The sequence below is a fragment of the Salmo salar genome, chromosome ssa16 (assembly GCF_905237065.1).
Source record: "Salmo salar chromosome ssa16, Ssal_v3.1, whole genome shotgun sequence".
In the NCBI taxonomy this organism is placed as follows: domain Eukaryota; kingdom Metazoa; phylum Chordata; class Actinopteri; order Salmoniformes; family Salmonidae; genus Salmo; species Salmo salar.
Window position 1 is genome coordinate 18,935,214 of NC_059457.1, and position 142,946 is coordinate 19,078,159.

The window sequence follows — 142,946 nt, forward strand, 5'->3', positions numbered from 1 at the left end:
GTTAGCATGTAGTCCGGAGCACTGCCCACACTGGCCAGCAGGGTGCCCTTACGGTTAAAGTCCACAGACCAAATGTCTTGATCCTTGATCATATGTTTTATAAATTGTAAATCTTTTAAAAATATTTAATAGTTTGTGTGTGTGTTGTAGTTCCCATACCTCTGAGAATGCGGTAGAGTTGTAGTGAGGGACGATGTTGGGCTGGTCTCCCTTCTCTGCCACAGCAAAGTATCTCTTACTGGGGTGGGCCTGCAGAGAAACACAGTGACAGATGGGTTTAAAATGAGGGTGTATCAAGGTTATCCAGGGCCAGTGTGTTCGTGTGTCACTACCATGGTGGTGTGGTACCTCCCCCATTGCAGGAGCGGAGGTAGCATTGCTCCTTGGTCCAGATGTCCAGGAAGATAAGCAGGTTTTCCACCAACGATGGTCAGCGTTCGCTCATCTAACAACTGCAGGTTTGCCTTGCGCCCACAGTCATACCCAAAAGAGTGCCTTGGAAAGCATTACAACCCACAAAACATATTAGCTTGAAGTAGTGGTCGGATATGTAGACTACTACACGAACCTCTGGCAAATGGGATCCACAATGTTAAAGGATACATGAGGTGCTCCTCCTCTTTCTCCACAGCTTTACTACTCCCACAAGGCTCAGTGGTTCTGGTATGTCAGGTCTAGCTACTGTCTGATAACCGTGGCATGATTTACATTGTCTCTCAGCTGCCTTTTCCATGCCAGGATACCAAACCTTGGTTCTGAGATGCTACTTTGTGCCCACTATTCCTAAGTGTCCTTCATGAGCTAGTGCAAGTGCCTGCACATGTAATGCCTATGGCAGCACGATGCCTGTTCTGCGAAGAACTAGGTATCCAACTACACATAAATCACTCGCTATTGAGGCAGAAGCTTTACAGTTCTAAGAATGTCCACTTGTAATAGCATTACTTACCTCTCTTAGATCTGGGTCTTTGGCTGAGGCTTCCTCTACCTCTCTGGTAGTCAGTGCTTTGGGTGTAGCACTCACTGCTGCAATCCTCACATACTCATCTGATCCATGTGAGTGTTTTTCCTGCTGTGCTCTCACTCCCAAGCAGGCAGCTTCTCACTTCTGAGGTTCTCTCTGGGTCTCTGGAGTGCATCACTGCACTCCCTCTGCTGTCAGTCCGATGCCTTTGGAATCGTTTACTGTTGGGATATTATAGCCTGGTTTGCTTGTCTCATGTCTAAGCACATTCTTATCACATCATTTGCCTTTGGTACAATGAACACTGGGTTTACCCATGGGGTGAGGTCATTAACAGGTTATACAATGTCCATGTCCAAAAGTTTCTCTACATTTTGGCCTACCTTCTTCCTGAGGTCTGTTTTGTTTTCAGTTTTCCAACTCCCTGGAACACTTGTAGGTACTGCTGATTTAGTGAGGGCTTGGTGCCTGTCACTGTTGCGATATCAGCACCTATTCTCAGAACCTCCAGTTTCATGACTGTATCTTTGCCCAGGAGTGGTTCTCCATTTCCTTTGATTACAATGAACTCTGCTTGCTCAGTTATATTGCTGGTTGTGATATGGAGCTCCCCAGTGGTGCGTGCTCAGTCCCCTCCTGTACTCCCTGTTCACCCACAACTGCATGGCCAGGCACGACTCCAACACCGTCAATAAGTTTACAGACAAACAACAGTTGTAGGCCTGATCACCGACAATGACGAGATCAGCCTATAGGGAGGAGGTCAGAGACCTGGCCAGGTGGTGCCAGAATAACAACCTATCCCTCAACGTAACCAAGACTAAAGAGATGATTGTGGACAACAGGAAAAGAAGGGCTGAGCACGCCCCCATTCTCATCGACGGGGCTGTAGTGGAGCAGGTTGAGAGCTTCAAGTTCCTTGGTGTCCACATCAACAACAAACTAGAATGGTCCAAACACACCAAGACAGTCGTGAAGAGGGCACGACAAAGCCTATTCCCCCTCAGGAAACTAAAAAGATTTGGCATGGGTCCTGAGATCCTCAAAAGGTTCTACAGCTGCAACATCGAGAACATCCTGACTGGTTGCATCACTGCCTGGTACGGCAATTGCTCGGCCTCCGACCGCAAGGCACTACAAAGGGTAGTACGTACGGCCCAGTACATCACTGGGGCTAAGCTGCCTGCCATCCAGGACCTCTACACCAGGCGTTGTCAGAGGAAGGCCCTAAACATGGTCAAAGACCCCAGCCACCCCAGTCATAGACTGTTCTCTCTGTTCTCTCTTGTCTAGGACAAAAATGCTTCTCAACAGTTTTCACCCCCAAGCCATAAGACTCCTGAACAGCTAATCAAATGGCTACCCGGACTATTTGCATTGTGTTCCCCCCCAAACCCCTCTTTTACGCTGATGCTACTCTCTGTTTATCATATATGCATAGTCACTTTAACTATACATTCATGTACATACTACCTCAATTGGCCCGACCAACCAGTGCTCCCGCACATTGACTAACCGGGCTATCTGCATTGCGTCCCGCCAACCCCTCTTTTACGCTACTGCTACTCTCTGTTCATCATATATGCATAGTCACTTTAACCATATCTACATGTATATACTACCTCAATCAGCCTGACTAACCGGCGTCTGTATATAGCCTCGCTACTGTTATTTTCAGCTGTCTTTTTACTGTTGTTTTTATTTCTTTACTTACCTATTGTTCACCTAATACCTTTTTTGCACTATTGGTTAGAGCCTGTAACTAAGCATTTCACTGTAAGGTTGTATTCGGGGCACGTGAGAAATACTTTGATTTGCTTTGCTTTCACGTTTGAATGCACAGTTGACTGATAGTGGTTCACTAGAACAATAAGAATAAAACAATTCTGTCAGTGGCGATTTTAGCATGTACATCTTGGTGAGGCAAAAAAAAAAGTGGGATAGATGCCAGCAAAGCCACTACACAACACATTAATTGCACTATAACGGTGACCACAAACTGTTAGGGCCTACATAAAGCTGCCCCAACAGCAGAGTCCCAACACCTTACCACTGGTACACCTGGCTATCAGCGGAGCCTTTTCTGGCAGCGAAACAGTTAATTCAGCCTCATTTACTCCCTTTAAAAAAATATAGCTGATATGGCTGACTTGCAGTGAGTGCAAATGAGGTAAGTTAAGGCAATAAATAGGCCATGGTGGCGAAGTAATTACAATATAGCAATTAAACAGTGGAATGGTAGATGTGCAGAAGATGAATGTGCAAGTAGAGATACCGGGGTGCAAAGGAGCAAGATAAATAAATAAATACAGTGTGGGGATGAGGTAGGTAGATGGGCTGTTTACAGATGGGCTATCTATGTACAGGTGCAGTGATCTGTGAGCTGCTCTGACAGCTGGTGCTTAAAACTAGTGAGGGAGATATGAGTCTCCAGCTTCAGAGATTTTTGCAGTTTGTTCCAGTCATTGGCAGCAGAGAACTGGAAGGACAGACGACCAAAGGAGGAATTGGCTTTGGGGGTGACCAGTGAGATATACCTGCTGGAGCGCGTGCTACAAGTGGGTGCTGCTATGGTGACCAGTGTGCTGAGATAAGGCGGGGCTTTACCTAGCAAAGACTTGTAGATAACCTGCAGCCAGTGGGTTTGGAGACGAGTATGAAGCGAGGGCCAACCAACGAGAGCGTACAGGTCGCAATGGTGGGTAGTATATGGGGCTTTGGTGACAAAACGGATGGCACTGTGATAGACTGCATCCAATTTGCTGAGTAGAGTGTTGGAGGCTGTTTTGTAAACGACATCGCCGAAGTCAAGGATCGGTAGGATAGTCAGTTTTACGAGGGTACGTTTGGCAGCATGAGTGACGGATGCTTTGTTGCAAAATAGGAAGCCGATTCTAGATTTAATTTTGGATTGGAGATGCTTAATGTGAGTCTGGAAGGAGAGTTTACAGTCTAGCCAGACACCAAGGTATTTGTAGTTGTCCACATATTCTAAGTCGGAACCGTCCAGAGTAGTGATGCTGGACGGGCGGGCAGGTGCAGGCATCGATCGGTTGAAGAGCATGCATTTAGTTTTACTTGCATTTAAGAGCCGTTGGAGGCCACGGAAGGAGAGTTGTATGGCATTGAAGCTCGTCTGGAGATTTGTTACCACAGTGTCCAAAGAAGGGCCAGAAGTATACAGAATGGTGTCGTCTGCGTAGAGGTGGATCAGAGAATCACCGCAGCAAGAGCGACATCATTGATGTATACAGGGAAGAGAGTCGGCCCGAGAATTGAGCCCTGTGGCACCCGAATAGAGACTGCCAGAGGTCCGGACAACAGGCACTCCGATTTGACACACTGAACTCTGTCTGAGAAGTAGTTGGTGAACCAGGCGAGGCAGTCATTTGAGAAACCAAGGCTGTTGAGTCTGTCGATAAGAATGTGGTGATTGACAGAGTCAAAGCTTTGGCCAGGTCGATGAATACAGCTGCACAGTATTGTCTCGTATCAATGGCAGTTATGATATCGTTTAGGACCTTGAGCGTGGTTGAGGTGCACCCATGACCAGCTCGGAAACCAGATTGCATAGCGGCCTTGTACCTGGACTTGTACTTCAAAGACCATTATACCCTCAAACCCTTCCAGGACATTACGATCTCACGACGCAGGATATTCGATGGTCCCTAGACTCCTTTCTAACAGTCCTCAAGCTTCAATAGGATGGTCAAAGACTGTGTCATTGTTGAAATTCAGAGTTAATGTTAGAATTTTTGTAAGTCTAATGGTCGGGCACAAAATGTTGTCTCCAGTTTCTTGCTTTCACGGTATTGATGCATTTTCAGTCTAGCTCCAGTCAGGTGTCCTTATGTTATAGCACCACGGCACGCACCTCCCTTTCATAACACCATCTCATCTTCTACCATTTGTCTACACTCCAAGAACCATGAGAGCCCTCAAGCTGTAGACGCCCCAAGATCCATGACGACTGAGATTCCCATATCCATAGCCTTCCTCACAGACACACCCTCATGTCTATTAACCTGACAGGAAAGACGGGTAAAGACTCACATACAAATTGAATATTGGGGCCAGTTTGTCTGAGACCCCTGCAGAGATATGTACTGTACTGTAACACTACCTGCAGGATCGCTTTGTTCTGTATGCAAAAGTGCTGACATGCCGTGTTTCGTTGATGGCTGACTATAAAGATTGCCAAGTTTTCTAACCAGATCAGATACTTCGGTAGAGGGTACATGCTCTGCCAATTTGTCTGTCCATTTAGGAATGTCGTGTGTATTTGTGCAACAAAATCCAGAACTCATCTTGAAGCTTTTCTCTGAAATACCTTTCTTTCTTCTCCATCAACCATAGGACCTTATGTTTGGTTCAACAGGTCTCATATTCTTCGCCAGTGGTATATTTATTTCAAATGTGTGCTAATGTAAGCAGGCCACTTGTACTTCAAAGACCATTAGTTAATTTAATGGAGGACAATCTGCAGATTTCTTACATCCAATTTCTTGAATAAACCTGTAAACTTCCACATCTTTTGTCATAAATAATTATTCTATATTACAAAATGTTTATAAAAAGTTAGAACTACACAACTAACAATTACATAGCAGGCCCATCTTCACCTGTAACTACATTCAACTTTTACAAGGTAATAATAAGAAATACACTAATAAATGCATTTCAAATGCTTACATTTGTATGACTATCTTAGAGGGAATCCTTTCATCTTTGAAGAAAACGAGAATTCCTGAGGTGTTTTATGAGTAATTTAGAATGTCTGTATGACTCTGCTTTTTCCCTTGGGAAAGCTGTCGTGGTTAAGGACAACGTGGTCTTTGATAAGATGACAAAGACGCACATTTGCCCAGGCCAGTGGGCAAATGGTCAGCTGGAGACAGCAAGTCTGTTTGCCGCCAGAGAGATAACATTTGCTATTGCTGAATGATACAGGCACCGTCATGTAAACAATCTGGCAATGTTTATAGTCAACGAACAAAGCAACACAGGTTCTGCTATTATGAATATTCTTTAACAATATGTTTGAACCAGATGCTTATTCCCTGTCGGACTGGAGACTGTGCTTTTCCATGTTGATGTAAACTACCTGTCAAATGGCCCACAGAAACAATAGTCTGAAGCTTCAATGTAGCTTGTAGGTCTAAAAGCATTTTTGTCCTTACTAGGGTTGAAATATCAAAGACTAAGCTTTTTGTGTGACTGGTAAGTTATTTCAAGTCAAAGCCTTGTTTTCCCTGGTACATAAATGTATACTACTAACTAGTTCTGTTAATTTTGACTTTGGCCGTGCAGTTAACTCTCCATCCCTGCTTTGGACAATTAATAATATGACTCTCGTAATTTACCCTTTTCCTTTATGGTTCATATTAACGATGGAGGGAGATATTCTCTTTATCTCTCCTATTGTGTAACGGTGGTAAATACTGTGGCAAAATAAATACTTAAGGAAAGGAAAAATAAGTACTCAGAACTACCAATTATTATAGATAAACATTAAAGAAAAGGGTAACCATAACACTGGACTGAACCCCCTAATTGTCAAACTAATATTCATCTACAACAATATAGAAGATACATAACTAAAGGTTATGCAATATGGGTATATATCCACTGCATACTTCTTAGGTGAACCTTCAGTTTGTTTGAGGTCAGTAGGTCACATGACCGAGGAGCTATTGAAATTCTAAAGATTGAAAAATTCATGTAAAATCACCTGAAATGAAAAGAGGCAAACAAATGGGTGTGTAATATAGAAGGGTAGTCAGTGGACATTCTGAACCTTCTTTTAGTCCAGTAGGTCACATGACCAAAGAGCTATTGAAATTCAAATGTAAAGCAAGTTTGTACTTTGTTTACACTCCCTAACTAATATGGAACGCTGCTCACATTTCCACGTTTATTAGCTTTGAAAAGTGAATTCATGTCCAAATCGTGAAAATAAGACCTGTGCAATGTTGTGCGCAATGTTTCCAACATCATGACACTTATTTGGAGTCTGTGGCTCAAGTGGTTTGAAAGCTATTGAGGTTTGAAAGTGCGAATATCTGGCGAATATCCAACCTGAAACTGTCTTAACCTCAGTACTCAGTGAATATTCTGAAAGGGTTGTAGGTCATATGACGATAAGGAGCTATTGAAATTTGAAACTTCAAAAAATTCTCATAAAATCTCATGAGATGCAAAAGGGTGTGCAATGTGTAGGCCCACTGAGTGTACATTATGAACCTTAGAGGTTTGTGTACAATTTTTTTCATAAATAATTTAAAATAGTGCGAGATGTAAATCGACAAAAAAACGTGTGTGCAATATGTGTCTCTGACATTGGGTTAGCGAGAATCAGTTTTGAACATTTTAGGAGTAATGGTTAAAGAGCTATTGAAATGTGAAAAATGTGATAGTGACATATGTTGACGGTCCCTAACTGCTGTTGGTGGACATAAGGAAAACTACAGGCGAATATCCAACCTGAATCAACCTGAGTCTTAACCTCGGTCGCAGATTTTCCAATTTCAAAACGATTTGGAGCACAACACGAATTAGAAAAATAAATGCAGTACTTTTCAATGTGTGAGATGTAAGAGGTGTGCCGTGGTTGCATGAGATGAGGGTCAAATCCATGTGTCTCACGGTCAATGCGTGAGAGTTGGCACCTCTGATTTGATGGGATTCAGGATCTGAGGGCCGCCTGACTGCTCGGTTGAACGGACACACAGAAACAGAGATGAACACTGGGAAACAGAGGAAAGAGAGTCGTATAAATCTCCTACTAATGTTGATTATGATTAAGGAGAAACTTACATGCTACTTACATGTATCTCAAGTTAGGATTAAGCCCTCAGTTTTGTATCAGTGGACCATGTTCAGATGAATTTTCATACCATGTGCACCTGGAGTAATTTTTTTGTACAGATGTGAAGAGATTAAATGTTTGTCTTTTTAGTCACATATACTGTATATTTTTTTTGTCACGTGATATGTGGATGTCTCACCCAGCTATCTTAAGATGAATGCACTAATTTTAAGTCGCTCTGGACAAGTGTCTGCTAAATATCTATGTTTCACAAGGTTTATGCTACAGTAACATTGAGTCTGAATGATGAAGACATGCTTACACAGTTTGATAATACTACACGGGCTGCCCAGTAATACTGACACAGTATTTTCTGGACCGATGTTATATGATACTTTAACAATGATGAGTTGTCTCTTGATTAACAGAAATCATTTCTGCATTGGGAGTGACTCAATCTGATTATGCCCCATTTGAGAAATGAAAAATAAATAATTGACATTATGAAAAATGGATACAAAATATAAAAAGTATGCAAAACAGTTCAGTTAGATTTAAAGTGACATGTAGACTCATCAAATAAGAAAGGCACACAATTGAGGCAAAAATACATGTAATTTCGATATCCACCTGAAAGGCAATGTGCTGTACATCTTCTTGTGGTGAAAATAGAGCAGAAACTCCCTATAGCCTCCGCCCATCTTCAGGGGTTCATATCAGCAGTCTGTCTGGTACATTTGTCAATGTGTGTCCCTGCCTGGTTCTCAGCTCAAAGGTGCTGTACTGCGAGGAGGGGCAGACCCTGACGGTCTGGCAACCATCCTCTTCTCCAGATCCATCCCTGTCCCTGCTTCCTCCCCTCTCCCACTGGAGTGGAACCTGGAGGTCTTGGCCAGGCTGAGTTTCTGGAGCCTACGTAGACTGTCTAGCTGTGGGGGCGGATGATCTATCTTGGTGAGGGTGGTCGAGGACATCTGGGGTAAAATGCCCATTTCCTGTTTATCCTCCTCTTGCAATGTCTGTTGGGCCAACCTGAGAAGAATAGTACCATTCAGAGATTGCAAAATGAGCACTGAATGCAAGTTAAGCATTCCACTGAGCGCAAGCAAGTTCAGCGTTTCACTGTACTTGTGCATGTGACACTTGAACGTAGTTTTTAGACGTACTAGCTGGTAAGATAAAGAACATTATAAACTGGGTGAATCGAGCCCTGAATGCTGATTGGCTGACAGCCGTGAAATATCAGACCATATACCACTGTATGACAAAACATTTATTTTTACTGCTCTAATTACATTGGTAAACAGTTTATAATAGCAATAAGGTACCTCGAGGGTTTGTGATATATGGCTAATATATCATGGCTAAGGGCTGTATCCAGGCACTCCGCATTGTGTCGTGCTTAAGAAAAGCCCTTTGCCGTGGTATATTGGCCATATATAACTCCACCTCGGGCCTTATTGCTTAAATATGAAACTGGTATAAGCCAAGGGGTGGCATACCTGTGGTTGCTTTTCACACGCCTTGCTGCTGCATCTCCTCCACACACACGCCTGCCTTCTCCCCCCCTCAGCGGCTCTCTCTTTGAGGGGCCCTGCCTCTGTACTCCAGCCCCTGCCTGGTCCCCCCATAGACGGCCATGGCTACAGAGGAAAGAGGGAGGAAAGAGGGGTTATAACTGGAGCAGGGCCTCAGAGGGAGAGAGTTATTCTCACATGTAGAATGAAAGAAACATAAATAAACATCTGTTGTATATGCACTGTATTATACTGTGTATACCAATATACGTGGAGAGGACAGTAACCTTTTCCCTCTGAAGTCTATGTGCCTCAGGTCTGGCAGGAAGGAGTTACCGTCTGTCCCAGGTTTACTCAGTGGCTTCTCAAAGGCTGCTTGAGGTCCACTCTGGTCCTGCTCACCCACAGGCATAGCGCCTGATACACCTGCTGTGCAGTCCCTTTCTGGGCTCCTCCGTAGGGGCTCCAGGGCGTCTGTGTTAGAGGTCGGAGCCTCTGGCATGTAATAGCGTATGGAGACCCGGGCTGCGTGGCCTTGTTTCTCTGGGCGTGGCCACTGGTGGTGGGACTTGGCTGGGTAGACGTTGGAAGAGCGGCAGGGCTCCAGGCCTTGTGGCAGGATGAACTCAGGGACCACCCTGCACTGCATGCCCGGAACTACTGGGGAAGACCTGACACATTTCCAACACAAAACACATTTGTGTGACGGACTGTCCAATCTAACATATTTATGCCGACGATGTACGGTCCCAGTCCTGTATGTAATAAATGCAGTCAACTTTCAATAAAGAGCATATTTTACCGCTATGTCTCGCTGTACTTGCCTGGTGTGTAAAGCAGGCATCCTCTCTGAAAGACAAGAGTGATAACAGCATTCATACTGATCGAACATCTCTGCAATAGCAATATTTGGAATGTTTGATTAGCATCTGTTAAACTGTGGAGTGGAAAAGAATGCCACTGACTTCACTCCTGATTGCAGTTCTTTGTCATACTACTTTAATTCTATTTCATACTACTTTTCTGTTAGTGAACACCTAACTTCATATTGGGTGTGTGTTCTTCATGTCAATATTGTACCATCCATTCTACCCACTCTATTTCTGTGCTCCAACCCACCTTTCATCCCAGCGTGGCTTCTGTGATCGGGGCTGAAGGGTATGGGTTGCTGCTGAATGGGGGTGGTGTGAACCCTGATCTTCGAGGTGGGCACAGGCACAGAGAAGCCACGTTGCTGTATGGCTGTAAAAGATAAGGGGCGACGCTGAGGTCCCGGCCACGGGGCCTGGGAGGAGCCAAACTGCAGCTGGGGACTCCAATACTGCAGCCGCTCCTCCTCCGGCTCCTCTGAGGAAGGGACGTTTATTGTAATGAATATTGCCCTGGAGGCAGAACTGAGCAATTTCCGCTATACGAGCCAGTTGCAAAGTACAAATGAATTAATGAATTTAAGGTTAGGGTAAGGCATTAGGGTTAGCATTGTGGTTAGGGTTAAGACAATATTGTATTACTTTGTGGCTGTACCAGCTAGTGACCACTCTGCAGAGGGTGTAACGTCTGATTCCAACTCACAAACACGTAGATACCCTGAACGTAGCTCACTTTCCAGCTCACACTCTCAAACACATAGATCCCCTGAATGCAGCTCACTCTCCAGATCCCAATCACCTGAATTCTGATCACACACCTGTATGTCATTATCACACACTATTTAGTTCAGTTCTTTGCACCCCATCATTGTGAGGTATTGTTTGTTTTTTGACACAATTCTATTCGAAGCGCTGGGTTTCCTGTAATTAATCCTTCTGTGTATGATAGTTTTTGCCTGCCTCCCTCCCTAACGACGCCTATTCCCTGCCTGTACTTTAGCCTATCGGATTTCCTGTTATCAACCTATTGCTTGATCTCCCGGTCGACGTTACTAGCCTGTTCCCTGCCTGTACTGTTGCCTTTTTGGTCCCCTTGTGTATGACCTGCCTGCCCCTGGACCCAGCTACCTGCCTCCTCCTGTGGTCCTTTAGCGCCCTGCACTTGAAACCAGCTCTCTGTCTCCCATCGTGGTCATTACACAGGGCAAGATTCATGACAATAAATGTCAACCTAAACATTCAGCATGTAAACTGGGAAAGAAAAAAAAATGTTTTTCTGAAGTCACATGGCCAGAAAAATAAATCCATTCCTAAAGAGTCTATCCATGTACCTGTGACAGGTGGCTGAGTACGCAGGTATGCAGCCCTTACAGCGTCCAGGTATTCATTCTGGAACACAGTTAATGCTGAGCATCAGACTAGGACAAAACACTAGGACAAAACATTGCTCGTTCATGCCTTTTGTCAAGTTTGATGGGATGGGGATGCTCAGAGTGCATTGACCTACTGAGAAAAGGTGGGGGGGGTGGGGGTTTAGGCCCAGGTTGTTGTGAAATACCTTGAGAAAATGTTACCTGTAACATTACTTTATTGACAATGTAAAACTATCAACATGCAGTAGGGCTTGAAGGGTGGAATGGCAGCCATTACCTTCTCTGACTCCTCCTCCTGCCAGAGGGTCACATGGCCTATGACCCCGATGCGAGTGGTGGGATGGGGGATCCAGGAGCGTCCTGTCTGACGGCTCACTGTCACCACAAACGGCACCTACCGTTACATCAGAAGTGATGAGATGAAATGAGATACTGGGGAAATGCAAAAGCCACAATCTGTCTAAGCAAATGAGGAAGAGCGTGAGCTTCTCTCTCTAATCCATACCTCTCTCTTCTTCTTCTTCTCTCTGACCACAGCCACCGTCTTTTCCTCGATCCTCACCTTCACCATGTCCTCAGTGGGTAGCACAGGGTCCTGCAGAGAACAGACAAGAGGAAGAATGTCATTTGTTTTGTCCCTAAAGTGAAGTGAAATCTCCACCCTTCCGAGGCAAAAGGCAATGCAAAACGAACTCGCCCAATCACGCTTGATCCATAATCATTGCATCTGGTGGATGAGCTGCACTAATGTGTTGTGTGTGTTCTTCTCACTATGTTCTTGATGTTCCTGTGGATGACCTTTGGGTCGACGTTCCTCATTCTCTCCTGTCTCAGTCTGTTCCTCTCCTTACTACTCCTCAGTTGCTTCTTCTTCGCTTGGCTCTGCTAGAAAAGAAGGTGGCATTAGACTCAGTTAAAGCTATTGTACACAAACATAACTGAGGTCATATGAAGTTTAAGGTTCAAACGGCACCTCATCAATTCGGTTCAGTAGATGGACAGGCAGGCCATCAGACTCTGTGCTGTTTGAGCCGCTGGTACTGTGGAGGAGACACAAAAAGGACATTTAGGTGTGTGTGTGTGTGTGTGTGTGTGATGCTCTAAAACCTTCCTTACCTGGACTCAATGTCAGAAATGGAGACGCTGAGAGATCCATCAGAGTCAACCTCCCGGCCCAGCCTCTCTCTGACCTCCTGCCTTAACATCGCCCGCAACTCGGCTAGGCAGTGACTGGTCTAACACACACACACACATTATGGCTCATCAACATGACAAGCTGAGACGTAACCTTGGTCACTGTGGTAGTGAGAGGTTGACTCCACTCACCTTGGTTGGGTCGGGATCACAGTAGTCCAGCAGTGTGTCACATAAGTAATACCCCAGAGACTTCAGGTCCCTGGTGGTGAAATGGGTCCCCTTCCTGTTCCCTATAATACAGAATGGCTATGTGAAATTAAGCTCTATAGCATGCATATACACACACTACACCCTGTGCATGCTTACCCAGAGTGGAGCCTCCGAAGGTGGACTCCATGGTGTAGCTGTTCCTGATGCCTAGCCTCCACATGACGACGCGTCCTGTTCCCTCTTTACTCTGATGAACCCTGAACTTACAGCTCCTGAACGAGAACTTCAGGAAGAGGGCACAAACATCGTGTTGGACTCCCTAGCTGTGATTTATAACATAAATGTATGATTGTACTGTGGTTTTATACTGGAGATGCCTTCTTGGCCAGGTCTCCAGTAAAAAAAAAATGATTTTCTTTATTTCAATGGGATTGGAACCTTGTCATTGGCGTTCTTGCTCATCATGAGCGGGAAGACTCTCTCATGGAGTCGTTGTGTGGCATCGTCGCTGTTGGTACAGCCGTACATGAAGACGTTGTTCTTACGACTGTGACCGTGGAAATCACAATACAACACCACGTCCCTCTCAGCCATCAGTCTTCGGTGCCATGGCAACAACAAGGACAGAGGGGAAACCATGGCAACAGGGTCAGAGGTCAGAAAAGGCAGAGTGAACTGACAAACCTCTCCGTAGGTTAGAAAGGTATGACTGTGTCACATCTGTTTGAGTATCCTCCGGCTTCCCGCCTCTCACCTCTTGACCATGTTCCTGGTGTGCCAGACACAGGGGAAGGAGTCCCTCAGCAGGGTATTGTAGTTCCTGTTCAGGTCCCTGCCGGCCAGAGAGCAGCGGTAGTTCCCCACAACCACCCCGTCTGGGTTCAGCATGGGCACCACCTGCAAGTCCGCAAGGGAGAAACACAACAATCAACATGGGTGTCTTTATTGGGTGTTTCTAATTCTGAAGGGAAAACGTAATTTATCCCACATGGAACACATGGATATTTACAAAGATAAAAAGGCCCAAAGTGCGTCAGCGACCTTAAACACAAAAGTCTCCCTCAGCAGCCTGGCATCGTCTGACTCTCCCAGCAGGAAGTCCAGGAAGCCCTGCATCATCCAGGAGCTGTTGGTCTCCCCGGGGTGCACCCTGGCTGTCACCACCACCGCCCGCTTGGCACTCCTATCCATCCACCCCCCTCCTGGTGACGTCACTGTCAGCACGTGCACAGCGTTGCCGGCCAGGCTGCGGCACAGCACCCGCAGCTTGCAGTAGGCGCCGGTGGCTGAGTTGGAGGTGAGGCGGCTGAGGTAGCGCTGCAGGTGGGAGTAGGTGTAAGGGTAACAGTGGGCCAAATAGCAGGTGTCTGAGTCGTAGGGGAACTGGCCAGTCCAGGTAAGGGAGTGGAGGGACTCTGTGTTGGTGGTAGTGTTGTTGTCCTGCTCAGCCTGGTGGTGCTGGTTGCGGTAGTATCTAATGTTAGAGCCAGTTCGGCGCCAGCCCTCTCCCTTCTCCCAGGCGGCTCTTTCAGAGTAGAGCAGAGGCCTCATGCCCAGGCAGTACAGACTGCTAGCCTTCATCAAGTTGACTATGGTGAAGCGATAGGTGACCCCCGCCTTCATGTTTCTGACCCGGAAGTAGAACCACTGCGTGTGCTTGGTGGTGTACATGTCGGTGCGGAGGGTGAGCTCATAGTCATGGACACCGCTGTGTAAGGGGGAGAGGGGGATAGAAAGAGAGTGAGAAGGAAAGATTCTTCCCTACACACAGTTACCCTCCCTGTAACTTAGCAACAATTTGTAAATAGGTTAAACAGTTATACAGGCTCTGTAGACTCACACTTGAACTGCCTTCTGCAGGTTGCCGCTCTCGAAGCGTGATTCAAAGGCCAGGGTGGACTTGTCCTGATGCATGGCAAAAGAGGTGGAGCTCTTGATGGGCCCCCGGCTTCCTCCCACACGAGAGTAGGTGAAGTAGGAGGTCTTTGTGCCTAAACAGGGGAAAGAATAAGAACAGGAGCTAGAAGGACAGGTGAGAGAGGTAACACTGTCAGAAAATGAAAGCCTACTAAGGGCACCACTATATACCTTAATGACATACAGTTAGGGTTACCTGGGTCAATGCAGTAAACCACATTCCCCTTTTCCTCCCCGACAGGCATGGGGGCCCTCTCATGGCCCGTGGGCTGGTAGAACGGCTCTGGGTCTGGAGGGTCCCACTCTAGAACACAGCAATATATTTCAATAACATTACAATTTAGATTAACACTATACTGTATAATAGTTAAAATGGGGAGCCCACTGAGAAACAGAACTCTGTAATGGATAGCTCTGGACTGTTCTATACACTGTAGAGGTCAAAACAACAACACTTAGTGTTTGTTACAGCATATACAGTTCAGTGGTATGTACCTATGTGGTGTATGGCTTCCTTGAAGACCTCATACTCAATGGGCCAGCGGACCCCCTGGAAAGGGGTGGAGGGGATGGCAAACAGGTCCAGGGGCTCCCTAAGCCGGGGGATGGGACGCTCCCCGTCAAAATCTATTACCAGCTGCCTGGTCCTGAGGGCCTGTCCCAGGTGCAAGGTGACTGGGGATAGATTGAAAACAACACTGCATCACAAAAAAAGGTGATAGAATTTAATGACAAAACTATACCTATGCATCCTGGAGTCGCCTCTTCACTGTTGACGTTGAGACTGGTATTTTGCAGGTACTATTTAATGAAGCTGCCAGTTGAGGACTTGTGAGCCGTCTGTTTCTCAAACTAGACACTCTAATGTACTTGTCCTTTTGCTCAGTTGTGCACCGGGGCCTCCCACTTCTCTTTCTATTCTGGTTAGAGACAGTTTGCGCTGTTCTGTGAAGGGAGTAGTACACAGCGTTGTACCAGATCTTCAGTTCCTTGGCAATTTCTCACATGGAATAGCCTTCATTTATCAGAACAAGAATAGACTGACGAGTTTCAGAAGAAAGTTCTTTGTTTCTGGCCATTTTGAGCCTGTAATCGAATCCACAAATTCTGATGCTCCAGATACTCAACTAGTCTAAAGAAGGACAGTTTTATTATTACTTCTTTAAATCAGGACAACAGTTTTCAGCTGTGCTAACATAATTCCAAAAGGGTTTTCTAATGATCAATTAGCCTTTTAAAATGATTAACTTGGATTAGCTAACACAACATGGCATTGAAACACAGGAGTGATGGTTGCTGATAATGGGCCTCTGTACACCTATATAGATATTCCATAAAAAATCTGCCGTTTCCAGCTACAACAGTCATTTACAACATTAACAATGTCTACACTGTATAAAGTATTCAGACCCCTTGACTTTTTCCAAATGTTGTTATGTTACAGCCTTATTCTAAAATGGATAAAATATATTTTTTCTCTGTATCAATCTACACACATATGCCATAATGACAAAGCAAAAACTTTTTTTTTTTTAAACATTTTTGCAAATGTATTAAAAATAAACTGAAATATTACATTTACATAATATCACATTTACCCTTTACTCAGTACTTTATTGACGCACCTTTTGCAGCGATTACAGCCTCGAGTCTTCTAGGGTATGACGTTACAAGCTTGGCACACCTGTATTTGGGGAGTTTCTCCCATTCTTCACTGCAGATCCTCTCAAGCACTTTCAGGTTAGATGGGGAGCGTTGCTGCACAGCTATTTTCAGGTCTCTCTAGAGATGTTAGATCGGGTTCAATTCTGGGGTCTGGCTGGGCCACTTTAGGACATTCAGAGACTTGTCCCGAAGCCACACCTGTGTTGTCTTGGCTGTGTGCTTAGGGTTGTTGTCCTGTTGGAATGTGAACCTTATCCCCAGTCTGAGGTCCTGAGCGCTCTGGAGCAGGTTTTCATCAAGGGTCTCTCTGTACTTTGTGCCGTTCATCTTTCCCTCGATTCTGACTAGTCTCCCAGTCCCTGCCGCTGAAAAACATTCCACAGCATGATGCTGCCACCACCATTCTTCACCGTAGGGATGGTGTCAGGATTCCTTCAGACGTGACGCTTGGCATTCAGGCCAAAGAGTTCAATCTTGGTGTCATCAGACCAGAGAATCTTTTAGGTTCTCTTTGGCAACTCCAAGTGGGCTGCCATGTGCCATAAAGGCCTGATTGGTGGAGTGCTGCAGAGATGGTTGTCCTTCTGGAAGGTTCTCCCATCTCCACAGAGGAACTCTGGAGCTCTGTCAGAGTGACCATCGGGTTCTTTGTCACCTCCCTGACCAAGGCTGTTCTCCCCAGGAGGCCAACTCTAGGAAGAGTCTTGGTGGTTCCAAACTTCTTCCATTTAAAAATGACGGAGGCCACTGTGTTCTTGGGGACCCTTAAATGCTGCAGATTTATTTTGGTACCCTTCCCCAGATCTGTGCCTCGACACAATCCTGTCTCGGAGCTCTACGGACAATTCCTTTGACCTCATGGCTTGGTTTTTGCTCTGACATGCACTGTCAACTTGGGGACCTTATATAGACAGGTGTTTGCCTTTCCAAATCATGTCCAATCAATTGAATTTACCACAGGTGGACTCCAATCAAGTTGTAGAAACATGTCAAGGATGATCAATGGAAACAGGACGCACCTGAGCTCAATTTCGATTCTCATAGCAAAGGGTCTGAAATCTTCTGTAAATATGGTATCTGTCTTTAATACAGTTGCAAAAATTTCAAAAAACCTGTTTTCACTTTGTCATTATGGGGTATTGTGTGTAGATTGAAGACAAAAAACAATAATTTAATCAATTTAAGAATAAGGCTCTAACGTAACAAAATGTGGAAAAAGTCAAGGGGTCTGAATTCTTTCCGAATGCACTATATGTATAATATTTGATCTATACTGCTGAGAAAAACAAAGCCGGTTGATGGTAGTAGACGCTAATAATAAGATGCTTAACCGTAACTAGCAGAGGCATTCAACAGAGATCTAATCTGGTCTTTTGGGATGACAGGGCTTTAAAAGATGACTAAACTGACACCACCCTCTGTGTCCTCTAATCAAGGTATTACCCCTACTACTATCCAGATGAAGAGTATATTGTTATAGTTCAAGTGTAAAATAGCTTTATTCGCTATTTAGACCCATTTGTCCTTTTTGCATGTCCATTTTGTGGCTCTTATCTTACATGCCCTCCTGCCAGGCTCCTGCTCCTCATCCTCCATGTTGGAATTATTGCTGTCAGAGGAGTGGGTGCCTGGGTGGATGGATCCGGGGTGGTGGGAATCCCTCCATCTTTGTCTTAAGAGGTTGCTTTGGAAAGAATTCTCTGTGCCTGAGGGGAGAGAATTGACATTTCTGAGGGAAGCACTCTGTAATGTTTTTTTTTTTCTTGGTTTAATAGCAAAGAATGCATAAACATGTTACATAACTGGCTAATATGGCAAGAGTAGCAGTAGCACAATCTCATGTACTATGCTCAACTACTGTATAAAAGGTCACAATGGCATCTTGTTTGTTGGGGTAAGATTGATGCCCTTGAATTGATTGATTTGCAGGATTAAATTGCATGGTAATTTGACAGAGAGTGGAATGATGTAGGTCAGGTCTCACCAAGTAACATTTATGTAAACAAATGATGCAAGGCAAGCCTCTTGAGTTTCCAGTAATTATGTCAGGTTGCCAAGTGCCAACCTACTTGTAAAGAGTCCATAGTGCTGTAGGTGGTGCAGGATGAGTCTCTCATTGACATCCTCTGATGGCCTCTTGGAATAAATCAGATGAAGCTTGCATTTAGTAGGCTAGGTGATAGACTACTGCAATTATTGTAAGCATTTTGTAAAAATACTGTAAATATGTGAATAACCGTAAAACACCTGGGGCCGGTTTCCCAAAAGTATCTTACGGCTAAATTAATCGTTAGAGCCTTTGTTGAAGCATTGTTAAATCTCTGAGCCATTCCCAAATCCATCGTTATTAACGTCGCACTTGAAAACGCTCCTAATCTAACGCCTGCCTCAAACCACTCGTAGAACAGCTAAACATGAAATCACATGATTTATCCATCTATCTGTGACGGCAGATAACTTCCGACCAAAGTTGACTAGAAAAACAAAGTTGCCAGTGTCTTTGCGATTAATCAAAACAAGCAACCGAGATGACTGCATTAACATATAAAACAGTTGGCTATAGGCTTATTTTAATCATATTGAAATACATTTCATGTTCAATCAATTTAGTTATATTTGGAGGCTAAGGTATGTAATTGGTCTCAATATATGACGTGTAGCCTAAAGTGTGCAATGATGTGCCAAATCGGTTATTCAGTGAATATTTTTTTGGGGGGGGGGGGTAAGCGTTAGAATAAGCCACCTCAATATTTACAGCCGTAGGTAGTAATATCTCTCTAGGAGCTGATCCCTCGTCCGTTTTGTGAAATAATGATAATGTTAAGGAAAGATTTGAATGGAGAAAGCTGATCCGAGAGCAGCGCTCCCTTCCTATCCTATCAGGATCGATACAACGACGCACTGCAAACCTCTCTGCTTGGTGTTTTGTGAAACGCATGTTACATCTTCTGCCTTTGTAGGAAATATGCATAATTAAAACACGAAATTCCATCGCTATCGGGAAACCGGGTCCTGACTAGTAACGTTATATGTACAATCTTACCTGATCACAACAACAATCACGTTTGTGTTTTGTTGGCATAGGATACTTTGTAAAAAAAATTGTCGCCTATGGCTTCAAATATTGTACAACACCTCATACGTTGCTCTCATATAAATAATTCCTAGAGATCATTGAAGATCTAGCTAGCTAGCCTAGCAATCAAATAAATCTGATTTGCATGTGAACATGTTTATTATGGGATGCTTTTGCTCTACTCATGTTTAGGTTTTTGTTAGTGGTCCACCCAACATGTTAAAATGTTTCTCATCTAACTAACTAGCTACAGTACTGACCAGTATCTCTGTGTCTGTCTTCAATGCTGGGCACATCCTGGGTAGAACTGCAAAAGAGAATTCCCACAGAAGTTAGTATTCACGTGTTGCTTGCTAAGTTAGCTAACATTACTTAGCTAGGAACAGAACTTTAGACCAACAACAACGAGTGGTTACAGTTTCTCAGATATTATCACATATTATTGAACATTCCTAACAGCAAATAACGTTAGACAAAACCCCAAACGTACCTTTGAATGAAAAACACGTCTTGACTTGCAAGAAAAGTATGGGTGAACTTCATAGCTAGCTAGGTCACTTGACCAGTAGCAGCGAGCAAAAAAGAACTTTCACTACAATGTTGCTTAGGAACTAATGTTCCATGCACCGTTGCCATGGGATCAGGGGTGCGTTCAGTATGACAGAATGGTATTGAAAGTTTAATTCAACGGAAACGATCATGTACTGAACGACCAGTTTAATACCGATGTGATTATGTGGGCCAGAGAGAGATTGTATGCTGTGTGCTGCACGAGTTTTGCGATTTCAAGTGATCACACCCACCAAACGGGAGCAAACGCACCTCAAACCGTCACGCAACGTAGCACACGTTGAATCGAACTGAACTCACCCCAGTTCTCTTGTTTGTAGCTTTGCTTTGATCGTGGTGGCGACAATACCTAGCTAGCTACTGCAAGATCAAGAAAGCTTGCAGTGCTCACCTTTTGTTTACACCACCGGCATGGGAAGAGCACACGAAGGTAGCTTTCTAGCTGCAACTTGCGTTATCTAAAAAAGTATTCAATACAGTTGCTACGGGTTTTTCTCAACAAGCGATTAACAGTTGCTGTTGAGATATTCCGGGCAGTTGAATAAAACGCAAACTGAGTACCAGGAAGAACTTTCCCCTTCAAAGGAGGAAAACGACTGTCTGCAAAGGCTGCTTGAAATCGCTGTTATTAAACCTGAGATCAGGCTACACATAGCAGGTTCGTTAGTTTGTCTAGTTCGACTACTCTACATTGTATGTAACAAAATGTACAGTATTTATTGGACGACTCATATCAGCTTTTGCGTTTTCAATGTCAATGCGTGTATTGTGTATGGTGATTGCAGTCTACCTACCCTAGGCGACTCGTGACAACGTTTACATTGTCATTTCATCTAGACCTCCAGCAGCTCACTCTCCATGCTGATCAGGAGGTTCCCCCTGATCAGCACCACTGTGTGCAGGAGTGGAGCCCACACATATTACAGAGGAACATGGGGAGCTCAGGACCAGTCAGTGGGAAGAGCAGCTTCCAAAGCTGGAAGATGGTACCAAACACTCCATATTCACTCCTGCCTGTGTGAAAAGTGACTGTGATGAGAACCTAATTCTGCACTCATATATTTATCATGGTCAACATGAAGTTAATTATGAAAGGGTCTCTCTCCCCAGCACCTCAACTAAACAGATCAATACAGAACCTTATGAAGAGGACTACATAGTATCAGAACTAACCAGTGAGTCATTATCTCACTGCAGTAATCCAGACTGTTCTGCAGTTCAGTGTGAAAACAGAGTGTCAATGGGGTGGAAAGTTAAAACCTGACTGAGGGACTTAAGCCCAGCAAATCAAATATAACATGGACAGAAAAAAGACAAAACTCCTGTGTCATTAATAAGGGTAGGAATTCTACAGTCATCCAATCTGAAATCACCCAGTCAACGTCATAATGCTTCTTGTCATTGTAAGGTGTTTAAGTGAATCATGTGAAAATTCATACAATGGATAAAGAACATCCTTGTGCTGTGTGAAAAATGCATTGAGTCTTCGGAAAGTATGAAAGATCACCTGCAAATGCAACTTACAGCGAAGTTTCCTTGTAACATTTGTAGTAAATGTTTTGTAAGGAATTGTAAGCTGACAGTGCACACAAGGACTCATTCACCACTGGTTCCCATCTTAGAGTGCACGAGGCCTCATACAAGGGTGAAATCATATGTCTGCCCTGATTGTGGCACAGGCTTGTTTCAGAGTGAACATCAAAGCACACAAGGATCCACAGGTGAAAAATCATACCATTGCTGTTTTTGTGACAAATGTTTGAGGACTGGCACTAATCTGACGGGTCACATGAGGACTCACGGGGGAGTAACCATATACGGTGCATTCTGAAAGTATTCAGACCCCTTGACTTTTTAAATTTTTTGTTACATTACAGCCTTATTCTAAAATGGATTAAATCCCCCCCCCATCAATCTACACACAATACCCCATAATGACAAAGCAAAAACAGGTTTTTAGAAATGTTGGCAAATTTATAAACAATAAACTGATTAAATTTACATAAGTATTCAGACCCTTTACTCAGTATTTTGTTGAAGCACCTTTGGCAGCGATTACAGCATCGAGTCTTCTTGGGTATGACGCTACAAGCTTGGCACACGTGTATTTGGGGAGTTTCTCCCATTCTTCTCTGCAGATCCTCTCAAGCTCTGTCAAGTTAGAAGGGGAGCGTCGCTTGATGCTGCCATTTCTACAGCATGATGCTGCCACTACCATGCTTTGCCGTAGGGATGGTGGCAGGTTTCCTCCAGACGTGACGCTTGGCATTCAGGCCAAAGAGTTCAATCTTATTTTCATCATGGTCTTAGTCTTTTAGCTGCCTTTTGGCAAACTCCAAGCGGGCTGTCATGTGCGTTTTACTGAAGAGTGACTTCCGTCTGGCCACTCTACCATTAAGGCCTGCCTGGTGGAGTGCTGCACAGATTGTTGTCCTGGAAGGTTCTCCCATCTCCACAGAGGAACTCTGGAGCTCTGTCAGAGTGACCATCGGGTTCTTTGTCACCTTCCAGACCAAGGCCGTTCTCCCCCGATTGCTCAGTTTGGCCAGCTCTAGGACGAGTCTTGGTGGTTCCAAACTTCTTCCACTTAAGAATGATGGAGGCCACTGTGTTATTGGTGACCTTCAATGCTGTAGAATTGTTTTGGTACCCTTCCCCAGATCTGTGCCTCGACACAATCCTGTCTCAGAGCTCTACAGACAATTCCTTCGACCTCACGGCTTGGTTTTTGCTCTGACATGCACGGTCAACTGTGGGACCTTACATAGCAGGTGTGTGCCTTTCCAAATCATGTCCAATCAATTGAATTTACCACAGGTGGACTCCAATCAAGTTGTAGAAACATCTTAAGGATGATCAATGGAAACAGGATGCACCTGAGCTCAATTTCGAGTCTCATAGCAAAAGGTCTGAATACTTATGTAAATAAGTTATGTTTTTTATTTAATACATTTGCAAAAATGTATAAAACCTGTTGTCGTTATGGAGCATTGTGTGTAGATTGCTGAGGATTATTTTTTTATTAATCCATGTAAAAAAATAAAATATATATATATATATAACAAAACTATTCCTGATCTTTCTTATATCTCTCAGATATAGGAGAGACACTTCAGAACCAACTTCCTTTTGATATTTTTTGGGGACTGTTTCATGTAGTGAATATTTTATTAAATTTGTTTGTATGGGCTAATAGCAGTAAGGCCAAAAAATAAATATTTTTTAAATATCTTTTTGTTGTTACTGCAAGTGGTCATAAAATTCCAAATCAAAAAGCTAAATTATCCTTTGTATGACCTTAAAACAATTCCATATAGCTTAGTAGAACCCCCCCCCAAGCAGGTTTGTGATAACGTTAGTTTATTTAACCTCTATTGTATGGAAGTTTATAGAAAAATAACACAGCTTTTACACGTACATAGCTGTGTCGTTTGTCTGCTTCACTAGTAATAGGGATCTGACTGTGCACATGAGAAGCCACACTGGGCAGGAAGCGTATCAATGTTATGTAATAAAAGTCACAATGGGGAAAATGTGTAAAAGTGCAATGATTGGAGTAAATATTTCAATGACAGTGGCTGCATGAACTTCCAAAAGGCCCACGCACGCCACTGTCAACTATTTTGCTCACAGTGGTGGTCAGGGCCGTTTACGATGAGGGAGGATGATAAATTTTTTTAGGATCATGGCCTTGTTTATATTACAGCATATTGGATGACTGTCATTCATATTCCATTCACCCAGCACCCAATGTAACATCGCTAGGTTTAGGCTACTACATGATACTCAAATTTTCCCTGTACCCATCATTTCATTGCTAAAACAAAGCTTATGACTTAAAGTTTACAACATAGGTGCACTGGTCGAGAGAATTTTGAGCAATCAAGGTAAGACAGTGACACATTCAATACCGCCTTGCACACTCTTGCCTGCATCTAGCTGATCTAGGGTGTAATCATTAGTCCCAACAGTTGGAAACATAAGTTTCTATTGGATAAATTCAGGTATGTTTATCCCCGTTTTGTTTGCTTCCATTTAAGAAACATTTTTTAACAGAATTGAAGGAATGAATACACCCCTGATCACACGCAAACACAGTTCACTTTCATAGCAGCCACATAAAAACAGCATGATCACATTGCTCGTTGTATACATATATACACTGCTCAAAAAAATAAAGGGAACACTTAAACAACACAATGTAACTCCAAGTCAATCACACTTCTGTGAAATCAAACTGTCCACTTAGGAAGCAACACTGATTGACAATACATTTCACATGCTGTTGTGCAAATGGAATAGACAACAGGTGGAAATTATAGGCAATTAGCAAGACACCCCCAATAAAGGAGTGGTTCTGCAGGTGGGGACCACAGACCACTTCTCAGTTCCTATGCTTCCTGGCTGATGTTTTGGTCACTTTTGAATGCTGGCGGTGCTTTCACTCTAGTGGTAGCATGAGACGGAGTCTACAACCCACACAAGTGGCTCAGGTAGTGCAGCTCATCCAGGATTGCACATCAATGCGAGCTGTGGCAAGAAGGTTTGCTGTGTCTGTCAGCGTAGTGTCCAGAGCATGGAGGCGCTACCAGGAGACAGGCCAGTACATCAGGAGACGTGGAGGAGGCCATAGGAGGGCAACAACCCAGCAGCAGGACCGCTACCTCCGCCTTTGTGCAAGGAGGAGCAGGAGTAGCACTGCCAGAGCCCTGCAAAATGACCTCCAGCAGGCCACAAATGTGCATGTGTCTGCTCAAACGGTCAGAAACAGACTCCATGAGGGTGGTATGAGGGCCCGACGTCCACAGGTGGGGGTTGTGCTTACAGCCCAACACCGTGCAGGACGTTTGGCATTTGCCAGAGAACACCAAGATTGGCAAATTCGCCACTGGCGCCCTGTGCTCTTCACAGATGAAAGCAGGTTCACACTGAGCACGTGACAGACGTGACAGAGTCTGGAGACGCTGTGGAGAACGTTCTGCTGCCTGCAACATCCTCCAGCATGACCGGTTTGGCGGTGGGTCAGTCATGGTGTGGGGTGGCATTTCATTGGGGGGCCGCACAGCCCTCCATGTGCTCGCCAGAGGTAGCCTGACTGCCATTAGGTACCGAGATGAGATCCTCAGACCCCTTGTGAGACCATATGCTGGTGCGGTTGGCCCTGGGTTCCTCCTGATGCAAGACAATGCTAGACCTCATGTGGCTGGAGTGTGTCAGCAGTTCCTGCAAGAGGAAGGCATTGATGCTATGGACTGGCCCGCCCGTTCCCCAGACCTGAATCCAATTGAGCACATCATGTCTCGCTCCATGCTTTAGTCCAGGTCTGGGAGGAGATACCTCAGGAGACCATCCGCCACCTCATCAGGAGCATGCCCAGGCGTTGTAGGGAGGTCATACAGGCACGTGGAGGCCACACACACACACACACACACACACACACACACACACTACTGAGCCTCATTTTGACTTGTTTTAAGGACATTACATCAAAGTTGGATCAGCCTGCAGTATGGTTTTCCACTTTAATTTTGAGTGTGACTCCAAATCCAGACCTCCATGGGTTGATAAATTGGATTTCCATTGATTATTTTTGTGTGATTTTGTTGTCAGCACATTCAACTATGTAAAGAAAAAAGTATTTAATTAGATTTCATTCATTCAGATCTAGGATGTGTTATTTTAGTGTTCCCTTTATTTTTTTGAGCAGTTTATATATAATATATATATAATTCTCACAACTATCTACGTGCTCTCCTCTCACCTTTTCCCTTCGCTTGTGGACTTCAGTGCACTACACATAAGCTGTCTGTGACCAGGCAAAAAAAACTTTCCAAGCCAAACCTTCATATCAAGACCGCTAACCACTACACACAGACTACATGGTTGTCACGTCATAGTCAACATACCAGGACTAACGCATTAGTAAACTATCATGCAGTAAAGTCAGATATCAGTTTAGCAGTTACACCGGCACGCCCCGGTGGCAATAAATTAATAAAACCAAAAGCTTTCCTTGACTTACCTTGAAGTTCCAGTGTTGGATAGCCATAGCAAGCTAGCTAACATTGCATCCCTCTCTGTTTGATTAGGCTAAACTTGCTAGCTGCATTCACTAGCTAAGTAAAAAATATATATACACAACCTAAAATAGCTAGCTCTCTCGCTTCTCAATTTTGGAAGAAATTAATTTGTTCAAAACTGTTCAACTATTGTCTTTCTTTCTCTTTGAGTCAACTACTCACCACATTTTATGCACTACAGCGCTAGCTATCTGTGCCTTATGCTTTCAGTACTAGATTCATTCTTTGATCCATTGATTGGGTGGACAACATGTCAGTTCATGCTGCAAGAGCTCTGATAGGTTGGAGGATGTCCTCCGGAAATTGTCACAATTGCTGTGAAATCTATGGAAGTGGGTGAGAACCATGAGCCTCCTAGGTTTTGTATTGAAGTACCCAGGAGGATAGAAGCTAGCTGTCTTCCAGCTACACCATGGTGCTGCCCTACAGTGCTGCTGAGGCTACTGTCGACCTTCCTTGATAAACACTTTTTTCATCAATTATTTGGTGACCTGTGAATATATTTAGTAGTTTTATCTAAAAAGGCTCACTTTTAATGTTTCACCATTTTTATGAAACTCACTGAGGATGGTCCTCCCCTGGTTTCTCACCTAGATCTGTGTAGTCCTAATGCTGGATGAGAGGATTAACTTGCAACCTGTGAGGCCTAAATTAGTTTGAAGTAATTCTAATATGGTGGGGAGGAAAGGAAGTAAGCTACTTATGCTCACTGACATACCTGTGCGCCTGTCATTGATGTAAAAAGATATGTAGGTATTAAATCATTGACAGTAACCCTCAAAAGCCATTAATACATAAACCTTTTTAATTTCCATATGTACTTGGAAACTAACAGGCTGACTACACCACTCGCGTCGCGTTGCAAAATACATTTAGAAATCTATATTATTCAATTATCACCTGCGTTGCTAAGGGCTAAAATAGAAGTCAGTTCTATTTGTGACGCAGATCACGCTAGAACTCCTGCCTCCCCCATCTCCTCATTGGTTTATAGAAGCAGGTACCCATGTGCCATCTCCTCATTGGTTATACCCACGTGGGTGACAAAGACGAACGAGGTCGGTGGCGGTAACGAACCTAATTTATGAGTTGCCAGTCGCAATATAAAGTCAAGAGAAGTAAAAGCCTGGAAGGAGGAGAGATGACTAGAAATGATTCGGGTTGACCATTTTATGTGTGGATTAATTGACGGAGTAGAGGACCTTGTGCATTTCTGGTAAAATAACAACGCAATGTTTATATCCCAGGACAAATTAGCTAGCAACAGCAAGCTAGCTAAATAGGACAAATTAGCTAGCAAGTGCAAGCTAGCTAGCTAAATTGCCATGAAGGTTTAATGCTTTTCGACCTGTCCCCAAATGAATGGAATTGGTTCAGTTTGTTTTGATATTTTAACCTGCGTGTCGTGATCGCGTTTGGTGTGGGGAGACAAAATAAATGTATGCACAATGGCGCCGGTTTGGGTTCGGAGGACCGTTCCTGTCATGCAGGTTCAGGTATCCTATACAGGACAGTTGTATATTCTAAAAACAGAGAAACTGCATTACGCCAGTGTTTGTGGTCATCTGAAAAAGCAAAAAATACAAAGTTACTGCGATTTCAAGTATGTTTAATTCAGTTGAGATTTGTTGAGTTATTCTTTAATGCCCATGAAATATAATAAGCCCAATTGTTCACTTCCAGGTAAATCAGGCTTAAATGTCTTTCTGTAAATGTGCAGTAAGTTGCTGTTCCAACTGAAGAAACTGTTGGTCAGGCAGCAGATACCTCTGAATGATGGCCATCACATCTTTTTCAGTGCTGTGTTCAAAGTCATGTCTGTTCTTGAATGGTAAATGTCCAGCCAGCTCACACAGAGCCACATTGAAGGCAGATTCATCTTTGGCACCAAAGCAGGACCTCCTAGGCCACACGACAATGCGCACACCACGCCTGGCACGCACATCAGACTTCCCAGGTGGGCAGCCTCGAGTGAAAAACAGGTTGTGTGCCTTGTTCCCCTCCACCAATGAGTCTGTGACCTGACTAATGGCACAGACAACTTTCTCAAGGTCATCCACTTCAGAGTAGAACATAAAGCCGACAGGGAAGTCTCTCAGACGGTAAAATCCCTTTTCCGGCACTAAGGGTTGGGTTGAAGCAGTTTCTAAGTTTAGCTCCTGGTTCATGTAGTATCCATGAAGGTGGAGATGATTGACAGATGCAAACGCACCAAGACTATTGAATCCCACCCGGAAGCCCGGGTCAGAACTCAGGAGCACAGATTCAATTCCGATTTGGATGGCAGCGGGGGTCAGGACCTGTGGCGAACACTGGGTGGGTTCTGGAACTAATAAACAGTGACCAAATTCCAATGGGCTAACATTGACCATCACCATAATTCTACAGAGTTCATCACATGGCCGTCCATTTTCTTTATAGGGCCCCCCACCTTTGGGGTGCGACGTAGGCTCAATTTGCTTACTCATTTCAAAAATGACTTCATCTGGATTTATTTTGTTGAAGTTGAACTGCTTGGTGTCAAAGTTTTGTTTGATGCTTAATATTTCCTGAGGCTGTCTTCTCTCTATCCCTCTTTGAATATTCAGTTGGGCCACATACCCAGCCGGCCCAGGTAAAATTCTTGTCTCCAAGTCACCCAGGTGATAACGGAACAGCCCTCTGTCCATCCTGTCAGTCCAGCCGGCTTGAATTGTCGTGTCAAATTTTGACATCGGGGCAGTTCGGTCACCACATCCAGACCAGCAAACATGGTCAGCAAAATCTCGGTTACAGTAGACGAAGCGTGTTGGCGATTTGCCGTTCTCCATTGGTCTGCAATAAATATTAGCACCGGTAGCTACCCTGACGTTACGTGGCACGATGTGTCTCGTTTCAACAAGGAGATGAATGGCATGGAGTGAGAACGCCGAGTCTTATCTCAAGTTAAATAGCATGTAGCTAACGCACCGATATCTGAACCAGCAGCGTAGAAAATAAATTACATATCTGTCGAGTTTAACCCCGTTATTTACCACAACTATCAGGAAGCAACTAAAAACATGGCATACTTTATCAGCGTCTCCGCATCAACACTAAAAAGTACTTCCGGATTTCGGACATTTTCTAAATAAAAATGTTCCACGTAATAGTAGAAAAGAGTCAATAACCTGTATTTATTAATGATTTATTCAAATAATTGAAGGAAAAATACGTAAACTGGAAGTCAATGTGGTTAGGATCCATCTTTTGTTCCGATTTTCTTCCTGTGTCAGCGATTTGTATTGAGGCACGTGATCGCCATCTGGTGGTGTGTTGGCGTGCTCTATGCAAATCTTGTTACTATGGTATATTTCGTCGATTCTGGAAAGGGGAAGTGGCTAGCTGCTTTGGAAAGTTATCGAAGCAGAAAGTTTTCTTTCTCTGAAGTTGGCTAGCTAATAACAAACAGAAGAAAAAAACAACAACATGGGAACAACAGCAAGTCAATTAAGGAAGGATCTGCTCTCAGAATATCAGGTGAAATAAGACAGCCATCTAGCCAATGTAACGTTACACAACAAGTTGTTGGTCATTGTACTTTCTGATAACGTGGTTAGGTTAACAAATAGCTTCTTAGCAAGCTAGTTAACGCGGTATCTAAAAACTAGCCAAGTTGTTTTTAGCCAGCTAGTTAGTTATATAGTTTATGCCCTCATAAAGAGTCGCTGTTCGGCTTGAATAATTGCCTTATTAATTCTCAAGTGTATTGTCAGCTTTTGATGACGTTGTTGGTAGGACAACTTCTTGAGCGCATTGCAAGTAACACGACACTGATAAAAGCAAGAAGTTGAGGCATAATTATATCAATTTGGAATGTGTGGTGTATTTGAAAATAATGCACCAACTCTTCCCCTCCAGGAGCTGACGTTTCTTACAAAGCAAGAAATTATTCTGTAAGTAACTAGCGTTATTCCCCATTATTTCAATTCACTGATGCTATTGTTGTCAATATCCTTTTTGATCATATAGTAAATATATAGGCTCCATCTTGCCAGAGCCAAACTTCCTTGTCAACTGAACTTTAATCCTTACTTACACTAAGTACTAAAGTCTAATTTACAAGGAAGTTTGACAGGCAAGATGTATTTACTGTAACAGTTTGAACTAGGGTGGAAAGGTTTGTCATTGTACATCTATTGCGAAAGAGACTTGTTGAGCAATCAACATCCATACAGGCAGAGTGCAGGTTGTGATGCATGCTTTCTTTAGGGCACACAAGAGATTCAGTGAACTCCTCTCCAAAGAGGACAGAAACATCCCCACCCCTCGAGTGCCCATGGAGAAAGTCCTTTCACTGCCAGAACTCAAGGTGACAAGATTGCAATTAAAATTATACTAAATTACTAATACAGCGAGCAAATTATTTTTAGTTAAAAAACATTAACATGTTTGATTTACTTTTGACTGCACTGGCCCTTTAAGGAACAATGTGGTTTTATTGTGTGTTATATATATTTCCATACTGAGGTTGGAATAATATTGTGATAATGATAATGCCTTTTTAGTGTAAGCTGTTTGAAAAGACTGCCTGAAATGTCAGTCTGTTTTGGTGGGATGGAGCGTTGGCCTTTCCATGGTGACCTCACCAAGCAGTAAATTAGTTAGTAGTTTTACCCTCCCCACTCAGACCACCCCAACAGTCCTAGCAAAATTCTTGCTTGTGAAATTTCTCTTTGCTAATAAAATGTTAAATTTATTTGAATTTAAAACAGTAAGGTAATTGTTACCCAGAAGTGACATCGACAGAGAAAAATGGCTGCATTGGACTTAATGTTTATGTTCTGTCCCCACCCTGTAGTCCAACCCTTTCAGAAAAAGGATCTGTCACGTATTCTCAACATCTGATATGAAAGATGGAAGTCTCACCTTTGAGGACTTCCTTGATCTCTTGAGTGCCTTCAGTGATTCAGCTACACTGGAAATCAAGTCCCACTACGCATTCCGCATTTTTGGTAATACAATTGAGACTTTCTTAGGCCTGTATATGCATGTAGTGTATTCATTGTTGTTTAGGGGGGGCTGGTGAAAATGTTGAATTGGTATTGTTTTGTCTGTTCAGACTTTGATGATGATGGCACTCTGGATGGTGGGGACCTGGAGAAGCTGGTGAACTGTCTGACTGGTGAGACGGATGACACAAGGCTTACCACTGAAGAGATGAGGCAGCTCATCAGCAATGTGAGTTAACAGATTAAGGCCACTATTGCCTGGTTCTTTCCAATGTGGCCCTGCCTCAGGGGAGACCATAAACTGGGAAGAGCATCAGCCTAGCCTATAGTAGCAGCTGTGGCAGATTTGAAAACCGTCTCAACACAGGAAATTGCATTGCTGAGTATGATCTATGGTCCTATCGAGTCTACCTTTCAGGTCTCCGTTTTCAATCTCCAAGGCTAAAACAAATACTTATTTACAATATTGCAGATTCTTGAAGAGTCTGATATAGACAAAGATGGTACTGTGAATCTGTCAGAGTTCCAACACGTCATCTCAAGGTCACCAGATTTCGTCAGGTCAGTACAAATCTGATTAGAATACTCTTCATAATCTCTACATTGCACCTATGAGCCTCCCTCTAATGCTCTGCGTTGTTCTCTAGTTCTTTTAAGATTGTTCTGTGAAGTCGACAAATAAGATACCAGGATATGGATGCCTTGGATTCTCTGTCCCATTAATACTCAGAAGACCCATTTTTTTCTTCTTCATTGTAATAATATATTTTTAGATTTTGCCTTATTCTTTAGTCTGTAGATTAATATTCTATTATGTTTGATAATGTATTTTTACATAATGTATATGCAATAAGAGCCCTCTAACTGTATTTTTTAAATCTAAATATCTAGAATAAAAGTAATCAAGTCTTAGTCACTGACTGTCATTTTTTTATTTGTCTGAACAAATAACCATGAATATCTAGTCCAGGGCTCTCCAACCCTGTTCCTGGAGAGCTACCCTCTTGTATGTTCACTCCAACCCTAGTTATACTGTAACTAACTTGATTCAGTTTATCAACCAGCTAATTATTAGAATCCGGTGCGATTGATTAGGGTTGGACTGAATATCTACAGGACGGTCGCTCCAGGAACAGGGTTGTAAAAGCCCTGATCTAGTCAATCAAAATATGCACTGTCCTTAGTGCTCAACTCCTACAGCCAGTTTTTCCATTCCATGTAGTCCTTAGTTACAAAGGAAGGATAAAGGATATGTGTCAGGATGGAGAGGGGTCCTCTTTGATAGCAGAAACAAAAGTGTTCCATGGCCCAAACACTACATCCACCACACGCAGCCCCTGGTCCTTGAAGAACTCTACTCATCTTGGCTCGTCTGAGCTGCTCACAGTCCCCTGTCCCAGCTGGCTATATTCACCTGAAACAGTGATACAAGCAGAGCTTGTAGCCGTGGTTATGAGGAAAGGCCAGGTCTTTCCATTCCTGGATATGTATTGCGCTTTGGAGTTCATAATGACTTTATGCAATACATAGGCCTACTCGAAGCCACCTACAACAGGTGACATTTTCTAATCATGAATAAGTTAAGCTTACCCCAGCCGCAAGTGTAGAGATCACCCGTACCAGAAAAATAAATGGGGAAAAAAATGATATTTCTAAATTAGCAGTTTGAGGACGCTTATGTGAAGGGCTCTTACTTGTGACTGCCGCAGTATGGCAGGACCCACAGCTGATCTTGCTGACCTCACATGAATGAGTGACATCCACCAGGGCTGGGAAGGCCCTGGTGGATGAACACCTCGTCGCTGCTCTCCTCTTGATCTTCACATGTGCTGGCACCACCTAAACGGCATACAGCAGTCCAGATAGACAACATCAATAATATATGTTCTACACTGAACAAAAATATAAACACATGTAAAATGTTGGTCCCATGATTCATGAGCTGAAATAAGACCCTAGAAATTTTCCATATGCGCAAAAAGTTAATTTCTCTCAAATTGTGGGCACAAATTTGTTTATATCCCTGTAAGTGAGCATTTTTCCTTTGTCAAGATAATTATTCCACCTGGCAGGTGTGGCATATCAAGAAGCTGATTTAAACAGAATGATTATTACACAGGTGCACCTTGTACTGGGGACAATAAAAGGCCACTCGTGCAGTTGTCACAAGTTGAGGGATCATACATTTGGCATACTGACTGCAGGAATGTCCACTAGAGCTGTTGCTAGATATTTTAATGTTCATTTCTCTTCCGTAATCCGCCTCCAACGTCATTTTAGATCATTTGGCAGTAAGTCCAACCGGCCTCACAACTGCAGACCACGTGTGACCACGGTAGCGCAGGACCTCCACATCCGGCTACTTCACCTGTGGGATTGTCTGAGACCAGCCACCTGGAAAACTGATAACTGTGGGTTTGCACAACCGAAGAATTTCTGTGCAAACTGTCAGAAACCGTCTCAGGGAAGCTCATCTGTGTGCTCATCTTCCTCACCAGGGTCTTGACCTGACTGCAGTTCGGTGTCTAACGACTTCAGTGGGCAAATGCTCACCTTTGATGGCCACTGGCACTTTGGAGAAGTGTGCTCTTCACGGATGAATCCCGGTTTCAACTGTACCGGGCAGATGTGTGAGCAAGCGGTTTGCTGATCGCAACGTTGTGGACAGAGTGCCCCATGTTGGGGTTATGGTATGGGCAGGCATAAGCTACATACAACGAACAGAATTGCATTTTATCGATGGCAATTTAAATACACAGAGATACCGTGATGCAATCCTGAGGCCCATTGTCATGCCATTCATCTGCCGCCATCATGTTTCAGCATGATAATGCACAGCCCCATGTCGCAAGGATCTATACACAATTCCTGGTGTAACCGATGTGAAATGGCTAGTTAGTTAGCGGTGGTGCGCGCTAATAGCATTTCAATCAGTGACGTCACTCGCTCTGAGACTTGAAGTAGGGTTTCCCCTTGCGTTGCAAGGGCCGCGGCTTTTGTGGCGCGATGGGTAACGATGCTTCGTGGGGTGTCAGTTGTTGATGTGTGCAAGGGTCCCTGGTTCGAGCCCGGGTTGGGGCGAAGAGAGGGGCGGAACCTACAGTTACACTGGAAGCTGAAAATGTCCCAGTTCTTTCATGGCCTGCATGCTCACCAGACATGTCAAACTGAGCATGTTTGGGATGCTCTGGATGGGTGTGTTACAGTTCCCACCAATATCCAGCAACTTTGCACAGCCATAGAGGAGTAGGACAACATTCCACAGGCCAAAATCAACAGCCTGACCAACTCTATGCAAAGGAGATGTTGTGTAATGCTGAATTAGGGAAATGGTGGTCACACCAGATACTGACTGGTTTTCTGAGCCACACCCCTACCTTGAAAACAAGCTATCTGTGGTCTCATAGCACAACTGGTTATTGTGTGTTCGTGCTATTTGTAACTTATTTTGTACATAATGTTTCTGCCACCGTCTCTTATGACCAAAAAGAGTTTCTAGATATCAGGACAGCGATTACTCACCTCGTACTGGAATAAGATTTTTTTCTTTAATGAGTCGGACGCAAAGGATTTACTTAACACACCTGACAAGGCCCTCATCCCCGTCATTCGCAGGAGAAAGACCGAGATATCAGGGACATAGGTCGGGGTGCCTTGTAAGGATCCGACAGCGAGTGGGTAATCTGCCTTTACCATCAGTCCTTTTAGCCAATGCCAGTGTTTTCCCCGCACATTAACTCTGTACCGGTAACCTCTGTATATAGCATCACTACTGTTATTTTACTGCTGCTCTTTATTTTTTACTTAAGACTTTTTCTTAACTGCATTGTTGGTTAAGGGCTTGTAAGTAAGCATTTCACTGTAAGGTCTACATCTTTTGTATTCGGCGCATGTGACAAATCAAATTTGATATCTGTATTCCCAGTCATGTGAAATCCATAGATTAGGGCCTAATGAATATATTTCAACTGACTGATGCCCTTTTATATAAACTGTAACTCAGTAAAATAATTGAAATTGTTGCATCTTGCCTTTTTCATCAGATAAAGCATCCGAGCGAGCGAAACAGCGGCCCTCTATATGTAGCCCGTGTATCTGATGCTATATGGCCAGAAATAGTATGACATTCCACAAGATATAGTCCCGACACATATCTAGGGTTGCCAGAGGCTCGACCCAGTCATTCAGTATCTATGGATGCGACCCAGTTGTTTAGTTCTAAATGTTCCATTGCCATACTGGCTGGCAACGTGCTTATCCCTTGCTTGTTAGCTAGCCAACTACGGCTAATTTGCAGTCACGTCAAACAGTGCAGACAGAATAACAGTGGCCGCTTTTGTTTAAAGTGTTTTCTAGTGACATTTATTTGGATACATCCATAACAATGAGCTAATGAGGTATGATTTCGCAATGTGCTCTCTCGGTAGGACACTGTTGTTCAGAGGAGCTAGTCAACACAACTTCAAACTGAAGATGGAAAGACTGCAAACAATTTTTAATTAAAAAGGCAAGTCAGTTATGAACAAATTCATATGTACATTGACGGCCTAGGAACAGTGTTCAGGGGCAGAACGACAGATTTTTACCTTGTCAGCTCCGGGATTCGACCTTGCAACCTTTCAGTTACTGGTCCAACCAATGAGGAGATGGGAGAGGCAAGAATTGCAGCGCGATCTGCATCACAAATAGAACTGACAGGCTGAGTACACTGCTCACGTCGTAAAATAAATTTAGAAATCTATATTATTCAATTATTGCACCCACACTGCTCGCGAGTGTCTGCGTTGCCATGCGCTAAAATAGAAGTCTGTGACGCAGATCACGCTTCAAGTCCTGCCTCTCCCATCTCCTCATTGGTTTATAGAAGCAGGTACCCACGTGCCATCTCCTCATTGGTTATACCCACGTGGGCGACTGAAAGATGAACGAGGTCAGTGGCGGTAATGCACCTAATTTATGAAAGTTGCCAATCGCAATATAAAGTCAAGAGAAGTAAAAGCCTGGAAGGAGGAGAGATGACTAGAAACGATTCGGTTGACCGTTTTATGTGTGGATTAATTGTTGGAGTACAGGGCCTTGTGCATTTCTGGTAAAATAACAACTCAATGTTTATATCCCAGGACAAATTAGCTAGCAACAGCATGCTAGCTAGCAAGCTAAATTGCCATAAAGGTTTAATGCTTTTCGACCTGTCCCCAAATTAATATAATTGGTTCAGTTTGTTTTGCTATTTTAACCTGCGTGTCGTGTGATCGCGTTTGGTGTGGGGGACAAAATACATGTATATGCACAATGGCGCACGCGCAGCCGTTTTGGCGTGTTTCACTTTGGAATAAATTGGGCATGGTTATTTTGTTTTATTTTTGTGTGGTGTCTGTGGGTTGAGCAGTTGTCTCGGGGGAATATCCGTGGCTTGGGGGGGAAATCTGCCAGCGTGCTGGGGTTTTTCATTGCCAGCGGCCTACAGTGCGTAATTACCCACCGCGAAGACTAGGGTTGAGTTATTGTAGGATTTGGGGAAGCTGCATATATTTCATCGCTCCCCTGTGGTGCCCAGTGTGATTGGCGTTTCTCTTGTGGTTTGGTGTGCTCAGCAGAGGGGAAGAGCGAGTTAATTTAAAAAAATGTATTTACTTGTGACTATGGCGTCTAATGTAGACGAGTTCATTCGCTTTCCATCAGAGGAACTGTTATAATTATGTACTAAAGAACAGCTGTTGCAGATCGCTGAACACTACAAGGTTGAAGTTAGTTATAAAGGTCTAAAATATTCTGTTGGGTTGACTATTGAAAGCCAATCTGATGAAGTGGTATTCTTTAAGTTACCACTGGGGCAGCCTCTGCCGAGAACTCGCCACCCCCATCGTCTCCCTTTTTCGTTTCAATGGCCGCTCCATCTGTTAGCCCTAGTAGTCTTTCTTTTGAACACCAGAAATAACTGCTTTGTTACAGCTAGAGCATTATTATGAAAAGGAATTGGCATTTAAACAAGATTTGTAGCGTACTACAATCAAGTTGCAATAACTGCGGCTAGAGTTGGTTAGGGAAGGAAAGCTCTCAGGGGAGAGTTTGCGCTGGGAAGGTGACTCAGATTTACCTGGTGGTCGCTCCTCTCTCGGTCGTTCCCCGGACTCAGTTGATATTGTTGCAAAATTACTGTTAACAAAATTGAACGAGAAGGACCCTGAGACGTTCTTCTCGTTGGAGCTTGTGGCTGACGCACTCTCTCGTGCGCCCTGTTCCTGAATGTCTACGTGACTGACCATTGTTTATTTTGTTTGGTATCGTTCTGTCGCTTCTGTCTGGGGCCTGTTGCACAAAACTAGGATAAGGGATTAAGCCAGGATATCTTGGTGATCCTGGCTCAATTGATCCGTAATCCGGTTGCACTAAAGATGGATAGGGGGCAGGAGGATATGTTATGGTATAAATTACCATGGAGATTTATTCTGTGGAGCTAGCCTGCTCCAGACCAGGCTAAATTCCAGGATCTATTTAATCTCATCCCTAATGTCAGTCAGCAGTCACCACAAATGGAAACCAATAGTTATTTCACTGCTCACTATACATTGTTATCACATAACTAGACCCACTGTCATTATTTAAACGTTTGTGATCATTAATTTCAATGATTTTGGATAAAAAATAATTTTTAGATTATGTTGCTATCATTAGATAATTTACAGTTTCCCATAGACTATAAGGCTATATATAAAATGATAGAATATTAGGGCCACAGAGGGGAAAAAAACACAAGTAATAATATTGTAACCGGTTGTTTTAAAGGAGGACAGTTGTTAAAATGACAGATGTGGGGCATTTCGTGAAATTGTACTTCAGTATGGTTTCATAAACAAAGACATGCTGATGTGCCAGAATATTAAGTATCACATTGTCATAAGTATCAAAACTGTAAAAACAATATGTAGCTTTTCTGCAGAAAGAACCAGCCTCATAAATTTATGACTTTATCCTTTTTCTTCAGTGTGGCCCTAGTACTCTGTCATATAAACAAATACACATTCCATATGAATATAAAAACAATGTGTAACATTATGTTCCTTTATTGAATAAGGACAAAACAAAGCAGGTAAACCATCAGCTCCTTTCGAAACTGAAGTCACAGTGACTACAAGATGGAAAGCACAGAATCCAAGCATATTATACAAAATGATACATACACATTCAAAGGTCTGTATATAACACACCCTGCATGTCTGCACACTAAAATAAATGCAGGACAAATCCATACACATCAACTGAACAGACAAATGAATGGATGCAGTAGCCTCCCTGCAGCCTTGTATTACACACAGTATACCGCACAAACATCATAAGAGGCCAAATTCGTAAAAAACGAACCCAAAAAAACCCAATTCCTCTGCCACCGCAGGACATATTTAACCAAAATTGAAAGCACACATACTAACTAAAATAATTCAACACATATTGGTCCCTCAGCAGCCGACCACTGTCGTCATCAGGGAAGATTGCCGGATTGTCCCAGTCCATGGCTGGTGGCACTCTGGGGGCCCTCTCCTTCCTCAGGCAGGCCACATTGTGGAGGACAGCACAAGCCACAGTAATATCACATGCCCTAACAGGGCTGACCCTTAATTTGTGAAGGCAGTGAAAGCGTGCCTTCAGGAGGCCAAAGGTCATTTCAACTCTGGCCCTGGTCCTGGCATGGGCATGGTTGTAGGCCTGCTGTGCTTCCTGGGGGTCTGTGAAAGGTGTCAGGAGAAAAGGCTGGCAGCCATACCCCTGTCTCCCAGCAGCACACCAGAGAATTCACCTGTCAACACAAAATCTCATCATTACTACCTCATAAACACAGTGATATTCTTGACACAGCCATGATGGTTATAAATAGGGGTTGTGTGGCTTACCTTGTGATAGGCACTGATAGATTTCAGAGGCCCGAAAGATTCTGGAGTCATGGACTGAGCCAGGCCATTTTGCCACAACATTGCTGATCACACAGTCAGCATTGCAGACCATCTGAAATCATAAGATGAGGAATATTACACCAATCAATGCACATCACTGGCAATGCAGAGTGTTCGTCAATGGACAATATCAAAAAGTTATGTTCACCTGAACATTAATGCTGTGAAAGGATTTCCTATTCACAAAATCGGCCTCATGGGCACCTGAGGGGGCTTTTATCCTTATGTGTGTGCAGTCCACTGCACCAATGACATTGGGGAAACCTGTCACACAAAGTAATGAGTATCCTACTATGTGTTAACAGTTGTCCTGTAATTTGTAGATCCTCTTACCTGCAATCCTATAGAACTCCTCTTTGATGTCACAGAGTCTTCTGTGGCCAGGGAAGGAGATGAAGACATCTGCTAATGCTTTGATAGCCAGACACACACTCCTTATTGTGCGGCAAATTGTGGCCTTGTTCAGCTGTTCTGCATCCCCCACTGAGTACAGGAAGGCTCCACTAGAAAAAAAAGCGCAAGGCCACACAAACCATTTGCTCCACACTCAGTGCATGGCTCCGTGCAGTGCGGTGCTTAATCCTGGGACCCAGTAGTCTGCATAGATACCTGATGCCATCTGCAGAAAACCTGTATCTTTCATATAGATGGTCATCAGGGAAGGCCAGTGGGTCCAACCGGTCCCTGAAGACCCTTTCTCGCCTGAAGGCTCTCCTCAGCACAAGTGCTTCTTCATCCACCACATCTCGCACGAATGGGCATGCCATTGTCAGAGCAGAAAGGAACACACAATTTTGGGCCTTCATATAGGCTAGTGGCCACACCTGGTGCTGGGGGTGGGCAAAAGAGGGCGATGCCTTATAACGATGACTTGGTTGTACTGATTGCTGGGAAAATAAAAAAAACCTTAGAAAGATGCCACCGTCCTGTGTGCTCACAATAAGAGCTCATATGTCATGGCTCACTTGACTTTACGAGAATATACCTAATTTTTATTTTGAGCTGTGTCATCTTCTTGGAGCTGGGGAGGAAAGAAAAATAATGATTAATACATTTGTGTTACAGTTAGCATACAGTGTACATTGAAGGCATATCTCACCTCCCTCTCAAGTTTTTTTATTTCAAGGTCCAGTTTCCTAATTGTCCTCTTTTTATTTCGGACTCCAGTGCAAGATTTTCCATCTTTTTCTGCTTGTACTGAATGTCTATGTCTGCCAGTTCTATTTGGCGCCGGAGGTGGTTGCCATACAACTTTCTGATAGCTTGTGAGCTCTGTGAACACAATACAATTAGCGCAGCTGGAATTTGGCAGGATGTGGTGTCCTTTTATTAATACGCACTATGTTGCCAGGCTGGTTTTCCCACTGTATAGCATCTGGGTCCTGTAAAAGAAATTACATTTTTTGATTTTGATGAGGACTCCTCACCATTGTAGAGTAAATAGTACTTTCACAGTCTTAACATGATACCTCATGCCTTCTGGAATCCAGAGAGATGGTCTCCTCCTCATCATCGTCTCCATCATGTGCTGTTGCTGCTGCACTGGGGCCTTCACCCTATCACATTTAATCGGATTCATATTGAAGCTAGTAGACAAGACATGCCAGGCCTACAGTATGCCTTTGATGGAGTACTCACTGGATCAGCATCGTCTGGTGCTTGTGCTGGTGGCTCTAACAGGAACACAGTGCTGCCAGACACTGCAAGGCAATAGGTAAACCAAAGTCAGACAGTCCAAATTGATTCAATATGAATGTGGTTGTATCCCATGTAGAGATGGAAGGACATACCTTGAATGAAGCGGGTGGCATCTTGGGAGGAACCTATGCTCGTCTCTTTCCCCCCAGGGATCCCCTCTAAGACGGGCCTGCCTTTATTTAGCTCCAAGGCCATGTCCTCTGCTGGGGTAAGGTCAGCCTTTGGTGACCCACCACCCGTGCCTTGTCTGTGGGTATTCTTTTTCACTGCTAAAACAGTACAGACAATGTGTGAGCAGGCACCTTCTGGGTACAATATATGCTTGTGCTTTGTTAAATATTAGTCAGGGACCATACCATTCTGCAGAATGTTCTTGTATTTGATTTTGACCTGCTGCCATGTCCGTTTTGGCCCGTTCATGTTTAATCTACACACACACACACACACATTTAATGGAGTCACACTGCAAAAAATTACTTGGTATTTTTGTCTTGTTTTCAGTAAAAATATCAAAAAATCTATCATAGCTTTATACAGTGTGATGGAGTTACTTTACACAATTTCACTCATATCTGCAGTGCATTTCAATAAAAAATTTAACCGTTTCATAATTACAGTACAACTGCATTTTTGGAGATGTGAATTAAATATTTGAATTGTAATTGTGATGTTTCAGCGGAGCGGTGACTGTGTAATTGTGCACTACTTACGCATTCAGGCGGTCTGCAATACTTTGCCACGCTTTTTCTCTTTGCTTTATCACTGTGGCGGTGTTGCCTTTCTTCTTAATTATATATTTTACCTCCTCGTATGCCTCCATGAGGATTTGTGCTTCCGACGGGGAAAAGTACGCGGCTCTAGTTGCCATGGTAAATCAGTTAATCTGTGATCTGTGGCGGGGTCTATTTGAGTGAGCCGTGAGCGCGCACCTATCCAGGATTGGTTTCACCTGGCTTAATGAATCCGTGTCTGCTCATCCTGGCTTGGTCTTTGTGCAACCAATTAAGCCTGGACGCACATGTTTTGGCTTCATTGAGCTCAGCTGAGTCATTTATCCCGGATGTCTTAATTCTACTTTTGTGCAACAGGCCCCTGGTCTCGTTTTTTTCTTTCCTCTTAAAAGTTTCTTCCTGTGCGCAAAGGTTGCTGAGGTCTGGGGAGGGCAAGTGGAAGTGTGAACACGTACCCCCGATATTATATATGGAATAATCGGGACATGCTGTATAAAAAATACTTTTTAGAATACTTGTTCCGAAATAATATCCTATTGTTGAACCAACTTGTAAATGCAGATGGTCTTTTACTTAATTATAAGGAATTCTGATCACTTTACAAGATCCCTGTAAAACCTAAATATTTGGCAATTGTTTTAGATGCCATTCCCTCAGGTGTTGCTTTATTATTCAGGAACCTGACCTTACCTTCAGAACATACATACAATTAACCCCGTTGACCCAACAATAGGAAAGTTTTGTTTTTCTTTTCGTCCATTCAACAACAGAGCTATAGGAGCCATGTTTCAACAGGATGTTGTACCTATGCCTTATGTCATGCCTTATTGGAATGGTTTTATTGATGTCTGTTGGAATTTTTGGGGGGATGTTGCCACACACACCTACTTATTAACAAAATGAAGGCAGTTTCTTTCAAAATTATTCATAAATATTATCATGCCTACCACTATACGAAGAAGTTTTAAAAAATCAAATATTTTTATAATGACCACCCAGAAAGTGTTGCATCTTTTTTGTCATTGTATTCATGTAAGGGCTCAAATGTCCTTTGTATATTCTTTCTATATACTTGTTTCCCAATTAGTTTTTGTGTTGATTTGTTAAAAAGTAACACATTTTTTAAACATACTATACTATTTGCCTCGTACCATGAATATGCATAGCCATCTCGAGAACTCTAAACGTTTTCTCAAAGTTTCCGGGATGTCACATGGCCTACTTATATCAGTACACTCATAACTTAAGCATTACGAAATTTATATTCGATCAACTAAACCTCACGTACCAAATAATAATTTTTGGTTGACGAAATTCGATACTCATTGTCCTCCATCCGAAACAATGGAAAAACGCCACCTGGTGGAGGGAGACATTTTCCGCTGTTGGGCCTCTTTCTCTGGTCTAGATTAAGGGGCCAGGGTTCGGGTCTAGAAGCACGATTTCGACTGCTCCTACACTTTCGCTTCAGTACATCAGTTTAACTGACGCCCGGCCCAGAAATAGAATTTCCATAGAGATGTCAGATTTGAAAACTAAGACACTTTAGTCATCACCTTTGTGCACAAAGCATCCATTGAATTATTCCCCCCGGACATTTTATTCCATCACTTGCAGCCAAATATATTATTTTATATTCATCCAATATCTGCCATGTTTTTGGATAACATCATGCGCATGTGATGTTGGTCCAATTCATGCCAATGACTGGAACAAATTGCAAAAATCAATGAAGCTGGAGACTTACATCTCCCTCACTACATTTAAGCATCAGCTGTCAGAGCAGTTTACCGATCACTGCACCTGTACAGAGCCCACCCACCTACCTCATTCCCCAAATTGTTTATTTTTGCACCCCAGAATCTCTACTTGAACATCATCATCTGGACATCTATCACTCCAGGTTTAATGCTAAATTGTAATTATTTTGCCACTATGGCCTATTTATTGCCTTACCTCCCTAATCTTACTACAGTTGCACACACTGTACATAATTGTCTATTGTTATTAACTGTACATTTGTTTATCCCATGTGTAACTCTTTTGTCGCACTGCTTTGCTTTATCTTGGCCAGGTCGCAGTTGTAAACGAGAACTTGTTTTCAACTGGCCTACCTGGTTAAATAAAATAAAAAAATAAACAGGATGAAATCTGGATATAGAAGGTCCGTGAATCGGCATATGTGAACATGAGTAGATTACCTTAAACAACGGGCAAACATGTCTCATACCTCAGTGGTCTAGATGCAGTCTTTAGTGATGAAAACATTTGATACAATGGATTAGTTAATGAATAATCATTGACTTTACATAGCAACAGTTTTTGTCAGCCAGCCTTCTAACTGGGTCGTGCTGGTTGTTTAAAAAACAACCAAGACATTGGAAATGTAGTGGAAAAAGAAGAGGCAAATAAAAACAATGATCCATATAAGGTGCAAGTAAATCATAACATAAATATTGTGTTGCAAACATTAAAAAGGAAATACATATTGGAATACAAAAGTCAATAGAAAACTACAGCAAGATAAAGGAATGACTTGTGATGAATGCATGAAGTACTATATTTGGTTGTTTAAGTTGTGTTACTCTTGTTGGCTATGCATTGTGCCTCTATCATCAAACAGAATAATCCATGAGTGTGTAGTGGCACAACAGTTGAAGCATGTATAATGTGTCCTCTTTCTCCCAGACCTAGGAGATCTGTTATGATTGAAAGAAAAATTGGTGTGCTCAAATGTTTGTAGAGACAAAAGGTCATTGGGTGGCAGTTTCAAAAGGCATATACTTGAAGGAAAAGGCTGCTAACTCTTTTGATTAAAACAAATCATATTTAAGTGAGTGCGTGTTTTTCCTTTCTTCAAGATCTATTATGAACATTCACCAACTCCAGCTCTCAGGTTGTTGCAAAGCATATCAGCCCTCAAACCGAAACCAGCACAGCCTACTGACCTCAAACACCAAAATTGCTTGCCTCCTATTCTACAAAACACACCTCACACAGAACAGCAGTGGAACAATCATCTTATAAGTCTCTTCTCCTGTAGCATCACACAGACACTTCCATACTGTCCTCAGGGCTCATTTCCTTCTCCCCCTTCCTCTGGCTTCTTGATGATGCCGTACTCAATGGCTTTATCCAGGCAGTGCTGTGCTGCTCTGGAGATGGGGCTCTGCTCTGTGGATTTAGCCAGGACGGAGAGGATCTCCAGCGCCTCGCTCTCCATCAGCGTCTCGGCCAGGCTCTTCTCCGCCTGCATCAGATTCAGTATGACCACCACTCCACGGTGACGCAGCTCCAAGCTGTCACTAAGCAACAGGGCCTGAAGGATCTCTAGCCAGTGACTGGTCTGGAATCAGAGCAAGGGAAGTAAAGTCAAACTCTGGACAGAAATAGTAAAGGAAAGTTGTCTGGTACAGTATATTCAATTTAACCTATGTTAGTGTGTATATATATCTCGAGGGAGGATGCTTCACCGTTCCAGGGATGCGGGCACAAAGCTCAGGCTGCTCTGCGGTCAGCATGGCCAGGGTTCCAGCTGCAGCTTTCCTCAGCCTCTCATCTTCCTCTCCACTGTAGAGCACCAGCAGCTTCAGACGGTCATTCCCTGTGGCCACGTAGAGCTGCTGCACCTCAGTGCTCAGGACCAGGTTACACATGCACTCTGTGGCTGCAGCACGGACCAGCTCATGCTCCTCAAACATGTAACCCTCTACCTTGGGTACAGCTTTCTCCTTGATGATCTTCTGTCTGAGCCGCTCGCTGATACCAGCCAGGTTGGTGAGGGCCATGAGAGACTCAAAGTTCTGCAGCAGGGAGCAGTCCAGGGTGAGCAGACTGACCAGGGGACGCACCACCTCATAGATCTACACACACACACACACACACACACACACACACACACACACACACGAGAGAAAGGAATCAGGGAGTTTACATGAGACCACCACCATGGATTGAAATGGTCAAATCTGAACAGGCTCAGCAATATCTTATTACTAGATCTCCAGACAAACATATTTATTTCTCATCAGTGGAGCAGGATAGGGCAGTTATCTCACTCTCTCCCCAGGGAAGGCTATCTCTGGGTTGGATGTGATGGTGATCTTGGCCAGGGCCTGTGCTGCCTTGGTCTTTCCAACATCAGTACTCTCAGACACCAGTGGGAGCAGAGCCTGGCAAGACAGCATCATTAAATGCATTTTACTGGTCAATTAAATCAAGTAAGAAAGGTGGTGTGTTTAGACATAACTGACGTGAGGATGGTCTCACCTTTCCTCCACCCTGTGCCACCACTGTACCCCTGTCCTCCTGCCTCTCCACCAGAGCCAAGAACACCCTGCAGAGAGAGATACACACAGGGGGAAAAGACTGTGTTGTAAACGGGGAGGACAGAGTATTGTTAGGCTAGAGCCAGGGAAGATAAGACAGACAAACCTGGCGATGCACTCCCTGCAGGTCTCAGTAAGGGCGGGACTCTCCTGTTTCCCCATGCACACCAGAGCAGACACCACACCTGCCTCCAGCAGCTTCATCAACCTCTTCTCCACAAACGAGTGAGCGTCCTGAAACAAAAACACAGTCAGTGGGGCAATCTCATCGCCATCTTGGTCAGAGTTACTCTATTGGCCAGGTCTCTCTTAATAATGGATGTCTTTGACCTCAAATGGGACTTACTGGTTTAAACAGTTTAAGTAATAAAATAAGTCTGGGACAAGAGCTGATAAAAATAACCTAATTAGAGGAATATTCCCTGTGTCGAGACTTGGGGTGTAACGGTTCACCAAACCCACGGTTCGGTACGTATCACTGGTCGATTCGGTTTCAGTACAGGAGGAAAATAAAATGCCATTCATAATGTTCCTGGCATGGTCTGTTGTGACATGATTGTTATGTTGGGCCTCTAAAGTTTACACTGATGCTGCGTTTGTAACCATGTGGGAGGTGGGAATTTACCAGTTGTGAAGTCGTAAATACCAGTTGGATTCATTCATGTGATTTGAACTCTAATGCTGTGTCAACCATGAACTAAAAAGTACAGCTATCATGCTTATAAACAAAATTTGAATTCAAAAACCACATTAATAGATTGCTTTTTGTAAATAATATTTTGTTGTAACATTTAACTGCCGAAAATGCTGTTATAGAGGCCATTTCCTTAGTTAGTGACATCAGAGGTCACCATATGGAAGTGGGTGCTCAGGATGATAAACGAGTTTCCCACGAGTAAGTACCAGTTGGAGGACCTTTCACATTTTATCCACAACTCTCTGTCCATCGTCATTGTAATCTACTAGGAAGCCAAAATCTTAAACTGGAGATTTAAACGATGATGGAGGATCCTCCAAATCTGGTTTATCGACCCCACCGGAGAAAAAGCTCCCGGCTGCACCTCACAAAAGGATAGTTTGAAATGCGGCGATTAAGATTTTATTTTTTCAAATGTTTTTCAGCTCAGATTTACTCAAGAGGCATATCCTATAGGCCTAGTGTTTTTATTTGTTGTGATGTATTCATTCGGGTTCACAGTGCGAACTGAATCGAGGTCCCCGTACCGACCAGTTCGGTACTAATACGTGTACCATTATACCTCTAGTCGAGACCCAGTGATTAGTGAGGTTTGGATGTCTATAAGTACCTTGGGTAACACGGCCCTGACACACACAGTGCACTACCTTGGGGTGTTCCTCTGGTACGTGCTGTTTTGCATACTTGGCCAGCTCCACCATCTGAGGGTCAGGCTTGTCCACATCATAGCTGTTAGTACAGTTCACCAGGGTAGAGCCCACTGCAAACAGTACTGTCTTATCCTCTGACTGTAGGGACACAATACACCACCAACAGATCATTAAATTAAATTACTAGTTATCATTACATCTCTACACCAGTACAATGGGAGGCTGAGCGGTACATATAGCCTCATGATATAAAAATATATAATCCTATTGTCCAATTTTACTTTGATATTGGGGGGGGGGGGGGGTTAAGCTTACCTTAGCTAGCTGAAACATTGCCTGCAGGGCATTCCTGTCCTCAACTAGGTCCTCCTTTACGTCAGCGTCGAAGGTGAGGTAGGCCAGGCCCTCAATGGCCCACCGCCGAGACGTTGGGGGGAGAGACTCGTTACACAGCCACCTGGGACAGGAAGAGGTACATCATCTGACTGTTTCTATAATAACAAGCTACATTTTAAGTTACACACTTTGAAAAAAAAAAAAATAACAGGTCACATACTTCCTGCACTGTTTGGCCAGTTTCAGTGTGGATCCCTCAGCAAACTGCTTCATGCTGAAATCTGTCCCCCCAGCTGAGCCCAGCTTACACAAACCCTGTAAAACACACACACTTTTTCAGTCAAAAACAGATTCAGTTGTCACTACTTATTTCAATGTTTTTTTTGTTATTCCAATGGGACAATTGGCCCAGTGTGTTGGAGTTTAGCTGAACCATAGACAATATAACAATTGTATAGTATTGTTCTATAGCTATTGGCTGAACCCTCACCACTAGCGCTCGAACACGTATCTGGTCGTTCTCACTCTTCTTGTATAGGTCCTTGAGCAGTGCCACGCCATTGGCTGTGATGAACGAGGCCCTCTTGGCCTTGCCTGCAGCGTGGATCAGAGCCTCCACCGCCACCTGCTGGTGACACACGACCTCCGAGGCACACAGAGAGATGACCGCATCCATCATACCCGACATCTCCAGGGTCCTGTTGCCCACGTCGCTGGGTCCTTGCAGAAGCACAGACACCGTCTGAATGGCGCGCAGCTTACTCTCCAGGCCGGGGCGGCCAAAGTGACGCCTGCACAGAACAATATTAGTAAAGGTATCAGAGTAGTTCACACATGCACACACAAGCAGATAGTTTGGATTTGTACCGACAATGAAAATAAAAAGATGTTCACAATTCAATAACCTACAAGACATGACTATGCAACTTGGTGGGAGGCACAACCACAATCAACACAGACTAGAAAATCAAGACAGGACAAAACACTCACTGGACATATTCCTCGCAGAGTTTATTGAAGTTCTCCCTCTCAGCATCACTCTTCAGGTCATCGTAGAGTTTGCTGAGGAGCACAGAGCAGCTCATGTGGGAGTTGTCTGTGAGGGGAGGTCCCTCAGACATCTCAGGGACCGTTCCTGCTACCTCTAGGATCTTCTTTAGCCCTGCACAGGAGAGAACAGAGATATGGTTGATCTAACACCTTGATAGTTCATATTTACATGTACATCAGATTCAAAATACTATACAATACTGTGTGAGCCTCATCTGCATGTCAGAATGGCTGCATCCACCAAAGAGGAAAATTCAACATGCTCCGTCTCTACCATACCCTGGTCTCTACCATACCATGGTCTCTACCATACAGTGTGAGGGAGTTAGTCCAGCTCTTACCCTGGTCTATGACCCACAGTGTGAGGGAGTTGTCTGGGTTCCTCTGGGACTTGCGGGGCACCTGTTTGACCAGGAGGTTGATGGCGCTGTCTCGGCCCGGCCCAGACACACTGCTCGCTGGCATCATCTCCACCAGGTGGCGCAGCATGGACCGCAGCTCACGAGACGGCTCTGTATGGCACACACACACAAATATATTTAAGTCAGTCACCTTTCTTTTCTTTCTCCGTCTTATCGAGAAGCCGCAACCTGTAACCGGAAGACATGTCATCTCACCAGGCAGTATGGCCTCGTCCTTCCCTCTGATCTCCCTCTTCATGCCCTCTGTCAGGGCCTCGAACATCACCTGCAGCAGGTGACAGGCAGCCAGGGACACAGCAGACGCCCCAGAGCCCATCACCCCACACAGCTGCTCCATGCCCAGCTCGTTCACTATGGCCATGGTCTGGAGAAGAAGATGGTGAAGGTGGTCATGGTTGAATGCAATGTCGCTAGAATCTTAATTTAAATAATGTCTAGTGTTTCATATGGAGAAACACAGATATGACCAATACTTACTCTGGACTGATGGCCAGTACACAGGCCAACCAGGGTCCTGAGAGCAGACAGGACCACCTCCTCCTGCTTGGAGCCCAGCAGACTTTGGATCAGCTTCACCCCGTCGTTACGGAAGATCTGCTCGGCTCCCGCCTCCTCACGAGACAGCACCACCAGGTTCTGAGCAGCCTGCCATTGAAAAATAGATCACAAGGTGTAAGGTTCATCAAAGCTGAAAACATGCCAGTGTGTGCTTTTGTGTAGTCAGTGTTTATGTGTGTATGGTGTGGCTGTTTTACCTTCTGTCTGTCCGAGGGCTGTGCTGAGGGGTCCAGGAGGAGAGAGAACATCTGCTGAACGCGAGCGTCTGTGGAGGACATCTGAACTGACTACAAGGGAGAGAAAAATAAATCCTTATTATGGCCTTGGACCTCCTGGGTACATTGTAGAGACTTCATCAGAACTACATAGTCTCTGGTACGTCACCTTTTTCTGGCTCTGTGCTCCCAGCAGTCTGAGCATCTCCTTGAAGGTGTTGTTTGTGGGCTCCATCTGTGCACACCTCTGAGCGTCCAGAAACGCTTCGTTCAGACGACCCAGCTTCTGCAGGGCCTGTGCCCGCCGGAACCTGGCTTTCACGTCACCAGGGTCAACATCAAGAGCTGGAGAGAGAGAGCCTCTACTTAGTCAAATGTAGTATGTAGTATATATATATATATATATATTTTTTTTCCCCCATTGGTGAATGACAACATCGACAGGGTTGTTCTGCACTCTCCCACCTTTGGAGGCATCAGCCTCAGCCTTGGTGTAGTCCTCTAGCTTGAGGTAGCAGGCGGAGCGGTTGCGGTGCAGGACAGCCCTCTCCGCCTGGCTGTCGCTCAATTTGAGAGCCTTGGTGTAAAAGCACAGAGCCCCCTGCATGTCCCCTGCATTGAACAGGGTATTCCCCTCTTCCTTCAGGGCACTTGGGTCCTGGATCAAAGATGTACAGATAGTGGGCACAATACTGTCACGATCTGACAACGAATCATCCAACTTCTCTCCACAATATCATGGTCATATGGGATATGCGGTACCAGTCGTAGCTCTGACAAGCTATCCACCTTCTTCCCATCTAAAGGCACTTTGCCTCAATAAAGAGAGCCTCCCTTCAAGTGGTCCTTTACTTCTTTCATGTTAACAATTTCTGAAACTCCTGTAGTAACTCCCTTCACCCAATGCCGTCCAGCATGCTACTCTCAACTACACGTTTACATACAGTAACAGTCAAAAAGGTTGGACACACCTACTAATTCCAGGGTTTTTCTTTATTTGTACCATTTTCTACATTGTAGAATAATAGTGAAGAAATTAAAAATATGAAATAACACACATGGAATCATGTAGTAACCAACAACAACAAAAAAAGTGTTAAATCAAAATATATTTTATATTTGAGATTCTTCAAAGTACCCACAGCTTGGCATTCTCTCAACCAGCTTCATGAGGTAGTCACCTGGAATGCATTTCAATTAACGGGTGAGCCTTGTTAAAAGTTAATGTGTTATTTATTTCCTTCTTAATGCGTTTGAGCCAATCAGTTGTGTTGTGGCAAAATAGGGGGGTATACAGACGATATCCCTATTTGGTAAAAAGCCAAGTCCATATTATGTCTCGAATAAGCAAAGTGAAATGACAGTCCATCATTACTTTAAGACATGAAGGTCAGTCAATTCAGAAATCCATCATTAAGAACTTTGACAGTTTCTTCAAGTGCAGTTACAAAAACCATCAAGAAATATGATGAAACTGGCTCTCATGAGGACCACCACAGGAAAGGAAGACCCAGAGTTACCTCTTCTGCAGATAAGTTCATAAGAGAGTTACCAGCCTCAGAAATTGCAGCCCAAATAAATGCTTCACACAGTCCAAGTAACATACACATCTCAACATCAACTGTTCAGAGGAGACTGCATGAATCAGGCCTTCATGGTTGAATTGCTGCCAGGAAACCACTACTAAAGGACACCAATAAGAAGAAACTTGTTTTGGCCAAGAAACACGAGCAATGGACATTAGACCTGTGGAAATCTGTCTGATGAGTCCAAATGTGAGATTTTTGGTTCCACCCACGTGTCATTGTGAGACGCAGAGTATGTGAACGGATTATCTCTGCATGTGTGGTTCCCACCGTGAAGCAAGGAGGAGGTGGTGTGATGGTGCTTTGCTGGTGATACTGTCAGTGACTTATTTAGAATTCAAGGTACACTTAACCACCATGGCTACCACAGCATTCTGCAACAATACACCATCCCATCTGGTTTGCGCTTAGTGGGACTATAATTTGTTTGGGAGTGATGGGAGTGCTGCGTCAGATGACCTGGCTTCCACAATCCCCCGACCTCAATCCAACTGAGATGCTAAGTGCTCAGCATTTGTCAGAACTCCAAGACTGTTGGAAAAGCATTTCAGGTGAAGCTGTTTGAGAGAATGTCAAGAGTGTACAAAGCTGTCATCAAGGCAAAGGGTGGCTACTTTGAAGAATCTCAAATATATTTTGATTTGTTTAATCAAAATATTTTTTGACTACTACATGATTCCATGTGTTATTTCATAGTTTTGATGCCTTCACTATTATTTTACAATGTAAAAAATAAAGAAAAAACCTTGAATGAGTAGGTGGTTCCAAACTTTTGACTGGTACTGTACATGGTTAGATGCAAATGTAGAGAAGCCGTACTAGCTAGTGGTGCATGCCCCAGCTCTTGTTCATAATGGTAAGTAAAAATACTGATCAAACATAAAATTGCCAGAATAAGACCAAATGCATACATGTATCATCGTAGTAGCATGTGGTTAAATGTTCAATCTGTGGATGAACCCAAATAGCTAACAGTCAGATTCATCAGGCTGTAATACAATGAATTGGTACATACAGGCTGAAACGAATGACTACAACATCATGTACATTTTCCTTACAAACAAGAATGTTTAATAAAATTACATTTCAACTTACTCTACAGGTTGTCCATGGTGTTTGTCCTTCAGATGGTCGAGACAAAATATCCATAGGAAAGTATTATTTACCCTACTTTTTATTGCGCCGGTAGTGAAGTTGACATTTCAGGGTTAACCATACTTTCCTGTGGATATTTCCTCTCAAATGTCGAGCAGCTGAAGGACAAGCCGCACAGCCAACAGGTAGAGTAAGTTGAAATCTCATTTTATTCAACATTCTGACTTGTTAGGAATATTTACACGATATTGTGTAGTTTCAATCTGTATTACAAATCAATTGTGTATTACAGTCTTATGAATCAGACTAAACAGTAAGCTAACGTTGCCCCATTTTATGTGCTTTAGGTATCGACAATGAGCATTTTTTCGGTTGCTTGTAAATGTTTATTTAGACCTTTTTTTTTAGAAGTACATACCGGCCGTAATGGGAGTAAATTAAGATAGTTGCTCAGCGAAACTCCATATTTTCTGAGTAACGAACGTATTTTGACAACGCTTTCATCTCTCTAGATATGCTGCATTCAAATCAATCGGAACTAGGAAACTCAGATTATTTCCGACTAACAAATGTGTCTGTGTATAACTGCAACCATCAGTAAGTCGGAAATTTCCGAGTTTCCTAGTTCACACCAGTACGTGAACGCGGCATCGGACAACAGCTACTGGGGAAGCTAACGTTAGCTAGCTAAGAAACCCACCGAGCAATAGACTCAAAACTCTCCGCTACTGGCGATCTCTTACCTTTTCCTTCCCGTTTACACTCATGACTTCTTTCTCTGGCCGATAAGCTCTGACTGTAAATGAGACTCTTCTCACTGCAGATTTGTTTCTTTATTTCATTGATTTCTCTGCTTTTACAGGCGCTAGTTTGTGACAGTACTTTCTGAAGTTCTTCCTGTGGGTGCACGATGATGACGATTATGGAGCGGCTCCTCCCTCTACACATGCTCCATGACCAAATAAGGCAGAGAATCTCTATACGCTTTCACACTTGACCGTTTATCTCTTAAGCGCTTTATTTGGTTACATTTTCATTGCAGGTATGTTATGTATTGGACCAGTAGGCCTACTGTCAATGCTTTTTACATAGGGACTGATAAAGTGAGTGCAAAGCATCTGAACAAGGCCTAACGTCAAGATGTGACATTTCATAAAATATTACATTACTATTTATTCCATTTTTAAAAAATGCTATAATATAGGGATATGTAGTTGTCTTTTTCAAATGAAATACAGATCAAAGCCCGGTGCCTTACTAAATCCATTAAGTGATAAAAATAACGGAATCCTGCAGGAAAACTACTTAACAAAAATATAAACGCAACAATTTCAACGATTTTACTGAGTTCTAGTTCATGTAAGGAAACCAGTCAATTGAAATAAATTCATTAGGCCATAATCTATGGATTTCACATGACTGGGCAGGGACGCAGCCATGGGTGGGCCTGGGAGGGCATATGTCCACCCAGTTCAGAGCAAGGCCCACCCACTGGGGAGCCAGGCCCAGCCACTCAGAATTCGTGTTTCCCCACAAAAGGGTTTTTATTACAGACTTCTGTCTGTAGTAAAAATCCTTTTGTGTGGAAAAACAAATTCTGAGTGGCTGGGCCTGGCCGCAAAACCTGACTTTATAGGGGAGGGTCCAGGTGGGCATCTAGCCTCGGTGGCAGCTCCATTTCGGGACGTAGACCCCGCTCCGCTCGCTGATCCCTCCGCTTCCATGGAACCGGACCGCGGACCGTCTCAGGAGGCTCCGGACTGCGGACCGTCTCAGGAGGCTCCGGACTGCGGACCGTCTCAGGAGGCTCCGGACTGCGGACCGTCTCAGGAGGCTCCGGACTGCGGACCGTCGCAGGAGGTTCCGGACTGGGAACTGTTGCCGGAGGCTCCGCGCCATGGATCATCCCTGGAGGCTTCGGGCCATGGATCATCACTGGAGGCTTCGGGCCATGGATCATCACTGGAGGCTTCGGGCCATGGATCATCACTGGAGGCTTCGGGCCATGGATCATCACTGGAGGCTTCGTGCCTTGGATCATCACTGGAGGCTTCGTGCCTTGGATCACCACTGGAGGCTTCGGGCCATGGATCATCACTGGAGGCTCCGGGCCATGGATCATCACTGGAGGCTCCGGGCCATGGATCATCACTGGAGGCTCCGGGCCATGGATCATCACTGGAGGCTCCGGGCCATGGATCATCACTGGAGGCTTCGGGCCATGGATCATCACTAGAGGCTTCGTGCGTGGAGCCAGCACAGGGCGTACCAGGCTGGGGAGACGCACTGGAGACCGGGTGCGTGGAGCAGGCACAGGATATACTGGGCCGTGGAGGCGCACTGGAGTTCTGGAGCGTAGAGCTGGCTCAACCCGTCCTGGTTGGATGCTCACTTTAGCCCGGCAAGTGCGGGGCGCTGGCACAGGACGCACTGGGCTGTGAAGGCGCACTGGCGACACAGTGCGTAGAGCCGGCGCAGGATATACTGGACCGTGGAGGCGCACTGGAGGTCTGGAGCTTAGAGCTGGCACAACACGTCCTGGACAGATGACCACCTTCGCACAGCAAGTGCGGGGGGCTGGCACAGGACGCACTGGGCTGTGGAGGCCTACTGGAGACACGGTGCATAGAACCGGCTCACATTGTACCGGAACGGTGACACACACCTCAGGGCGAGTGCGTGGAGGAGACACAGGACGTACCGGACTGGGGAGGCGCACTGGAGGCCAGATGCGTGAAACTGGTGCATATGACGCTCCTCAGCACGCCCGCTCTGCAGCGCTCTCAACGCCAACACCTCTCTCTGGAATCTTTCGTCGAGTTCCTCACTTGACTCCCCGACTAGCTCTGGTTCACCCCTCGGCTCCGCCGACCACTCCGTGTGCCCCCCAAATTTTTTTCGGGCTGTCTTTTGGGCTTGCGTCCTGGACGCGAACCCTGGCGTCGTCGTTCCTCCTTCGCTGCTTCCACCTGTTTCCATGGCAGGCTTTTGTCTCCTGCCATTATTTCCTCCCAGGTCCAGGATGTCCTCCACTCCTGGCTTTCCTCCCAGGCCCAGGATCCCTGCTCCTCCTTGGCACGCTGCTTGGTCCGTTGGTGGTGGGATCTTCTGTTACGTTCATCGATGGAAGGATCGGACCAAGGTGCAGCATGGTAGGCGTACATCATAAATGTATTAAATGAACACCAAAAAACAAGAAAGATAAACGACACGTAAAGTTTTGTAGCGCTAACACAACAACTAAACAAAATCAAGATCCCACAAACTAAAGGTGGAAAAAAGGCTGCCTAAGTATGATCCCCAATCGATAGACAGCTGCCTCTGATTGGGAACCATACCCGGCCAACAAAGAAATAGAAAAACTAGATTGCCCACCCAAATCACACCCTGACCTAACCAAATAGAGAAATAAAAAGGCTCTAAGGTCAGGGCGTGACACCTATAGCCTAATTTTGTCTGTCAAACAGGTAAACCTACCTTTTACTTCTTAAATGTGAATAAATAGGCTCCAACACAAAGGCTTCTTTTTTTTTTAGTAAAGTCTAATTAAAATGAACACTGTTTTGAATTATGCCTATTTCCAGCACCATGAGCTGTCCATTCCCGATCGATTGTGCTGCGACTGCTGCTTCAAGGGTCAGAACCCCAATGTAAATGACTTGAATCTGGATTATTGTGAGGTCAATAACTCTAATAGGCTACATCATGGGAAACAAACATATTGTTTTTAATACAATAAATTATAGTTTAGAAAGCTATCAAAGTTTACCGGTAGTCCACATTTTCGCACAATCCTTCTCAAACTGTATGCGTAGGATGTGCATTTTTTGGACTAAGCCTAATAGATCATTTTTGGAAGAAGCCTTTGACTGTCCTGCTCTGCTCTTGCTAAAAAACATTTTTGTGTGCTGCCTAACCATTGGCTGTGCTGTGTAGGCCTACTGTGGCAGTTCAGGAGGTCAGGGGGGCTCAGGATTGGAATATACATTGCAGTGTGTACTGCAGCCTAGTTGTATTTACACTATCCCAGCAGCTATATTAGAAATATAACTTTGGTCTGTGCTTCTCCAAGCATGCACTTCGTAGCCTATAGATCATTTTATTGACACCACACTAAATAGCCTATAGGCACACTTGATAATGCATGCCCATCAGAGAATCAGAGATGAGGGGCGGCATCTGGCACACATCAATATATAGCCTAATAAGCAAATTATTCTAAAACACAGAAAAATATTGACATTTCATCAATTACAAATTATATGACCCTCCCGTTCACTGAAATTTAAAAAGCATGACCCTCCCCCGTTTTACTCCAGTAATCATTCTGAAAATGTAGATTCATCCCTAAATAAAAAGATTCACCAAGTATTGATTTTATTAGGGCTGCAATGTTACCTTTTATTTAGTATGAAGCATTGTATTTCATTATGATAATGATGACAAAATACAGACCATAGATATCATACAGTATCATCCAATGTTCCATACATTTACCTGAAGTAGACACCCAATGCAGGGCATTAGGTATGAGCCCTCTTGCTCAGTATAGAGACAAAATAGTTTACTGATTCACTGTATATCCTAATACATCTGGTGCTGGTGGGAATAAATGTACCTATTAAAACTATACACATTGGAAATATACAAGCAAAACCATAAGATACCTTATGATCACTCATTATCCCTATATACTCTGGTGTGATCCATATGCATGAAAACACCCTGTTATGCCATAGTGTGGCAGTATGTTATCCAGTTTTTTGTTGTTTTAAATTGATGGCCATCAAGGGATTCAAATGCTCAAATGTAGAACTTGGCATGGACATTTCTCCCCTAGGACACTCTCAGTCTTTAATGGGTCAGCCAAATTGCCTGACTGTTGTCGGTGTCCTCTGTTACCTTAGAGACAAGAGGAGTCTTGAGGGATCTTGTGCTCACCTAGGACTTGTGAGTCCCTCCCATTGCCATGGTAGCGGTAGAGCTGCTGCTGTGTCTTGTTGCTGTACGGGAAGAGGAGGCTAGAGATCCAGCGGGGACACGTGACATGCCTCGTAAGAGCTGACATTACTGAGAGACCCCGCGCACGACAGAACCATAGGAAGTCCACAAGCATCAGGACCAGTACCAAGGACCCATAGAGCAGAACCACAGTCTGGAACAGGGACCTGTAGCTGTATTGGAATCAAAACAGAAAGCTCTCATGAAGAACTAGAGCCAAGCTTTCCAGTGGTCAATGACTATGATGCTTCCATGAAAGTCATTTTTGCAGACAGTGCCCAAAGTTTAAGGATAATAATTTGATTTGATCAGTTTCCCACAAAAAATTATAAATAAACATCCATAACAATGCAAAAATAACAACACAGGAAATATCAATATGATCAAAGCTCCAAAGTGTTCCAAGGCTGAAATGAGTCACAAACACCATCTGTCTCCAATATATTCCTAACAGCTTGTTTAATGAATTATTGAAGTGTCAGCTTTGCTTATATTTCCACAAAAGCAACAAGTATAGGGCGTGAAGTATGTTGTATCAACTAAAAAGCCTAACATACGCTCACTCAATCTAAGGAAAAACACAACATAAATGCTGGATAGAAAGTTCTGCTCTCCTAGGGTAGCCATACTAGCCTACAGGTTTAGGTGAGTATGGTTACTAACCTGTAAATAGGTTCTTTGGAGTTCGCTCTGGTCTCTGTCTGACTGCTGTTCATGCTATTGTGGTACAGGGAATGTGGGCAGCACTGTTTGAGCCCCAGCCCCTCTCCCAGCCAGCAACAGAAGGACAGGTCAGGGGGGTCAGAGAGGCGGGGACAGTGGAACCCTGTGTGGTGACCACCCCAGTGGTCAGAGTAGGCCTCACACAGCATAGCTCCACACCCTACTTTATTAGGATTTCTGCCAATGAAAAGCAGCTCGTTAGTTGCATATAAGATATGTTAGTTACATGTAAGACAATTGTTAGTTACAATTGTTTGTAATAGGTGACTTAATCAATATTACAAATTAAATCAATCACATTTTATTTGTCACATGCTTCGTATACAACAGGTGTAAACTATCAGTGAAATTCTTACTTACAGGTCCTTTTCCAACAAGGCAGAGTTAAAGATAAAGAGGATACAATTAAGATAGAAACAAGGATAAAGTGGAGAGTCTTACCTGGTTTAAGTCCACAGTATCCCCTGCCTTTGGTTTGTGCTTTGTGTGGATCATGTATGATGTAGAGCAGGAAACTTACCTGGCATTCCATAGGGAATGCTCACCTAGGGATCTGCTTGTCACATGGCAAAACCTTGCATGTCCTGTTTACTCCCTATCTGGTCCCATATCATCCCTACATTTTTTATCCAAACCTTCCTCCCAATCCAGTCATCATCCATCACTGGTAGATAATTAGCTGAATAATCAGGCACTCTGCTATATTTTTATATCATAATACTCTGCAATATAATAAAAATTAAGGACATTTTTTATTGAACAAAAGAACATTCTCAGATGGACCAAATGTTATCAAAACATATTTCACAAAGTTCATCACAATGTAACAACTTTCCTGAGTGCGCATAAAAATCGATTTAAGATATAGATGGTTATTTAATCATTGGCTTTTGAGTACATCCCACAAAGCTTTGCAGGTCTCAATCAATCGAGCTAGGCTAAAACAAAGATGACGAATACATTAAAATAAATGGTCAGTTCCTGTCTGCTTACAGGATCCGACCCTTTTTTACAATTTTCGCCTAAAATGTCATACCCAAATCTAACTGCCTGTAGCTCAGAACCTGAAGCAGGGATATGCATATTCTTGATACCATTTGAAAGGAAACACTTAAGGTTGTGGAAAAGTGAAATTAACGTAGGAGAATAACACATTCGATCTGGTAAAAGATAATACAAAAAAAAAAAAAAATCATCTTTGAAATGCAAGAGAAAGGCCATAATGTATTATTCCAGTCCAGGCACAATTTAGATTTTGGCCACTAGATGGCAGCAGTGTATATGCAAAGTTTTAGACTGATCCAATGAACCAATACATATCTGTTCAAAATGTTGTATTGACTGCCAAAATGTGCCTAATTGGTTTATTAACACATTTTCAATTCATAATTGTGCACTCTCCTCAAACAATAGCATGGCATTCTTCCACTGTAAGCGGTTAAGGGTGATCTCAGACGGGAAGCACTATTTTCATGCCACTTCGATACCATATTGACTTTTTAGTAGCAGGTTAGGATAATTAACATAGCAGGTTAGGAGTCTGAGGTTAAGGTTAGAGAAAGGGTGAATTTGCAAAAATCACTTTGTATTAAAGTGGCGTGAAAAGTGTGTCCCCTGTTACGAACCGGCTCAGAGTTCGCAACAAAAGGGAGACAACGTGGAGACAAGGAGTATCAACATATATATTTATTATATAAAGTAACTAAGTAATTAACAACGGTGTGTGTAATCAGTAGTGTAAGTGAGTGTTTTGCATACCTGAATGTAATAATGCAGTGTTGAAGGGTGCCAAAGCAACCAACCAACCAACCAACCAACCAACCAACCAACCAACCAACCAAAAAGCCACAACTAGCACAACCAAAAAGGCACAACTACCAACCAAAAGGCACAACTAGCACAACCAAAAAGCCACAACTAGCACAACCAAAACAACAAGGTGTCTGCATGGAGAGAGTCTCCCCCAATGACTGTGGAAGAGGTCTATTTATCCTGGGACACACCCGGTCCCAGGTGTCTCCCATGTAGCTGACGACCCTCCCAGCTCCGCCCACCTAATAAGGAAACAAGAACAAAAAGAGAGAATACGGCAGACAGAGTGGGAGGGTCGTCACACCCCTCAGAGTAGCTAGGAGAGATTGTTGACCCTTCCTGTCCGGAAGTAATTTAGCCATTGCGATCTGTAGAATTGCTATTTTCTCATGTCAATTAACTTGTGACATTCTGGGATTACGCATTATATTAATAAAGTCCGATTTAAATCAACAAATAAGATTAAGGGTAAAAAAAAAGGTTAAGGTTACGAGACTGTACATATCAGTGGTGGCTGCTGAGGGGAGGACGGCTCATAATAACGTCCGGAACGGAGCAATGCAATGCCATCAAACCATGTGTTTGATGTATTTCATACGGTTGCATTGATTCCGCTCCAGCCATAACCACGAGCCCGTCGTCCCCAATTAACATGCCACCAACCTCCTGTGGTACATATCTGTCTGTGTTGGCAGAATCACTTCATAGCCCATAGAGCCAAGCGGGGATAGGCTGCCCGTCGTCACAGTTCCAAGACCAGTCAGAAACGTCCTGCTAACCCTACGTCAATGCCGGTGGATCTCAAAACTGAACTTGGATCCGCGTTAAGTAGTAATGATATCCTTCGCCACCGTTTTCTTACAATAAATAATTTCAAGATTCTTTCCAGCGAATTTCTTGGATATATTATTTTAGAACTAGCAAATTAGTTTTGAAGTTGAGGGTACAATATTTATGAAGTTTGGCAACGAGGACGAAAACTAGCATAGTTCCGCTAGCCAGCTAGTTTAGCCAGGGAAAACTCGGGAAAGGATATAGCTGTGCGAACTAGACTAATTTTTGTGCCCTGAAATCAGGAGCCGGCGGCGAAAAGTTTGATTAAAAGTTTGAGACTGAAACGAATACATCAGATAACAAATATTTAAGGAGAGAATCGATATACAATCCCGAAATCGGTAGTAACTGTCACTAGCTAAACAAAGCTTAAAACGTTTGAATGACCCTGAATCCAGAAAATGAATGGTGACTGAAGTCGCTTATGGACACGTCGGTAGACTCCTCCTCCTCACCTCATTGAAAGAAAAAAAATGAGGGAGTGGGATGTTTCGGTTCCTCTTTCGTCTCTGACACGCATATCCAATCTGTGGCTGACGGCGAAACAGAGAACCATTCGGTAGCTGTGGATAACCGTCCACCAGCATCATAACGTAAATGTTTTATGTGTCCCGAAAACAGATATTCAGGATGATTCGACTCTGACTGGTAGGTTGATTCCTTTGACACTGAGCTAGCTAGCTAGTTACTGGTAGCTAGGCTAATGCTAGCTAACTGGTTGAGTAGTCAGATAACTAACGTTACGTTAGCTAGCAAACGTTAGTGTTTGAGCCGTGGGATTGTGCTCAGCAGCTGTCAGTCAGTCAGAGATGAGTGCAAACTCCAGTGGCAAAAGGATTGATGAAGCAAGCTTGCTAATGCAGTAATGTAACAGCACCTGCTAGCTAGCTAGCTAGCTAGCTAGCTAGCTGTCTGTCTAAGACGTTCTTAACCTAACGTAACAGGCGTAAATGAAACAGACAGGCTAACTAGCTAGCTAAGTTGTTATGGTAACAGAGAAATGCCAACCCATAGAAATAGAATGAATAGAACGGACTTGAATGGACGCTCTAACCCTGACAAGTTGGTAAACTCATGGGTACACTCGCAGTGACTGCCTGGTATTGCGATGCAATAATTTCCATGGTAATTTGAAATGTTCTATCAATTGATGCTGGATTGCCATGGTGATGTAGATTGTTCATTCAAATAATGCTTGCTGATGTGGCTCTTGCAATGGAATGTATTTTTTTGTAATGTCAGTTGAGTTGACTCACAGCACAGATTGAAGCGTATGTACACTTCGGATACACTCAAATTGTTGCAAACCCACCCATTATGCCATCAATGACTTGAATGGGGATGCCCGGTCTATTCATTCTATTTGTGTGTCAACCTGTCATTATAGATTCTAGCTAATTTAGCTAGCTGTCTGTCAGGCATGACTGCATGAATCATATTTTATGCCTGTGTATGAATGGTATCCTATTTGGAACTACCTAGCTCATTTAAAAATACAATGACACAGACTATTCAATGAAAGCTTTAGCTAGCTAGCTAGGGCCATTAATTCAAATAAAATCACATTTTATTTGTCACATGTGCCAAATACAACAGCTGTAGACCTTACTGTGAAATGCTTACTTACACGCCCTTAACCAACAATGCAGTTTTAAGCAAATATAGTTTTAAAGTTAAAACTACGCAATACAATAACGGGGACACCTGCTTCACACCTCATCCCACACATGGGGAAATCACCATGAACTATTCCGGAGCTTTATTTGACTTCACTGATTGCTGCTGTTTTCATTTACAGGTTCGACAAACAAGGATACATTTCCACAATCAGGGATATTTCTTTACCACGTCGGTTTCCATCATCTCTGTATTGATGAAGGGGAATCAGCAGTCAGTGGCCCCATCTTTTTCTTACAAGCTCATGCATGGGAAATAATCAAATGTAGTCTTTGGAGTCTGATATCCATATGTAGTGATTTATGCATTGAAAAAGATGTGGAGCTTTCAACAGTGACTTTTCCTAGCAAAGATTGCAAGCTCATTTATATTAAAGGCATAATACTTTACTTAGCTAATATCACTGGAGCCTGTCATTTCCATGTTAGGAGAGGTTTAGTCATCATGCACAGATGGCCCAACAAATCATTTTTGAATTGGGAACCATTTAGTTGTTTTTCAGCCAGTGTAAGTGTTGGGTTTTATCATCACAAATCCCCATGCCAAGGCTGTCACTGACAGCCTGTTAGTTGATAGGATTATGATCATACAGGATTTGCAGTTGGAAGGAGGAACACCTGTCTGTCTTTAGCTAGCAAGCGTCCTGAAATCCAGGCCACTGGGCTCAGCATGGTTGTTTTTGCTTCTTGGTATACATTCTTTATCAAGATCTGTCTGTGACTCTCCTCTCCTACACACTTGCATACAGCCTTTTACTGAGTACAAAAAGCGGGATTACATAGTTGTTTTGGCCATGCTTCCTTAAACTGAGATTATTACCCTCCGGCTTCAGAAAAGGACCCTAGGACATAATTTAAACATGATGCAAACGTGACCAAGGAAACGTATCTTATTTTTTTGCCATTGTTGATATGCTTAGGCTTTGTCAAAGAGAGCATCGTAGTGACATTTGTCTCATCCTGGAGTGCTTTGAGCCAAGCGAGAAAGGCTATCTAAAGAGCTGGTGGTACCTGTAGCCAAGTCCTTCATTCACCCCTGTTTCTCCGCACCACTGAAGCCATGTGCTTACTGTTATGGCTATGCCCTGGCAGCCAACCAGAGCAAAAGGGGACTCTGCCAGTGCTAAAGAATTAGACACAGCCCTGAGAGTTGGACTGGACCAAAGGATTGCACACACACACACACACACACACACACACACACACACACACACACACACACACACACACACACACACACAGACACCATGCTGCGGAGACAGTAGGCTCCCTGTTTGAGCCCTCGCTGTTTAGTGCTTGTTTTTGTGTGTGTTTTTTTTCCTCCTCCGCAAATCTCAAAGGTTTGGATGGTTGGGAGCACAAGGGCCACTTTGAAGGAGCCCGGCTGTGGTTTGGCCGGAGCTGACAGACTGCTTGCCAGCTACTGCTGATTTAAGTACCCTGTGTCCCTCACCACACCTACATCCACCTTCTCTGCCAACTGTTCCACCTCTGACTGTTCTGGTTAATGGAGGTCTAAGGGAGTGTAGGCAAGGGTGCGGAATTGTTGCTGACACTGGTCCTGCCGGTCACTTTCAGGCACTTTTTGCACTCCAAGGACTGCACTCCACTCTGTCCTAACTAAGGACCATTCCCGCTTATCTTGGAAGTAAAGAACTACAAGTCAAGGTCGTTTTTTTCCCCCCCCCCTCAAAAGGCTTTTCTACAGGCTAAAGTATGAAGCTGAAGAAGCAGGTGACTGTGTGTGGAGGAGCCATATTCTGTGTGGCCGTATTCTCCTTATACCTGATGTTGGACAGAGTCCAACACGACCCTGCAAGGCGACAGAACGGCGGCGGGAACTTCCCAAGGGTAAGACATCTATAGACATGGCACCACTAGTTAGCTTGTTAGTCTCAACCCTTGTCTGCAATCAAACACCATGTTGTTGTGATACATCTGTGTGCTGCTACAAGCCAGAGGCAGTACCTTTTTCAAGTTTAATGAACACTTTTCCTTTGATATTGAGTTGCATCAAAGCTTAATTATCAAACATAGAATACTCTAGGGCCTAAATGGTGAGATGCACACATGTTTAAATAATTCATATCTCTCATTTATGCATTTATTTAGTACTGTATTCTGAGAGGCATTGAGTTATTTTCATAAACACACCATGTGTAGAGATGCCCAGCCACCACAGCTGTACTGCTTGGCAGCAGCACATATTTGTGACCTGCAGACCCGCTCCAGCAACAGTGTAAATAACGAAGCCTGGATTTGATTGTTTCTGACAGGATTTTAGGCATGTTGGCCTAAACTTGTTTTGTAGCATTTGGCTTAAATAGGACCCATAAATTGTTTGCTTTTATTTATTCATTTACGTATTTGCTACAGCTTGAGTGAATAAGGACCTGGATTTTCACAACAGTGTTTCCTTTGGGGAGGGGACAGTGAAGTAGTGTATCCATCTAAATAGACTTGCTTGCCATGTTTAGCTCGTCCTGTGACGTTCATCCCCATTTTCCCCCCGGGGCCTTTTTCCTCCTGCATTCTAGAGCCAGATCTCTGTTCTGCAGAACCGCATAGAACAGCTGGAGCAACTGCTGGAGGAGAACCACCAGATCATCAGCCACATCAAGGACTCTGTCCTGGAGCTGACCGACACCGGCGCTGTGTCCCCCAGCGGACAGCTGCCTTTCCGCAGTGCCAACGGCTCCTGGGTCCTGCCCTTCGACGGACGCCCCACTTTCCTCTCTGTCAAGCCCCAGGACTGCCAGTTTGCCCAGGGCCGCCGTGGACAGACCGACCTGCAGGTGAGCTGCTCTCCAGGGACTTTTTGGGTGTTGTTCTGTTGGCCATCAGTAGGCCATATGTGTATGTAATTCTTAACACACAGTCTCTTGTCTACGTGACACGTTTAAGGTGAGAGATTACCGATTTCATGTGATTTGCCTCTTCTCTCCACCCCCACCACCCAAACATTGGCTTGTATTCCAAACCCAAAGCAGAGATAAGTTTGCCAACTTCGGTCTGTTGTCTTCCAGATGCTGGACGTGTACTCCCTGCTGAAGTTTGACAATGTAGACGGGGGTGTGTGGAAGCAGGGCTTTGAGATCACCTATGAGCCTGGGGAGTGGGACAATGACCCTCTGCAGGTGTTTGTGGTCCCTCACTCCCACAATGACCCAGGTGAGGCACGCCTCAAAAGCTAGTTTCTTCCGCGCACACCTTAGCAAAACGTTATGAAACGGATAATGAAAATGAGGATTTCTTATTGGACGAGGTCAGGTAGTAGATCTACCTTGCTGTTTCAAAACTGCAAAGTGTGAGGAAGGGAGGCCTAGCGACAGGGAATACCTTTATTTTTTGGGCTTTACCACAATTCAATCAATTTTTCATGTTTTGCTATTACCTGCTGATGACAGGATTGACAAATGGAGTGACACAATTACATTAGAATGCCAACGTCTAGGCTATTTTTAGGTTAGAATGGCTGTTACTTGGCACAAGATTTGATTTTAGCCAGAGATTGACAGTTCCATTAGATTTATTTACAGCCAGTGTGAGGCCCGCTAGCTAACTTGACAGTTATTGACTTGTTGACCGTGGTAGAGCTTGCAGGTTGTCACTCAAGAACAGGAATAGCCATTCATTATGCTTCCATTTGAATTAGTATAGACTTTACTCATTACTAAGGTGTCACTGAGTAAATGTTCACAGCTATGAGAGACCCCTGGGACTGTTGTCAGTGAATCACGCTAAAGCAGTTTTCTTTTGTTCTGGGATGTCCTCCAAAAGCCAGGCCAGAGCTTTTAAGGTTTAACAAGACTGCAGGTAAAGTGAAGTAGGTCAAATGGCAGGACTGGCGATTTGAAATTGTTATTACATTATTTAAAAAATAAATAAATGTTAAAACCACTTTATATTGTAATAATCAATGCATAATGTAATAATTATTTCATACGCAAAAACTTTAAGTTATGCGTTCAGCATTTACTACATTATTGGCAATTTATTACATTATCAGCATTTATTACATTTTAAATGCCAAAGTTGTTAAATTATTAGCAGTTTTACATTATCAGTTGCTACATGCATCTCATCCTTTGACAATGCATTCAAGGTGGCTCATTGTAAGGCACAGTTTCTGTTCTGTTTAAATAATAAAACGGGTGTTATTTTTAATACCGCACAGCTGTTTTGTATGGTACTGTACCGCTGACCTGCTCCTACCCCTCGTCTTGTCATGGCGCAATGCAGAATACACTATAGGTAATGGTACAGTGCAATACAGGGTCATATTTTGTAGACTCATAAATGCTTTGAAACAGGGAGGTAGCCAAAACCACAGGAACTTTTCCAATAAGGAACTCCCATTTTCGTTTTCAGTTTAAGCGTTTTGCTTCAGGACTGCCAGTCCTCCCCTCCTGATCTGTATTGTTGTGCTCATCACCTTTGTGCTGCCGTCTCCCATCCCCATCCCATCCCGGCAGGCTGGATAAAGACATTTGATAAGTACTACACAGACCAGACGCAGCACATCTTCAACAACATGCTGGTGAAGTTGACTGAGGACCCACGCAGGAAGTTCATCTGGTCCGAGATCTCCTTCTTCGCCAAGTGGTGGGAGAGTGCTGACATGCACAAGCAGGAAGCCATGCGCAAGTAAGTGTCTCACAGTCACAGTACTAGCTCTCAGGCATCTTACTACTGCCCAAATGGATTCTTCCTTAAAGTATTTGAGCCGTCTTTTGAGGATAGCCCACATGGGGGAAGAGTCAATAGTGCCGGTCTTGGTAGATTTGATTTCAGTTGTTTTCTGTAATTAGGAACTCGTCCAGCTGTGAATGTCTACCGAACTAGCAAAACAGTATATTTTCAGTATCACTTATCACAGGCTGTAAACAACCTGCCAGGCCATATTAGCAGGGTGATCTACAGTAATTAGCTAATGTGCCACACATCTCCCTTGTCAGAGAGACTTGATACTCCTGACATAGTCTGCTTTCTGGTTAATGCAGTGGCTCGGAGTAAGAGTTTGCTTTTTCTCACCTCCCTATTGTGTGGATGTCTCAGGCTAATCCTAGGAGGTCAGCTGGAGATGGTGACTGGAGGCTGGGTGATGAGTGATGAGGCCAACGTTCACTACTTCGCCATGATCGACCAGCTCATAGAAGGCCATCAGTGGCTGGAGAAGAACGTGGGTAAGTGACACGTCTGCCCTTTCCAAGACACTTTTTCTTATTCATGCAAGGGGCTTTGCACCCTAAGGTTTGGAGCAGAAGCATTTGAAAGTTAAACTGATTCAAACTCTGAGCGGATAACTTTGCAACGACAACTTTTGTGCATATTGTGTGAAATCCTGTATGACTTCGGACATAGTTCTGTCTTCTGTTCCTGTATGAGTTCCATTAAGATGACATGGAAACTGTGCACCATGCTCTGTTATATTCTCCATGATGTTAACCCTCCTGTGCTGTGCCCTACCGCAGGTGTGACCCCCCGGTCAGGCTGGGCTGTGGACCCCTTTGGCCACAGTGCCACCATGCCCTACCTGCTGAAGAGGGCCAACCTGACCAGCATGCTCATCCAGAGGGTCCACTACTCCATAAAGAAGCACTTCGCCTCCAGCCGCAGCCTGGAGTTCATGTGGAGGCAGGCCTGGGGTCAGTGGCTGGCTGGTCTGCTGCCAGGAAAACCATCTCATCTATTTACACCACAATGTGCTTTTCTCTCTGGAATGCGCTGCCACTCTGGACTGTCTTTCAAAGTCAAATTGAGTTTGTGGGAAATGTGGCAATGGCCAATTTATAGTTTTAACTAAGAACAGTAACTGTGTTCCTTGCTTGTATTTGCATTGAACTTTTTATAGTCACACAAACTCCAAATAAGTCAACTATTTTCTTCCTTTTGTTTGTATTGCCAGACCAAAAGTCGAGCACAGACATCTTCTGCCATATGATGCCCTTCTACAGTTATGACGTGCCACACACCTGCGGGCCGGACCCCAAGATCTGCTGCCAGTTTGACTTTAAGAGGCTGCCAGGCGGCCGGGTCAACTGTCCTTGGAAGGTTCCTCCGCGGGCTGTGGTGGAGGCCAACGTGGCAGAGAGGTGAGCCAAGCAGAGAGAGCCTCCCCGGGGCCTTGTACACCGCACTGCCGGGGGTGAATGTGGGTCAAGGAGCATTTCCAGGGGCTGTGTGGGGGATTGGGGGTGAGGAGATGTCAGAGCTCTGCAGTAGAACAGGGAGTGTGGTTGCAGAAAAACAGGAAAGATGCAACTGGCTTTGGAGACCGTCACTGCAACTTGCTTGTCAATCACTAGTTTTGTGTAGAAAAAACAAACGCTTCATAGAACTCTACAAAGCACACATTCCAGAGAGAGGCTAATAGAAAATAGCTCTCTAACTGAAAGCTATTGATTGCCTTTTTCCATTAAAGTTTTTTTTTTTTTTTTATCTTCCATTTTCTAAGGTCATGTACAGTCATCTATTGTCCTGTAACACTGGCATTACACTGGGATGCACTCACACATCTAAGAGATGTGATTGAATATGTAATGCATTTCAAAAGAAGACATTTCTGCACACTGCTTGCAAGCTTTCTTCTTTTCATTAAAATGTATGCTTTGACGAAGGTCACTAGACAGAAATGTTGCTAATGCCAATAATGTCAATATTCTAATGCTGATATTCCCAAACCAGGGTACGTGCAATGCCGTCGGGGGTACGCCAAATAAAAATGTGATTCACATTTAAAAAAATAAATACAAATAACTTATTTTTTTCTCACATTTTCAAACAGTCCATTTATATTTTCTAACGGGGCTATACATTTGGGTGAGGTTTTTTTCTCGCCTGAGTAGCCTCGTTTCACTGCCAAAAATAACATTAAACCATCTAGTGTTCAGCGAAATAACAACACAATGTCAAATACATGTAGCCTAGTCAAGTAGTTAACATCCAATCACATTAACTGTTACTCTCTCGCGGGAATTCCACAAACGTAGCTGCTGCTCATTCCATTTGCTCGCAAATTGAAAAATGGTTAAAAAAAACGAAGGCCTGCGTCCATAGAGACACATACCAGCTCTACTGGTAGTACTACTACTACCAGCAGTACTACACCTGCACCTGTCGACAACACAAGTTGTTCTGCTTCCACGAGCACATCCAATGCTAGCATCAGTAATTCTACATTTATTGTTAGCCCAGCTAGCATGGACACTGACCGTTCTGAATCTGATTCAGCTAAAGAGCCCCTTCACCCGGGAAAGCACCGAACAACAGACAGGGACGTTGGACCATCGAAGAGGTGCAAATATGATGAGAACTACATTGATTTGGGGTTCACTTATATTGGGAGTAGTGCCTTTCCTCAGCCACTGTGAGTACTTTTGCACATATAACAATCTCACAACTCGATGAAACCTTCACTCTTGTGCAGACATTTAGAAACAAAACATGCCAATTTGAAAAATAAGCCACGAGTTTTTTTGAGCGAGAATTAAGACAACTTTCGCGTAGTAAGACATGTATAAAAGCAACAGATACCATTAATAAGAAGGGGCTAGAAGCGTCTTATATGGTGAGCTACCAAGTGGCTAGGACAGGCAAGCCCCATACTATTGTGGAGGACTTCATTCTTCCTGCTGCCGCGGATATGGCTGGGACAACGCTGGGGGAAAAGGCCATTTGAAAACAGTACAGACAATGTCTTCATCAAACAACACTTTCACGACACATCAGTGACATGGTAGGGGATGTTTGAAACAATTACTGCTTCGCACACAAGCCAGTGAATTCTATGTGTTACAGTTGGATGAGCCAACAGACGTGGCAGCCTGGCACAGCTTCTGGTATATGTCCGCTACGTTTATGGGGGGTCAATTAAGGAAGACATCCTTTTCTGCAAACCACTGGAAACCAGGACAACAGGAGAGGATATTTTTTAAGTACTGGACAGCTTTGTGACATCAAATGGACTTTGGTGGTCAAGATGTGTTGGTATCTGTACTGATGGCGCAAAAGCCATGACAGGGAGACATAAGGGAGTGGTAATGCGCGTGCAAGCAGTTGCTCTCAACGCCACTTGGGTTCACTGCAGCATCCAATGAGAGACTCTTCCTGCCAAAGGAATGCCTGACAGCTTGAAAGACGTTTTACAATGAAAAGGGTTAACTTTGTTAAACCAAGGTCCCTGAACTCTTGTGTATTTTCTGCGTTATGCAGCGACCATGTAACGCTTTTACAACATACAGAAGAGCGCTGGTTATCAAGGGGCAAAGTATTGACACGTTTTTCTGAATTGAGAGACGAGCTTAGTGTGTTATTTACTGACTGTAATTTTCACTTGTCTGACCGCTTGCATGATGACGAGTTTCTCACACGACTGGCCTATCTGGGTGATGTTTTTTCTCAAATTAATCATTTGAATCTAAGATTACAGGGACTCAACGCAACTATATTCAATGTGCGAGAAAAAATTTGAGTCTATGATTTAAGAAGTTAGAGCTCTTCTCTGTCTGCATTAACAAGGACAACACACAGGTCTTTCCATCATTGTATGATTTTTTTGTGTGCAAATGAACTCAATCTTACGGACAATGTCAAATGTGATATAGCGAAGCACCTGAGTGAGCTGGGTGCGCAATTACGTAGGTACTTTCCTGAAATGGATGACATAAACAACTGGATTCGTTATCCCTTTCATGTCATGCCTCCAGTCCACTTACCGATATCTGAACAAGAGAGCCTCTTCGAAATTGCAACAAGCGGTTCTGTGAAAATGTAATTTAATCAGAAACCACTGCCAGATTTCTGGATTGGGCTGCGCTCAGAGTCACCTGCCTTGGCAAATTGCGCTGTTAAGACACTGACGCCCTTTGTAAGCATGTACCTATGTGAGAGTGGATTCCCAGCCCTCACTAGCATGAAAACTAAGTACAGGCACAGACTGTGTGTGGAAAATGATTTAAGACTGAGACTCTCTCCAATACAACCCAACAGTGCAGAGTTATGTGCATCCTTTCAAGCACACCCTTCTCATTAACCTGTGGTGAGTTATTCACAATTTTTGATGAACAAATAAGGTTTTATATGTAAGATGGCTAAATAAAGAGCAAAATGATTGATTAGTATTATATAATTATTTGTGCCCTGGTCCTATAAGAGCTCTTTGTCACTTCCCACGAGCCGGGTTGAGACAAAACGCACTCATTCTTATGTTTAATAAATTTATTATATAGTGTGTGTGGCAGGCTTACAATGATGGCAAAAAAAACTGACCCTGGTGCTAGAGGGGGTACACAGCTAGAGGTTGAATGTTTTAAGGGGTATGGGACTATAAAAAGTTTGGGAACCACTGTTCTAAAGCAAGCACTGTTGAGGAATTTATTATTTTGAATCCTGTAATACTGGCACCCACAAGCCAGAATTGTGATTTTTAATCAGTGTGTAACCTCTCTCTCTCCACCCTAGGGCCCACCTGCTCTTGGACCAGTACCGAAAGAAGTCCAAGCTTTTCCGCAGTAAGGTGGTTCTGGTTCCACTGGGAGATGACTTTCGTTACGACAAGGCCCTGGAGTGGGACCAGCAGTATCTCAACTACCAGAGACTCTTTGACTACATGAACTCTCACCCCGAGATGCACGTGCAGGTCAGAGACTTAGCCCACAATTCTCTGGCTCTTCTGGGCAGAGGTCTGTTAGTTATTGAACATTTGTTTTTGATTGATGTTTAGAGTGAATCTAAAATGTCCTATCTCACCTGTGTTCCTGTATGTCTCCAGGCCCAGTTTGGGACCCTGACCGACTACTTCACTGCGGTTTACAAGGCCAACAATGTGCCCCAGGGTGCCAGACCCCCAGACTACCCGGTGCTGAGTGGGGACTTCTTTGCGTACGCAGACCGTGAGGACCACTACTGGAGTGGCTACTACACCTCCCGGCCCTTCTACAAGAGCATGGACCGCGTGCTGGAGTCCCATCTCCGGTAAGGCCAGATGGAATCAGACAGACATGGCTTCAATACACCTGTGAAACAGCAGGTTGGCATCTGAGCCTTACTCTCAGTTGTTAATTCAACAATGTTAACCACGTGTGTAGGTTTCAAGAGCTAAATAATTGGAAGATGGAAACCTGTCATGCACACTGTCAAGGTTTGGGAAAAATCCCAAAGGTTCACTTGTCTTTGTTAAAGTATTCCTGTGTGGTGTTCCCAAGGGGGGCAGAGATCCTGTTCAGTCTCGCCGTGGCCCACGCTCGCCACACAGGCATGGAGGGCCGCTACCCCACTTCAGACTACACCCTGCTGACAGATGCAAGGCGTACCGTTGCCCTCTTCCAGCATCACGATGCCATCACAGGCACCGCCAAGGAGAATGTGGTCATTGACTACGGCAACAGGTCAGTGGCTAAGAGAGACACAGAATAGAGATGTGCATGGTTTGGTGACACTGGTTTGATAAAAGACACTCATGTCACCAGCTTCAGGAATATTAGGATAATTTGTCCTTGGTCCTTTGTCTCTCCTGTAGGTTACTGCACTCCCTGCAGGGCCTGAAGAGAGTGATCATTAACGCAGCTCACTTCCTAGTGATGAAGAACAAGGATGTGTATCGCTTCTACCAGACAGAACCCTTCCTAGAGACGGTGAGGAAGAAGGACTGGGAACGTCAACCTGTTCATAACATGGAGCTCTCTAACAATGCATTAGTGTTACAGTAGCTTATATAAGTCTATCTTCTCTTTTCTGTCACTTTCCAATGGGATTCTGTGGTTGACAGGAGTTGTGATCTACTACTCAGTGCTTCTCTAGTGTAAGCAATCAGTGCAACTGACGATCACATACTCATATCCTTATCCTATAGGATGACAGACGTGCCACCCAAGACTCCCTGCCCCAGCGCACTCTTATCGAACTGGACCAGTCAGGACCCAGGTAACCCCCCCCCCCCTCCACTCTGCCCCAGTACAGTCTCTCATCGGTGGGGTGTTTGTGACTGATATCCCCCTGTCTTTCCGTCAGGTACCTGGTGCTTTTCAACCCGGTGGAGCAGGATAGGCTGTGTGTGGTTACAGTGTTGGTGAACTCTGCCAGGGTCAGGGTACTCACAGAGGACGGACAGACCCTCCCTGTGCAGCTCAGTGCCCAGTGGAGCTCTGCTAGCCAGATGAGCGCAGAGGTCTTCCAGGTGTGTGTGTGGTTGCTGGTTTAATTTGTGGTGCTCTCAGTGACTACTTAATGGGCATTGCTTGGTACTTCATTTGACAGATGCATTGATTATATTAGGTGTAGCATGAGTGCCTCGGTCTGTCTGCCGTGTGTGTGTTTAACTGTGTTCTCTCCTGTCTACAGGCCTCCTTCATGGTGCGTCTGCCTGCCCTGGGCCTGGCTGTGTTCCACCTGTATGACTCTGCCGACACCCCCATGACGCTGCGCTCTGAGACCCTGCTGAGGCTGTCTGGTCGGGGGCAGACTGCCCACGCCGTGGATCCCCTCCCCCTCCGCTCCCAGACGGCAGACCCACAACCCTTCTACATCGCCACCCAGTCCCTCACATTGGGCTTCTCAGGAACCACCGGCCTGCTGGAGGTACGTGGAGAGGTAGAGGGCTGGCTGCAGCCCAGATGGTAGCCTATGTAATGCAGTACTTTTGGCCAAAGGCCTGGACTGTCATTTGGGGATGCAGCCACTGACTGTGCTTTGTCTCTAACAGATTTGGAATTCAGCCTAAAAGTTTACTAAAATGATCAAATTCGTCCAAGGCCCTTTCTTATTTGATGAATTCCAAATGGGCAGCACAGACTAATTTGGTTGAAGTGTAATGTATAATATGGTCTCTCGAGCAGAGTATCCGTCGTAAAGACGACCCTCAGGAATTGAAGGTTCAGATCCAGTTTGTGACATATGGTACTCGGTCCTCCAAGGATAAGAGCGGGGCTTACCTCTTCCTGCCTGACGGAAAGGCTAAGGTGAGCTAGCTTTAAAACCCTCCTACCTCTACTAGAGATACAGTAAGTTACATGGAGACCATTTTAGGATCAGTAACCTGCCTCATTCCTAACCTTAACCATTCCTAACCTAACCTTAACCATTAACCTTTCAGCCCTACAGTCAGAAGGAGCCTCCTGTGGTGCGTGTGGTGGAGGGACCTCTTTTCTCTGAGGTAGTGTCTCTCTACCAACACTTCCAACAGACCATCCGCATACACAATGTGCCAGGTGTGGACGGTCTGTCTCTGGATGTCACCACCATGGTGGACATCAGAGAACAGTCTAACAAGGAGCTGGCCATGCGGCTGGTCACTGACATCCAGAGTGACGACACCTTCTACACAGACCTCAACGGATTCCAGGTCAGACCACAACACACACTTTACACTATAGAATGTCTGATCTTCGGCTTCAACATGTACCTCAATACTGTAATGTTTCCACAGATGCAGCCCCGGCGCCGCCTCCTGAAGCTCCCCCTGCAGGCCAACTTCTACCCAATGCCCAGCCAGGCCTACATCCAGGACAGCCAGCACCGCCTCACCCTGCACTCTGCCCAGGCCCTGGGTGCCACCAGCCTAGAGAGTGGTAGGGAAGGACCGCTCATATGTTGTTTTTTCCTAAAGGGGAAATCTGCAGTTGCTCCATCAATTTTTGGATTTATGAAGTAATGATATGTACCCACTGATTTTTTTTTTTTACATTTATTTTTATTTCACCTTTATTTAACCAGGTAAGCTAGTTGAGAACAAGTTCTCATTTACAACTGCGACCTGGCCAAGATAAAGCAAAGCAGTGCGATACAAACAACAACACATGGAATAAACAAGCGTACAGTCAATAACACAATAGAAAAAAAATAAAGTCTATATACAGTGTGTGCAAATGGCGTGAGGTAAGGCAATAAATAGGCCATAGTAGCGAAGTAATTACAACTTAGCAAATTAACACTGGAGTGATAGATGAGCAGATGGTGATGTGCAAGTAGAAATACTGGTGTGCAAAAGAGCAGAAAGTAAATAAAAGCAATATGGGGATGAGGTAGGTAGATTGGGTGGGCTATATACAGATGAGCTATGTACAGCTGCAGCGATCGGTTAACTGCTCAGATAGCTGATGTTTAAAGTTAGTGAGGGAAATATAAGTCTCCAGCTTCAGTGATTTTTGCAATTCGTTTCAGTCATTGGCAGCAGAGAACTGGAAGGAAAGGCGGCCAAAGGAGGTGTTGGCTTTGGGGATGACCAGTGAGATTGACCTGCTGGAGCGCGTGCTACGGGTGGGTGTTGTTATCTATAGACTTATAGATGACCTGGAGCCACTGGGTCTGGCGACGAATATGTAGCGAGGGCCAGCTGACGAGAGCATACAGGTCGCAGTGGTGGGTAGTATATGGGGCTTTGGTGACAAAACGGATGGCACTGTGATAGACTGCATCCAGTTTGCTGAGTAGAGTATTGGAAACTATTTTGTAAATGACTTGGACAAAGTCGAGGATCGGTAGGATAGTCAGTTTTACGAGGGTATGTTTGGCGGCGTGAGTGAAGGAGGCTTTGTTGCAAAAGCCGATTCTAGATTTCATTTTGGATTGGAGATGTTTAATATGAGTCTGGAAGGAGAGTTTACAGTCTAGCCAGACACCTCGGTATTTGTAGATTCCACATATTCTAAGTCAGAACCGTCCAGAGTAGTGATGCTAGTCGGGCGGGCGGGTGCGGGCAGCCATCGGTTGAAAAGAATGCATTTGGTTTTACTAGCGTTTAAGAGCAGTTGGAGGACACGGAAGGAGTGTTGTATGGCATTGAAGCTCGTTTCGAGGTTAGTTAACACGGTGTCCAAAGAAGGGCCATATGTATACAGAATGGTTTCGTCTGCGTAGAGGTGGATCAGGGAATCACCTGCAGCAAGAGCGACATCGTTGATATATACAGAGAATAGAGTCGGCCCGAGAATTGAACCCTGTGGTGCCCCCATAGAGACTGCCGGAGGTCCGGACAACAGGCCCTCCGATTCGACACATTGAACTCTATCTGAGAAGTAGTTGGTGAACCAGGCGAGGCAGTCATTTGAGAAACCAAGGCTGTTGAGTCTGCCGATAAGAATACGGTGATTGACAGAGTCGAAAGCCTTGGCCAGGTCGATGAATACAGCTGCACAGGACTGTCTTTTATCGATGGCGGTTATATCGTTTAGTACCTTGAGTGTGGCTGACGTGCACCCGTGACCAGCTCGAAAACCGGATTGCACAGCGGAGAAGGTACGGTGGGATTCGAAATGGTCAGTGATCTGTTTATTAACTTGGCTTTTTAAGACTTTAGAAAGGCAGGGCAGGATGGATATAGGTCTATAACAGTTTGGGTCTAGAGTGTCACCCCCTTTGAAGAGGGGGATGACCGCGGCAGCTTTCCAATCTTTAGGGATCTCGGACGATATGAGAGGTTGATAATAGGGGTTGATAATAGGGGTTGCAACAATGGCGGCGGATAATTTTAGAAAGAGAGGGTCCAGATTGTCTAGCCCAGCTGATTTGTACGGGTCCAGGTTTTCAGCTCTTTCAGAACATCTACTATCTGGATTTGGGTGAAGGAGAAGCTGGGGAGGCTTGGGCAAGTAGCTGTGGGGGGTGCGGAGCTGTTGGCCAGGGTTGGGGTAGCCAGGAGGAAAGCATGGCCAGCCGTAGAGAAATGTTTATTGAAATTCTCGATTGTCGTGGATTTATCGGTGGTGACAGTGTTACCTAGCCTCAGTGCAGTGGGCAGCTGGGAGGGGGTGCTCTTATTCTCCATGGACTTTACAGTGTCTCAAAACCTTTTGGAGTTAGAGCTACAGGATGCAAATTTCTGTTTGAAAAAGCTAGCCTTTGCTTTCCTGACTGACTGTGTGTATTGGTTCCTGACTTCCCTGAAAAGTTGCATATCGCGGGGACTATTCGATGCTAGTGCAGTGCCATAGGATGTTTTTGTGTTGGTCGAGGGCAGTCAGGTCTGGAGTGAACCAAGTGCTATATCTGTTCTTAGTTCTACATTTTTTTTAAAGGGGCATGCTTATTTAAGACGGTGAGGAAATTACTTTTAAAGAATGACCAGGCATCCTCGACTGACAAGACAACGTCAGTATCCTTCCAGGAAACCCAGGCCAGGTCGGTTAGAAAGGCCTGCTCGCAGAAGTGTTTTAGGGAGCGTTTGACAGTGATGAGGGGTGGTCGTTTGACCGCGGACCCATAGCGGATGCAGGCAATGAGGCAGTGATCGCTGAGATCCTGATTGAAAACAGCAGAGGTGTCTTTGGAGGGCAATTTGGTCAGGATAATATCTATGAGGGTGCCCATGTTTACGGATTTAGGGTTGTACCTGGTGGGTTCCTTGATAATTTGTGTGAGATTGAGGGCATCTATCTTAGATTGTAGGACTGCCAGGGTGTTAAGCATATCCCAGTTTAGGTCACCTTACAGAACGAACTCTGAAGATAGATGGGGGGCAATCAATTCACATATGGTGTCAAGGGCACAGCTGGGAGCTGAGGGGGGTCTATAACTGGCGGCAACAGTGAGAGACTTATTTCTGGAGAGATTCATTTTTAAGATTAGAAGTTTGAACTGTTTGGGCACAGACCTGGATAGTATGACAGAACTTTGCAGGCTATCTCTGGAGTAGATTGCAACTCCTCCCCCTTTGGCAGTTCTATCTTGATGGAAAATGTTGTAGTTGGGTATGGAAATCGTATAATTTTTGGTGACCTTCCTAAGCCAGGATTCAGACACGGCAAGGACATCAGGGTTGGCAGAGTGTGCTAAATCAGTGAGTAAAACAAACTTAGGGAGGAGGCTTCTGATGTTAATATGCATGAAACCAAGGCTTTTTCGGTTACAGAAGTCAACAAATGAGAGTGCCTGGGGACACGCAGGGCCTGGGTTAACCTCCACATCACCTGAGGAACAGAGGAGGAGTAGGATGAGGGTACGGCTAAAGGCTATCAAAACTGGCCGTCTAGTGCGTTGGGGACAGAGAATAAAAGGAGCAGATTTCTGGGCGTGGTAGAATAGATTCAGGGCATAATGTACAGACAAGGGTATGGTGGGATGCGGGTACAGTTGAGGTAAGCTCAGGCACCGAGTGATGATAAGAGAGGTTGCATCTCTGGACGGGATAGTTATGCTGGGTGAGGTCACCGCATGTGTGGGAGGTGGGACAAAGGAAGTTTCTGAGGCATGTTGAATGGGACTAGGGGCTCCACAGTAAACTAAAACAATGATAACTCTCCTAAACAACAGTGTACAAGGCATATGGACATTTGAGAGAGACATAAAGCGAGGCATAAAGCAATCACAAAATGTAACTTAGAAATGCCTCATGAGCTTAGTTCAACTGTCGAACCCAAAATATAAGCTTCTCTTAAGCCAAAGTTTGTAAACAAACAGAATATAGCCTCAAAACATGATTAAAACTATAATTTTGATATCATGGTTTGGCCAGTCCTTGCATCTTTAGCTCTGTCTATAAATTTGTTTGTTTTTTACTCCAGCCCCATACTTCAGCATTTTCCAAAACAGAGGCAGGGAAAATGCCATTGACCATCCATAGGCAACCCAATTTGAAGAAGACAATGCTCTGGTCATTGTCTGAATGCTCCCAACCCGTAGGAATCCCCACCCAGTTAGAATGGTGGAAGTCCTCAATGGGAATGTCAATCATAAATCACAGTCTATCCAGATTCTATGATAGAGCTCTATGTGCATGTCTCTGCTTTTCCCTACCTCAGGCCAGTTGGAGGTGATTCTGGACCGGCGGCTGATGCAAGATGATAACCGCGGCCTGGGCCAGGGACTGAAGGACAACAAGAAGACGGCCAACCGCTTCCGCCTCCTACTGGAGAGTAGGTCTACTGGCAACAAGGTCAGTCAATCTAGAGTCCTCAGATGGAAGTTACTGGAACTTCCTGGATCTTGTTTATAGGTGTCATATCAAATCAAATGAAGCCACTCTAGTTTTAGTGGGAACAGTAGCTAAGCAAGGAATTCTGTTTATCAGCAGTTGTTGAAAATGTCTCATCTCTCATGCTGCGATTGTTAACCCCTGTCCCTCTATTCTTTGGTCAACCCCTTCCATTTATTTTTGTTATCTTTGTCTGTCTGCTCTTTCATTGCACTCCAGCATGCTGGCTTCTTTGCCAAACTCTCCTCCATGTTTCACTCGCTCATCACAATCGCTCTGAGAGGCGGTGCTCAAGAGGTAAAGTTGCCATGGCAACAGTGAGGTTGCTAGCTACCCAGCCGTAGCTGGCTGGCTGTCTGTCTGTGTAATCTGTGCTATAGATGTAGTTCTTAACTTAAGTTTAACCTGTGTTTTCGCTGCCCTCTACCCTGTAGCTCAAAGGTCTGCTATAGCAGCATCCTGGAATTGGATATGCGCTTAAAATTAAAATAATTGTTTTTAGCTCTGCAGCTTCCCTGCTGTGCTGAAGATAAGCAGGGTGGGACGGGGTTAGTTGTCAGATATGACCCGTGTTGTCTGTTGTGACATGTTTCTCTGCCTCCCAGGTGGTGGACAGTGGACCAACCAGCTTCCCCTCCCTGCTCAGTCACTTGACCTCAGCCACCCTCAACCACGAGGTGCTGGCGCTGCCCGTGCTGCCCAAGAAGCGTGGCATCCCTCCCCTGCACACCTTCGCCCCCCTCACAGGGGCCCTGCCCTGCGACTTCCACGTGATCAACCTGCGCAGCATCCAGCACCAGGTAACTAGAAATGAAGTCCTTCTCTTGTTTGTGGAACATCAATATACTAGAAGATATAATACATGTAGGGTTCTGTGTGTTTACCATGGATGCTGATATGTTTCTGCTTTGCTGTTTGTGTTATGTGTAGCAGGACACCCACTCCCCGTCTCCCTACACGGCCCTCATCCTGCATAGGAAGGGTCTGGACTGTGGTCTGGAGACCCCAAATCCCGGCTTCAACTGTACCACTACTGAGGGACAGGTCAGTGGTCCTCAACCACACACACACACACACACACACACACACACACACACGGCTCACCACAAACACACATGGTTAGTACTGTAGGTTACACACGCATGCAATTGGAGTCATTATGGTAGTCTGGAAAGATTATTCTAGCAAACACACTCTACCCCTCTTTCACAAACTGTATTTGTCTCTCTCTCTCTCTCTCTACATCTCTCTCCTTGTGGCTATCCCTCCAGCTGGGTTTGTCGTCTCTGTTCCGTAACCTGGACCTCCAGCTGCTACAGCCCGTGTCGCTGTCCCTGATGTACTCCAGCCCCCCTATGGCCAACGACTCCTCCGTCAGCCTGGAGCCCATGGAGATCTCAGCCTTCAGGCTCAAACTGCGCTAGCCGGGCCCAGATACACACCTCCACACCAGTCCAGGCCCAGACCAGACCCACCCAGACCAGTTTTGGTCCCACCTGGTCCTGCTCTGTTCAGTTTTATTCTATAGGAAAACTGCCTCCAAGTGCACAGAAGGGTGGCCACGCTGGTGCTTCCTGGTCCAACCTGTGTATACACTACGCACTACACACACACACTACACACCACATGCACTACACACACACACACTACACACCACACGCACTACACACTCTGAACTGTAAATTCAGCCCGTAAGAGCAGGTAGCCTTCATGACTAAACTCTATCTGCAGGGGGCAGAAGATGGCTGTCGCAGACACAGGCAGACAATCTCAGAACCAGAAACCTTTTGGGGGTTTTGTGCTTGTGATAATACAGGTGCTGTCTTTATCACAGAACAGATATTGGCGGTCTTCTGCCTTTGCATTGCAGTAGTGATGTCAAGTAACAGAAACATACTTTGTTTTCAGTTAAGAGAACTTTATTTGATTATTTTTTGTATCCCATCCTGGACTAACTACTGAATGTAAATATCACAGGGATAAGGACCTGGGAATAACGTGGCAACGAGTGCAATTTCTAAAGCTTTATTTGGTGTGGACAGTTAAAAAAAAATATATATATATTATATATAATTCTGATGGAGCCTACCTGCGGCGGACTAGAGAACTGTTCATTCCATTAGGTGCTCATCACTGCTCATTGTTTTCTATTGACTGCATTAACCGACTGAATGCAGCTGTGTACTAGCAGTGTGAATGTGTTCTCTCGCTCTCACTCTCTATGGCTCTCTCTCTATGGCTCTCTCTCTATGGCTCTCTCTCTATGGCTCTGTAAGATACTGTATGTCAGGTAGTTAGTCACTACCAGACTGGTGACTAGATCACACACACTACGGAAATCCCAATCCTCACGCTACTTTTTTTCAGTCATCATTACCGAATGAACTGGACGGCTTGCTATCCTTTCAACCCCCCCCCTTGTAGATGGTCTGAAGACAAAGCTATCATATCCTGATGAGTTGGCTGGCTGTGGAGGACCTGGAATGGAATTTAAATTCTCCTAAAGCCGTTGTTGTTGTGTACTATACTGTATGCAGTGGAAGATACAACTATGATGACGATACCTCGTATTTAACATATGACACATGGTTATGTATAGTATATTGCTGTGGAAAACTTCTGTGAAGATGCAGTATGCCGGAGGAGCAGTGAGTGTGTAGTGAGACCCAGAGTGCAGTATCGGGGACAAGGTTTCGGTTCATACTACTGGACTGCTAATCATCATATTAGTGAGTCTGTGTAGTGGTGTTGGAGCATCGGCGTACTTCCTTATCTCCTTGTTTCAAAGCCAGGCATTGAAGGCCCCTGTCTTTGCAGGGAGGATTGTGGTTCAACCTTCACTACCTAATTATGTGGAGACATTAACAGGGGTCCTCCAGGGCTGACTTAGACAACCAGTGTACTTTTGCATATGTGGTCTTTTAAAAAAAAAAAAAAAAAATATCTGCTTTCATCATCTCTATAGCCTTGACCCTGGTGAGGTGAAGGTACTCTATGATCCATATCTGTCTTTGGTAGTGGTAGTGAAGGTAAATCATCAGTAATGGCAGATGCACTATGTTGATATCGGGCCACTCTTTCTGCCATTTCTCACTATATGTTTCTCCTCTACCTTCTTCCCTGCCTCTTCTACCATCCTAGTATCAGTGGAGGCTGGTGGGAGGATCTCTTTGGTATGGCTGAAATGGAATGAATGGAACGGAGTCAAACGTCATTTCCATATGTTTGATACGTCCCTTTTTTAAATTCCATTCCAGCCATTACAATGAGCCCGTCCTCCTATAGCTCCTCCCACTAGCCTCCACTGCCTAGTGTCCAATGCTACATTTCCTCTGGGCTTTTTATATTTCTCCACCTTGCTGCCCTCTGTTTCACCTCCCTCACTACATCCCTGATGTTTTACACTCCTTCCTCACAACACACTTCCCTATGGTCCAACATTTCACTCAACAATGCTCAGGCACTAGCCTGGTCCTATACAGTGTAAGTGCTGTAGCCAATTCCTCTATTGGTATGACAACAAAAGAACACAGTGGTGGTTGAAGTACCAACACACTGGACCACCAATGTACCTGCATCACTTTTCAGGTTGCATTTTCCCTCTGATTATATGTTCTACCATGACATGACACTACCACTGTACCTAGTACAGCACTCTCCCCTGTTGTCCCTTTCTCCTCTATTTCCTACTGTCTATGTGTCCGAGTCACTCTGTAGATTTGTCTTTTGTATGTGATTTGTTGTAGCACTTTTTTTTGTTTAAGATGGAATTTATGAAGGAATAATTTGATGTTTTCCTCAGTTTTTGTTTCTTCCTGGATGTGTGTTTCAAAGAAGATGCATAGAAATCAATTGCAGACAAGGTGGAGACACAATAAAGATCAAATATGACACTTGGTATGCGTTTTGCCACTGCTTATTTTCCTCTTGTAACCAACTCTTTGTTAACACCTTTTATTAACCTCTATGGGCTAGGTGGGACGTGACCGTCCCACTCTATTCAACAGCCAGTGGAACAGCGTGGCGCAAAATACAAAAACCTCAAATGCAATAATTTCAATTTTTCAAACATACGACTATTTTACACCATTTTAAAGACAAGACTCTCGTTAATCTAACCACATTGTCCGATTTCAAAAAGGCTTTACATTGAAAGCAAAACATTAGATTGTTAGGAGAGTACATAGACCAAAATAATCACACAGCCATTTTCCAAGCAAGCATATGTCACAAAAACCCAAATCACAGCTAAATGAAGCACTAACCTTTGATCTTCATCAGATGACACTCCTAGGACATTATGTTATACAATACATGCATGTTTTGTTCAATCAAGTTCATAGTTATATCCAAAAACAGCTTTTTACATTGGCATGTGATGTTCAGAACATGCATTCCCACCAAAAACTTCTGGGGAATTTACTAAATTACTCATCATAAACGTTGACAAAATACATAGTTATTTTAAGAATTATAGATACAGAACTCCTTTATGCAATCGCTATGTCAGACTTTAAAATAGCTTTTTGGCGAAAGCACATTTTTCAATATTCTGAGAACATAGCTCAGCCATCACGGCTAGCTGTTTTGACACCTGCCAAGTTCAGGGCAACCTAAACTCTGAATTAGTATTAGAAATATTGTATTACGTTTGCTGATCTTCGTCAGAATGCACTCCCGGGACTGCTACTTCCACAAATGTTTTTGTTCCAAATAATCCATAGTTATGTCCAAATTTGTTCGTGCGTTCAGGTCACTATCCAAAGGGTAACGCGCGAGCGCATTTCGATACAAAAAAAATCAAAATGTTCCATTACCGTACTTAGAAGCATGTCAAACACTGTTTAAAATCAATTTTTATGGTATTTTTCTCGTAAAATAGCGGTAATATTCCAACCGGACAATAGTGTATTCATTCAAAGAGGAAAAGAAAAAACAGGGTGCTCGCGTGAATGTGCATATCCAATCTCTTTGTCACCAGGCAGACGACTGAGAGACTGAGCTACTATACACTGCCCAGAGACAGAAGACGCCTCAATCCGCTTTCTGAAGGCTTTAGAGAGCCAATGGAAGCCTTAGAAAGTGCAACGTAACCCCACAGATACTGTAGTTTCGATAGAATCAAAAGAAGAACTACATATTCTCAGACAGGCCACTTCCTGCTTGGAATTTTCTCAGGTTTTTGCCTGCCATATGAGTTCTGTTATACTCCCAGACACCATTCAAACAGTTTTAGAAACTTCTGAGTGTTTTCTATCCAAATCTACTAATAATATGCATATTCTCGTTTCTGGGCAAGAGTAGTAACCAGTTTATTATCCGGCTGTGAAAATTCTGCCCCCTAGCCGAGACAGGTTAAAGGCCCAATTGCAGCCGTTTTTATATCAATATCGAATCATTTCTGGGTAACAATTTAAGTACCTTACTGTAATAGATTTCCATTTATAATAGGTAAAAACCTATCATTTTACTAGGACTGTCTCGGAGTGGTCTGAGCAGGGAGAGGAAAATTGCTTTTATAGAGCGGTGAGGAGGAGTCGTCTACGGAAGCGACTTCACCATTCATTTGCTGTGTTCAGGGTTCACTCAAACATCGTTTTAAGCTTTGTTTTACTGTTGAAGTTACAGCTGATTTCGGGTTTGTATATCAATACCCTCCTTAAATATGTCATCTGATTTATTCGTTTCAGTCTCAATTGTTTAATCAAACTTTTCGCCGCCAGCTCCTGATATCAGGGCTAGGCCTGAGCTTGTTTTCCCTGGCCAAACTAGCTGGCCATCTAAACTATGCTAGTTTTCGTCCTCATTGCCAAACTTCATAAATACTGCACCCTCAACTTAAACTTATATTGTAGTTATACATTCATGTAACTAAGACATTTGCCAGAAAGAAACTTAATTAAATGATTTATTGTTTGTTTGAATAGTCATGGCTGGTTCGAGATATCTGTCGTAAGATGACGGTGGCTAAGGATATCATTGCTACGTAACACGGATCCAAGTTCAGTTTGGAGATCCACCGGCATCATTAGCGAAGGGTTAGCTGGACGTTTGACTGTTCTTGGAACTGTGACAACTGGTAGCCTCTCGCCGCTTGGCTCGATGGGATATGTAGTGATTCTGCTAGCACAGCCAGATATGTACACAGTCTTGTACCCAACTTCTTAGGGCTAGGCCCCTTTTTTCTCCACTTCCTGCCTGAATGACGTGCCCAAAGTAAACTGCCTGTAGCTCAGGCCCTGAAGCCAGGATATGCATATAATTGGTACCATTGGAAAGAAAACACTTTGAAGTTTGTAGAAATGTTAAAATAATGTAAAAGAAAAACCAACCTGAATAGTTTTTTTTGGAGAGAGACCATCCTCTTAGAAATGCAAGAGAAAGGTCATATTGAAAATTAGATCCCTGGATGCAATTCCTATGGTTTCCACAGGGTGTCAGCAGTCTATGTTCAAGGTTTCAGGCTTGTAACTTCAAAATGAATAAGAAATATCCGTTTTTGTAGGACACAGTCTTGGAAATTCGTGTTTGCGCGTGCCATGAAGACATTATGCACCTGCTAAAATCGGTTTCCTATTGAACATACTTCTTTCCGAAATAAATATTATAGTTTGATTACAATTTAGGGTATCTGAGGAGTAAATAGAAACATATTTTGACTTGTTGAAACAAAGTTTAGGGCTAGATTTTTGGATTTCTTTCTCTGCAAGTTGAACGAGTGGATTACTCAAATCGATAGCGCCAACTGAACAGACTTTTTGGGATCTAAAGAAGGATTTTATCTAACAAAACACCACATGTTATAGCTGGGACCCTTTGGATGACAAATCAGAGGAAGATTTTCAAAAAGTGAATATTTAATCGTTATATGTGAATGTATGAAACCTGTGCCGGTGGAAAAATATTTTGATGTGGGGCGCCGTCCTCAAACAATCGCATGGCATGTTTTAGCTGTAATGGCTACTGTAAATCGGACAGTGCAGTTAGATTAACAAGAATTTAAGTTTTCAGCCGGTATAAGACACTTATATGTACCTAAATGTTTCAAATCCATAATATTTATGATTATTTATTTGAATTGCGCGCACTCCAGTTTCACCGGAAGTTGTCCCGCTAGTGGGACACCGATCCTTAACCTTTTTTTAAATGAAAAACTCCTTATCGTATTTGTTGATTAAATCCGACTTTATTAATATAATGAGTAATCCAGGAATGTCACGAGTTAATTGACTTGAGAAAATAGCAACTCTACAGAGAGCAATGAGTAAGGTTACCATGGCACGGACCGTGGCAATATGTTGGCATATGAGAATTATTAGAATATGGCAAATATTAGTCAACCCTTGCTACCTGCGACATGAAACAGCAAGGTGGGAGGGCATACAGGATGTCGCCAATGTATTAATACGCAATTTGCCTAAATGGGTAAACACTTCAACCACTACATTTTTATTCGTCACTGTAGGTTTCTGCAACAAAATAAGTTTTACTTCCAGCGGTTAATATCAACACAAGATAGTTAAATGTCAACTCACCCTAGCAGGCAATTGTCGCATCTGCTTTTATGCAAACTTTCTAAATGTCACAAAAAAATTTAAAAAATCACAGGGCAAGTTAATGGAAACATAGCTTGTGAGTATATTTACATACACACAAATAATTAGATATTAAACCGATTATGGCAGTAGGACGAGTGCATTAGTCATTTAAAAATGGGTTGAAGTGTACAGCGATTAAAACACTTGGTTTTCTGAGCAATCTTTCGGATTAGTAGGAAATGTATTAATCGGAATTAAAGTGGTTTATTTGATCTGTCCATGTGTTAGCAAGAACAGCGTGAGCTTCCTTCTTTTTGAGGAGTGAAGTGAGTTCGTAAAAACAAAGTATGCATCTTAGAAATAGTTCACATATGAAGTTTGTGAGTCCGAATTCAGAATCAAATAGGCTTCACAAAAACATGGTCGCTGTGGTAGAACGTTTATTTTGATTAGCGATTTTCTGCATTTATCAAGGTCCCATCAGGTAGCCTGATTTCAGATGTGTCCATGTAAACAGGATTATTATGGAAATCATTCTTCTTGCAAAGCATGTAAAGTTTAAATCAAACTATTATAGAAATCTGACACACAAGATTCACAATATTGTGGTCATGTAACATGTGAAACTTGCACTGTAAAATCTTGGATGGTGAAACTTGCATCCATCCAACCAGAAAAGCAATTCAGCCATTCTTTAAAGTCAGGAAAACGATCCTGCAAAGAAACATCCTTTTTTATAGTTTAAAAATAGATTTAGCAGTCAGTTGGCATTTAGAATTAAATGTGTAGTGGAGCTTCATAGTTGTATTGACATCACGTGCTCCGCGTACCTTCAAAATTATTCTGCAACAATCATTTGAAAAACTGTTTCCATCATTTGTAGCAATAAAGATAAATCCACCCCTCTCGAACAGATAAAACTGTTGTCTTTCTACACTAAAGAAAAATACACTGAGTATACCAAACATTTAGGAATACCTTAATATTGAGTTGCATAACAAAACAGCCTCAATTCGTTGGGGAATGGACTCTAAAAGGTGCCGAAAGCATTTCACAGGGATGCCGGCCCATGTTGACTCCAATACTTCACACAGTTGTCAAGTTGGCTGGATGTCTTTTGGGTAGTGGACCATTATTGATACACACAGGAAACTGTTGAGCGTGAAATACCCAGTAGCATTGCAGTTCTTGACACAAATCGGTGTGCCTGGCACCTATTACCATACCCTGTTCAAAAGCACATCAATCTTTTGTCTTGCTCATTCACCATCTGAATGGCACACATACACAATCCATGTCTCAGCTGTCTCAAGACAAAATCCTTTAACCCTTCTCCCTTTCATCTACACTGATTTGAAGTGGATTTAACCAGTGGCCTCAGTAAGGGATCATAGCTTTCACCTGGATTCAACTTGTGGAAAGAGCAGGTGTTCTTATTGTTTTGTATACTCAGTGTATAAACGCAACATGTAAAGTGTTGGCAGTTAGCCTAGTGGTTAGAGCATTGGGCCAGTAACCGAAGGGTTGGTGGATCGAATCCCCAGGCTGACACGGTAAAAATCTGTCATTCTGCCCCTGAACAAGGCAGTTAACACACTAGGCCGTCATTGTAAATAAGAATTTGTTCTTAACTGACTTGCCTAGTTAAATAAATAAAAAATGAGCTGAAATAAAAGATCCCAGAAATGTTCCATATGTACAAATCATATTTCATTTTGTGCACATGTTTACGTCCCTGTTAGTGAGCATTTATCCTTTGTCAAGATAATCCATACACCTGGCAGGTGTGGCATATCAAGAAGCTGATAAAACAGAATGATCATTACACAGGTGCACCTTGTGCTGGGGACAATAAACGGCCACTTGTGCAGTTGTTACACAACACAATGCCACAGATGCCTCAAGTTTTTAGGGAGTGTGCAATTGGCATGCTGACTGCAGGAATGTCCACCAGAGCTGTTGCCAGATCATTTAATGTTCATTTCTCTACCATAAGCCGCCTGCAACGTTGTTGTAGAGATTTTGGCAGTACGTCCAATCAGCCTCACAACCGCAGACCATGTGTATGGAGTCGTGTGGGCGAGCGGTTTGCAGCGTTGTGAAGAGAGGGCCCCATGGGGGGGTTATGCTATGGTCAGGCATACGCTACAGACAATGAACACAATTGCTTTTTATCGATGGCAATTTGAATACACAGAGATACCGTGACGAGATCCTGAGGCCCATTGTCGTGCCATTCATCCACCATGTTTCAGCATAATTCATGGCCCCATGTTGCCCCATGGGGGCCCCGTCGACGTGTATGACAGCATGTTCCAGTTCCCACCAACATCCATCAACTTCACACAACCATTGAAGAGGAGTGGGACAGAATTCCCACTAGTGGTTCTGGGGGGGGGGCAGAGGGGGCCAGTGGCCCTGTGACAACAATTTTGGACCCCCTTGTGGCCCCCCTAAATGTGGAGTATGAAATAATTTTTACATAATACATTTTTGCTATCGTTCATTTTTTACATCCGTTATTAGACAGTGGCAACACGGAACACTAATTTAACCCACACATTTTCTAAGGGACGGCTTTAGGCGGAACACAACAGTATCGTACCACATGCATCTGCATTATGAACATGGTCTTTTGCCTGCTAATGCCTGCAATGCAGTAAAGAAAACGATATGACAACAATAACGTCTAATGTAACTGGCCCCTCTAACAGTACAACTGGCCCCAGCTTGGCCCCCCCAGTTGAAATGGTCTAGAACCGCCACTGAGTATTCCACAGGCCACAATCAACAGCCTTATCAACTCCATGTGAAAGAGATATCGTGCTGCATGAGGCAAATGGTGGTCACACAAGATACTGACTGGTTTTCTGATCCACGCCCCTACCTTTTTTTTAAGGTATCTGTGACCAACTGTATTACCAGTCATATGAAATCCATAGATTAGGGCCTAATGAATTTATTTCAATTGACTGATTTCTTTATATGAACTGTAACTCAGTAAAATCTTTGAAATTGTTGCATGTTGCAATTATTTTTGTTCAGTATATTAACTATAGTGCCAGTGAGGATTTCCTACCACTGGACAACTTGTTACAGCTGTTGATAAGCCAATTTTTTTTCATGTCATTACATTAAGATATAAGGGGGATCATAGCTATAGTCAATCAAATTCACGAGTTGATTTAAAAACTGTGTAACATGGTTGGTGTCTTGACTGATTTGTCCAACATCGTGTGACAAAACGTGACTTTTCTGACCTTGCATTTATGGCAGTGTGACACCATGCACAAACCCTGTCTGTCAAAATACCCCTGTCTGTTAGATTTGTATATATCTTTTTAGATCTTTTTCTTCGCATATCTTTTTAAAATATTTTCCTAAACCTCAACTTCTAAATACTCTCCTGCAACCAGCCACACCCAATATAAAAAATAAATAAAGCGTGGATCTGTTTTTTCTAAAGTATTTTTATTTACATCGGATCTGGAATCCCTCAACTGAAGCTAGCCAGCTAATTACCTACCAGCTATCAGTCAGCAGAGCAAACCAGAGCATAACGGACATATTTTTTCTATCCATATCCCCAGATTCTCCATACCGCAACTCTGAACATTTTCATCTAGATCTTCGCAACTAGCTAACCGCAATCCCAGGTGACTACTCCTAGCTAGCATTTCCATCCCGGAGCAAGCACCAATTAGCCTGAAGCTAGCCCGACTAGGGCTCCTGGGCCACGACCGAAGCCCACTCCTGGGCTACAATATCCGGATCCCTTCTACTGCCGGTACGGGGCACGGAACCCCGCCGATCCTCTACGACTGGAATACCGACATAATCTGCCTGACGATTCTAACAGGCCCCTCAGGCGCGACGTCCGCTGAAGGCCCCTTCTGCTAACCATGGCCTGCTAGCTACCTAGAGCTACTTGGAACCCTACTAATTCCACGACTGGTCTATCGACGTCACCGCACGAAGAGGCAAAAATGGACTTACCTCCATCGCGACGTCCCCCAAAGGCCCTTCTGCTAACTTGCTAGCCCCGGTCTGCTAACTACTAGCTTGCTAGCCCCGGTCTGCTAACTACTTCTGCGTTATGAACTAGACACGGACACGAATGATCCATTGGTAGCTTGTTGTTACCAAGTATTGGTGCTAACCATGTGTTATAGGATGCTAGCATGCTAGTTAGCTACGGCGTCATAGGACACAGTGCACTAGGTGGGTTTTCACGGAAGAATACTGTACCAAGTTATTTAGCGGAATAAACTAAGTTTGAGCCTATTCCTGGAAACATTGAACCACTGTAGTTTACATCAATTTTAATATCTAGTGGTAGCTAGAAAAGTTATATTTTAGCGTTTTAGTGTTTCAGTGAATTGTTAGTGAGGGAGGCCCTGCTCTCTCGCTTCCCCAGTTGTTTAGTTAATTTTCATGCCAATCTCCTTTGCATTAGCGTAGCCTCTCCTGTAGCCTATCAACTATGTGTCGGTCTATCCCTGTTCTCTCCTCTCTGCACAGGCCATACAAATGCTTCACATCGCGTGGCTGCTGCCACTCTAACCTGGTGGTCCCAGCGCGCACGACCCACGTGGAGTTCCAGGTCTCCGGCAGCCTCTGGAACTGCCGATCAGCGGCCAACAAGGCAGAGTTCATCTCCGCCTATGCTACCCTCCAGTCCCTCGACTTCTTGGCGCTGACAGAAACATGCATTACCACAGAAAACACTGCTAATCCTACTGCTCTCTCCTCGTCTGACCACGTGTTCTCGCACACCCCGGGAGCATCTGGTCAGCGGGATGGTGGCACTGGAATCCTCATCTCTCCCAAGTAGACATTTTCTCTTTCTCCCCTGACCCATCTGTCTATCTCCTCCTTTGAATTCCATGCTGTCACAATCACTAGCCCATTCAAGCTTAACATCCTTACCATTTATCGCCCTCCAGGTTCCCTTGGAGAGCTCATCAATGAGCTTGACGCCTTGATAAGTTCCTTTCCTGAGGATGGTTCACCCCTCAGAGTTCTGGGTGACTTTAACCTCCCTACGTCTACCTTTGACTCATTTCTCTCTGTCTCCTTCTTTCCACTCCTCTCCTCTTTTGATCTCACCCTCTCACCGTCCCCCCCTACTCACAAGGCAGGCAATACGCTTGACCTCATCTTCACTAGATGCTGTTCTTCTACTAATCTCACTGCAACTCCCCTCCAAGTCTCCGATCACTACCTTGTATCCTTTTCCCTCTCGCTCTCCTCTAACACTACTCACTCTGCCCCTACTCAGATGGTATTGCGCCGTCGCAACCTTCGCTCTCTCTCCTGCTACTCTCTCCTCTTGGATCCTATCATCTCTTCCCTCTGCTCAATCCTTCTCCAACCAATCTCCTGATTCTGCCTCCTCAACCCTCCTCTCCTCCCTTTCTGCATCCTTTGACTCTCTATGTCCCCTATCCTCCCGACCGACTCGGTCCTCCCCTCCTGCTCCGTGGCTTGACGACTCATTGCGAGCTCACAGAACAGAGCTCCGGGCAGCCGAGCGGAAATGGAGGAAAACTAGCCTCTCTGCGGACCTGGCATCTTTTCACTCCCTCCTCTCTACATTTTCCTCCTCTGTTTCTGCTGCTAAAGCCACTTTCTACCACTCTAACTTCCAAGCATCTGCCTCTAACCCTAGGAAGCTCTTTGCCACCTTCTCCTCCCTCCTGAATCCTCCTCCCCCTCCTCCCCTCCTCCCCTCCTCCCTCTCTGCGGATGACTTCGTCAACCATTTTGAAAAGAAGGTCGACGACATCCGATCCTCGTTTGTTAAGTCAAACGACACCGCTGGTCCTGCTCACATTGCCCTACCCTATGCTTTGACCTCTCTCTCCAGATTAAATCTTGCGTCTTGTGACGGCCAGCCGCCCAACAACCTGCCCGCTTGACCCTATCCCCTCCTCTCTTCTCCAGACCATTTCCGGAGACCTTCTCCCTTACCTCACCTCGCTCATCAACTCATCCTTGACCGCTGGCTACGTCCCTTCCGTCTTCAAGAGAGCGAGAGTTGCACCCCTTCTCAAAAAACCTACACTCGATCCCTCTGATGTCAACAACTACAGACCAGTATCCCTTCTTTCTTTTCTCTCCAAAACTCTTGAACGTGCCATCCTTGGCCAGCTCTCCTGCGATCTCTCTCAGAATGACCTTCTTGATCCAAATCAGTCAGGTTTCAAGGCTGGTCATTCAACTGAGACTGCTCTTCTCTGTGTCACGGAGACTCTCCGCACTGCTAAAGCTAACTCTCTCTCCTCTGCTCTCATCCTTCTAGACCTATCTGCTGCCCTTTGATACTGTGAACCATCAGAACCTCTTCTCCACCCTCTCCGAGTTGGGTATCTCCGGCGCGGCTCACTCTTGGATTGCGTCCTACCTGACACGTCGCTCCTACCAGGTGGCGTGGCGAGAATCCATCTCCGCACCACGTGCTCTCACCACTGGTGTCCCCAAGGCTCAGTTCTAGGCCCTCTCCTATTCTCACTATACACCAAGTCACTTGGCTCTGTCATATCCTCACATGGTCTCTCCTATCATTGCTACGCAGACGACACACAATTAATCTTCTCCTTTCCCCCTTCTGATAACCAGGTGGCGAATCGCATCTCTGCATGTCTGGCAGACATATCAGTGTGGATGACGGATCACCACCTCAAGCTGAACCTCGGCAAGACGGACCTGCTCTTCCTCCCGGGGAAGGACTGCCCTTTCCATGATCTCGCCATCACGGTGGACAACTCCATTGTGTCTTCTTCCCAGAGTGCTAAGAGCCTCGGCGTGACCCTGGACAACACCCTGTCGTTCTCCGCTAACATCAAGGCGGTGACCCGATCCTGTAGGTTCATGCTATACAACATTCGCAGAGTACGACCCTGCCTTACACAGGAAGCGGCGCAGGTCCTAATCCAGGCACTTGTCATCTCCCGTCTGGATTACTGCAACTCCCTATTGGCGGGGCTCCCTGCCTGTGCCATTAAACCCCTACAACTCATCCAGAACGCCGCAGCCCGTCTGGTGTTCAACCTTCCCAAGTTCTCTCACGTCACCCCGCTCCTCCGCACACTCCACTGGCTTCCAGTTGAAGCTCGCATCTGCTACAAGACCATGGTGCTTGCCTACGGAGCTGTGAGGGGAACGGCACCTCCGTACCTTCAGGCTCTGATCATGCCCTACACCCAAACAAGGGCACTGCGTTCATCCACCTCTGGCCTGCTGGCCCCCCTACCTCTGCGGAAGCACAGTTCCGCTCAGCCCAGTCAAAACTGTTCGCTGCTCTGGCACCCCAATGGTGGAACAAGCTCCCTCACGACGCCAGGACAGCGGAGTCAATCACCACCTTCCGTAGACACCTGAAACTGTCACAGGATCCAACGAAAGTGGCGCCCCTCCTCAGTCGGCCTATTAGCTGCCACCAATCGTTGTTTCTATGTCTTTTAGTTTTGTCTGTCTGTTCAGCACCTGTTTTGTGTATGTCATTAGTGGGGGCTTATTTAATGTGTGTTTTCAGTTGGGATTTTGTGCGGGATTGTTTATTGTCCACGTTGTGTTTACCGACAGTTTTGTTGAAGGATTTACCGGGCTGCGCTCCTTGCCTTTTGTGCCTTGGAATATATATTTTGTGTTTTATGGGAAAGTGTTTCTCCCAGGCGAACTTTGTATAGCACCCTGTGCTTTTCGGCGTTTGTGTGTGTCAGTTTTATTAAAAGACACTCACCTCCAGCACCTCTGTCTCCTGCATCTGATTCCGCCTCTACGCCAGTCCAAATCAGACGTGACAGAATCCCGCACCGAACACTTATGGAGTCAGCAGGAGCAGAAGCGCCATCCATGGCTGAGCAGGTCTCCCAACATGCCGGCCTCCTCCACCGCCTAGGCTCGGCCATGGATCAGGTGTTGGCCCGGTTGGAGAGATGGGAGAGAGGTGCCTCCCCAGCCGGACCAGCTCCGGTCCCTCACCCTGCGCCCCTACCCACATCCACTGAAGCGGGTGCCAGCGGGATCCGGATTTCACCTCCCAGGGAGTTCGATGGGACGGCCGCTGGGTGCAAGGGGTTCCTCCTCCAACTGGAACTGTACCTGGCGACCGTCCGCCCCCCTCCCTCGGACGAAGAGAGGGTGAGCGTCCTCGTCTCGTGTCTCATGGGTCGAGCCCTGGAATGGGCCAATGCGGTCTGGGATGGTCCAGACTCGGCCCGGGGTGACTACCCTGAGTTCACCCGCCGCTTCCGGGTGGTTTTTGCTCATCCCCCGGAGGGCAGGGCGGCGGGTGAGCTACTATTCCATTTGAGACAGGAGACGAGGACCGCTCAGGATTTCGCGTTGGAATTCCGGACTCTCGCCGCTGGATCGGGGTGGAACGAGCAGGCCCTGATAGACCACTATAGGTGCAGCCTTCGCGAGGACGTCCGCCGGGAGCTGGCATGTAGGGACAACACCTCCACTCTGGACCAACTGGTGGATTTGTCCATTAGATTGGACAACCTGCTGGCTGCCCGGGGACGTTCCAGTCGGGGCCTGTTCGTTCCGCCTCCCAGTCCTCCCGTTCCACAGCCCATGGAGATAGGGGGGGCTGCATCGAGGAGGACCGGAGGGGGGGGTCTCTCCTGCACCCGATGTGGGCGCAGAGGACACACTGTGGACCGGTGCTGGAGAGGTCCCTCCGGGAGTTCGGAGGGCAGGCAGAACACTGCTTCGACCCCCCAGGTGAGTCCGCACCAGCCACACCCAGAGCCCCCTGTCGACCACTTGTACACCTCCGTTTGTTTTCCTAATTTTTCCCCTCACTTCCAGTATAAGGCGCTAGTCGATTCAGGTGCAGCTGGGAGTTTTATGGACCATGGGTTAGCTAAGAGGTTAGGGATTCCCCGGGTTCAGCTGGACCACCCCTTCCCCGTGCACGCCCTAGATAGTCGACCGCTAGGGTCAGGCCAAGTAGGGGAGGTCACCGTGCCACTGGTTATGCAGACGTGGGGGGGTCATGTGGAGCGTATCAGCCTGTTCATCATTGACTCCCCAGCGTTTCCAGTGGTACTGGGAATCCCCTGGCTAGCCACACACAACCCCCAGATTTCGTGGGGGCAGAGGGCTCTAACGGGGTGGTCGAGGGAGTGCTCAGGTAGGTGCATAGGAGTTTCCATCGGTGCGACTACGGTGGAGAGTCCAGACCAAGTCTCCACCGTGCACATTCCCTCAGAGTATGCTGATTTGGCTATCGCTTTCAGTAAGACGAAGGCGACTCTATTACCACCCCATCGACGAGGGGATTGTGCGATAAACCTCCAGGCTGACGCGGTTCTTCCTAGGAGTCACGTGTATCCTCTGTCTCAGGAGGAGACAGTGGCTATGGATACAAACGTCGCTGAGTCCTTGAGACAGGGATACATTCGGCCCTCTAAATCCCCCGTCTCCTCGAGCTTCTTTTTTGTGAAGAAGAAGGAGGGAGGTCTGCGCCCGTGCATTGACTATAGAGGTCTAAATGCTATCACAGTGGGTTTCAGTTACCCGCTACCTCTCATTGCTACGGCAGTGGAGTCATTTCACGGGGCGCGCTTCTTCACGAAATTGGATCTCAGGAGTGCGTATAACTTGGTGCGTATCCGAGATGGAAACGAGTGGAAAACCGCATTTAGTACCACATCGGGCTATTATGAGTACCTCGTCATGCCGTATGGGTTAAAGAATGCTCCCGCTGTCTTCCAATCCTTTGTGGACGAGGTCCTTAGGGACATGCTCGGGCAGGGTGTGGTGGTGTACATCGATGACATCCTGATCTGCTCCGCCACACGCGCCGAGCATGTGTCCCTGGTGCGTAAAGTACTTGGGCGGCTGCTGGAGCATAACCTATACGTCAAGGCTGAGAAATGTGAGTTCTTCAAAAGAGCCGTCTCATTTCTAGGATATCGCATTTCCACCTCGGGGGTGGAGGTGGAGTGTGACCGCGTGACGGCTGTGCGTAATTGGCCAACCCCAGCCACTGTGAAGGAGGTGCAGCGGTTCTTGGGGTTCGCTAATTATTATCGGAGGTTTATCCGGGGTTTTGGCCAGGTGGCAGCTCCCATTACCTCACTGAGGAAGGGGGGGGCGGTGCGGCTACGATGGTCAGCAGAGGCGGACAGAGCCTTCCATCGTCTGAAGGTTCTGTTTACCGATGCACCTGTCTTGGCGCATCCGGACCCCTCTTTGCCATTCATAGTGGAGGTGGACGCGTCCGAGGCTGGGGTAGGAGCTGTGCTATCGCAGCGCTCGGGCGTTCCTCCGAAGCTCCGCCCATGTGCGTTCTTTTCTAAGAAGCTGAGCCCGGCGGAGCGCAACTATGATGTGGGGGACCGGAAGCTGTTAGCCGTGGTCAGGGCTTTGACGGTGTGGAGACATTGGCTTGAGGGGGCACGTCACCCTTTTCTCATCTGGACCGACCACCGTAACCTGGAGTATATTCGGGCAGCGAGGAGGCTTAATCCCCGTCAGGCAAGGTGGGCCATGTTTTTTACGAGGTTTAACTTTACTCTCTCGTACATTCCAGGTTCCCGGAACCGGAAGGCTGACGCACTGTCGCGTCTCTACGACACCGAGGAGCGGACCATCGATCCTACTCCCATACTTCCTGTCTGGTGGCACCGGTGGTATGGGAGGTGGATGCGGACATCGAGCGGGCGGGTTGGTCAGAACCCACTCCACCGCAGTGTCCCGGGGGCCTGAAATACGTTCCGCTTGGTGTTCGCGATCGCCTGATCCGATGGTCCCATACTCTACCCTCCTCGGGTCATCCTGGGGTGGAACGGACAGTGCGGGGCCTGAAGGGAAGGTACTGGTGGCCCACCTTGGCTGAGGATGTTCGGCGTTATGTCTCTTCCTGTTCAGTGTGCGCTCAGTGTAAGGCTCCTAGGCACCTACCTCGAGGGAAATTACAGCCCCTCCCCGATTCCACAGCGGCCCTGGACTCACCTCTCGGTGGATTTCCTTACGGATCTCCCGCCGTCTCAGGGGAACACGGCGATCCTGGTCGTTGTGGACAGGTTCTCTAAGTCCTGCCGTCTCCCTCCCTTTGCCCGGTCTTCCTACGGCCCTGCAAACCGCGGAGGCCCTGTTCACCCACGTCTTCCGGCACTATGGGGTGCCCGAGGACATCGTATCTGATCGGGGTCCCCAGTTTACGTCCAGGGTATGGAAATCGTTTATGGAGAGGCTGGGGGTCTCGGTCAGCCTGACCTCGGGGTTCCACCCCGAGAGTAATGGGCAGGTAGAGCGCATTAACCAGGATGTGGGCAGGTTCCTGCGGTCGTATTGCCAGGACCGGCCAGGGGAGTGGGCGCAGTTCGTGCCATGGGCCGAAATGGCCCAAAACTCTCAGCGCCACTCCTCCACTAACCTGTCACCCTTCCAGGTGGTGCTGGGGTATCAGCCGGTCCTGGTGCCATGGCAACAGAGCCAGACAGAGGCTCCTGTGGTGGAGGCATGGGTCAAGCGCTCTCAGCAGACCTGGAACGCGGTCCAGGAATGTTTAAGGAGGGCGAGCGAACGACACAAGGAGAGCGCTGACCGCCACCGCAGTGACGCCCCCGTGTTTAACCCGGGGGATAGAGTCTGGCTCTCGACCCGGAACCTGCCTCTCCGCCTGCCCTGCCGGAAGCTGGGTCCGCGGTTTGTGGGGCCGTTTAAAGTCCTGAGGAGGATAAACGAGGTGTGTTACAGGTTACAACTTCCTTCGTATTACCGCATTAACCCCTCGTTTCATGTGTCTCTCCTCAGACCGGTGGTAGCTGGTCCACTGCAGGACAGTGAGGTGCTGGAGGCCCCCCCGCCCCCCCTGGACATCGGGGGGATCCCGGCGTACACAGTCCGAGCCATCCTGGACTCCCGACGTCGGGTAGGGGGCCTGCAGTACCTCGTGGACTGGGAGGGGTACGGTCCGGAGGAGAGGTGCTGGGTTCCGGCGGCGGACGTTCTGGACCCCTCTATGCTGCTGGATTTCCACCGTCGCCGACCGGATCGGCCGGCGCCTCGCCCTTCCCGAGGCCGGCGTCGGCGCACGGCTGGAGCCGCGCGTCAGGGGAGGGGTACTGTCACAGGATCCAACGAAAGTGGCGCCCCTCCTCGGTCGGGCAGCGCTCGGCGGTCGTCGTCGCCGGCCTATTAGCTGCCACCGATCGTTGTTTCTATGTCTTTTAGTTTTGTCTGTCTGTTCCGCACCTGTTTTGTGTATGTCATTAGTGGGGGCTTATTTAATGTGTGTTTTCAGTTGGGATTTTGTGCGGGATTGTTTATTGTCCACGTTGTGTTTACTGACAGTTTTGTTGAAGGATTTACCGGGCTGCGCTCCTTGCCTTTTGTGCCTTGGAATATATATTTTGTGTTTTATGGGAAAGTGTTTCTCCCAGGCGAACTTTGTATAGCGCCCTGTGCTTTTCGGCGTTTGTGTGTGTCAGTTTTATTAAAAGACACTCACCTCCAGCACCTCTGTCTCCTGCATCTGATTCCGCCTCTACGCCAGTCCAAATCAGACGTGACAGAAACCCCACCTCTTTAAGGAATACCTGGGATAGGATAAAGTAATCCTTCTAACCCCCCCCCCCCCCCCCCAAAAAAAAGATATAGATGTACTATTGTAAAGTGGTTGATCCACTGGATATCATAAGGTGAATGCACCAATTTTTAAGTCGCTCTGGATAAGAGCGTCTGCTAAATGACGTAAATGTACGAGCTTGCTAGCCCCTGTCTGCTAACTGCTAGCTTGTTGGCCCCGGCCTACTAACTGCTAGCTTGTTGGCCCCATGCTTGTTAGCACCGGCCTGCTTAACTGTCTGAATCTCTGTGTCCCCAGCCAGCCCAACCACTCACTGGACCCATATGTTCACTTGGCTACGCATGCCTCTTTCTAATATCAACATGCCTCATCCATTACTGTCCTGGTTAGTGATTACTGTCTTATTTCACTGTAGAGCCTCTAACCCTGCTTAATATGCCTTAACCAACCATGTTGTTCCACCTCCTACATATGCGATGACATCACCTGGTTTAAACGTCTTTAGAGACTATATCTCTCTCATCATTACTCAATGCATTGGTTTACCTCCAATGTACTCACATCCTACCTTACCTTTGTTTGTTCACTATGCCTTGAATCTATGCTATCGTGCCCAGAAACCTGCTCCTTTTACTCTCTGTTCCGAACGTGCTAGACAGCCAGTTCGTATAGCCTTTAGCTGTACCCTTATCCTACTTCTCCTCTGATCCTCTGGTGATGTAGAGGTTAATCCAGGTCCTGCAGTGCCTAGCTCCACTCCCACTCCCCAGGTGCTCTCATTTGTTGACTTCTGTAACTGTAAAAGCCTTGGTTTCATGCATGTTAACATTAGAAGCCTACTCCATAAGTTTGTTTTACTCACTGCTTTAGCACACTCTGCCAACCCGGATGTCTTAGCCGTGTCTGAATCCTGGCTTAGGAAGACCACCAAAAACCCTGACATCTCCATCCCTAACTTTAACATTTTCCGCCAAGATAGAACTGCCAAAGGGCGCGGTGTTGCAATCTACTGCAAAGATAGCCTGCAGAGTTCTGTATTACTATCCATTTCTGTACCCAAACAATTCGAGCTTCTACTTCAAAAAATTCACCTTTCCAGAAACAAGTCTCTCACTGTTGCTGCTTGCTATAGACCACCCTCTGCACCCAGCTGTGCCCTCGACACCATGTCAACTGATTGCCCCCCATCTATCTTCTGAGCTCGTGCTGCTAGGTAACCTAAACTGGGACATGCTTAACACCCCGGCCATCCGACAATCTAAGCTTGATGCCCTCAATCTCACACAAATTATCAAGGAACCTACCAGGTACAACCCCAAATCCGTAAACAGGGGCACCCTCATAGATATCATCCTAACCAACTTGCCCTCTAAATACACCTCTGATGTTTTCAACCAAGATCTCAGCGATCACTGCCTCATTGCCTGCGTCCGTAATGGGTCTGCGACCAAACGACCACCCCTCATCACTGTCAAACGCTCCCTAAAACAGTTCTGCGAGCAGGCCTTTCTAATCGACCTGGCCGGGTTATCCTGGAATGACGTTGACCTCATCCCGTCAGTAGAGGATGCCTGGTTATTCTTTAAAAGTGCCTTCCTCACCATCTTAAATAAGCATGCCCCATTCAAAAAATGTAGAACTAGGAATAGATATAGTCCTTGGTTCACTCCAGACCTGTCTGCCCTTGACCAGCACAAAAACATCCTGTGGCTTTCTGCATTAGCATCGAATAGCCCCCGTGATATACAACTTTTCAGGGAAGTTAGGAACAAATATACACAGGCAGTTAGGAAAGCTAAGGCTAGCTTTTTCAAACAGAAATTTGCATCCTGTAGTACAAACTCAAAAAGGTTCTGGGACACTGTAAAGTCCATGTAGAATAAGAGCACCTCCTCCCAGCTGTCCACTGCTCTGAGGCTAGGAAACACTGTTACCACCGATAAATCCACTATAAATGAGAATTTCAATAAGCATTTCTCTACAGCTGGCCATGCTTTCCACCTGGCTACCCCTACCCCGGTCAACTGCTCGGCACCCTCCACAGCAACCCTCCAAAGCCCCCCCCATTTCTCCTTCACCCAAATCCAGATAGCAGATGTTCTGAAAGAGCTGCAAAATCTGGACCCATACAAATCAGCCGGGCTAGACAATCTGGACCCTCTCTTTCTAAAATTATCTGCCGAAATTGTTGCAACTCCTATTACTAGCCTGTTCAACCTCTCTTTCGTATCGTCTGAGATTCCCAAAGATTGGAAAGCTGCCGCGGTTATCCCCCTCTTCAAAGGGGGTGACACTCTAGACCCAAACTGCTACAGACCTATATCTATCCTACCCTGTAGTTCTAGGGTCTTCGAAAGCCAAGTTAACAAACAGATTACCGTCCATTTCGAATCCCACCGTACCTTCTCCGCTATGCAATCTGGTTTCAGAGCTGGTCATGGGTGCACCTCAGCCACGCTCAAGGTACTAAACGGCATCATAACCGCCATCGATAAGAGACATTACTGTGCAGCCGTATTCATCGACCTGGCCAAGGCTTTCAACTCTGTCAATCACCACATTCTTATTGGCAGACTCGACAGCCTTGGTTTCTCAAATGATTGCCTCGCCTGGTTTACCAACTACTTCTCTGATAGAGTTCAGTGTGTCAAATCGGAGGGCCTGTTGTCCGGACCTCTGGCAGTCTCTATGGGTGTGCCACAGGGTTCAATTCTCGGGCCGACTCTCTTCTCTGTATACATCAATGATGTCGCTCTTGCTGCTGGTGATTCTCTGATCCACCTCTACGCAGGCGACACCATTCTGTATACTTCTGGCCCCTCTTTGGACACTGTGTTAACTAACCTCCAGACGAGCTACAATGCCGTACAACTCTCCTTCCGTGGCCTCCAACTGCACTTAAATGCAAGTAAAACTAAATGCATGCTATTCAATCGATCACTGCCCTCACCTGCCCGTCTATCCAGCATCACTACTCTGGACGGCTCTGACTTAGAATAAGTGGACAACTATAAATACCTAGGTGTCTGGTTAGACTGTAAACTCTCCTTCCAGACTCACATTAAGCATCTCCAATCCAAAATTAAATCTAGAATCGGCTTCCTATATCGCAACAAAGCATCCTTCACTCATGCTGCCAAACACACCCTTGTAAAACTGACCATCCTACCGATCCTCGACTTCGGCGATGTCATCTATAAAATAGCCTTCAACACTCTACTCAACAAATTGGATGCAGTCTATCACAGTGCCATCTGTTTTGTCACCAAAGCCCCATACACTACCCACCACTACGACCTGTACGCTCTCGTTGGTTGGCCCTCGCTTCATACTCGTCGCCACTGGCTACAGGTTATCTACAAGTCTCTGCTAGGTAAAGCCCCGCCTTATCTCAGCTCACTGGTCACCATAGCAGCACCCACTCGTTGCTCGAGCTCCAGCAGGTATATCTCACTGGTCACCCCCAAAGCAAATTCCTCCTTTGGTCGCCTTTCCTTCCAGTTCTCTGCTGCCAATGACTGGAACGAACTTCAAAAATCACTGAAGCTTGACTCAAAGCTCCTTCACTAGCTTCAAGCACCAGCTGTCAGAGCAGCTCACAGATCACTGCACCTGTACATAGCCCATCTGTAAACAGCCCATCTATCTTCCTCATTCCCATACCGTATTTATTTATTTATCTTGCTTCTTTACACCCCAGTATGTATACTTGCACATTCATCTTCTGCACATCCACCATTCCAGTGTTTAATTGCTATATTGTAATTACTTCGCCACCATGGCCTATTTATTACCGTAACTCCTTTATCTAACCTCATTTGCACTCACTGTATATAGATTTTTTTTTTTAATATTGTATTATTGACTGTGTTTCGTTTATTCCATGTGTAACTCTGTGTTGTTGTATGTGTCAAATTGCTATGCTTTATCTTGGCCAGAACGCAGTTGCAAATGAGAACTTGTTCTCAACTAGCCTACCTGGTTATTAAATAAAGGTGAAATAAATGATGTACTCTTGTTTGCATATTTCTGTTTATTTGTATTTGTTGTGTTCATAATAAAACATTTTTTTTTAAAACATGCACAAACTGGACACGCGCGTGCGTCCGCGATCGTGAGCAAATTCATTTTGACCCCCCTCACACCAAACGCGATCACGACACTGAAATATCGCAACAAGCTCTGAACCAATAATATTACTTTGGGGGCGGGACGATGTTCGCGACTTTTCTTGCTTACATTTTTCATTGACCGTGTTGAAATGTATTCTGATTCTTCTGATATCACCGAATTGTGACATGGGTAAGTACATGATTGCATATTGTACAATAGTGATGCCAGGACAGGAGTTAATACATTTAATGCATGCAAATTGTAGTTTTACACATCTAGGCACTTTCCTCTCACAGACTCCCATATGCCAATAATACACATGATGGCAGGCTGATTACTATGATTAGCTAGTTGCTTTCACCTTACTACCAAACAACTCTGGTATTAGATATAAACAATGCATTTACTGAATAAAATCCCTTTACATAAACTGTAATATTATACAAATAAAAAATAAATACTTTATGCATGCTTTTCTAAACAACATGGATTAAACAGACACCACCTGCTAAAACAGAAGTTGGTCACCCTTGTATTATTGAGGCGCAGACAGGGAAGGAGGTGGTGGTTATGGGTGCATCCCATAAATGTGCTGTGAAGGGAGCATGGGCAATACTACCACCTTGTCCAGGAGCTGCTCTTGGACTGTGCCCCAACATCACCGATACTTCCGATGAGTGCAGAAGAGATGGAGAATGTTTTTTTGTCAGCCCAGACCTCACCAAGCAGACAATCAACTACAGGACCCCAATAGAGCCAAAGAAAAGACTAGCTGTCACTCTAAGGTTAGTTATTGGAAAAGGTTGTGCTGTGTAAGCAGGTGCATGAAGAAGAGCAGTATACTATAGTGTAAAGAAACTCCAGCACACTGGTGATCATGATGCTCCACAGATGTAGGCCTATGTTCCATTACATCTAGGAAGCAGATAGATCACCAGGTATAGTGTCTTCATTATACTCAAGGTAAGCAAGACACACTGTTCTTTGTTTAGTCTTTTGTTTATAATTATTCAAGGTGACATTAACTTCTTAAAGTATAGGGGGCAGTATTTTCACGGCCGGATGAAAAACGTACCCAAATTAAACTGGTTACTACTCTGGCCCAGAAACTAGAATATCCATATTATTAGTAGATTTGGATAGAAAACACTCTGAAGTTTCTAAAACTGTTTGAATGGTGTCTGTGAGTATAACAGAACTCATATGGCAGGCAAAAACCTGAGAAAAATTCAACCAGGAAGTGGGAGATCTGAGAATTGTAGTTCTTCTTTCTAATCCCTATCGAAACTACAGTGTCTGTGGGGTCACGTTGCACTTCCTAAGGCTTCCATTGGCTGTCAAAAGCCTTCAGAAAGTTTTTTCATCCGTCTCCTGTAACCGGGCAGAGAAAAGGAGCTCAGTCAATCATTGGACTGCCTGGGGACAAAGGGATTGAGGATGCGCGATCCTGCGAGCGCGCCGTTCCTTCTTTTTCTTCTTGAATGAATATGCTATTGTCCGGTTGGAATATTATCGCATTTTTACGTTAAAAATACCATAAAGATTGATTTTAAACAACGTTTGACATGCTTCTAAGAACGGTAATGGAACATTTTGACTTTTCGTCTCTGGTACCACGCTCGCGCGTTATGCCTTTGGATAGTGCTCTGTACGCACGAACAAAACGGAGGTATTTGGACATAAATATGGATTATTTCGAACAAAAACAACATTTCTTGTGGAAGTAGCAGTCCTGGGAGTGCATTCTGACAAAGATCAGCAAAGGTAAGAGAATATTTATAATACTAATTCTGAGTTTAGGTGATCCCAGAACTTGGCGGGTGTCTGTATAGCTTGCTTTGATGGCGAGCTATGTACTCAGAATATTGAAAAATTTGCTTTCGCCGAAAAGCTATTTTAAAATCTGACACAGCGGTTGCATAAAGGAGTACTGTATCTATAATTCTTTAAATAATTGTTATGTATTTTGTCAACGTTTATGATGAGTATTTTTGTAAATTGATGTGGTCATTCACCGGTAGTTTTGGTGGGAATACATTTTCTGAACATCACGTGCCAATGTAAAATGCTGTTTTTGGATATAAATATGAACTTTATCGAGCAAAACATACATGTATTGTGTAACATGATGTCCTAGGAGTGTCATCTGATGGAGATCGTCAGAGGTTAGTGCTTCATTTAGCTGTGTTTTGGGTTTTTGTGACATATATCCTTGCTTGGAAAATGGCTGTGTGGTTATTTTTGTCTATGTACTCTCCTAACATAATCTACTGTTTTGCTTTCGCTGTAAAGCCTTTTTGAAATCGGACAATGTGGTTACATTAAGGAGAAGAGTATCTTTAAAATGTTGTAAAATAGTCGTATGTTTGAGAAATTGAAATTATGATATTTTTGCTCTTTTGTATTTCGCGCCATGCTATTTCACTGAATACCCACTTTTTTCCCCCACTGTATAAAACACATCGGTGCTCATCGGCCATTGGACAAACATTACACAACAAGTTGGAAATCGCAAATTCAACAATGAGTGGTTTGGAAGAAGTCAGTGGCTAACTGCCAGCATTGCAAAACAATCACGAGCCTGCTATTGAGTGGAGTGGGTGTGTAGTCCAAGTCTGGGTTTAAGGGTCTCTTTTCCAAGCTTAAAAGGATAAAAATTCAACATTGGCCATGCTGTCAATCCATCATGACTGCTGCCAGCGTTCAAAACAACTGGAAACTCGGTATTGGGAAATCTCAGACATCCGTGAGTTCAAAACAACTGGGAACTCGTAAAAAAATGAGCTCCGACTGGGAAAATACGTTTTAAACGGTGATCCAACTCGGAATTCCAAGTCGGGAACGCTAGCCTCATTCTAGAGCTCCGACCTGAAGATCACTGACGTCATGATTCGACCTTGTTTTTTTCCCCAAGTTCCCAGTTGTCTTGAAAGCACCATAAATCCAGAAAATGCCAGACTTCAATTACAAAGTATGATGACAAAATGTCTTGTATGCTGCTGCATAAATTAGGTAATATGCCAGGGAGATACTAAGTGTATGTTGTGTAGTAAGCTGTTAGTAGCCCATGTGCCTAACCCTAATAATTTGGCCCCTTTTCCCCTCATAACTTAGCCTACTGTTCTGACTTGGTGGTGCACATGTAGGCTGTAGCCTGTTTTAGAGATATGTCATAATGAAATATTGTAAGAGCTTTCATTATCTGTTTATATGCCCCCTTTATTTTCTTAAGGTTCTGACTTGGTGTACACAGAGAATACTGTTCTGAATTCTGTCACTGTACATTTAAAAAGTGCTGAACAAATACTTATATTTACTACGTCCATCCTAGCTCACTCATTAATGTCTTAATCAAAATTACGGATTGCCTCTTATCCGCTCGTTGTCCCCTTATGCCATAGTTTGTACATCTCAATTGTCAGTAGAAACTACATTTGTTTAAACAAGTCAGCCATGTAAGTAATGTTTTTTTTAAAGGCAGTAAATGAGGCTGAATGAACTGTTTCGCTGACAGGTGTAGCAGTGGTAAGGTGTTGGGACTGCTGTTGGGATAACTTTATGTAGGCGCTAACAGTTTGTGGACACTGTTTGTCCTCGTTATAGTGCAATTAATGGATTCTTTAGTGTTGTGTAGTGGCTTTGCTGGCATGTATCTAAAAAAAAATATTTGGGGAGTTTGGCCCATCAAGATTTACATACTAAAATCGGCACCGAGAACAACCCTTAGTCGGGAGTTATCACACTACAATCCACGGGTTCCCCTGACTTATTGCTAAATTAACCAATTTAGTTGAAACTCCCGCGCATGCAAACCTGCTTATTAGAAGGTCCTGTGTAGATTGTATTTTCAACCAGTCAACTACCAGGAAATAACACTGACCAAATCAAAGTGTTAGTGTCATCACCTGTACAATGATACAAAATATAAGAAAAACATAATTTTGATCACACTGGGCCGTTAACTGTTTTTTACCTACTGATCTCTAGTTTGTCAAACTAGTTGAAGGGGGCAGGATTGTAGCATCCCCAGCTGAATGAATGGTCAACTCTCAAACTGATGGTTGATGAAAGTTTAATACCGTACCATTCCCATAAACACGCATTAAGAGCTGATGGAGAAACAAAAATGCTCTTACAATGTGAACAATACATTCCACAAACAATACACTTTTACACAACTTTAATTTGGTGTGTATGATACATCAAGTGCATCAACATGCATGATAATTTCTACCTGAATATTTGATTACATGCTAATGTGGTGCAAGATAAACTAATATTAGCCATCACACAGTGGAGCTAGGCTACAGCTAATTACGTCATATTGCTAGCAGACTTCAGAACATCAATTACAGTACAAATATCCGTTCAGTACACTTTCAAAAGAATTAGAAAGATATCTGAAACAAGACCAATATTGAAAGACAGTAAATATCTTGTTCCCTTTCCAGCTAGGTGCTAAATTTGACATTGTTTCTTGGGTGCTTGAACAACCTTAACAATTTTTTTTCTCCCTTTTCCTCTCTCGCGCCCGTTTTCCATATACCCTTGGCGCATAAAACTTATTGAATTCAACCATTATTTGGTTCAAAAACACATTTAGATTTGTGAACAGCCATCCACAACAACCACAAACCGTAAGGTGCAAATACCTAAATGAGAGAGCAGCAGTGTGATTCACATCAATGCGCTATGTAGATATCAATAATAAGTGATATCCGTATCGCCGTAGACTACACCACTACTGTCATCCTTACCTCCAAGCATTTATTCAAGTTGGATCTTTGGATGCCGACAGCAGTCGCACCATTGGAAGACAAAGCTTGGACTGTAGCGTACAAAAGCCTATTCCTGCTCTTTTCCCGCGATACATCAAACACATTTGATGTGTCATCAAAGTGGTCTCTGATTTATGGTCAGACTCGCTCAGGTGGAACAAACGTAAACTTGCGCTTTTGTTCAATGCTGATTTGAATGTCATTGAGAAAACAGAGAAGTGTCAAAGATTTTTTTCGCAAACATCCTTTCTGAATTTAAAAGTAATCCTTGAAGTAATCAATATTTTTCAAAAGTATCTGTAATCTGATTACAATATTTTTGCTGGTAACGTAACGGATTACAGTTACATGTAATCCGCTACTCCCCAACCATATAGTATGTAGTATATACTCATTAAGTATGTTGTATACAGTATGTTAGTACGGGTATTCAAACACAGCAAGGATGTATTGTATGAGGTTTTGCTGTGCTTGTACAGGGTGAAACAGATGGGGGTATTTGCAATGTTCCTCTGGTACCAGTGCATGTGGGAGAAGAGGGTAATGAGCAGGTTCTTAAACATCCAAATGTTGATATGGAATTGTCAAATCAGTAAAGCAGAAGCCAAGGGGTTAATAAGAACAGTGGTTAAAAACAAATGGCAAGAGTTGTGGAACAGGGAGAGAAAGGGAAGACACCTGTATACGATCCAGGAAAAGGTGGGGGCAAGGATGTCCACAGGATGAGAGAGAAGAGAGGAAAGTATAGTCACAAGGCTGAGACTGGGACACACAAGGATCAATAGTACATTGTAATTGGTGGGGAAACATCCAACTGGGAGGTGTGATCATTGTCAGGAGGAGATGGAGACAGTGGAACATGTTCTATTTCAATGCCAGAAATATGTGAGGGAAAGGTAGGGATTGTTATTAGATTTGATGAGTAAAGGGGTTGAAGAGCCAGGATTAAGTGAACTGCTGGGCAAATCTTCAGGGGATGTGGTATATACAGTTGAAGTCGGAAGTTTACATACACCTTAGCTAAATACATTTAAACTCAGTTTTTCACAATTCCTGACATTTAATCCAAGGAAAAATTCCCTGTTTTAGGGCAGTTAGGATCACCACTTTATTTTAAGAATGTGAAATCTTAGAATAATAGTAGAGAGAATGACTTATTTCAGCTTTTATTTCTTTCATCACATTCCCAGTGGGTCAGAAGTTTACATACACTCAGTTAGTATTTGGTAGCATTGCCTTTAAATGATTTAACTTGGGTCAAACGTTTCAGGTAGTCTTCCACAAGCTTCCCACAATAAGTTGGGTGAATTTTGGCCCATTCCTCCTGACAGAGCTGGTGTAACGGAGTCAGGTTTGTAGGCCTCCTTGCTCGCACACGCTTTTTCTGTTCTGCCCACAACATTTCTATAGGATTGAGGTCAGGGCTTTGTGTTGGCCACTCCAATACCTTGACTTTGTTGTCCTTAAGCCATTTTGCCATAACTTTGGAAGTATGCTTGGGGTCATTGTCCATTTGGAAGACCCATTTACGACCAAGCTTTAACTTCCTGACTGATGTCTTGAGATGTTGCTTCAATATATCCACATAATTTTCCGTCCTCATGATGCCATCTATTTTGTGAAGTGCACCAGTCCCTCCTGCAGCAAAGCACCCCCAGAACATGATGCTGCCACCCCCGTGTTTCACGGTTGGGATGGTGTTCTTCGGTTTGCAAGCCTCCCCCTTTTTCCTCCAAACATAACGATGGTCATTATGGCCAAACAGTTCTATTTTTGTTTCATCAGACCAGAGGACATTTCTCCAAAAAGTATGATCTTTGCCTCCATGTGCAGTTGTAAACCGTGGTCTGGCTTTTTTACGGCGGTTTTGGAGCAGTGTCTTCTTCCTTGCTGAGCGGCCTTTCAGGTTATGTCGATATAGGACTCGTTTTACTGTGGATATAGATACTTTTGTACCCGTTTCCTCCAGCATCTTCACATGGTCCTTTGCTGTTGTTCTGGGATTGATTTGCACTTTTCACACCAAAGTACGTTCATCTCTAGGAGACAGAACGTGTCTCCTTCCTGAGCGGTATGACGGCTGCATGGTCCCATGGTGTTTATACTTGCGTCCTATTGTTTGTACCGATGAATGTGGTACCTTCAGGCATTTGAAAATTGCTCCCAAGGATGAACCAGACTTGTGGAGGTTTACACATTTTTTCTGAGGTCTTGGCTGATTTCTTTTGATTTTTCCATGATGTCAAGCGAAGAGGCACTGAGTTTGAAGGTAGGCCTTGAAATACATCCACAGGTACACCTCCAATTGACTCAAATGATGTCAATTAGCCTATCAGAAGCTTCTAAAGCCACAACATCATTTTCTGGAATTTTCCAAGCTGTTTAAAGGCACAGTCAACTTAGTGTATGTAAACTTCCGACCCACTGGAATTGTGATACAGTGCATTATAAGTGAAATAATCTGACTAAACAATTGTTGGAAATATTACCTGTGTCATGCACAATGTAGATGTCCTAACTGACTTGCCAAAACTATAATTTGTTAACAAGAAATTTGTGGAGTGGTTAAAAAACGAGTTTTAATGACTCCAACCTATGTGTATGTAAACTGCCGACTTCAACTGTAGGTAGTTAGATGGGCTGTGTACAGCTGCAGCGATCGGTGAGCTGCTCAAATAGCTGATGCTTAAAGTTAGTGAGGGAGATATGTCTCCAACATCAGCAATTTTTCCAATTCATCCCAGTCATTGGCAGCAGAGAACTGGAAGGAAAGGCGGCCAAAGGGGGTGTTGGTTTTGGGGATGACCAGTGAGATATACCTGCTGGAGCGCGTGCTACAGGTGGGTGTTGTTATGGTGACCAGTGAGGTGAGATAAAGTGGAGCTTTACCTAGCAAAGACTTAGATGACCAGGAGCCAGTGGGTCTGGCGACGAATATGTAGCAAGGGCCAGCCGACGAAAGCATACAGGTCGCAGTGGTGGGTGGTATATGGGGCTTTGGTGACAAAACGGATGGCACTGTGATAGACTACATCCAATTTGCTGAATAGAGTGTTGAAGCTATTTTGTAAATGACATCGCCGAAGTCGAGGATCGGTAGGATAGTCAGTTTTACGAGGGTATGTTTGGCAGCATGAGTGAAGGAGGCTTTGCTGCGAAATAGGAAGCCGATTCTAGATGTAATTTTGGATTGGAGATGTTTAATATGAGTCTAGAAGGAGAGTTTACCGTCTAGCCAGACACCTAGGTATTTGTATTTGTCCACATATTCTAAGTCAGAACCGTCCAGAGTAGTGATGCTAGTCGGGCGGGCAGGCACGGGCAGCGATCGGTTGAAAAGCATCCATTTAGTTTTACTAAATGGTGTTGTATGGCATTGAAGCTCGTTTGGAGGTTTGTTAACACTGTGTCCAAAGAAGGGCCAGATGTATACGGAATGGTGTCGTCTGCATATAGGTGGATCAAGGAATCACCCGCTGCTCCAAGTCAGAGAAAAGAGTTGGCCCGAGAATTGAACCCTGTGGTACCCCCATAGAGACAGCCAAAGGTCCGGACAACAGGCCCTCCGATTTGACACATTGAACTCTATCTGAGAAGTAGTTGGTGAACCAGGCGAGGCAGTCATTTGAGAAACCAAGGCTCTTGAGTCTGCCAATAAGAATACGATGATTGACATATACCTTTTGCAAATTCGTAACATATTGTCCGTTTTGCAAAATCGTAACATATTGTACATTTTGCAAATTCGTAATATGTCATACGAAATGGAGTGCCTCAGATAATACAGAATAATACAAAATGCTCTGAGACCAGGTTGAGGGCCTGAGGGTGATCTCCACAGCACAGAGAGGAGATCCTGCTGTGCCTTTGTGGGAGGGAGATAATGGAGTCAGGGAGGTAGAGGGCTGAGAGGAGAGATGATGCTGGAGGAACCCTGGGGCAACAAAACACTCTGCATTGGAATCCGTTTTATCAGATGGGATTTATTTCTGGATTAACAGAATTTGACCTTTTGACTGACCTTTTCAACAACAGTAATACTATTCCTTATCTTATCCTGTAGATAAGATACTATTTAATCTTTATTTTGTAGCTTGTCTTTGTACTAGACTGGTAGCATTTTATCATGGTTTTCTATGTTTTTGCCCAGTATTTCTCATTCTGTTCCCTTGCAGAAATTGTCATGTTACAGAACTACTCAAATTGAACTAAGAGCTTAAAAAGACAACTTAACTGGAACACTAGTGAACAGTATTCCATAGACCATGACTGTTCTACGGGGATTTGCTTAAAAGCCTGGAGCAGAATCCATCCTGCCAGCCTGGCCTTCCAGGAGATCCAAACCAGCCAGATACCCTCCACTACAGTAGATCCTTCCTCCATCCAACTGCAGAACGACAAAGAGGACAGACTAAATGACCACTGAACAACCTCTACAGCACACCCACACACAAGTACATGGGTGAGTGAATGACAAGTGACTCTCCATCTCCTCAGATTCAACACATGGACAGACACACTCATTCGCTCACTCACTCAACACACATACTTGCCATGCAAGGTATGCACAGGTTCCGGGATCTGAAATTAACTACAATTTCTCCCTGTAGATCTAATTATGAGGTGCATTCAGAATGTACTATTATCTTAGACCTGCTCCCCTCTACGCTTCTGGGGAATGGAGGAAATTTCCTGTTAATGAACTCCGCAAATACAACCTACAGACACGCAAAACTTTCCATATGAATCTAGTTTAAATATGAATGTCCTTGTATTTCAGCAGTATTTAGGACTAGAGGAAGTTATTGAATCTTAGGGGGTTGTGGTGATGCTCTTCCAGAAGCTGGAGAAAGTGGAAGAGAAAACGGTAGAGGACAGAAGCCCTAGATATCAGGAAGTGGGCTTGTGTATCGCTGGCGGGCACTGACAAAGCATTTGCGGCGTGTGTGTTGTGAGTGTCTGTAAGCTTTGGCTGACTGCTGTGAAACCACGCCTACACAGAGCTCCACAAGGGTGCGCTGGCGGGCACTGACAAAGCATTAGCGGCGTGTGTGTTGTGAGTGTCTGTAAGCTTTGGCTGACTGCTGTGAAACCACGCCTACACAGAGCTCCACAAGGGTGATACAGAGCACAGAATGGGTCAACACACCAGCTTTCATCTCACATGACCTACAAAGTCATTTTATTTTAGCATGACATTTATCCCCACAATATTGACATCAATCATCAGTTAAATAAAAAAGGATAAAATATAAAAAAGGATAGAAAATACAATCTATTTAAAATATGCTGTAACTGATCTATAAACATTTCACTATAGCAGTTATCACATACAATACTCAAGAGCTTTGATTGTAAAGACCAGTCCAAAATATGTTCTTAAAGTTGACCAATAACTTAATAACGCATGTCTGTAAATACCAGCAGGCCAATACATTTGCTTGTCAAAATATGTGAAATGTGTAATAACAAGAGAAAGCTATTATCTTTTTTCCACTGATAAATACTTGGCAGAGAAACAAACCCTGAAAATCAATAGAGCCTCCATGGGGAAAATGAAGACAAAATGATCTTATTTCTTGCCGATAGCAAGAGAATAGAGAGATGTTGAGAAGGTCAAATAGCTTTGGGTTAAGTGTTTTTTTCTTCTTCTTCTTTAGAAAGTTGGGAACAGTACTGCAGGGTTGGTAATCCCTCTAAGTAACCCAGTGTGCAAATGAAAAAAGTGGCTGACTAATATTACCTGCCATCCCTTCTCCCACTTGTCCTGTAGTGTGTGCGTTTGCTGATTGATGCATGGGCTTTCTACTTACATCGAAAAACCACAATACTAGAAGTTTGGCCTTTCAGCAAATGTCTATATTGGTATTAAGTGCTTGTAAGCTGTTGGTGACCATATTGCTAAGCTAAAGCTCAATAGTTATCAAAACCTTGAAGTCTACTCCAAAAAAGTCTGTGCTGGATTTGATGTGTTGTCTATATTGGGGTTATATTAGCTGATTAAGAAATGCTGGAGCCCACTGATTATGGAAAAGAGTAGGAAACGCAAAAAACAAACAGTAGGAAAAAGTGTTATAAAAAAGTGTTTAAAGGCCCAGTGCAGTCAAAAATGTGATTCTCCTGTGTTTTATATACACTGCTCAAAAAAATAAAGGGAACACTTAAACAACACAATGTAACTCCAAGTCAATCACACTTCTGTGAAATCAAACTGTCCACTTAGGAAGCAACACTGATTGACAATACATTTCACATGCTGTTGTGCAAATGGAATAGACAACAGGTGGAAATTATAGGCAATTAGCAAGACACCCCCAATAAAGGAGTGGTTCTGCAGGTGGGGACCACAGACCACTTCTCAGTTCCTATGCTTCCTGGCTGATGTTTTGGTCACTTTTGAATGCTGGCGGTGCTTTCACTCTAGTGGTAGCATGAGACGGAGTCTACAACCCACACAAGTGGCTCAGGTAGTGCAGCTCATCCAGGATGGCACATCAATGCGAGCTGTGGCAAGAAGGTTTGCTGTGTCTGTCAGCGTAGTGTCCAGAGCATGGAGGCGCTACCAGGAGACAGGCCAGTACATCAGGAGACGTGGAGGAGGCCGTAGGAGGGCAACAACCCAGCAGCAGGACCGCTACCTCCGCCTTTGTGCAAGGAGGAGCAGGAGTAGCACTGCCAGAGCCCTGCAAAATGACCTCCAGCAGGCCACAAATGTGCATGTGTCTGCTCAAACGGTCAGAAACAGACTCCATGAGGGTGGTATGAGGGCCCGACGTCCACAGGTGGGGGTTGTGCTTACAGCCCAACACCGTGCAGGACGTTTGGCATTTGCCAGAGAACACCAAGATTGGCAAATTCACCACTGGCACCCTGTGCTCTTCACAGATGAAAGCAGGTTCACACTGAGCACACGTGACAGACGTGACAGAGTCTGGAGACACTGTGGAGAACGTTCTGCTGCCTGCAACATCCTCCAGCATGACCGGTTTGGCGGTGGGTCAGTCATGGTGTGGGGTGGCATTTCTTTGGGGGGGCCGCACAGCCCTCCATGTGCTCGCCAGAGGTAGCCTGACTGCCATTAGGTACCGAGATGAGATCCTCAGACCCCTTGTGAGACCATATGCTGATGCGGTTGGCCCTGGGTTCCTCCTAATGCAAGACAATGCTAGACCTCATGTGGCTGGAGTGTGTCAGCAGTTACTGCAAGAGGAAGGCATTGATGCTATGGACTGGCCCGCCCATTCCCCAGACCTGAATCCAATTGAGCACATCTGGGACATCATGTCTCGCTCCATCCACCAACGCCACGTTGCACCACAGACTGTCCAGGAGTTGGCGGATGCTTTAGTCCAGGTCTGGGAAGAGATCCCTCAGGAGACCATCCGCCATATCATCAGGAGCATGCCCAGGCATTGTAGGGAAGTCATACAGGCACGTGGAGGCCACACACACTACTGAGCCTCATTTTGACTTGTTTTAAGGACATTACATCAAAGTTGGATCAGCCTGTAATGTGGTTTTCCACTTTAATTTTGAGTGTGACAACAAATCCAGACCTCCATGGGTTGATAAATTGGATTTCCATTGATTATTTTTGTGTGATTTTGTTGTCAGCACATTCAACTATGTAAAGAAAAAAGTATTTAATAAGATTATTTCTTTCATTCATATCTAGGATGTGTTGTTTAAGTGTTCCCTTTATTTTTTTGAGCAGTATATATTGCCACACTACGAGATTGGAATAATACTGTGAAATTGTAAAAAAAGGTTGATAATGCCCTTTTAGTGTAAGAGCTGTTTGAAAAGACACTGTTTTGGTGGGATGGAGTTTTGGCCTGCCTGGTGACATCACCAGGCAATAAGATGAGCGTTCCAAACCTTTGCCAATAACAGCTAGTTTTCCCTTCCCCACTTAGACCCCTCCCAAACAGTCCTAGCAAAATTATTGTTTGAGAAATTGCTCTTGCTAAGAAACAATTTTGTTTTCAATCAAATGGTAAAAAAAAAAACTGTAATGTACTCAATTGTTACCCAAAAATGATTTCATATGGAGAAAAAAACATCTGCATTGGGCCTTTAAACCCTTACACTCGTGGGACTATTGATGGGGCTTAATTGAAAAGTTTCTTACAGAATAAATATTAAAAGCATATGCATAAACATGGAAGTAATTGAAAGGAACAGTTTGGAGATTATGGTTAAATTATAAGACCGAAAGGTGAGGACACAACAGTTCATTTGACTGAATCCAAACATTACACTGTCTATTAGTGCTGAGCGATTAACCAAAATGTCAGTTATTTTTCAGTTTTCAAACAACTAATTGACCGAAGTCGTTCGTAAAAAAAATTATCTGTGAACTCAATGCTGACATCACTCAGTTTCTCTAGAGATCCAGCCTGAACTGTGTGATGTAGTAGGGAGTTGTGGTTTCCAATTGGCCAATTTCCTACATAGTTCAGCGCATAAAACATGGCAATTAACTACAATCACCATAATCCATTGCGCATCTACTTGTCCAGTCTGTCTTTATTTTATGACAGCTACGGAAGAGAGACGAATGCGCGATCCTGAGGGGATATAGAGAGCAGCTGTTGCTTAGCGTGGTATCTCTACCTGAAAATACATGATCTAAGTGATTGATAGTTGGTATTCAGCAGTCATAAAATTATGCCTTATTTACTTTGAAGAACTACAAAATAGTGATTTTGTCAGACAGCATAGGAAGCAGCTCTATAGAGATGAGATGATGACTTGGAATGAAATAATAAAGTCATAAAATAAAACAAATGTAATATACACAACAACTGAAATATTTTATTAAAGTAATGTGAATAAATGATGGTTCATAAGTGATAAACAGTAATGGGCAGTCACTACCATCATTGTCTTTTATTAATTGTTTTATTCTGTGTTGTTACAGCATTCAACCTACATAATGCATAGAGCATTTCATCTAAAAACAATCGAAACCGACACCGAAAATCGCTTAGCACTACTGATGATAAAGGTTTGTGTGAGAGGACTAATTGGTGTCTCCAAGTGGCCACACACCAAGTAAATTCAATGCACTTGTATGACTCAAAGAACAGCCTTCAACTATAAGGTGCTGTTTTGAGCTCTCCTATATGTGCCGTTGAGGAACTAGAGCAAGCACACTTGAAGTTGTTTTGTTTGGAACACAACCCATTGTCCCCGCCATTACACAGTTACTGGTGTTGTTTACGCAATCCAAAAACCATTATAAATCCCAATCTGGGTCAGGTGGGCATACTTTGAAAGCTTGTTCTATTGCCAACATGACTAGCTAAGTTATAAAACACGATATTACAGTGTTAGGCTTTCAAAATGCAATTCAGGGAAACAGATTGTAACATTGGTGCGCATAGAAAGCAGTCATGAGTGCATTCAGGTGCGTGTGCTGCGTCATATTTTCTTTACAGTAGACAAACGTATGCACATTCTGTTCAGAATAACCCAGGGTATGACGCCATATGATCTTGTAACTGTACCTGTACTTAAATATAGATCATATACGGAAATGTGAAGTACACATTTGGACTCATGGGTGTTTGGCTTGCTTGTATGACATCAAAACAGTATTTAGTTATAATCCTCAACGTCTCATCTTTCAAAATACATAGTCTCATTCATTTACAACTTTCCCTCACTCAGTCAACAAAAAAAGTTGCCCAATTAGTGAGCGAGATTGGGGCAACTTCATATCGCGTGCGGTGTTCAAGTGCAGAACGGCTGTCAGTCAAAACCCATACAGCGCTATGAAGCGCAGAGCTTGAGGTCTGACGTCATATATAGCATGTTACTGTACTGCCACTGCATTCAAATGTAGTCATTTATCAATGCCCAAATCTGCAAACTTTCTCTCTTACATTAAATAAAACCCTGTTGAGGTCTTCATCCAATCAGAAACTGTGTTGGGAGGCTATTCAGTTCTTGTCTACAAAGTCACTGTCACACAGGCACACTCATACACACGTATACTAATACATACGGACATCTCTTCCGATGTCTGCTTAAAGGAAAACTCCACCCAAAAACGATATTTTGTTTCATTACATGCTGACCAGACCGGACAAGTCGCGTGCGCGAGCGTCGCAATATAAATTTAGAAATCCATGTTATTCAATTATTGCACCCACACTGCTCTGCGGGCCAACGAGCGTCTGCGTTGTCAAGGGATAAAATAGAAGTCATTTCTATTTCTGACGCAGATCGCGCTGCAAGTCCTGCCTCTCCCATCTCCTCATTGGTTTATAGAAGCAGGTACCCATGTGCCATCTCCTCATTGGTTATACCCACGTGGGTGATTGAAAGACGAAATGTTTTGCCGGTTGTCGTGGTAATACTATGAAAGTGTAGATGCCGATCACCATATAAGTTCAACGATGAAAAAGCCTGGAAGGAGGAGAGATGACTAGAAACGATTCGGTTGACCGTTTTATGTGTGGATTAATTGTCGGAGTAGAGGACCTTGTGCATTTCAGGTAAAATAACAACTCAATGTTTATATCCCAGGACAAATTAGCTAGCAACAGCAAGCTAGCTAAATAGGACAAATTAGCTAGCAAGTGCAAGCTAACTAGCTAAATTGCCATAAAGGTTTAATGCTTTTCGACCTGTCCCCAAATTAATGTCATTGGTTCAGAGTTTGTTTTGATATTTTAACCTGTGTGTCATGATTGCGTTTGGTGTAGGGAGACAAAATACATTTATTCACAATGGCGCACGCGCGCAGCCGGTTTGGGTTCCGTGTCAGTCCATTGTTGATATAGTCCCAAAATGTTTTGCATGTCACAGCAATCAAGTTTTCAAGATATGCAACTTTCAAAATACAGAAATCGGCCTTTCTACAATAAACTAAAGGTCAATGGGAAACATTAGCGAAAACTGTACTTTACCAAGACCCTTGGGCAAAGGGCAAATAATCTTATTCAAGTGTTTAAAAGCAAAAAATGAAATTAAAATAAAACCAAAATAATATATATATATAGTCATTATAAAACAAAAACATTTTCAATTGATTAATGCTTGAGGGTGAATCATTGGACCAGGAGCTGCTTGCTGGGCTGAGCCATTACATCCCTGGATCAGAATCTCTGTGTATCAGCTAGGGACAATGCCTAAACCAGACTCACACTACAGACCCATGAGCTCTAGCAGAGGGAGGGGCTGGAGAGACCAAACCCTCTGAAGAGTTTCCTCCAGACGTAGGGGTCAGAGAGGGGGCTAGAGAGAGCTCTGTGTCCTGATAAAGGCTGTCCTCTCACTGTGGCAGTTCAGTTCTTCACTGTCGGAATCAGAGCCCCCCAGTGTTACCTGGTCCTCGTCACCCCACACGGTGGGGATCCCTTTATATGATACTCTGCCCTGCCTCTCCCAGCCCAGCCCCAGGCCGAAGCCCCCCGAGGCCCATCCCCCCGTCTCCACAGAGTGCAGTTTGGTCCTACGGGCCCAGGAGGCGCCACGAGAGCGCAGCTGCAGCATAAGGAAGACCCCGGCAAAGGCTGCCAGGATAAAGGCACAGCTGAGCACCGCCAGGAGGGTGGCCAGAGGGGAGGACAGGGCCAGGCTAGGTCCTGGAGGCTCCCCCACTCCCCCACCTCCCCCCTGTTCTAACCCCACTGAGCTTTCCCCTGGTCCACCCACATCTCCCTGGAGGTCGGGGCCAGTGGGGGACTTGCGCTGGACCTGGTTCTGGTGCAGGCAGGCGGTGAGGACCAGGTGGCTGTGAGGGGGGCAAGAGAGGCAATCGCTGGGCCCGGGGCCGGAACAGGTGAGGCAAGCAGGGTGGCATGGCAGGCAGGACTGAACGGAGGACAAGTCCACCCAGTTGTCCAGGGACATGTTGAGGAGCTGGGGGCCCGTGGTGAAACCGGGGGGGCAGAGCTTCACACAACCCTGCAGGAACAGGGAGAAGCCTAGGCTGCACTCTGGAAAGGGGGAGAGAGGGGAAGAGGGAAAGAGAGAGAAAGAGAAACTGAGAAAGCAAGATGATACACACACAGGGGGATGAGGTGCTGATTTTCTGAGCATTCAGTGGGGACAAAGGCTTGTACATTTACATTTTAGTCATTTAGCAGACGCTCTTATCCAGAGCGACTTACAGTAGTGAATGCATACATTTCATACATTTTTCTTCTCCGTACTGGTACATACATACTGTACATACACCCACACACAAAAAAGCAAAAACATGCCACGAATTAAGCCTTTTAACACTCCTGTTATATGTGCAGGTTGACGTTTATTGTCATGAGTCTTGCCCTGGAGGCAGAACTGAGGGGTTTCGCTAGATGGGCCAGCTGCAAAGTCAAAATTGGGTATATCGTAAAAATGTATGAAAGCAAAAATGTGCATTTAGGTCTTAATTTAAGGTTAGGCTTAGGCATTATGGTAAAACCGGGTGTACACTACTTTCAGAATCCTAACATCGCTGAGCCTCTCACATTAAACAACCGTCTTTCCTGTAGTTTTTTGTCTTGCCAAAGTAGTGATGCGCACACTACACGATGAGGCACAGATGGGGTGTCACACACTACACGATGTGGCACAGATGGGGTGTCACACACTACACGATGTGGCACAGATGGGGTGTCACACACTACACGATGTGGCACAGATGGGGTGTCACACACACTACACGATGTGGCACAGATGGGGTGTCACACACACTACACGATGTGGCACAGATGGGGTGTCACACACACTACACGATGTGGCACAGATGGGGTGTCACACACACTACACGATGTGGCACAGATGGGGTGTCACACACACTACACAATGTGGCACAGATGGGGTGTCACACACTACACAATGTGGCACAGTTGGGGTGTCACACACTACACGATGAGGCACTGATGGGGTGTCACAAACTACACGATGTGGCACAGATGGGGTGTCACACACTACAAGATTCTTCACTTGGCTGTGAGGATTTTCGATACCACCACAATGTCTCACGAAAATGTTTTCAGTCACACATTCACACCTGCCATACAGAGTTAAAATATACTGCTCAAAAAAATAAAGGGAACACTTAAACAACAAAATGTAACTCCAAGTCAATCACACTTCTGTGAAATCAAACTGTCCACTTAGGAAGCAACACTGATTGACAATAAATTTCACATGCTGTTGTGCAAATGGAATAGACAACAGGTGGAAATGATAGGCAATAAGCAAGACACCCCCAATAAAGGAGTGGTTCTGCAGGTGGAGACCACAGACCACTTCTCAGTTCCTATGCTTCCTGGCTGATGTTTTGGTCACTTTTGAATGCTGGCGGTGCTTTCACTCTAGTGGTAGCATGAGACGGAGTCTACAACCCACACAAGTGGCTCAGGTAGTGCAGCTCATCCAGGATGGCAAATCAATGCGAGCTGTGGCAAGAAGGTTTGCTGTGTCTGTCAGCGTAGTGTCCAGAGCATGGAGGCGCTACCAGGAGACAGGCCAGTACATCAGGAGACGTGGAGGAGGCCGTAGGAGGGCAACAACCCAGCAGCAGGACCGCTACCTCCGCCTTTGTGCAAGGAGGAGCAGGAGGAGCACTGCCAGAGCCCTGCAAAATGACCTCCAGCAGGCCACAAATGTGCATGTGTCTGCTCAAACGGTCAGAAACAGACTCCATGAGGGTGGTATGAGGGTCCGACGTCCACAGGTGGGGGTTGTGCTTACAGCCCAACACCGTGCAGGACGTTTGGCATTTGCCAGAGAACACCAAGATTGGCAAATTCGCCACTGGCGCCCTGTGCTCTTCACAGATGAAAGCAGGTTCACACTGAGCACGTGACAGACGTGACAGAGTCTGGAGACGCCGTGGAGAACGTTCTGCTGCCTGCAACATCCTCCAGCATGACCGCTTTGGCGGTGGGTCAGTCATGGTGTGGGGTGGCATTTCTTTGGGGGGCCGCACAGCCCTCCATGTGCTCGCCAGTGGTAGCCTGACTGCCATTAGGTACCGAGATGAGATCCTCAGACCCCTTGTGAGACCATAAACTGGTGCGGTTGGCCCTGGGTTCCTCCTAATGCAAGACAATGCTAGACCTCATGTGGCTGGAGTGTGTCAGCAGTTCCTGCAAGAGGAAGGCATTGATGCTATGGACTGGCCCGCCCGTTCCCCAGACCTGAATCCAATTGAGCACATCTGGGACATCATGTCTCGCTCCATTCACCAACGCCACGTTGCACCACAGACTGTCCAGGAGTTGGCGGATGCTTTAGTCCAGGTCTGGGAGGAGATCCCTCAGGAGACCATCCGCCACCTCATCAGGAGCATGCCCAGGCGTTGTAGGGAAGTCATACAGGCACGTGGAGGCCACACACACTACTGAGCCTCATTTTGACTTGTTTTAAGGACATTACATCAAAGTTGGATCAGCCTGTAGTGTGGTTTTCCACTTTAATTTTGAGTGACTCCAAATCCAGACCTCCATGGGTTGATAAATTGGATTTCCATTGATTATTTTTGTGTGATTTTGTTGTCAGCACATTCAACTATGTAAAGAAAAAAGTATTTAATAAGACTATGTGTTGTTTAAGTTCCCTTTATTTTTTTGAGCAGTGTATTTGGTCAACATTTTGATTTGAATAACATTGCCTTTGAACTTCAGAGCTATAACGATTTGTCACTTTGGTTAAAGGCAAGTTCAAATGCATACTAGAAGCAGTCATCGCTCCTGCTCGAGAGTCTACACATTTTGTGTGATGCGAAACAACGTCATCTCACTGGATAATTGTTTTTGCGAGCTCTCATAGGCTATTGCTGATCACCTTTCTTAAAACTTGTCATTGCACATCTCACACTGCAAGAGCATTGAAGATTTAATGCTGATAAAATCTAACATGTTTGAAAATATCGGGATGTCTGGAACTGCTCAAAGATAGGATCAGATTGTGTCGCTTACTCGCTCACATTAAACGAGCGTTGGGGACAGCCGCGCACCCCGAGTAGGCAACGACATGGGAATTTTGTCTCTCCGATCTCAAAAACTACACCGGGGCCAAAACCGTGTCATGTACACCTGGCTTCAGGAGGTTAGGGATAGGTTTAAAATCCGATTTGATAACTTTGTGGCTGTGCCAGCTAGTGACCACTCTGCAGAGCTGCCTCTAGTACATGAGTCATCTCAAAAAACGCCAACCTGCATCATATGCATGAGAACCCCACATCCACATGCTGAGTGTCACCAAGAGGCTTCTAAACTCATCTGGAATCTTTTAGTGCTATAGATATCTCAGTGTGTCTCGGACAGTCAGTCTCACCGATGCAGATCTGCTGGGTGTCGAAGGTCTTGCAGCTGTTGTTGGACGGCCGGGGGAAGTCAGGAGACGAGGGGTTAATGGAGCTGGAGCCTGTACCGTACAGGATCAGAGTAAACTGACTCAACACACCTGGGAGGGGTGGAGGAGAGAGAGGGTGAACACATTTCAAATTCAAGAGAGAGGAGAACAGAAGGAATGAACAATTCAATACCTCTAAGAGGAGAGAATGGGTGAGTGTCAGAGAGATACTAATATGATGACGGTGAAGAGGTAGGTGAACTGACTGAAACACAGGGAGAGGAGAACAATTGCTGATTAAGAACGAGAGAGAGAACTGATATGGTGTGGACAGGAATATGGATGAAGAGGAGGCAGAGGGAGTAAAGAGAATCACTCATCTTATTTCCCCTGCTGTGCTGAGACTGTAACAAACGACAGCAGAGGAGACCTTCTGGAGAAGGAGAAGGGAAAGGAGAGAGAAAAGAGGAGGGAGGAGCCTCTCCTGTGTATGTGAGGAGGGGTATGAAGGTACACAGATGTCCTCTTACCATAGTCATGTCCTTGTTCTGAGACGTTCTCTATCTCCAGGGTCCACTCCCCTCGAGGGTCCTCGTCCCACATGTGGGTGGTCATGAAGGCCCAGTCAATAAATCCCTCTGGCGAATAGTCTTTAGGCCTGAAAAGAGGGGGAGAGAGAAAGAGAGAGACACAGAGAGAGTAGTTAGGGCTCACAGCCAAAAACATAGATCTCATAGCAACCATCCTAAACCATGAAGGGCTCTTCAAAAACAATACCTCCCAGAACGGCTGCTAAAAATACACAGCACTTCAAGCAAACATAAATTAAAGACGTCAAACACTGCACTGTGTTTTTCTGTGAACATGTTTATGTTTACCTGGAGGATGATGTATCTATCGGACTGATATGAGGTTGATGAGGATTCCTTTGTATTTCTACAGTAGGTGTGTGTGTGGGTGTACCTGGGAGCCAGCAGGGTAGAGCGTGTCCCTAGGGGGCTGATGAGGTGTATAGCCAGGTTTCCTCTGTGGTTGTAGGAGAGAGTGAGGCGGGCCTGGACATGCTCCAGAGAGTTGACATACTCTGGTCTGCCCCAGCAGGAGTCCAATGTCTTACTGAACAGCAGCCGGCTACCTATGTCCCTCGGCTCTGAGAGCATGGTGAGGACACACTGGTGCTGTGGGCCCACGCTGGTCCAGTTCTGAGCCAGGGCCACCATGGCCCCCGCATCCAGCAGACCATACCCATACGAATGACTCACTGAGAGAGACAGAAAAACCATGAGTGAAGTTCCAAAGAGTCAAGTGAGTCCACTTATCATGTAGTTGTCAGCCAAGGCATGTCCAATGAGTGCTCTCCTGTTACCTTTGCGGCCCACTCCATTGGTCCTCCAGTCGTCAGTGCTGAGGTGGGCGGGGTGAGAGGTTCTCACCACCAAGTGCTGCATGTCCCGCCACGTCAGGTTCATACTATACAGCGAGAGAAAGATATGTATTCTTATATTAGAGATGTTCTAATAAAAGAGAGTTTAAGAGGCATTTCTAGAGAGAGAGAGAGATGTCCCTCCACATCAGGTTCATAGTTCAAGCAGATAGGAAAGAAAGACATGCAACACAAAAAAAGATACATACAAACACCACTAGAGACATGTCAATGTCAGTCACACACAGCAGTGAAACGGACGTGGACGTGGTCCATAAGGTTTTAACAGCAGTGTCCAGTAACAGCACCATTATAAAGGCAGCCATTAAGCACTGGTGTTTAATGGTGAGAGAACACAGTAACACCTTAAAGTAGTATAGCAGAGTACTGTACTGAACAGTAGCCCACATAGAGCAGTCAGTAATGACATCAAGCCTAGATGCTAATGCTTTTGTTCTTGAAACCGCCAGGACGGGTCACCTTCCACTAAATAGAAGGGCCATATTAAATCTCTCCAGCTGATTTAGCAGGGAGCGGCAGTAGGTAGGTAGGAAGAGCAGAGAGGACAAGAAGTTTAGGGAGCACATGCCTTTGGAGTGAGTGGAGAAATGGAGGCCCGCGGGCAAAGATAATCAAACCATAAATCACATGGGTTTACAGCTCAACTCGCTGCCTGCGCCGGGCCGAGACAGAAATAGAAGCGCTAGAACTGCTCCGCAGCTTGACAGCGGTAGCGAAAGCAGCAGACTCTCACCTCAACAACCTTTCACATCCATACACTCCCTCCGTCACCATTCACGTCTCACACTCATGTGTTATTAATGGACATCCCTCCATCCACTCAATGTCACCTCGCTGGAAAAACAGCGCTCTCCCTATTAAATGATTCAATCTCCATGAATTCCATCTGCTGGAGAAATACAGGCAGACCTGTTATTATTGCTCTCTCTCAGGAAATGCTGAGGTGATCTGCACTTTGTGGAGAATTATTGGGTTTGAACTTTCATTGTCTGTGAATGATAGGGTATATTGAAGAAAACTTCCTCCCTGCATTCACAACACCCTTCTCTGTGGCTGCAGTGGCTGGAGGGTTGCAACGACTACCAGTATGCAGTACATACAGTGCATTCGGAAAGTATTCAGACCCCTTGACTTTTTCCTTTATGAAAACCTGATCCACTTTCCATCAGGACAATGACCCTAAGCACACAGCCAAGACAATGCCAGAGAGGCTTAGGGACAAATCTCTGAATGTCCTTGAGTGGCCCAGGCAGAGCCCGGACTTGAACCCGATCGAACACCTCTGGAGAGACCTGAAAATAACTGTGCAGCAATGCTCCCCATCCAATCTGACAGAGCTTCAGAGGATCTGCAGAGAAGAATGGCAGAAACTCTCCAAATACATGTGTGCCAAGCTTGTAGCGTCATACCCAAGAAGACTTGAGGCTGTAATTGCTGCCAAATGTGCTTCAACAAAGTACAGAGTAAATACTTATGAATACTTACATAAATGTCAAATTTCAGTTTTGAATTGTTTCTATATTTGCAAACATTTCTAAAAACCTGTTTTTGCTTTGTCATTATGGGGAATTGTGTGTAGATTGATGAGAAAAAACAATTTCATCAGTTTTAGAATAAGGTCGTAACGTAACAAGATGTGGAAAAAGTCAAGGGGTCTGAATACTTTCCGAATGCGCTGTACACTACTATACACACCTTTTGTCTTTGCCCAGTGACAATGTTTGTGGGGGGACAGTTAGGACACATGCCAGGAATACGCTAATGAAGATGTAGAGTGTATGAGCCTGAGGACTGACAGCTGACTGGATCTGACATCTGTCAGCCTATCAAAAATGAGGGAGGAGATACAAAGAGATGTACGCTACTATAGGAGTAGTCTACAGACCTGATCACTGGCTGGCCATGCCAGTCTCACTAGCCACCACACACTATTCTTTTCAGGGCAGTTGTCTTATTCTATTGAGAGTTCTACTGAGAGACAAGTTAAACAGAAGTTCTACTGTTCTTGGGGGGCTATCCTCCTGTAGGTTTTCGCTTCAACCCCAGTTGTAACTAACCTGATTCAGCTTATCAACCAGCCAATTATAAGAATCAGGTGTGCTAGATTAGGGTTGAAGCGAAAGCCTACAGGATGGTAGCTCTCCAGGAACAGGGTTGGAAAGCCTACAGGATGGTAGCTCTCCAGGAACAGGGTTGGAAAGCCTACAGGATGGTAGCTCTCCAGGAACAGGGTTGGAAAGCCTACAGGATGGTAGCTCTCCAGGAACAGGGTTGGAAAGCTATGTTCTAGTAAGAGCTGACAGTTTAACTTTTTAAGGTATAGGGGGCAGTATTTTCATTTTCGGATGAAAAAAGTGCCCAGAGTAAACTGCCTAATACTCGGGCCCAGAGTCAAATATTTGCATATTATTAGTAGATATGGATAGAAAACACTCTGAAGTTTCTACAACTGTTTGAATGATGTCTGTAAGTATAACAGAACTCATATGGCAGGCAAAAACCTGAGAAAAATCCAACCAGGAAGTGGGTAATCTGAGAATTGTAGTTCTTTTGAATCCCTATGGAAACTACAGTGTCTGTGGGGTCACGTTGCACTTCCTAAGGCTTCCATTGGCTGTCAACAGCCTTTAGAAACGTGTTTCATCCTTCTCCTGTTACTGGGCAGAAAATAGGAGCTCAGTCAATGAGTGGACTGCCTGGGACCAGTGAGTTGTTTACTGCGCAGGCACATTTGGCGCGCCGCTCCTTCTTTTTCCTCTGTAATGAATACACTATTGTCCGGTTGGAATATTATCAACGTTTTATGTTAAAAAGACTAAGGGTTGATTGTAAACAACGTTTGACACGTTTATACGAACGGTAATGGAACTATTTGACTTTTCGTGTGGATTTACGCTCGTGCGTTATGCCTTTGGATAGTGATCTGAACGCACAAACAAAACTGAGGTATTTGGACATAAATATGGAGTATTTCGAACAAAAATAACATTTCTTGTGGAAGTAGGAGTCCTGGGAATGCATTCTGACGAAGATCAGCAAAGGTAAGAGAATATTTATAATACTAATTCTGAGTTTAGTTGACCCCAGAACTTGGCGGGTATCTGTATAGCTTGCTTTGATGGTTGAGCTATGTACTCAGAATATTGAAAAATTTGCTTTCTCCGTAAAGCTATTTTAAAATCTGACACAGCGGTTGCATTAAGGAGAAGTATATCTATAATTCTTTCAATAACTGTTGTACATTTTATCAATGTTTATGATGAGTATTTTTGTAAATTGATGTGCTCATTCACCGAACGTTTTGGTGGGAATACATTTTCTGAACATCACATGACAATGTAAAATGTTTTTTTTTTTATATAAATATGAACTTTATCGAGCAAAACATACATGTATTGTGTAACATGAAGTCCTATGAGTGCCATCTGATGAAGATCATCAAAGGTTAGTGAATATTTTAGCTGTATTTTTGTTTTTTTTGTGATGCATGTCCTTGCTTGGAAAATGGCTGTGTGGTTTTTCTTGTGAAGTTTATGTCCTAACATAATCTAATTTTATGCTTTCGCCGTAAAGCCTTTTTGAAATCGGACAATGTTGTTAGATTAACGAGAAGTTTATCTTTAAAATGGTGTAAAATAGTTGATTGTTTGAGAAAATGAAATGATGAGATTTTTTTCTGTTTTGTATTTCGCGCCATGCTATTTCACTGGCTGTTGATAGTGTGTACCGCGGGTGGGACGCTAGCACATATAAGTTAACAGAGATATTAGCGTGTAACTGAGATACGGATGGGGATTTGACATTATTTCACTATTCAAATAATATCATTACATTTTTTTCGGATAAAAAAACAAAACAAAAACTAAATTAAACATGCTTTTCACCAATCAGAATGACGTGAATGCACATGGCAGAGGTAAACAGTGGACAGGATGCTTTTCTCCATTGTTTTTCGCCATTATAGAACTGATTCTGTTAAAAATATATTTTCTGGTGAGTATTTTGCATAGATCTGTCAGGTCTTGTCGAAAATCTGTATGCGCCCTGTAGTTGCACCATTTTGTAAGTCGCTCTGGATAAGAGTGTCTGCTAAATGACTTAAATGTAATGTAATGTAGTTGCTATTTGAAGTGGGTGGAAATAGCATTCCGATGTCAGGGCAGACAAGGGCTAAATGCGCAGCAGTAGGTCAACGAACGGTTATAAAAACTACATTCAAAAGTTTGTTGTTTTATTAAATAAAGTATTTCAAATGTCACATTGTCAAAATAAGCCTAAAAAGAAATTCTCCATAAATGAACACTCACTCAAGTTATCGAATACTAACGACAGTTCGGATTTCCGGATAACCGCGCCCATCCCTAAACAGAGATAACTCACTTGGCCTCCAGAGCCAGGGCGATGATCCCAGCAGCCAGGGGGGCCGATGCTGACGTCCCCGTGTGGGTGTCTGTACACTTCTGTCTCAGGTCTGTGGTCACCTAGGAGAAGAGAGACAAGAAAAAAGAACAGTCATATAGATTCCTACAGAAACTGGCTGATCTAACATGCAAGTGGAACAACTCATTTAAACGCATTACTTATCTATGCAAAATAAAGAGTATGTAGATCTCAAGTCACAATTTTGACATTGGGTGACTTCTGCCTAGGAGGGACAAAAAGGTGATGGAGAAGAAAAGGGGCGGGGGGGCACAGCAAAGTCCAGAGTGTTGTACCTGTTGTCAGAAGCAGAGTTAATGAAGCATGTCTGGAGCAATGTGAAGATACATCAGTTATGACAGGCAGAACGTTAGCTAATCAACCCACTCAGTGTGTGTAACTTACAAGCTACTGTATGCCCCAGAACACTGAAAAAACTATGGTCTAGTGAACACATCTCTTTAGAACCACGCTGAAAAAAGATGGCATTCATTTTAAGGTATCAGGACTGGTTCTTACAGCTTACATCACTGGAATAATGACACAAAAAGCAGAGGGTCTTCCATGAACTGAAACACCACCTGCAAGTTGGTCCTGTCACACACATTGTGACTGGTTATTGTCTTGTAACCGTACCTATAACAGAGTATAAACATTGATGAGTTTGTTGAGGCAACAAGCAGCATGCGGTTACTAAAACAGAAGTGCATTAGTTGGGAGCGCTGTGCCTTCAGTTAATCACCTCAGAGTGAGACAATGACACAGCCAGACAGAGATGTGTTTGTTCACCTGCAGCAGCCCTCTGGTGTGTTTGGGAGGAAAGCGGAGAAAGCGTTGAGTTGCAGGAGTATTCATATTAGTTGTGGTCAGGGAAGAGTGGTGTATATTAGTCACTAATAGTTTGGTATGAATCACTATCTGTTTCAAGTGGAGGTTTACGCTGCTATAGGTATGAGTGTGTTTGTGTTTCAGTGTCAATCTGTTTCTATGAGGTTTCCTCTGATGTGTGTTGTTGCGATCCTAGAGGTGTGTGTGTGTGCGTATCAGAGGTACTTGCTAAATGTTTCTGGTTGAGGTTGAAGTGGGTGTATCGATATGCTTCATTATTAGGAGACGGTTTCATATTGTGCTTTCTGCTTTGTTGTATGTGATAAAGAGATCATCCTGGACCTCGAGGGATTGCTAATGATGACTCATATCATCTGTTTCTCATTGGGGTTTCTAGAGCTGAAAATATGTGTGGAAGATAGGAGTGTGTTATACTGTATGTGTAAGAGAGTGTGTGTGTGTCAGTACTACTCACTATCTGTTTCTCGTTAGGGTTCCCAGAGCTGAAGGTGGTGGCGAGGGTGGAGGAGCAGGCCTCGCTGTACCAGGGCACCATGCCGTACTGGGTGGTGCTGCTGATGGACAGGGTGTAGATGCTGTTGGTGTAACCATCACAGTTACAGCTGTCCTTCTCACGACCACCGTTCCCCGACGCCCACACAAAGATGGAGCCCAGCCCGCCACGGCCCTGGAAATGAACACATATAGGCAAGGATTACACACGGGCATCTACACTTAGAAAAAAAGGTGCTATTTAAAACATAAAAGGGTTCTTCAGCGGTCCCCATAGGAGAACCCTTTGAAGAACCCTTTTTGGTCAATGTAGAACCCTTTCCACACCTTTTTTCTAAGAGTGTAGAACACACACAAACACAGATAACACAGAGACAGAGACATACAGTATAGTACAGAGACAGACATACAGAGACAAACAGTATAGTACAGACAGACAGACACACAGAGACATACAGTATAGCACACAGACAGACAGACACACAGAGACATACAGTATAGCACACAGACAGACAGACACACAGAGACATACAGTATAGCACACAGACAGACATTCAGAGACAAACAGTATAGCACAGAGACACACAGACAGACATACAGAGACATACAGTATAGCACAGACAGACATAGAGATAAACAGTATAGCAGACAGACACACAGACAGACATACAGAGACAAACAGTATAGCACACAGACAGACATACAGAGACAAACAGTATAGCACACAGACAGACATACAGAGACATACAGTATAGCACAGAGACTCACAGACAGACATACAGAGACAAACAGTATAGCACACAGACAGACATACAGAGACATACAGTATAGCACACAGACAGACATAGAGACATACAGTATAGCACAGACAGACTCACAGACAGACATACAGAGACAAACAGTATAGCACACAGACAGACATACAGAGACATACAGTATAGCACAGACAGACACACAGACAGACAAACAGTATAGCACAGACAGACAAACAGTATAGCACAGACAGACACACAGACAGACATACAGAGACAAACAGTATAGCACACAGACAGACATACAGAGACATACAGTATAGCACAGACAGACACACAGACAGACAAACAGTATAGCACAGACAGACACACAGACAGACATACAGCGACAAACAGTATAGCACACAGACAGACATAAAGAGACATACAGTATAGCAGACAGACACACAGACAGACAAACAGTATAGCACAGACAGACACACAGACAGACATACAGCGACAAACAGTATAGCACACAGACAGACATAAAGAGACATACAGTATAGCACAAACAGACACACAGACAGACACACAGACAGACATTCAGAGACAAACAGTATAGCACACAGACAGACATACATAGACATACAGTATAGCACAGACAGACACAGACAGACATACAGAAACATACAGTATAGCACAGACAGACACACAGACAGACACACAGAGACAAACAGTATAGCACAGACAGACAGACACAGACAGATATACAGAGAGACATACAGTATAGCACAGACAGACATACAGAGACAAACAGTATAGCACAGACAGACACACAGACAGACATACAGAGAGACATACAGTATAGCACAGACAGACATACAGTATAGCACAGACAGACATACAGCAGACATAGATATAACACACACACGCACGTTCAAGTGTGTGTATGTGGAGAGATGGATGCAGATGGAGTTTGTGTGTGTGTGCGTGCATGCAGCTGTATGTGTGTGAGTTTTCAGTTGCGAGACTGATAGTGTGAAATATTGCACCAGACAAGGATGTTTACCCCCCCATCCTGTAAAAGCCTTGACATCCTTTCACTGGATGTGATATGCTGTTGTATTCTTTCTGACACACACTGCACTGCTGCCGGCATAACTCTTATTAATGTATCATGAACTATATGGTAGACTATTTACTGCTGCGGAAAAGCCAGTAAAAAAATGATCACTTCATTACTGAAGTTAGTTCGATCGCATCCCACAACTGTCCCAGACTATGTTTGGAATATTTATTTCCCGCACAGAATAGGTCTATTTTTGTACTATGGGGGATAGTAGATTGACATATGCTAATGCTTTTGCTGTTCGGTAGGCCTACTCATCTTGTTGGCTGACAAAAAGTAAATGTGGACAGTTCTTCCAATATCTATTTATTTATTTAACCTTTATTTAACTAAGAACAAATTCTTATTTACAGTGACAGCCTACCCCGGCCAAACCATAAAGCGGACGACGCTGGACCAATTCTGCGCCGCCCTATGGGACTCCCAATCACGGCCGGTTGTGATACAGCCTGGAATCGAACCAGGGTCTGTAGTGACATCTCTAGCACTGAGACGCAGTGCCTCAGACCGTTGAGCAAGTCGGGAGGGCATGGTTGTACTGGACTGGGAGGAGGAGCAGCAATAAAGATACACTTTGAAGCTTTTTCTTTTCATAACCAAATATATAAGAGGAGCTACATACTGATGAGAAAATATCCTTCAGATGGAGAGTGCAGAGAGAAAGGAGAGAAATAGAGAGTGCAGAGAGAAAGGAGAGAGGAAGAGGGAAAACAATAGAGATGGAGAAAGACAACATTCTACAATGAAAAGGATATGGATATAGCAGAGCGGCACAGTTGAACAAATATGCAGAATACGGATGGGCACATGACATTATTTCACTGTTCGAATAATATCACATTTCTTCGGATATCCAGATAGTCGAAATTCACAATAAAAAAATTAAAAATGCGACTCTTGTCCAATCAGAATGATGCAAATGCACATAGCAGAGGTAAACACCGGACAGGCTGCTTTTCTCCGTAGTTTTCCGCAAAAAGTAACAGGTCATGGTATATCCTTTAAGTAACAATGTCACAAGGAAAATCTAATTGAATTTATAACAACACTTTTTCCATGATCAAATTAGGCCTATCATTCCCCCGCTAACCTTTATTTAACTAGGCAAGTCAATTAAGAACAAATTCTTATTTACAATGACGTCCTACCCCAGCCAAATCCGGACAACGCTGGGCCAATTGTGCGCCGCCCCATGGGACTCCCAATCACGGCAGGGTGAGATACAGCCTGGATTTGAACCAGGGACTGTAGTGACACCTCTTGCACTGAGATGCAGTGCCTTAGACCGCTGCGCCACTCGGGAGCCCACTAAGTAATCGAACACTAATGTCCGTTCGGATATCCGTGCTCATCCCTAATGGAGAAATAGAGGGATTGATTGAAAATGTGAAAGAGGTTGCATAAAAGAGCAGGGGCGAGAAAGAGATATGAAGGGAAGTAGGGGCTAGATAGGCACACACTGTGTTGTGCCTCAACTCCAGCTGAGACTGAGATGAGAAACAGTGGAGGTGGGCGTGGGAGTGCCAGCGACATGAACAAAACATATCTCATATCTCACACATGCACACGCATTACAGTACTGCTTAGGGAATGCGCCCACAGTCTTTATGGATCTAAAGAAGTGCTGTGAGAATGTTATTTCCTAATCCCTGTCCCCTGTGGAGGGTTTGTCCCAGTGTGTGACTCAGTGGGACTCTCCTGCTCTCTTCCAGCTCACTAGTCCTGACACCTTAAAAAGAAGACCATCTCTTTTCAGCATGGTTCTATTGATGCATTGCTTTGTTTTCTTATGGATTAACTCTAAATCAACAGGTATTCCCCATTTCAAATCATTATGGGAATCTTTTCAGTAAAACAGAAAATGCCCTGTTTTGCTGCAGGCTATTATTTTCTTTCCATCGGTCCATTATCCTGGGAGTGTTAGATGTGAGATTTATGTTATATGAATCATATTTCTTACATTGAAACTCCCTCTCCCCACATTCTTACAGCGATGGCTATTCCCTTCCTATCTAAATCTAACTCTGTGTCAGCGATTTTGCTCCCATTTCTCCTCTGCCATTTGTCATTGCACATTTGTTTCAAATTTCAAAGTTTATTTGCCACGTGCACAACAGGTGTAAAACAGTGCAGTGAAATTCTTACCTTGAGAGCTCTTTCCCAAAATAGTGATGATAAAAATAATATAATTAATAGAAAATAGTATAAAAAAAAACACACGATGAGAGTTAAAGAAACACGATAATGCAAGTATATACAGGTCAGTGCCAGTACCTTATTTTTTTTCAATGTGCAGGGGTACTGGAGTGGTTGAGGAGGGTTTATACATAAAAAGTGACTAGTAGTAGGATATACATGTAAACAGGGCTGAAAAGTGACTAGAAGTAGGATATACATGTAAACAGGGCTGAAAAGTGACTGGTAGCAGGAATATACACTGACACCTTCCTACTATTGAGCTGCACCCCCTTTTGCCCTCAGAACAGCCTCAATTCATCGAGGCATGGACTCTACAAGGTGTTGAAAGCATGCTGGTGTTGAAAGCATCAACATGCTGGATCATGTTGACACCAATGCTTCCCACAGTTGTGTCATGTTGGCTGGGTGTCCTTTGGGTGGTGGACCATTCTTGATACACATGGGAAACTGTTGAGTGTGAAAAACCAGTAGCGTTGCAGATCTTGACACACTCAAACCGGGGCACCTGGCACCTACTACCATACCCCATTCAAAAGGCACTTAAATATTTTGTCTTGCCCATTCACCCTCTGGCACACATGACCTAGATTCACCTGATCAATCTATGTCATGGAAAGAGCAGGTGTTTCTCTCATGTTTTGTTCACTCAGTGGTAATAAACTAGTGGTAATATATACATGTAAAATAGGAGTAATTGTGACCAGTAGCAGGATAAATAGTTAAATACTAATGGCAATCAATAATCAATGGACAGCAGCGTAATGGAGTAATACATCTAATCAATAAGGCCAGCATCCCGGAGTCGCCTCTTCACTGTTGACGTTGAGACTGGTGTTTTGCGGGTACTATTTAATGAAGCTGCCAGTTGAGGACTTGTGAGGCATCTGTTTCTCAAACAAGACACTCTAATGTATTTGTCCTCTTGCTCAGTTGTGCTCTGGAGGCCTCACCCTCCTCTTTCTATTCTGGTTAGAGCCAGTTTGCGCTGTTCTGTGAAGGGAGTAGTGCACAGCGTTGTACCAGATCTTCAGTTTCTTGGCAATTTCTCAGCCTTCATTTCTCAGAACAAGAATAGACTGACAAGTTTCAGAAGAAAGTTATTTGTTTCTGGCCATTTTGATCCTGTAATGAAACCCACAAATGCTGATGCTCCAGATACTCAACTAGTCTAAAGAAGGCCAATTTAATTGCTTCTTTAAATCAGCACAACAGTTTTCAGCTGTGCTGATATAATTGCAAAAGGGTTTTCTAATGATCAATTAGCCTTTTAAAATGATAATCTTGGATTAGCTAACACATGGTTTACAGGAGTGATGGTTGCTGATAATGGGCCTCTGTACCCCTATGTAGATATTCCATAAAAGAAATCTGCCGTTTCCACCTACAACAGTCATTTACAACATTAACAATGTCTACACTGCCTTTATGATCAATTTGATGTTATTTTAAGGGACAAAAAAACGTGCTTTTCTTTCAAAAAGGGACCCCAAACTTTTGAATGGTAGTGTAGGTATTCCTCTTGTCCAGGTGTGAGAGGGTAGTGTGGAGTGCATTGTCTGTAGATCTGTTGGGGCGGTATGCAAATTGAAGTGGGTCCAGGGTGTCTGGGATGATGGAGATGATATGTTCTTGGGCACAGGAATGATGCTGGTCAGCATGAAACAAGTAGGGCTTATAAACTGGGGCAATGAGAGATTGAAAATGACCGTGAAGATGCCTGCCAGCTGGTTTGTGCATGCTCTGAGAATGCGCCCTGGAATACTGTATAGCCCCATGGCCTTGGAGAGTGTTGACCAGATTAAAAATACTTTACTCACGTCGGACTCGGAGAGCGAGATCACCCAGTCCTCAGGGACGGCAGGGGCCCTCATGCACAGCTCGAGTAAATGTATTGCGTTCGACTGGTAGGGAGGCATCATTGGATAGATCATGGCTAGGTCTACCTTTGTAATCCATAATGGACCGTAGCCCTTGCGTCGAGCGTCGGTGCCGGTATAATAGGATTCCACCTTGTTCCTATATTGTCCTTTTGTCTGTTTGATGGCTCTGTGGAGGTCGTAGCGGTACTTCTTGTACGTGTTCGTGTCCTCAGCCGTAGCCTCGGGGTTGGCTGCAATAGCCCTGTGTGCAGTAGCTCTGTCCTTTAGTTTAGCGCATACGTCAGTGTTAATCCAGGGCTATTGATTGGGGAAGCAGTGAATCTTCACTGTGGGGACAACGTCTGCAATGTATTTCCTGATGAAGCACGAGACGGAGGTGGTTAGTGCGTCGATGCTATCAGCAGAGTCCCAAAACATACTCCAGTCAGCGCTAGCAAAGCAGTCCTGCAACATAGCCTCTGATCCTGTAAGCAGGACACAGGAGTATAGAGACATGATCTGATTTGCCGAAGGGGGGATGGGGGAGGGTCTTGTATGCTTGTTTGTGGGTTGAGTAACAGTGGTCTAGGACTTTATCGGCCCCAGTGGAGGAGATGTGTTGATATGTTTTTTAAATGTTTATTTCACCTTTACTTAACAAGGTAGGCCAGTTGAGAACAAGTTCTCATTTACAACTGTGACCTGGCCAAGATAAAGCAAAGCAGTGATCGGTAAGCAGCTCAGACAGCTGATGCTTAAAGTTAGAGAGGGAGATATAAGACTCCAGCTCCAGCTTGTTGTTGTTGTCCTGAGGTGGAATATATTCAGCAGTCACGATAACAAAGAAAACCCTTCTACCCAACCCTTCTACCTCTCGGGAGGTAGAAGGGTTGGTATTTGATTATCAGGTGTTCCAAGACGGGTGAACAATAAGTAGAGACTTCCACTGCGCTAGAGTCTGCACCAAGGGTTGGAACCGGTTCGGGGAACAGAACTGAAAAATAACAAAACGATTTGAGGAACAGAACCCGAACCCGAAACTAAAGTGATCTATACAGTTCCGGAACATAACTTATTTTTAAAGCATGGGAACCGGCAACTCTGTTACTCAAACTTATTCCAGCGTCTGCCTGCCAGCTGGAAATCTTTGCCAGAGGGTGTGCGTGTGTGTGTAGGCTGGGATTACACGAGATAGGAATGACATGGGTAATGTATTGGGTGTTCTGTAAACTCGTCCCCAGGCTCAATTGCTATTGCATATAAAGACTGGAAACACTGTGCAACAAAATAGGACTTGAAAGGGGTGTGGGTTAAAATCGGAGTGGTAGAGAGAGAGCCTGCCACAGCTGTATTAAAATGCAGAAAATCGTCAATCAAAATAAATGTTCTATCACAGTGACAATATTATTTTTGGGTAGCCCAATTGATTCTGAGTTCAGATATATAAAGTTATGTGAAAACTATTTTAAGATGCATACTTTCCGATATCCCGAACTCACTTCCTTGTTTAGCCTAAATCACTTGCACTGCTCGCACTTTGAAATCCAGAGTTCAAGTTCAAGTTTCAACTTTTATTTGTCACATGGACATGTACAGTGAAATGCTTAACTTTCAAGCCCCACCCAACAGTGCAGTATTCAATATCAAAATATTATAACTGATAAAAAATAACATGAGAAATAAGGAATAAGTGAGGAAGCTATAGCGCTTCAGAAAGTATTCAGACCCCTTGACATTTGACATTTTTGTTACGTTACAGGCTTATTTTTCCCCCTCATCATTCTACACACAACACCCCATAATGACAAAGCAAAAACAAGTAAAGAAATGTTTGCAAATGTAAAACAAAAAAATCCAGAAATATCACATTTACATAAGTATTCAGACCCTTCACTCAGTACATTTTTGAAGTACCTTTGGCAGCGATTATAGCCTCGAGTCTTCATGGTGATGACGCTACAGGCTTGGCACAACTGTATTTGGGGAGTTCCTCTGAAGATCCTCTCAAGCTTTATCAGGTTGGATGGGGAGCGTCGCTGCACTCGAAATTGAGCTCAGGTGCATCCTGTTTCCATTGATCATCCTTGAGATGTTTCTTCAACTTCATTGGAGTCCACCTGTGGTAAATTCAATTGATTGGACATCATTTGGAAAGGGACACACCTGTTTATATAAGGTCCCACAGTTGTCAGTGCATGTCAGAGCAAAAACCAAGCCATGAGGTTGAAGGAATTGTCCGTAGAGCTCAGAGAAAGGATTGTGTCGAGGCACAGATCTGGAGAAGGGTACCAAAAAATGTCCACAGCATTGAAGGTCCCCAAGAACACAGTGGCCTCCATCATTCATAAATGAAAGAAATTTGGAACCACCAAGACTCTTCCTAGAGCTGGCCGCCCGGCCAAACTGAGCAATCGGGGGAGAAGGGCCTTGGTCAGGGAGGTGACCAAGAACCTGATGGTCACTCCCTCAGCACTCCAGAGTTCCACTGTGGAGATGGGAGAACCTTCCAGAAGGACAGCACTCCATCAATCGGGCCTTTATGTTAGAGTGGCCAGACGGAAGCCACTCCTCAGTAAAAGGCGCATGACAGCCCTCTTGGAGTTTGCCAAAAGGCACCTAAAGACTCTCAGACCATAAGAAACAAGATTCTCTGGTCTGATGAAACCAAGATTGAACTTTTTGGCCTGAATGCCAAGCGTCACATCTGAAGGAAACTTGGCACCATTCCTGCGGTTAAGCGTGGTCGTGGCAGCATCATGCTGTGGGGATGTTTTTCAGCGTCAGGGACTGGGAGACTAGTCAGGGTCGAGGGAAAGATGAACAGAGCAAAGTACAAAGAGATCCTTGATGAAAACCTGCTCCACAGTGCTCAGGACATCAGACTGGGGCGAAGGTTCACCTTCCAACAGGACAACGACCCTAAACACACAGCCAAGACAACACAGGAGTGGCTTCGGGTCAAGTCTCTGAATGTCCTTGAGTGGCCCAGCCAGAGCCTGGACTTGAACCAGATCTGACATCTCTGGAGAGACCTGAAAATAGCTGTGCAGCGACGCTCCCCATCCACCCGTTTTTGCTTTGTCATTATGGGGTATTGTGTGTAGATTGATGAGGGAAAAAAAGGATTCAATCAATTTTTGAATAAGGCTGTAACGTAACAAAATGTGGATAATTCAAGGGGTCTGAATACTTTCTGAATGCACTGTATATAGGTAACTGCCAAAATAAAGGAAACACCAACAAAGTGTCTTAATAGGTTATTGGGCCACCACAAGCCAGAACAGCTTCAATGCACCTTAGCATAGATTCTACAAGTGTCTGGAACTATATCGGAAGGATGCGACACCATTCTTCCACAAGAAATTCCATAATTTGGTGTTTTGTTGATGGAAAACGCAGTCTTAGGCGCCGGTCCAGAAGCTCCCATAAATATTCAGTTGGGTTGAGATCTGGTGACTGAGACGGCTATGGCATATGGTTTACATTGCTTTCATGCTCATCAAACTATTCAGTCATCACTTGTGCCCTGTGGATGGGGGGCACTGTCATCCAATGGGGCATAGCCACAGAGCTTTCATACTTCTTGCGCTTTGGGGAGCTGTCATATGCATCCAATAAATTAGTCTTCACCACTCTTAGTGATTCAGGGCTAATCTCTATAGCTAGCCAGCTAATTACGACTAGCAACTAGCTAAACTAAAAGATAAGACCTTAACTTTTCTGAGAATGAGATGCTGTAATCCGTTTCCCGGTGCTTGACACTGAAGTTCAGTCAAGATAGCATGAAGTAAAAAGGTGTCCCCTTCCATAGATGCGGTAAAGAGGTCAATGGAACTTGACCAAAACAAAAGAAATGCCATGGAAACTCGTTGGGAAAGATGCCTTGAGGAAAAGATGCCGAATCGCCTCATTGCAGATTTAGGCTATTGTTTATATGTGTGTTTCACATAGGTAAAAATTGGAGTATAATGTTTGTATGGACGTCAACCTCAAAACATGTTCATGTCATCAATCAACTGCACTATGCTACCAGCTTATAGGAATGGAAGTTAGCATTTAGCAGTCACTTCTTCTAAACCTGAAAAGGGATAACTTCAATATGTTATGCAGCGAAAACAGCCAACTATATTCAAACCGGACTTCAGTAACCACCTTGTTAGCCTGTAACAATACATCAATCATGACAGATTTCACAAATATCCACTTTGTTAGATCAGATTTGTTAAATGTGTGCCAAACCAGCATCCTTCTATCCCCCGTTTAATTGACCTCTATACCGCATCTATCACCGTCCGCATTGTTACACATTTTTAGAAGCGCACGACATTGCCATACAAAGATTGATTTAGCCTCTTAAAGCCTCTGGAGGCTCCCTAATTGCGTGACACCCTCCTTACGGACCCTCCGCACTGCATTGCTGGATCAAGCATAAATCATGTTTAATGGCCTGCCTGGCATTTTTATACATGACCCTAGGCATGATGGGATGTTAATTGCCTAATTAACGCAACAACCACACCTGTGTGGAATCACCTGCTTCAATATAATTTGTATCCCTAACTTAGTCAAGCGTATATAAATTATTTTGGTAGTTACCTGTACATGTAAAGAGGGCTGAAAAGTGACTGGTAGCTGGAATATATAAATACATATGGTAATATACAGAGGGGAGGTTCTAAAGGTTATGCTAGATGGTGATTTGAAATCCAGAGGATTGTTTCTAAGGGTTATATGTTAGATGGTGGTGGACAAGGATCAGCCAATTAAAACCAGCGGTTGTTTTTTCCGCTCCTGTCATAGACTTCCAGTCAAGTCCCATTCTGAGGCGCTCGGAAACCAGACATCTCGACAGCGAGAGAGCCGGCTGGTGGGTGAGATTAGGTGTTCTGGCCTGGTGTAACTATCATGTCAGGCCTACAGCGTATTCTCTGCTAAGCTAATAACAAATGCTCTGAGTAAACTGATCAAATAAAGCAGAGGTGAATAGTTACAGTTCTGGCATGATATGACAGTTCAATCTGGTGCTCCAGGCCAGAACATACTCTAGGTCAGGTATGGTGGTTGCATCGCTTTAATTTAGATACACCTTCTACTAAATATTATCATGGAAAACCTAATTATTTTGAAGATCATTTGTGATAATGTGTGTAAAATTTTAAACAGCAATACCTTGTTTCCAATACAATTTTTCCCTGGTGGACCATACAGTTGTTCCTATTCTACCCTTCTTATGCGTATGTGTCTTTAAAACAAAATCTGGTAGGTATCGTGCTGTGGTGGTCATAAAATGTTATCAGACGGTTATTGTCATGCAAAAGCCGGCAGACTTTTACATGACAAACACGTTTAGCATCTCCTGTCCTCCAGACATACAAGCCGCTGATCCACGGCTTTGGAACATCTATACTGAACAAAAATATAAACACAACATGTAAAGTGTTGGTCCCATGTTCCATGAGCTGAAATAAAAGATCCCAGAAATGTTCCATACTCACAAAAAGCTTATTTTTCTCAAATTTGTTTACATACCCGTTAGTGGCCATTTCTTATTTGCCAAGATAATCAATCCACCTGACAGGTGTGGCATATCAATAGGCTCATTAAACAGCATGATCATTACACAAGTGCACCTTGTGCTGGGGACAATAAAAGGCCACTATAAAATGTGCAGTTTTGTCACACAACACTGCCGCAGATGTCTCAAGTTTGGCATGCTGACGGCAGGAATGTCCACCTGAGCTGTTGCCAGAGAATTGAAAGTTAATTTCATCCCATAAGCCGCCTCCAACGTTATTTTAGAGAAATTGGCAGTACGTCCAACCAACCTCACAACAGCAGACCACATGTAACCACGCCAGCCCAGGACCTCCACATCCGGCTTCTTCACCTGCGGGATTGTCTGAGTCTAGCCACTCAGACAGCTAATGAACCTGACCTATGTCTGTCTGTGATAAAGCCCATTTGTGGGGAAAAAAACAAATTCCAATTGGCTGGGCCTGGCTCCCCAGTGGGTGGGTCTGGCGCTTGGGCTAATAAACTCTAATATGCTCATGGGTGTTTTGAATTAATCATCAACTTAGAAAGCGCTGTCCATTTCGTTGTTAGGCTTTGAAACAACA

General features: G+C 44.5%; 7 protein-coding genes across 21 annotated transcripts in view; 2 read left to right on the forward strand and 5 right to left on the reverse strand.

Annotated features, from left to right (window-relative positions):
* The window catches only part of LOC106573335 (cilia- and flagella-associated protein 44), a 4,263-nt gene extending 2,612 nt beyond the window's left edge, over positions 1–1,651 (reverse strand). Inside the window, exons 1-3 of one of the 4 annotated variants that reach the window (XR_006759691.1) lie at positions 950–1,651; positions 160–249; positions 1–47 (exon numbers count right to left, since the gene is read on the reverse strand). The exon at positions 1–47 is cut by the window's left edge and continues 129 nt beyond it. Coding sequence is in view for 1 of the 4 variants with exons in the window: in XM_014148296.2 (XP_014003771.1) it covers positions 1–47; positions 160–357 (245 nt within the window). In the remaining 3 variants the exon portion in view is untranslated. Of the gene's footprint in view, positions 48–159 lie in introns of all 4 variants that reach the window. The other 3 variants (XR_006759692.1, XR_001321318.2, XM_014148296.2) reach the window with 3 other exon arrangements.
* Positions 1,652–5,409: 3,758 nt separating this feature from the next.
* Positions 5,410–20,989, reverse strand: agbl2 (AGBL carboxypeptidase 2). 7 transcript variants are annotated; one of them, XR_001321319.2, is made up of 24 exons: positions 20,027–20,356; positions 19,797–19,843; positions 18,530–18,596; positions 18,020–18,166; positions 15,291–15,470; positions 14,992–15,099; positions 14,719–14,869; positions 13,920–14,586; positions 13,633–13,775; positions 13,317–13,476; positions 13,035–13,161; positions 12,858–12,958; positions 12,648–12,766; positions 12,505–12,571; positions 12,303–12,416; positions 12,037–12,126; positions 11,809–11,925; positions 11,490–11,547; positions 10,409–10,636; positions 10,114–10,138; positions 9,577–9,960; positions 9,275–9,415; positions 8,403–8,804; positions 5,410–7,710 (listed from the first exon to the last, which is right to left on the reverse strand). XR_001321319.2 is itself a non-coding variant. In XM_014148298.2 (23 exons), exons 2-23 carry the CDS (start codon positions 19,830–19,832, stop codon positions 8,537–8,539), a joined length of 3,498 nt encoding a protein of 1,165 aa, XP_014003773.2. In that variant the 5' UTR covers positions 19,833–19,843; positions 20,901–20,989; the 3' UTR covers positions 8,369–8,536. The 7 variants fall into 7 exon arrangements, 6 of the variants coding, with proteins under 6 accessions (XP_014003773.2, XP_014003774.2, XP_014003775.2 ...); XM_014148298.2 differs by lacking the exons at positions 5,410–7,710; positions 20,027–20,356 and adding an exon at positions 20,901–20,989 and having other exon boundaries at positions 8,369–8,804; XM_014148299.2 differs by lacking the exon at positions 5,410–7,710 and having other exon boundaries at positions 8,369–8,804; positions 12,303–12,413.
* Positions 20,990–29,406: 8,417 nt separating this feature from the next.
* cib1 (calcium and integrin binding 1) lies at positions 29,407–32,077 on the forward strand. Of its 2 annotated transcripts, XM_014148189.2 has the most exons (7): positions 29,407–29,684; positions 30,066–30,100; positions 30,417–30,516; positions 31,006–31,159; positions 31,267–31,385; positions 31,629–31,717; positions 31,804–32,068. In XM_014148189.2, the coding sequence occupies exons 1-7, from the start codon at positions 29,634–29,636 to the stop codon at positions 31,823–31,825; spliced, it is 570 nt and encodes a 189-aa protein (XP_014003664.1). In that variant the 5' UTR covers positions 29,407–29,633; the 3' UTR covers positions 31,826–32,068.
* An 11,688-nt stretch (positions 32,078–43,765) lies between these two features.
* On the reverse strand, positions 43,766–53,392 carry LOC106573340 (protein unc-45 homolog A). Its single transcript, XM_014148304.2, has 17 exons — positions 53,215–53,392; positions 50,256–50,448; positions 49,960–50,135; positions 49,773–49,862; positions 49,495–49,662; positions 49,213–49,381; positions 48,937–49,107; positions 48,536–48,707; positions 48,036–48,336; positions 47,766–47,860; positions 47,525–47,666; positions 47,207–47,347; positions 45,969–46,096; positions 45,804–45,870; positions 45,593–45,706; positions 45,008–45,397; positions 43,766–44,880 (listed from the first exon to the last, which is right to left on the reverse strand). Exons 1-17 carry the CDS (start codon positions 53,236–53,238, stop codon positions 44,605–44,607), a joined length of 2,817 nt encoding a protein of 938 aa, XP_014003779.1. The 5' UTR covers positions 53,239–53,392; the 3' UTR covers positions 43,766–44,604.
* Positions 53,393–56,842: 3,450 nt separating this feature from the next.
* On the reverse strand, positions 56,843–59,960 carry LOC106573341 (protein shisa-like-1a). The gene is made up of 2 exons (XM_014148305.2): positions 58,136–59,960; positions 56,843–57,645 (listed from the first exon to the last, which is right to left on the reverse strand). Exons 1-2 carry the CDS (start codon positions 58,342–58,344, stop codon positions 57,375–57,377), a joined length of 480 nt encoding a protein of 159 aa, XP_014003780.1. The 5' UTR covers positions 58,345–59,960; the 3' UTR covers positions 56,843–57,374.
* A 939-nt stretch (positions 59,961–60,899) lies between these two features.
* Positions 60,900–83,321, forward strand: LOC106573342 (alpha-mannosidase 2x). 3 transcript variants are annotated; one of them, XM_045697039.1, is made up of 23 exons: positions 60,900–61,489; positions 64,214–64,368; positions 65,055–65,312; positions 65,544–65,688; positions 66,993–67,164; positions 67,576–67,703; positions 67,992–68,165; positions 68,426–68,612; positions 71,980–72,157; positions 72,290–72,492; positions 72,723–72,905; positions 73,037–73,151; positions 73,370–73,440; positions 73,528–73,693; positions 73,858–74,094; positions 74,352–74,474; positions 74,609–74,857; positions 74,942–75,083; positions 79,251–79,384; positions 79,643–79,720; positions 80,029–80,223; positions 80,354–80,467; positions 80,695–83,321. In XM_045697039.1, exons 2-23 carry the CDS (start codon positions 64,234–64,236, stop codon positions 80,845–80,847), a joined length of 3,540 nt encoding a protein of 1,179 aa, XP_045552995.1. In that variant the 5' UTR covers positions 60,900–61,489; positions 64,214–64,233; the 3' UTR covers positions 80,848–83,321. The 3 variants fall into 3 exon arrangements, with proteins under 3 accessions (XP_045552995.1, XP_014003784.1, XP_014003783.1); XM_014148309.2 differs by lacking the exon at positions 79,643–79,720 and adding an exon at positions 62,640–62,731 and having other exon boundaries at positions 60,902–61,489; XM_014148308.2 differs by lacking the exon at positions 79,643–79,720 and having other exon boundaries at positions 60,902–61,489.
* Positions 83,322–119,049: 35,728 nt separating this feature from the next.
* The window catches only part of LOC106573344 (furin), a 167,891-nt gene continuing 143,994 nt past the window's right edge, over positions 119,050–142,946 (reverse strand). For all 3 annotated transcript variants that reach the window (XM_014148313.2, XM_014148311.2, XM_014148315.2), the window contains exons 9-15: positions 130,872–131,084; positions 129,530–129,630; positions 125,072–125,175; positions 124,669–124,966; positions 124,236–124,363; positions 123,688–123,816; positions 119,050–120,353 (exon numbers count right to left, since the gene is read on the reverse strand). In XM_014148313.2, the coding sequence (XP_014003788.1) occupies positions 119,650–120,353; positions 123,688–123,816; positions 124,236–124,363; positions 124,669–124,966; positions 125,072–125,175; positions 129,530–129,630; positions 130,872–131,084 (1,677 nt within the window). In that variant the 3' untranslated portion in view covers positions 119,050–119,649. The remainder of the gene's footprint in view (positions 120,354–123,687; positions 123,817–124,235; positions 124,364–124,668; positions 124,967–125,071; positions 125,176–129,529; positions 129,631–130,871; positions 131,085–142,946) is intronic.

What these genes read in the sequence shown, in the direction of transcription:
- LOC106573340 (XM_014148304.2), bottom strand. Translation starts at nt 53,238, where the DNA reads ATGAGTGTAAACGGGAAGGAAAAG. An exon ending in TGGCACAGGGTGGAGGAAAG is followed by an intron (nt 45,707 to 45,803) that starts GTGAGACCATCC and finishes CTGTCTTGCCAG; the next exon opens with GCTCTGCTCCCACTGGTGTC. An exon ending in TAGCCTTCCCTGGGGAGAGA is followed by an intron (nt 45,398 to 45,592) that starts GTGAGATAACTG and finishes GTGTGTGTGTAG; the next exon opens with ATCTATGAGGTGGTGCGTCC.
- LOC106573342 (XM_045697039.1), top strand. Translation starts at nt 64,234, where the DNA reads ATGAAGCTGAAGAAGCAGGTGACTGTGTGTGGAGGAGCCATATTCTGT. An exon ending in AAGCAGGAAGCCATGCGCAA is followed by an intron (nt 67,165 to 67,575) that starts GTAAGTGTCTCA and finishes TGGATGTCTCAG; the next exon opens with GCTAATCCTAGGAGGTCAGC. An exon ending in GTAGGTCTACTGGCAACAAG is followed by an intron (nt 79,385 to 79,642) that starts GTCAGTCAATCT and finishes ATTGCACTCCAG; the next exon opens with CATGCTGGCTTCTTTGCCAA.
- LOC106573341 (XM_014148305.2), bottom strand. Translation starts at nt 58,344, where the DNA reads ATGCTGTGTGAGGCCTACTCTGACCACTGGGGTGGTCACCACACAGGG. An exon ending in TCCAAAGAACCTATTTACAG is followed by an intron (nt 57,646 to 58,135) that starts GTTAGTAACCAT and finishes ATTCCAATACAG; the next exon opens with CTACAGGTCCCTGTTCCAGA.
- agbl2 (XM_014148298.2), bottom strand. Translation starts at nt 19,832, where the DNA reads ATGTGCCCAGCATTGAAGACAGACACAGAGATACTG. An exon ending in GGTTTACTGCATTGACCCAG is followed by an intron (nt 14,870 to 14,991) that starts GTAACCCTAACT and finishes TCCCCTGTTTAG; the next exon opens with GCACAAAGACCTCCTACTTC. An exon ending in AGGAGGAGGAGTCAGAGAAG is followed by an intron (nt 11,548 to 11,808) that starts GTAATGGCTGCC and finishes ACTGTGTTCCAG; the next exon opens with AATGAATACCTGGACGCTGT.
- cib1 (XM_014148189.2), top strand. Translation starts at nt 29,634, where the DNA reads ATGGGAACAACAGCAAGTCAATTAAGGAAGGATCTGCTCTCAGAATAT. An exon ending in ATCTGCTCTCAGAATATCAG is followed by an intron (nt 29,685 to 30,065) that starts GTGAAATAAGAC and finishes CTTCCCCTCCAG; the next exon opens with GAGCTGACGTTTCTTACAAA. An exon ending in TTTCACTGCCAGAACTCAAG is followed by an intron (nt 30,517 to 31,005) that starts GTGACAAGATTG and finishes CCCACCCTGTAG; the next exon opens with TCCAACCCTTTCAGAAAAAG.